At 47.0% G+C, this 141,635-nt stretch overlaps 1 protein-coding gene across 1 annotated transcript; it reads right to left on the minus strand.

Moving 5' to 3' along the window:
• Positions 1–11,901: 11,901 nt before the first annotated feature.
• Positions 11,902–80,909, minus strand: SIGLEC1 (sialic acid binding Ig like lectin 1). The gene is made up of 21 exons (XM_063135989.1): positions 80,838–80,909; positions 77,687–78,046; positions 75,635–75,931; positions 72,627–72,890; positions 70,834–71,088; positions 64,600–64,899; positions 62,498–62,752; positions 60,741–61,043; positions 58,706–58,960; positions 48,310–48,612; positions 46,921–47,181; positions 45,364–45,666; positions 34,402–34,653; positions 32,097–32,402; positions 30,563–30,814; positions 28,835–29,137; positions 27,134–27,388; positions 19,576–19,878; positions 19,224–19,332; positions 17,533–17,620; positions 11,902–12,970 (listed from the first exon to the last, which is right to left on the minus strand). The coding sequence occupies exons 1-21, from the start codon at positions 80,884–80,886 to the stop codon at positions 12,842–12,844; spliced, it is 5,202 nt and encodes a 1,733-aa protein (XP_062992059.1). The 5' UTR covers positions 80,887–80,909; the 3' UTR covers positions 11,902–12,841.
• Positions 80,910–141,635: the final 60,726 nt, after the last annotated feature.

Raw genomic sequence — 141,635 nt, forward strand, 5'->3', positions numbered from 1 at the left:
GCAAAAATTGATATAGGTTAAAATATGGAATTAAAACAGCAAACTTTAAATTTAAGTTAAATTAAGTGTTAAAATATTGAGAAAATAAAAAGGTCTTCAGCTGGAGTACGAAAGGAGTACGCTGTAGGCGCCAAGCGAACCTCTCTGGGGAGCTCATTCCACAGCCGGGGTGCCACAGCGGAGAAAGCCCTCCTCCTAGTAGCCACCTGCCTCACTTCCTTTGGCAGGGGCTCATGGAGAGGGACCCCTCTGGATGATCTAAAAGTCCAGGCAGGCACATATGGGATGAGGCGTTCCTTCAAATAACCTGGCCCCAAGCCGTTTAGGGCTTTGAATGTCAATACCAGCACTTTGAACCGGGCCCGGACCTGGACTGGCAGCCAATGAAGTTGCAGAAGGACTGGTGTGATATGGTCTCGCTGGCCAGCCCCTGTTATTAGGCAGGCTGCCCTGTTTTGTACCAGCTGAAGTTTCCAGACCATTTTCATAGAATCATAGAATAGTAGAGTTGGAAGGGGCCTAAAAGGCCATTGAGTCCAACCCCCTGCTCAATGCAGGAATCCACCCTACAGCATCCCTGACAGATGGTTGTCCAGCTGCCTCTTGAAGGCCTCTAGTGTGGGAGAGCCCACAACCTCCCTAGGTAACTGATTCCATTGTCGTACTGCTCTAACAGTCAGGAAGTTTTTCCTGATGTCCAGCCGGAATCTGGCTTCCTTTAACTTGGGCCCGTTATTCCGTGTCTTGCACTCTGGGAGGATCGAGAAGAGATCCTGGCCCTCCTCTGTGTGACAACCTTTTAAGTATTTGTATTTTAAGTATTTAAGAATCAGGAGATGGTTTGTACTGCTGAGAAGGGTGGGCAACTGAGCCAACTGCTAAATAAGATTAGGAGGGAGAGAAGATGCCCAAGAATGTCCTGCACCTGCAAGATTCACAGCTGCGATATTATGGCACTAATGAATTAATCTGTTGAGCACAATATAAATGAGTTGATCTGGGGAATGCCCTCCCCAAAGAGATATGACTGGCATCAACATCACAATCTTTCCAGCACCAGGAGATAGATAGATAGATAGATAGATAGATATCACCATCAGTTAAAACCTTTCTGTTTGCTTTGGCATTTTAAAGGATTATATGACCTCCAGCTGCTTGTAATTTTATAATGTATGGTATTTTGCTGTCCTTTTGTCTATAATAGATATGAAGGCTGTTGACTCATTGCATTTTTCGTAAATAATTTTTATGTCTATTGAACACTGCTCTGGAAACCATATTTTAAACATATAACAATGTGTGTGTAGCCAAACGCCTATATATATTATATTTATACTACATCCTGCTTTTCATCCGAGATTGCTTCTCAAAATAGCTTACAATTTTTTTAAAAAACACTAGAAGATACAACATAAAATAAATTTGTGGCCAGAGTTTGTGAAGGGGAGGGGAGAAAAAGGAGTAATAGAAGGGCAGCATTTGTTTTCATCTCACCATTGGCAACAAGAGAGAGGGCCTTCTCTGTGGTGGCCCCCCAACTGTGGAACAATCTCCCTGACGAGGCCCGCCTGGTGCCGACATTGTCATCTTTTCAGCGCCAGCTCAAGATTTTTCTTTTCTCCTAGGCATTTAGCAATATCTAATGAGTCTGGGTCTGGTTTTTTTCGCTCATCATTTCTAAAGTTGATATAGTGGTTTTAAACGTATGTGAATTGTGCATGTTTTTGTGGTTTTTAAATTTTTGTATGTTGTTTTTAAGTGTTTTATCTTGTGTGAACTGCCCAGACAGCTTTGGCTATGGGGTGGTATATAAATAGGGTGACCATATGAAAAGGAGGACAGGGCTCCTGTATCTTTAACAGTTGCATAGAAAAGGGAATTTCAGCAGGTGTCATTTGTATATATGGAGAACCTGGTGAAATTCCCTCTTCATCACAACAGTTAAAGCTGCAGGTACCCTGCCTTCTTTTAAATCTGGTCGCTCTAGTATAGCTCCTGCAGCTTTACCTGTTGTGATGAAGAGGGAATTTCACTGGGTTCTCCATATATAGGGTGACCATATGAAAAGGAGGACAGGGCTCCTGTATCTTTAACAGTTGCATAGAAAAGGGAATTTCAGCAGGTGTCATTTGTATATTTGGAGAACCTGGTGAAATTCCCTCTTCATCACAACAGTTAAAGCTGCAGGTACCCTGCCTTCTTTTAAATCTGGTCGCTCTAGTATAGCTCCTGCACCTTTAACTGTTGTGATGAAGATGGAATTTTACCAGATTCTCCATGTATACAAAAGTCACCTGCGGAAATTTGCTTTTTTATGCAACTGTTAAAGATACAGGAGCCCTGTCCTCCTTTTCATAGGGTCACCCTAATATAAATGCAATAAATAAATGAATAAATAAATTCCAGCTTCGTGTTCTTCTTTCTTGGATTTTGAGTTGCTCTACTTGGCTAGCTTGTTCCTTCTGTGCTTTTTTTTTTTTTTTTTTTTTTAACTAAGACCAATTGCTGGATCTTCAAAAGAAGCAGACGCTTCCACCCAGCTCTGGCTCCAGGTTTCAGAAGGCCCTGGGGCAAGACATCTCCATGGGCCCACTCCTTCAGTGAGTCTACCTTCTCACCACTATCATGGTCACCCGCTGGTCTTGCTCCTTCCTTTTGTCATCATGTCCACTACTTGATTGCTTGACAGCCAGTGAGCAAGGCGGCCGCGGCATCTGCTGCTGCTGCTGCTCCTTCTCACCACTATCATTCCCTGGGCCAGAGCGAGAGGCAGGTGAACAAGCAAGCAGCAACAGTGAAGAGGAGGAGAAAATCTGGTGGGCTTCCCTCAGTGGGGCCCTGCTGGAGTGTGGGTTTCCTGGCAGGTGTCCTTGATCCTGGCCCTGCCTCCACCCATATTCTGATGATTGCCAGGAGATTGCTGGGCTGAAAACAACAGAATGAAATTTAATAGGGATAAATGCCAAGTTCTACATCTCGGAAATAGAAACCAAAGGCACAGTTACAAGATGGGGGATACTTGGCTCAGCAATGCTACAAATGAGAAGGATCTTGGAATTGTTGTAGATCACAAGCTGAATATGAGCCAACAGTGTGATGTGGCTGCAAAAAAAGCAAATGCTATTTTGGTCTGCATTAATAGAAGTATAGCTTCCAAATCACGTGAGGTCCTGGTTCCTCTCTATTTGGCCCTTGTTAGGCCTCATCTAGAGTATTGCATCCAGTTCTGGGCTCCACAATTCAAGAAGGATGCAGATAAGCTGGAGCGTGTTCAGAGGAGGGCAACCAGGATGATCAGGGGTCTGGAAACAAAGCCCTATGAAGGGAGACTGAAAGAACTGGGCATGTTTAGCCTGGAGAAGAGAAGATTGAGGGGAGATCTGATAGCACTCTTCAAATACTTGAAAGGTTGTCACACAGAGGAGGGCCAGGATCTCTTTTTGATCCTCCCAGAGTGCAGGACACGGAATAACGGGCTCAAATTAAAGGAAGCCTGATTCCAGCTGGACATCAGGAAAAACTTCCTGACTGTTAGAGCAGTATGACAATGGAACCAGTTACCTAGGGAGGTGGTGGGCTCTCTCACACTAGAGGCTTTCAAGAGGCAGCTAGACAGCCATCTGTCAGGGATGCTTTAAGCAGGGGGTTGGACTCAATGGCCTTAGAGGCCCAACTCTACTATTCTATGATTCTATGAGATGTACAGCTTTGCCATTTTTATTCAATGATGGAAACTTTACCAAATACTGCAGCATCTATCTATTAGGGTTCCAGTGGAAGTCTGAGAAGCCACTGTCCATTGCTGGAAATGATGTCAACAACAAATGAGTATGAAATAAAACAATATATTCTGCACTGAATATATTCTACACTATTTCTTTTCACTGAAATGAAAATTTGCAAACAGTCAGCAAAAGTTTGGCTGTGAAATGTTCCTGGTAAGAAGGTGAAGGTTTTAGACTTGTTGGCATCAGTTAGCCGCCTTGATTTTGCCACATGTCTGTTACATCATCTCATGACCTTGGAACCATCCAGTATTGTCAAATACAAATTACTTTGCCTCTCAGCTTTCAAATACTGTCAAATGAAAATCTCAAATATGGCATGTCAGCTATCAAACAATGCCAGATATCACTGCACAAAATATCCAATATTGAAATCAAATAATATTGGTTGTAAAATAGTGATATCCAAAATTTGGTGAATATTCAGAGAATGTTTGGCTCTACTATACACACTCCCTATGGAAGAGCAGCATAAAAGGACTACACTGAAAAAGTACAACAGTGTGACAGTATCCAAGCATCCGAAGGTCCAACAATCAGTTTCACTGTGGACAGACCATCTAGATCTTCTTAGCAAAATGCCTAAATCTTTGCTACAACGCTGCCACCTACATGTCGCTGTTAGGCACACCAGGATACACACATAGATATACCAAACTTCTGTTTGCTGCCTGACTGTGGGTATGTTTGTGTAGGTTTGAAGGGATTATCTTGAAACTGACAGACGTTCTGGTCAGTTTCATCAGCCACCTGGTCTTCCGCAGAGGCCAGGTGAGCAGATGCTAAAAGAAGAGGCTTCTCTGTCTTCTATGTAGCACAGATATGATCATTAGAACACTTCCAGACAGCTGCCCACCCCTCACGCCTGTGCCTCATGCATGCTTTTAGAAAATGACAGCAGAAAGAAAAATTATGCACAATTTCCAAACCGAACGTCTTGTTCAGACAAGTTAGAATTTGTAATGTGAATTGCTACAGGCGAGTTTCACAGTTGGGCATCAGGATGAAATGGTTTGTCCCACAGACTTTGCTCTAGTTTGAGCCAGAATTCCAGAACACCTAGCAAACTGAGGCCTTAGCTAGACCTAAGGTTTATCCCGGGATCGTCCCAGGGTCATCCCTGTTCATATAAATGACACACAGGACATCCCGGGAGCAGGCAAGGATGACCCCGGGATGACCCTGGGATAAACCTTAGGTCTAGCTAAGGCCTAAGTCAGAAATCAATGATACATTTCAATCCTTCAAGGCTCAAATACTCCCTTCAGCAAGAGTTTCCTCTGCAAAATAAAGGAAGAGGAAAAGACTGGAAAGTGATTGGCGAGGGTCAGTGTATTTGTATCCTGCCAATGTGGTTTACTGCAATTAACAAATACAGCAAATAATAAAACTTGGAAAGCAAAACCAATAAATGGACAATTAAAACAGCAACAATGAAAATTGAGGGTTAAGGGCATTTCTGCAAGGTTTGCTGGTAGGAGGAAAAGACTAGCCATCCCTTCTCCAACGCTCCAAAACAAAACAAATGACTACCAGTAGCACATCCATTTTATACATTTCTAGATTTAAAATGTTTAATTTAAAAAAAAATCTTTTTAAATTTAATACCAAAGAAAAGGGAGGTAACCACTAAAAAGGCCCTGTCCATGGTACCTGCTAATCTGATAGTCCTTAATGGTGGGTCAACAAGCATAGTCAACCGGCAACTGGCACAGAATGGTGTCATGTGGCCCTAACGCTTGGGCCCCAACAACATCCTGATGGTTGGGTTCAGTGCCAGCCCATACAGGCCCCCCCAAGGCATCTCACAAAGAAAACCTAAAACAATTCGAAAACTTCAAAACATAGCTTATCAATGTTTTGATAATCATAGCTTGATAATCATATCAAGCTATTGATAATCATAGCTTATCAATAGCTTATAAACATAAGCTTATCAAAGGCTACGAGTCATGACCAGGGCTGGTGTTATCATAGAGGCCACTCAGGCGGCCGCCTAGGCGTCAAGGTAAGAGGGGCGCCGGGCGCCGCATAGCACTCATGCGCATTGTTGGCAGTGAGCCGGCCTGGCCCGGCCCGAGGATTCAGCTGGGCCTGGGCGGGCGAGATGGTGCCCCACGCCCGCCCAGCCAAAACGAAGCCAGGGATGCTGGGGTGGGGTGGGGCAGTTCCACATTTGGATTTCTACCTGGAAGCCGCCCTCCAAGAGTTGGGAGGCCACCGCCAGAAGAAGAAAAAGCACGTGGCAAGCTCGACCCTGGCCCAAGCCAGCCTCTGCCTTACTCCCAAGGAAAGGGCACCAGGTCGCCTCACCTCTCTCCTCAAACAGGCCGCGATGTCCAGGCAGGCGGGCAAGCGGGACTCCCTCTCCCTTCCCCCAGGACAGCTAGGGGCTTGTGGACTCCTCGCAAGGCAAACTCTCCTGCTTCCCAATCCTGTGCACGTGGATCAACGGGACTTGCATCCGAGAAAGCCTTGCACCGGGAGGAACCAGTGTGGCCTGATCCACCTATGCCTCCTCACTCAGAAGCCTTATTCCCCCGAGTAAACGTGCGGAGGGGATGGGGACGCCAGGCTGCATAGTGGGTTGCATTCGCACAGAAGTAAGTCCCGGTGAATTCCAGACGGCTCGGTCCCAAATCGAAGTGAGCCAGTCCCAGCTCTCCACTCGGCGCACACGTTCGGACTTCCGCACAATTTGGGGTGTGTGTGTAAGTAGCTCACCTTGCCTAGGGCGCAAAATAGTCTGGCACCGGCCCTGGTCATGACGACTATATATTATTTCCAGTATCACAGGCAGTATGCCTCTGTATCCCAGTTGCAGGGGAAAACAAGTGGGAGAGTGCTTTTGCACCCATGTCCTTCTTGAGGGTTTCCCATGAGGGCATCTGGCTGAACCCGTAGTGAACAGAATGCTGGGCTAGAAGGACCCTTGGTCTGAGCCAGCATGAGTCTTTGAAAATAGTTACTGCCTTTACTAGGGCTACAATTTTCAGCTGCAGACCACGCCTATAGCTTTACAAATTCGGAGGCATTGAAAAAGGAAAGGATGCAGACACTGTACCTCCAACCTCATTCCTCCACCTGTCTCTTCACTCACCTGTGATGGAGCAAAGCAGGAGTCCTGTTCCCTATAACCGTAGACAGTGGATGGATGGATGGGTGGGGTGAGGGGGGGCTGGGACCGAACTCCCGCAGCCCAACCCTTCGGTTATGTTACTCTTATGGACTCTAGGCAGCTTTGAGGGCCAGGTATGTCATAGGAAAGACGCATATCAGCACAGGCAGGTAGACTGCTCATCAGCTGCTTCTTGGCTTGCTTTAAGACACCAAGACAGCCACTGTTAAGGAACCTAGGAGCTGCCTTATACTAAGTCAGCAGTCCGCCAGTCCATTCAGCCCAGTATTTTCTACACCTACACTGACATGCAGGACTCCACAGTCCTACGTTGAGATGCTGGGGGTAGAACCCAGGACCTTTTGCATGCATAGCATAGGCCCTATCACTGGCCCTGGACCTTCCTGACTGTTAGAGCAGTACGACACCGGAACCAATGACCTAGGGAGGTTGTGGGCTCTCCCACACTAGAGGCCTTCAAGAGGCAGCTGGACAACCATCTGTAAGGGATGCTTTAGGGTGGATTCCTGCATTGAGCAGGGGGTTGGACTCGATGGCTTTGTAGGCCCCTTCCAACTCTGCGATTCTATGATTCTATGATTCTTCTGAAGTCTGAAGCACACTAAGTTCATATCCCAAATGGAGAGGCAGAACACTAACATGCCTTTTTCAAGCAATCAGAGTGTCTTGGCTACCAAATTTAATTTTTCCTGTCTAACATGGAAGTAACTTGTTAATTCTGATAAGAATTCTGACCAATTTGCTAAGACTCAGGTGCACAGGTGGTGGTATTAGCAAGAAAGGATTATAGGTTGATATGGGTTGATCTGAGGTACTGGTTCCTCTCTATTCAGCCCTGGTTAGGCCTCATCTAGAGTATTGCGTCCAGTTCTGGGCTCCACAATTCAAGAAGGATGCAGACAAGCTGGAGCGTGTTCAGAGGAGGGCAACCAGGATGATCAGGGATCTGGAAACAAAGCCCTATGAAGAGAGACTGAAAGAACTGGGCAGGTTTAGCCTGGAGAAGAGAAGACTGAGGGGAGACATGATAGCACTCTTCAAATACTTGAAAGGTTGTCACCCAGAGGAGGGCCGGGATCTCTTCTCGATCCTTCCAGACAGCAGGACACGGAATAACTGGCTCAAGTTAAAGGAAGCCAGATTCCAGCTGGACATCAGGAAAAACTTCCTGACTGTTAGAGCAGTACGACAATGGAATCAGTTGCCTGGTGAGGTTGTGGGCTCTCCCACACTAGAGGCCTTCAAGAGGCAGCTGGACAACCATCTGTCAGGGATGCTTTAGGGTGGATTCCTGCATTGAGCAGGGGGTTGGACTCGGTGGCCTTGTAGGCCCCTTCCAACTCTGCTGTTCTATGATTCTATAATTCTATGATCTTTAGGATCGCAATGGAAAACAGGAGGAGGCAGGTGACTTTGGGCATTAGCAGTGTCTGGAAAATTAACAATGGAACAGTGATGCTACCACATACCTTGTGGCCCTCAACATACAGGCCATCATATGTTAAACTTCCAGGAACATGCTGAATAACATTAGAGTGATTTGCAAGCAGATGGATCCAGTGTGCATCCAGGCTGCAAAATACGAATAGGTCATGAAAGTTCATTGAAGGAGACCATGATGCATCTTCAACCTGGACATACACAGAGCATGTACGTGTTCCAAACTCTGTGGACAGAGCTCAACTCATAACCACAAGCAGCATAGCCCTGTGTGAAGTACTTTGGATAGATCCTTTAGAGTTCTGACAGGTTCTGATTGAAACCCGGAGTGGACATCGAAGCCACCATCTTCTACTAGTGAGCTGGCTCTCTCTCCAAAAGCAGGAACCACAATCAGAAGACTTGAGCTGGAAAGCGTCATCATGCCAACTCCATTTTGGATCCTTGGCCCCGCCCCCTGCCAATAATATTAATCTCTGAAAAGAGCTGTTTTGGAAGGAAGCCAATCTGTAAGTTGTGCTTCTACCCTTTCACCACCAGGTGTCACCTGCATCAGCTTCGGAGGCGGGGCTGCCCGAATCAGACGAAAGAGGAGAAGCTCCGAATGTTGTAGAACCATGTCTATTAATTGAAGTGGACATCCCGAGTGATAGCTTTGCACATGTGATTTCAGCCTTTGCACTTCACTTTCCCTGGAGGTTTGGCAGAGGAACAACCACCTTGTCCCAGTATAGTCTTGCGCGGTGGAATCCTGCCCTTCTCTTTGGCTGCAGAGGATTTATCTACCGTTTTAAAAGGCTCCATCCTGCTGTTGAGGGCAGGAGAGAAAAGAATAGATGGAGAGAAAGATGCAGAGGCGGGCTCCTCTTGAGAAAAGACAGGCTGTGCAAGACGCTGGAGCTCTCCTTTGCCCAGGTCTTCACAATCACTAATAGAAAGCCTTAATTAGCCTGCACGACTCTGAGGACTACTGACTTGCTATATGTTAAAAAAAGGTGCATCGTACAGTATGCAAGATTCTAGGTCCCCCACTTGTGTGACAAAGATATACAGATTATGACTAAGGCTGAGCATCACCTTGGGCTGATGCCCCAAATCTGAGCCGAGGCTGGCTGATTCGTCCCACCTCGCCTCGGTTCCAAGGTGGTTCTGGCTCAGCCCGAGGCACCCCAAAGCCGAAGCCGATCGGCATGCCTCGGGCCGCTTCAGAGCAGCACTGGGCGGGCCTTACCTGCTACCATCGCCGCTGCATGTGAGAAGAACCAGGCTGCGGGCAATTTTAAAGTATCGCAGGGGCTCTGAGTGATTAGTAGAGTCATAGAATCGTAGAATAGCAGAGCTGGAAGGGGCCTACAAGGCCATCGAGTCCAACCCCCTGCTCAATGCAGGAATCCACCCTAAAGCATCCCTGACAGATGCTTGCCCAGATGCCTCTTGAAGGCCTCTAGTGTGGGAGAGCCCACAACCTCCCTAGGCAACTGATTCCATTGTCCTACTGCTCTAACAGTCAGGAAGTTTTTCCTGATGTCCAGCCGGAACCTGGCTTCCTTTAACTTGAGCCCGTTATTCCGTGTCCTGCACTCTGGGAGGACCGAGAAGAGATCCTGGCCCTCCTCTGTGTGACAACCTTTCAAGTATTTGAAGAGTGCTATCATGTCTCCCCTCTATCGTCTCTTCTCCAGGCTAAACATGCCCAGTTCTTTCAGCCTCTCTTCATAGGGCTTTGTTTCCAGACCCCTGATCATCCTGGTTGCCCTCCTCTGAACACGCTCCAGCTTGTCTGCGTCCTTCTTGAATTGTGGAGCCCAGAACTGGACGCAATACTCTAGATGAGGCCAAACCAGGGCCAAATAGAGAGGAACCAGTACCTCACATGATTTGGAAGCTATACTTCTATTAATAAAGCCCAAAATAGCATTTGCCTTTCTTGCAGCCATATCGCACTGTTGGCTCCTATTCAGCTTGCGATCTACAACCATCCCAAGATCCTTCTCATTTGTAGTATTGCTGAGCCAAGTGTCCCCCATCTTGTAACTGTGCCTTTGGTTTCTATTCCCTAAATGTAGAACTTGGCATTTATCCCTATTAAATTTCATTCTGTTGTTTTCAGCCCAGCACTCCAGCCTATCAAGATCACTTTGAAGTTTGTTTCTGTCTTCCAGGGTATTAGCTATCCCACCCAATTTGGTGTCATCTGCAAATCTGATCAGCGTTCCCTGCACCTCCTTGTCCAAATCATTAATAAAAATGTTGAAGAGCACTGGGCCCAGGACTGAGCCCTGCGGCACCCCACTCGTTGCCTCTCCCCAGTTTGAGAAGGATCCATTGATAAGTACTCTTTGAGTTCGATTCTGTAGCCAACTGTGAATCCACCTAATAGTGGATTCTTCTCACATGCGTCGTCAGTGGTGGAAGCTGGCAGGAGCGAGGAGGCAGTGGAAGTGGTGGCGGCGATGGCAGCGGCAGTAGGTAAGCGCGGAGATTGGGGAAAGGGAGGCTTTTCTGGGTACCGGCTGCATAACCAGCACCTCAAAAAAGCCGAGTCTCCTCGGAGGGCCTGTATTTTGCTTCAGTACCAAGGTGAGGCGGGCAACCCCCAAAGCATCCTGAGGCAAATCGGGGCTGCTTCGGGGGTTCCGAACTGGCCTCCGAGGTGAATCGGGGTGGTGGTCCCTGCACAGTCGTAATTATAACCCCTTGTCGTGGAACAGACAAAGTAGCTCTATCTCAGTTCTCTGTTTATTCCGGAAAATGTACCATGTTTGGCAGAGAATCAGAGAACTATTGCAGACGAAGTCATCTCAACAAATGTGTGTACCTGCAGAAGACAAAACTGCAGCACTGGGTTGTTAAAGATGGCAAAGGGAAATAAATAAGCTGAACTCAGCAAATTGTTGGAGAGGTTGTCAAAAAAAAAATGAACGTATTTACATGTGTGGTGGGAATGCGAATTTGTACAAAAATTATGGAAAATGGTGTTTAATGAGATAAAATAAATTTTAGGAATGGAGATTGGAGAGACACCTATAGTGGCATTGCTATCATTATATGGAGAATTAAATTGTAATAAAGAGACAAGAATTGATAACGAATTTGCTAACAGTAGCAAGTTTAATGATATCTAGGAACTGGAAGGTTCAAGGGGATTATCATATAGAAGATTGGTATAAAGAGATATGGGATATTGCTATTAATGATAAATTAACATGTAATATAAAAGTGAGACGAGGAATAACAAAAACGAATGATTTTGAGGGAAGATGGAAACAGTTCCTAGAATTTGTTTTATCTAAGGGGAATGGGAAACTACCTCCAGAAGAAAGAATGAGATTTTGGAAACAGGAATAAGATCCCGTGGTGGGGGTGCACTCTTATGTTAAGTATGATTATGTTAACAGATAAGCTAGAATATATGTTATTAAGGTTATTCAACATTTATGTATTATGTATTCTTTTATGTATTATGTTTTTTTCCTTCATTGTATTGATGTATGTTTAAGTATTAAATAATTTAAAAAAAAAGAAAGATGGCAAAGGGATGCAGTAAAGACATGTCTGAAGTCAGGCTTGTGGTGATGGCACAGCAGAGGTGGTGCTGATGGCAGCAGAACTGAAAGAATGCTATTCGAGACGCTGCTGATGGATTTAGCAGCGATGACAGTGACAGGGTAAGTGGCAGTGATGGCAGAGGCAGCAATGATGTTGACTTGACATAGATAAGGACAGAGGTTAAGGGAACCTACCCCAACCTGGTTCCCTCCAGATGTGGTGGGAATACAACTCCCATAATCCTCAACCACCTGTCAGGAGATTATGGGAGTTGTAGTCCAATACGTCTGGAGGAGATGGTGGCACTGTTGCAGATGGAGTTGCCTGTGTACAGATAACGGTGCTGCTGGAGGTGTGAAGTTATGTACAATTTAGAAGCATATAGTGTTGATGGAGCATGGGGTGGCCATGGCATTGTTTTTGACCCCCCCCCCCCGCCGCAAGATATATTGACACTGGCAAGCTGATACTTAAACAAGTGCCTACGCTTTAGGCCCTAAAATGAGGGCTGTGGAGGCCCAGTCCATCATGGGTGCACCCCCCCTCCAGGTCTGCATTCACAGCGCTGTATGCATGGGAGGGGAACTCCATGCTCAGTACAGCATGTGCAGAGGGGAAGGGTTGGGAAAAGAAGCTGGAGGATTGGGTCATCACCTTCATATTTTTTTTATCAGTCAATGCCAAATTTCACAAAATGAAATCTAAATGTTCAAAATCCAAATTGGAACTTGAGATTTCGAATCAGTGGAACTTTTCATGCGGAAAATGGGATGCATGGAAGGGAAAAGGCTGTGGGTCCTTTGGAGACAGGGTCAACCTCATATCCGGAGTGTCAACCTTCAGAGGACTGTCTCTGTCCCCCTCATTCTTCATGACTGGCTGTGTCCCTGGGCTGTTCCAGCTCCCACCGGGGTTGTCTTCCCATTGTTCACAAGTCACTTGTAGTGGTCTGTCCAGGTGGGTCTTCTCTGGGGGGAGTTTTGGTCTTCACCTGCAGCCGCCTGTAGGAGAGGCAGAATCGTCCAGATGGAGGCGTTTCAGGGTTTTGCTCATTCAGCTGCGGAAAGATACAAGTCACCTTGTCAGATGTAGAACTCTGGGGCTCCAGTGAGGCTGGTATTGGTTCCTGGTTCTCAGTTCCTTCTCTTGCGCAGCTGCATGGATAAGGAACTGAGGTTTGCATGAACCAGGAACCAACTTCAGCATTGTGGAGCTTCATGAGGATCAGAGGAACAAAGCAAGCAAGACCCTTCCATGGAAAAATCCCTCACATTCTCAATCTGCCCATGATCAGGTTATTCTCATTAGTGTGATGCAAGTGATTGATAATCCCATTATTAAAGGCTCCTATGAGGCAAAAGCACCCACCTAGAGAGGGGTCTGGCTCTTGCATCTTTGTATGAAGCCCTGTTCTGGTCTTACTGGAATTGGAGAATTCTGCCCTCCCTCTTTATTGGGTGACACTCTGAGACAGATATGCAGTAGGATGAGAATGGCCAGGAGGCCTCTTGCTTGGATGATCATGAATCACTGCACCGGGCTCATCTCCATTTAGAACAGTGACTCACACAGAAGCAGAGGCAGAATTAAACCTGCAATGATGTGTAATGACGAAGTCAGCTTTGGCTATGGAGCAGTATAGAAATGTAATAAATCCACGAGACCACATTACGCCAGTCCTTTTCCAGCTTCATTGGCTGCCAGTCCAGGTCCGGGCCTGATTCAAAGTGCTGGTATTGACATTCAAAGCCCTAAACAGCTTGGAGCCAGGTTATCTGAAGCTGCCTCCTCCCATATGTACCTGCCCGGACCCTAAGGTCATCCTCAGGGGTCCTTCTCCGCGAGCCCCTGCCGAAGGAAGTGAGGCAGGTGGCTACCAGGAGCAGGGCCTTCTCTGCTGTGGCACCCCAGCTGTGGAATGAGGTCCCTAAGGAGGTCCGCTTGGCACCTACATTATATGCCCTTAGACGCCAGGTGAAGACCTTTTTATTCTCCCAGCATTTTAACAGTCTATAAATAAATTTTATCTTGGTGTTTTAAATTTGTAATTTTGCATTGCTGCTGTTTTTATCTGGTTGAGCTTTGATATTGTATTTTATATTATGGTTTTATACTGTTGTTTTATATTTTGAAGGTTTTTAATTTTTGTGAACCGCCCAGAGAGCTCCGGCTATTGGGCGGTATAGAAATGTAATAAATAAATAAATAAATGCCTCTAACTTTAATTCAGTGTGGATGGGTTACTGGGACTGAGAAATGCTGGGCCCAGTTGTTCAATCAATACCTCTTTGGCAATTACATAATTGTATTTCCACCCCCCTCCACTAGGCAGCTTCTCTGCAGGCAGTTGGCAAGAGAAGACCACCCCAGTGAGAGCTCCACTTTTGGGAGAGGAGATGGCTGCTCCCCCCTGCGTATGGAGGGGCAGGAGTGAGGCTCTCCTGTCATGCTGGGACTTGACCCAATACCCCTTCTGCAGAAAAATAGGGGCTGCCTTATACTCAGATCCATATTGTCTCCTCTAACTCCATGGTCTCAAGCAGGTGGGGTCTTCCCCAGCCCTGTTGCTCTCTGAGGTTCTCCTAACTGAAGATGTGGAGACCTGGGATCAAAACTAAGACCTTCTGCATGGAAGTCACGCGTGCTCCCGCTGCACTGGGGTCTCTTGCCCTTCACAGCGAGGGCACTTCCTGTCCTTCACTTTCTCCAGCAATTGTAGATCTTTGGTGGATGTTCTTTTGCAGCACCAGGGAACCACCACGTTCAGAGGTAGAGAAGAACCACCACATTCTGTATTCAGCATAACTGGGATGACCTTAACTGACCCTGGGATGACCCGCTCTTCAGCTTCTGCTAGCCGATGCTGACATTCTTACGCCAGACAGCCCTGCATGCCAGTTTTCAGTTGTGCCAGCTGACCTCCACACTGATCACAGCTAACAAATGTACTAGCAAGTGGCATAGGGGAGGTGCAGTGACCATCGCATGGCAGAGGTTTCAGCTGCACCGATCCTTTGCTCCCTTGCACAATAGCTACTCCCTCATTCAGTTCTGGCTTTGGTGCTACCATTGCTAGAGAGGACAAGCCTGCTTTCACAAGAGCTCTTTGCATTGTCTTTCAAATGTCCCACAATGGCATGATGTCACAAAAGGAAATGCAACTGCAGCAGGGTTGTGGTCCTCCAAATGTTTTAGCCTACAACTGTGATCATCTCTCATCATAGAATCATAGAATAGCAGAGTTGGAAGGGGCCTACAAGGCCATCGAGTCCAACCCCCTGCTCAATGCAGGAATCCACCCTAAAGCATCCCTGACAGATGGCTGTCCAGCTGCCTCTTGAAGGCCTCTGGTGTGGGAGAGCCCACAACCTCCCTAGGTAACTGATTCCATTGTCATACTGCTCTAACAGTCAGGAAGTTTTTCCTGCCCTGCTGGAATCTGGCTTCCTTTAACTTGAGCCCGTTATTCTGTGTCCTGCACTCTGGGAGGATCGAGAAGAGATCCTGGCCCTCCTCTGTGTGACAACCTTTTAAGTATTTGAAGAGTGCTATCAGGTCTCCCCTCAATCTTCTCTTCTCCAGGCTAAACCATTAGCTATACTGGTTAGGAATTGTAGGCCAGAACATCTGGAGGGTCACAAGCTACCCTACTCTTCGTTGCAGCATGGAGAGATTAAACCAGTCCTAAGGCAGAAGCAATCGCCTACTCATAACTCATAGGTATGCCCAACCCCAACGCCAGGGCCTCAGGTGGAGACAGGCAATAGTTGGAACTGTGAAGGACAGAAGTGCAAACTCATGCCTCTAAACCTGTTGTTGATATGTGGTTGTAAAATCTGCCCCTATGTATGATCTATGGCCTATTGTTTCAAATTGGCTGTGCCAGGCTTGGGCGGGGAAGGCAAAAGTTGGTGGCTGCCAGCCAAGGTCATCCCTGCCTCGAACCAGGCTCACTCCCACCAGCTGGAGATTATCAGGGCAGTGGACAAGCTAACGGGATTCAGCAGTGGGAAAAAGAGGTGGCCTGGCCCCTCTGGGAGGAGGTGGGCAAAAGTCCGGGAAGGGCACGGGTTGGTTTGTTAGGGTCATGGGACCGAGGGTCACAAAAAGAGATTAAAAAGTTCTATGAAGAAAGCCCTCCTTCTTCCTTGGAGGTGTGCGCGTATGTCAAATGGGAAGATCAGGTCCGAGGTAACCAGGAAGGGGTTACTCAGAGTTAGAAAGGTTCTTTATGTTTTAACGTGTGTGGGTATTGTGGAGAAGGCCAGCCGTCGTTTCGCCTGGGTGTGGGGATGTATGATTGTTTCTTGGGGTAATGGCTAGAGACTAGAGCTTTCCCTCACCGTCTTTCCCCACTCCTCCTTTTCCTCATCTCTCCTTTTCCCTTTCTTCCCTTTCCCTTTTTAAGAGGCTGTTTTACTGACCAAGGCTTTACATGTGTGTTTTAATGATTGCAATAAAATTGCTTTGGCCCCTAAATGTGAGTTTGTGTGTTATTCAAAAACTTCTACAACTTCTACAACTTCATTGGCTGCCAGTCCAGGTCCGGGCCTGATTCAAAGTGCTGGTATTAACATTCAAAGCCCTAAACAGTTTGGGGCCAGGCTATCTGAAGGAACGCCTCCTCCCATACGTGCCTGCCCGGACCTTAAGATCATCCACAGGGGTCCTTCTCCGTGAGCCCCTGCCAAAGGAAGTGAGGCAGGTGGCTACCAGGAGCAGGGCCTTCTCCGCTGTGGCACCCCAGTTGTAGAACGAGCTCCCCAGAGAGGTTCGCTTGGCACCTACATTATTTTCCTTTCGTCGCCAGCTGAAGACCTTTTTATTTTCTCAGTATTTTAACACCTAATTTAACTTAAATTTAAACTCTGCTGTTTTAATTTCATATTTTAACCCATATCAATTTTTGCTGTGTGGTTTTATCCTGGTCGTGCTTTTTATATTGTATTTTGTATTTGTCTTTTTAAATTGTTCGTTGTTTTATTATGCTCTTCATGGTTTTAATTTTTGTGAACCGCCCAGAGAGCTTCAGCTATTGGGCGGTATAGAAATGAAATAAATAAATAAATAAATAAATTCCCTGAATCTCTGGATCATCCTGGTTGTGGACAAGGTTCGGGAGGTGGGTTGGTGGGAGTTCAGGACGTTTGGTCCAGGAGCCTACCTTGTAGGGTTGTCAGGTGGACCCTGACTTCCGTTACAGGAACAAAATGTGCTTTGCTTGTAGAAGGACTCAGGTTCTATCCCCAATATTTCCAAAGACTCCTGCCTGAAACCTTGGGGACCTGCTGTCAGTCCTAGACAACACTGAGCTGAGATGGATGGGCCAAAACTCAAGAACAGCAACTCCGCTTTCAAACCACCTTTGGTTTGAAAAATATCAATTGTCTCCTTTCAGCCTTGATGGTTTTCCACCAGGAAAGCTTTCACTCTGTCACATGGTTTTTTTATGAGCAAAACATACTAGAGTAACAAGTAACAGCTGGACAACCATCTGTCAGGGATGCTTTAGGGTGGATTCCTGCATTGAGCAGGGGGTTGGACTAGATGGCCTTATAGGCCCCTTCCAACTTTACTATTCTATGATTCTATGAATTGCACAACAGCAAGGAATTTGACCTGGACTGTGTCTTCTTTATTGTCCACCTCTGCTGATTCTTCCTTCTTGCTTTTCATCTGTTTCCATTTTTTCCACTCTTCGTTCATCCTGGAAAATATAAAGGAGGTTGGTGGCGCTGAAACTTTGGCTACGACCACACCACAAACCTATATTAGTTGTATGCCTGCTAGAATGTAAGAAGAACCCTGAAGCAGGATCAGACCAAAGTGTAGGGTGACCAACAGTCAGGATTTCCCTGGATTTCCCCAGTTTTTTGCTCTATCCTGGGTATCAGGGGGGATTTTATTTTATTTTTTTGTAATTTTCTATAACGTCTGGGAATGACACAATTTTCCCTTTAAGGCTGCCATTAGTGTGGTTGGTCGGTGGGGGATGATACAGTTCCAGAAGCCCAGAAAGCACACCTTCCCACTGTCCCCAATGGGTGTCATCTTTTTTGGTTTCCCAAATATGGTCAACCTACCAAACATCTATCCAGGCCAGCAACCTGTCTCCTGCAACGGCCAACCAGTTGCTCCAATGGGAAGGCCAAAAGCAGGACAGGAGGACAATAGGAGTCATGTCTAGCTCTGCTTCCCCTGTTTTGGAAGAAGGTGTTTCAGGTGATCAATCAGAATCAGACTCTGAAGTAGAGAAGTTGGCGCCAGACACAGGCCAGCCTGTACCAGTGGGGGAGGAAGCTCTCACGGGCTCTTCGCCAGCTGAGAGTGAACCCTCTCCAGAGCTTCTCGTCAAGGGCAAATAATACTCAGTCAGTGGGAAGCCAACATTCTTCTGAAGGAGAGAGCACCGACAGGCTAGCTGAGTATGCTGCAGGCTAAAATGGGCAGAGCGAAAAGAAAGTGAGAGAAAGTCGGCCCAGCTTGAATTGTGTCAGAAGCTGCCTCAGAAGTAGCCTCTATGAAGTTACAAACGAGAAGGATCATGGAATTGTTGTAGATCGCAAGCCGAATATGAGCCAACAGTGCGATATGGCTGCAAGAAAGGCAAATGCTATTTTGGGCTGCATTAATAGAAGTATAGCTTCCAAATCACGTGAGGTACTGGTTCCTCTCTATTTGGCCCTGGTTAGGCCTCATGTAGAGTATTGCGTCCAGTTCTGGGCTCCATAATTCTAGAAGGACGCAGACAAGCTGGAGGGGGTTCAGAGGAGGGCAACCAGGATGATCAGGGGTCTGGAAACAAAGCCCTATGAAGAGAGACTGAAAGAACTGGGCATGTTTAGCCTGGAGAAGAGAAGGTTGAGGGGAGACATGATAGCACTCTTCAACTACTTGAAAGGTTGTCACACAGAGGAGGGCCGGGATCTCTTCTCGATCCTCCCAGAGTGCAGGACACAGAATAACGGGCTCAAGTTAAAGGAAGCCAGATTCCGGCTGGACATCAGGAAAAACTTCTGACTGTTAGAGCAGTACGACAATGGAATCAGTTACCTAGGGAGGTTGTGGGCTCTCCCACACTAGAGGCCTTCAAGAGGCAGCTGGACAACCACCTGTCAGGGATGCTTTAGGGTGGATTCCTGCATTGAGCAGGGGGTTGGACTCGATGGCCTTGTAGGCCCCTTCCAACTCTGCTATTCTATGATTCTATGAAAAAAGGCAGGATAGAAATGAAATGAAATGAAATAAATAAATAAGAGAGATTCACAGATTCTTTCCCAACGTGCTGCATGAATTGCCAATGGAATTACCAGGCCCAGTTTCTTGCCACACCGAGGACCAAGCCACAGAGAACAGCTGCACAAGTCAAGGCAATGAATATTCCCGCCAGGATCTTGAACATGTGAAGGTCGGAGAGTGCTGCAGGCAAACATAGCGGGAACAATCACTTTTAGGGCCTTGAAAGGAAACACTGGGAATAAAACCACCAAGGGTATGATCCTATGCATGTTTAGACAGAAAAAATATCCTATAACTCCTAGCACGGCCTGGCTGGTGAATGCTGGGAGTTATAGGCTCCCCCCCTCCCCCGGTCTAAACATGCGTAGGGTTGCATCCGAAACTTTTCTCCGCTGTGTTGTTACCCCCAGGGGTTCTACTCACTCCCTGCGCTGAAGTCGATGACACTGGTTGTGTTGCCAAACCGGTTGCTAGCCTGGCATGCGTACTGCCCGGAATCCTCTGCCCGGATGTCTCGGATCTCCAGCCTCAGGCTGTTGTAGGAGGGAAGCACGAGGAAGCGCTGACCAGCCGCTGAGTGGGAACTCTTGCTGTCCGCCATGAGTTGTCCTCCTTTGTACAAGGTCAGTCTAGAGCGTGGGTGGCTGTCCACTCTGCAGGAAAGGATGCCCACTTTTCCCTTTTGATTGTCCAGGTAGGCACTTAAGGAGAGACTCGTGGGTGCGTCTGTATGGAAAGAACATCAGGACACCCATGCTGCATCAGACGAAGGTGGACAAGCTAGTTTTACTGGAGACTGGTCAATAGAGGCAGAGGCACAGGCACTGGAAGGCCATGGAAACCCTGCCAAGAAGAGGCATTTTGACCCCCTGACTTTTGGGAGCCCGATCAGGCCTTCTTCTGGTTCCCAAACCTTTGATAGAAACTGCCCAAAGGCTTTTGGTCCCTCTCTGCAATCATGAGGACTCTGAACTTGTTCTTTGGAAAACAGGTAAAAAGTACAGATTTGTTTCATCACTCAGAAGGAGGAAATAGATTTGCAGACACTTAGCACACTTTGGCCATTAAGAAAATTCTCAGTTAAATAGTTCATAAAGAGCAGAAATGTACTAATTAAAAAACCCCAAATAAGCAGGAACTCCGCCAAAGCAAAGAGAATCTTAGAATCTTAGAATCATAGAACAGCAGAGTTGGAAGGGGCCTACAAGGCCATCGAGTCCAACCCCCTGCTCAATGCAGGAATCCACCCTAAAGCATCCCTGACAGAGGGTTGTCCAGCTGCCTCTTGAAGGCCTCTAGGGTGGGAGAGCCCACCACCTCCCTAGGTAACTGGTTCCATTGTCGTACTGCTCTAACAGTCAGGAAGTGTTGGTCACACTATTGGTAAAAACTAAGGGGCTAACTACATGTTATGCATGTGTGTGTATGATGAAGCCCCCATAACTTTAGTTTGACCCCCAACTATGGAACAATCTCCCCGATGAGGCTCGCCTGGCACCAACATTGTCATCTTTTCAGCACCAGATCAGGACTTTTCTCTTCTCCCAGGTACTTAACAACATATGCTGAGTTTTTTCTTAACTGACTCCAGGATAGTTGTTTTAAATGGATATTGTCTGTTTTTATGCTTTTTTATGGTTTTAAATCTTGTATATTTGTTTTTAATGTTCACTGTTTTTAATCTTTGTAAACTGCCCAGAGAGCTTCAGCTATGGGGAGGTATATAAATGTAAATAATAATAATAATAATAATAATAAGGATTATGTACGCCGCCTTGGGTTCCTTGGAGGAAAAAAAGGTGGGATAGAAATGAAATTAAATGAAATAAATAAATAAATAAATAAATAAATAAGAGAGATTCACAGATTCATAGAATCATAGAATCATAGAATAGCAGAGTTGGAAGGGGCCTACAAGGCCATCGAGTCCAACCCCCTGCTCAATGCAGGAATCCACCCTAAAGCATCCCTGACAGATGGTTGTCCAGCTGCCTCTTGAATGCCTCTAGTGTGGGAGAGCCCACAACCTCCCTAGGTAGCTGATTCCACTGTCGCACTGCTCTAACAGTCAGGAAGTTTTTCCTGATGTCCAGCCGGAATCTGGATTCCTTTAACTTGAGCCCGTTATTCCGTGTCCTGCACTCTGGGAGAATCGAGAAGAGATCCTGGCCCTCCTCTGTGTGACAACCTTTTAAGTATTTGAAGAGTGCTATCATGTCTCCCCTCAATCTTCTCTTCTCCAGGCTAAACATGCCCAGTTCTTTCAGTCTCTCTTCATAGGGCTTTGTTTCTAGACCCCTGATCATCCTCGTTGCCCTCTTCTGAACACGCTCCAGCTTGTCTGCGTCCTTCTTGAATTGTGGAGCCCAGAACTGGACGCAATACTCTAGATGAGGCCTAACCAGGGCCGAATAGAGAGGAACCAGTACCTCACGTGATTTGGAAGCTATACTTCTATTAATGCAGCCCAAAATAGCATTTGCCTTTCTTGCAGCCATATCGCACTGTTGGCTCATATTCAGCTTGTGATCTACAACAATTCCAAGATCTTTCTCATTTGTAGTATTGCTGAGCCAAGTGTCCCCCATCTTGTAACTGTGCATTTGGTTTCTATTCCCTAAATGTAGAACTTGGCATTTATCCCTATTAAATTTCATTCTGTTGTTTTCAGCCCAGCACTCCAGCCTATCAAGATCACTTTGAAGTTTGTTTCTGTCTTCCAGGGTATTAGCTATCCCACCCAATTTGGTGTCATCTGCAAATTTGATCAGCGTTCCCTGCACCTCCTCGTCCAAATCATTAATAAAAATGTTGAAGAGCACTGGGCCCAGGACTGAGCCCTGCGGCACCCCACTCGTTGCCTCTCCCCAGTTTGAGAAGGTTCCATTGATAAGTACTCTTTGAGTCCGATTCTGTAGCCAACTGTGGATCCACCTAATAGTTGTTCCATCTAGCCCACTTTTAGCTAGTTTGTTAATCAGAATGTCATGTGGTACTTTGTCAAAAGCTTTGCTGAAGTCAAGATATATGACATCCACAGCATTCCCACAGTCCACAAGGGAGGTTATCCTATCAAAAAATGAGATCAAATTAGTCTGACAGGATTTGTTCCTGACAAATCCATGTTGGCTTCTAGTAATCACTGCATTGATTTCAAGGTGTTTACAGATTGACTTCTTTATAATCTGCTCCAGAATTTTCCCAGGGATGGATGTCAGGCTGACTGGTCTGTAGTTCCCAGGTTCCTCCTTTTTGCCCTTTTTGAAGATAGGGACAACGTTAGCCCTCCTCCAGTCGTCCGGCACCTCACCCGTCTTCCATGATTTTGCAAAGATAATAGACAAAGGTTCTGAGAGTTCTTCCGCTAGCTCCTTCATTACTCTTGGATGCAGTTCATCGGGCCCTGGGGATTTGAACTCATTCAAGGAAATTAGGTGTTCTTTGACCATTTGTTTATCAATCTCAAACTGCAATCCTGCCCCCTCAACTTCTGCTTCACTTTTTCCAGGGGGGTCATAGATCCGCTTTTGGGAGAAGACCGAGGCAAAGTAGGAATTGAGCACTTCAGCCTTTTGTTTGTCGTCTGTTATCAATTTGCCATCCTCATTAAGCAGTTGAACCACCATTTCTTTCCTCTGTCTTTTACTACTCACGTATCTGAAGAAAGCCTTTTTATTGCTTTTAGCATCCCTCGCTAATCTCAGCTCATTCACAGCTTTAGCCTTCCTGACGCCATTTCGGCACTTCTGCGCCACTTGTCTGTACTCTTCTTTTGTAGCCTGGCCTTCCTTCCACTTCCTATATGTATCCCTTTTTGTTTTCAGTTCATCAATAAGCTTTTTGTGGAGCCACATTGGTTTCCTCTGTTGTCTTCTATCTTTTCTCCTTGTTGGAATTGTTTGTAACTGTGCCTTTAAAATTTCATTTTTTAGATACTCCCACCCATCCTGCATTCCTTTTCTTTTTAGGCTCCCTTGCCACGGGACCTTACTTATTATAGTTCTGAGTGCCGCATGAATTGCCAATGGAATTACCAGGCCCAGTTCCTTGCCACACCGAAGACCAAGCCACAGAGAACAGCTGCACAAGTCTGTTTATTATTTATTATTATTATAAACAACAACAACAACAACAACAGAACTTCGGGAAGGGGTTTTTTGAGCAGAGAACTGACAGTTTTTAGTTTCTTAATTTTTTTCTCCACTTGCCATTTTTCTGCCCCAAATGCACCCCTTGTCTCCCACCGGTTTTCCCCTTGGGGGGTCTTGCTCTCAGACAAGGGCTTTGTTGCACGACCACACTGCCCCGTTCATGGAACAGTACAGGGGCAGGGGGTGTCTTATTCAATTCACACCTCTCCCATGTTTTCCACTTGCTTCTTCCATCTTTTTTCTTACCAGAAAAAAATCCATTAAGGAAGGACATCGGAATATCTGCACAGTGCCTTTGGACTGTTAGCGGTACTACGAGCCCTCCGTCTGGAAGCATCCCTTGGAGAGCAGAACAATGTGTGCTTATTGCATTTTGACTCCTGTGGGGAGGACAATTTGGAGCAGAGAAGCCCCGGATCACACACCCTTCTGTCCTGCTCCTCCACTTAATGCAGGTGAAGGTTTAGCTTGGAAAAAAGGAGGCTAAGGGGAGGCATGATAGAGGTGTACAGAATTGTGCATGGTGTGGAGAATGTGGACGGGAGACATTTTTCTCCCTCTCTCGAAGTACTAGAACCCAGTGGGGTCATCCCATGAAGCTAATGGGTGGGAGATTCAGGACACATAAAAGGAAGGACTTCATCACACAGTGCATAGTTAAATTATGGAACTCACTATCACAAGACGCAGTGATGGCCACCAATCTGGATGGTGTCAAAAGGGGGTTGGATAAATTCCTGGAGGCAAAGGCTATCCATGGCTACTAGGGATGTGCTCCGCTCCGATTAGAATCGGAGAATCAGAAGCGAATTGGCCTGCTCCGCCTTGCCCAGAGGCGGAGTAGAAGCGAACCGCAGACCTTTAGAAGCAAGGCGAAGAGAAACGCCCATAGGCGGAGTGCTTCTCTTTCCGCGGAGCGCTCTGATCGCCATTTTGAAAAATTTTGCCCATAGGATTGCATTGCGGAAAAGAAAAGGGGATAACTGTGTTGTTTTTTAAGCTATCTTTCTGAAGCTTCTTGTGCTTAGAGAGTCATGACTGGGGGTCATTTTGAGCCTACTCTCAGCTCTCTGCGTGGTGCGGTTCGCTTGCTAGATTTTTTTTAAAAAAACGGGTAAAAAACAGCGGGAGATTTACCTTTTTGAAGTGCTGAGGGGTAGAGTCAACTCCCGGTCATGATCACATGATCCCAAAGTCGGAGGAGGGGATAGGCAAAATGGGATACTTGGGATACTGGGAACTTCTCTTTCTTAGTCTGAACGAACTTTTCCCAGTGTTTTTTAAAACAGTAGCCCCACCAGATGCACACAACCTGAAATCATATACTAAGCAAATAAATAACAGATAGGAAACACAGCACTGCTGCCCACCCTAACCTTGGTGAACAACTGAATAGATGTGGTGCAAGGGGATGAGGTCCCCTAGGGCATGTGGACGTGCCCTGTGCTGAAGCTAATGCCTGTCATGAGTTGAAGTAACAGGTAGCTTCTTAATCCCCCTCCCCTTGGGCACGTCCACTTCCCTCTTACTGGTAAAAGACAGACAGAGCCTTTTAAAAAAAATCTTCTGCTGCTTTTAATTCCACCCTCCTTTATTTATTTATTTATTCCATTTTACACCCCATAACCCAAGCTCTCCTGGCTTTTCCTCTATAGTGAAGTCAGGCAGGCTTTCATTGTGGTTTAACTCCTTATTTTTGTTGTTGTTGTTGTTATTATTGCTATTAATATTAATTAGTACTGCTATTATTGTTGTTGTTGTTTAATAATGGCTGTGATCACAGTGCAGTCAATCAACTCTGAAGCAAGGATCACAAAGCTTTACTCTTATCCTCCTAGCCTCCTAGTAGTTATGGGATGCAAAAGAAAAGGCATCTCTCTGTGCTGCTCCCGCCTCACAGGGATGGTTTGCATTACTGGCTTTGAAACTATCCTTGGCTCACTTCCTTGTGTCCCCAGAAATGTCTGCTGCAATGCCTGCCTTCCCTCTCTCCTCCCCTGCCCGCCTTGCAGGGATGTTGTGTGTGTCTGGCTTTGACTCAGGGGATAAGTCCTTCCTGCGCTCACTTAGACTTTTGGAAGTTCCAAATCAATTTTTCAAGTGTGGAAGAAGATTCATATAGGTTTATCTACTCCCCAATTTATGGCATGTTGGGATTTCTTTTGAAATGGCCCCTGTCTGCAGCTTTAAAATCCCTGAGATACTGGGGTGTCCAATTTTCATAAATTCCCCAAAAATCAGGGGATGATGGGATTGGCTTGAAACTTGGCGTCCATGTGGACACATGGATAAGCTGTCATGGGACCGAACATGAGGTTTCTGATGTGCAAATTGACGTAGTTGTAGCATGGGACTTGATTTGGGGTGTGTTAAAAGGTTTAAGCCCTGCCAAAAATCAGGGGATGATGGGATTTGCTTGGAACTTGGCATGATTGTGAATCTAGATGGCATCTGTGAGGGTGCCTGCTTCAATTTTTTTTATCTGTCAAAATGTCGGAGGACAGTCCATGTCTGAAAATGGGGTGTCCGATTTTCATAAATTCCCCAAAAATCAGGGGATGATGGGACTGGCTTGAGTCTCGGCGTGCATGTGTATCCATGGATAATCTATCACGGTGAAAATTGACAAGAGATATCAAAAGGGGTGTGAATTGGGGTTATGGGTGGTGCGTTAGAGGCTAAGGCCCCGCCAAAAATCAGGGGATGATGGGATTTGCTTGAAACTTGGCATGATTGTGGATCTAGATGGCATCTGTGAGGGTGCCCACTTCAATTTTTTTTATCTGTCAAAATGTCGGAGAACAGTCCATGTCTGAAAATGGGGTGTCCGATTTTCATAAATTCCCCAAAAATCAGGGGAGGCTTGGATTGGCTTGAGCCTTGGCATGCGTGTGTATACGTCCGTGAGGTGTCAGGGTGCCAAACTTGAGGTTTCTAACTTTAACAGAAAAAAAGTTGTAGACTTTTTTGGTTTTCAATGCAAGCCTTTGGGGGGGGGGAAGCGGAGCTCCGATCCGGATCCAGAGCTCTGCAGCGGACTATAGGCGGAGCAGGGCGGAGCAAAACGGCCCGATCTGCAAATTGCGGATCTGGAAGTGAAGCGGATCGGGGGGCCCGTGCACACCCCTAATGGCTACTAGCCCTGATGGTTGTGTGCTATCTCCAGTATCCGAGGCAGTAAACCTGTGTGCACCAGTTGCTGGGGAACATGGGCGGGAGGGTGCTGTTGCACCATGTACTGCTTGTTCATCCCTGGCCGACGGCTGGTTGGCCACTGTGTGAACAGAGTGCTGGACTAGATGGACCCTTGGTCTGATCCAGCATCAGGGCCCTTCTGATGTTCTTATGAATAAGAGTGAAGAGGAAGGACTTTGTTTCCATTCATTTGCACGGAAAGAGGGACGAGGCTGCAACTGGGGAGAAATAGGTGTGTGTGTGTGTCTGTGTCTGAGTGTGTAGGAAATGTCCTGCACCACAGGGCTTGTTGGGCCAAGGATCTGGGGAAAGAAGGACTGCCCACAATTCAACATGACCGTCATGCCTGATCAGTGGTGCCTGGTGGCTTCAATGTCCGTGGGCAGTGAATCTGCTCTGAGTTTCAGTCAGAACTCTGAAGGAAACACCTTGGATGGGTCTTTTAGAGTTCTGACTGAAACCAGGAGCAGATTCATCACTCCACTGGTATCAGAGCCACCAGCCACCAATTAGTCCAGAGCTCTGGGATCCTGTCATCCCAGGCAGCTGCTTGCTTTGCCCATAGGGCTGAGCTGCTCCCATGACAGCACAGCAGGGCCTTTCCAAACATCCCCTAAGATCCCAACAACACTCACAAAGCACGTTGACGTTGACCAAGGCAGACGTCGCGCTTCCCGTCCTCCCCGCTGCCTGGCAGTGGTACGAGCCAGTATCCACCTTGCTCACGCCAGCCAGCATGAGTGACTGGTCAGAGCTCTCCTGGAGCCATCTGCTGTTCTTGTACCAGGTGTAGTTCCTTTCCACCATCGCCTGGCTGGCAACCACACAGGTCAAGTTGGCCGTGGCTCCTTCCTGGATATCTGGAGCGGGGTCGATTGTGACCCTTGCACCTGATGCAGGCAAGAACGAGGAAGAAGAAATCCACATTTAGCTTTATCACACCAGTGTTATACTGTGCAATCACTGCGAATTGCATGCGAAGGACTCTGAAGATTTCCAGTTCATAATCTGCTTTGAATGTGAAGTACTCCCAGGCATCCTGCTTTAACTGTGCTCCTTAGCCAAAAGAACCGACGTATTTTACTACCCCTTTAGGAGCGAATCTTTTGTTGTTCTCTGAGCGGCCACTGGGGGCACAGGAGGAGGATTTGATATGTTTAAAGTACAAATTAAACAAATGCTTACATCTGCATAAGTTTTGAAGATAAAGACATCAAAATGGGCACAGTAATAGATATTAAGGAGGGCTTTAAGCATACCAAATTTGATTCAGATTGGGTCATCTGTTGATTTTTTAATGATTTTTTTTACATTTCTCCCCCTTAAACTCTTTTCCTGGTATGCAAAGGATCTTAGGAGCACTGCTGCCCGGAGTGCGATTTAGCTAGCGACAACAGCAACAACTTTATGCTATGGGGATAATTCGAGGGAAACGGGTATGTGGGATGAAGCTCATTATAATAAATAAATAAATAAATAAATATCTCCCTTCCTTTGTGTTCTTGTTGTAGGCTTCCTGTGGACATCTGGTTGGCCACCTTGGGAGCAGATGCTGGACTAGATAGGCTAGGGGTGTTGAACCTTGTCCAGCTGGATGGCTGCCTTCCGGGGGTGGGGGTGGAGCAGGGTCAAAAGGGGCAGGGTCAAAAATACAAGCATATCTTAGCCCAAAGCTCTTACAGCCAGTAACTACGCTTCGAGAGTGGCATTTCAACCTTTTAGAATGGAAAAAAAACTACACAAAAACTGCAAAACCACCAAATGTTTGGCAGTTGTGAGGGCAGGAAGAGGCGGTGCAGTCATCTGGGGAACCCTGGAAAGCCAGATTCGGACCCCGGGCCCAAGGCCCCCATCCCTGACTTAAGTAGAGAAATGGTGGAAATGTATCCCGACACCTACGCTGCGTGTCTTGAGTCCCTTTCCCCATGCTTGGAGAGGCACAGAACTCCATGCCTTTCTCAGCATCGAGGCAGGTGATCTGGGCAGGTGAGGGCAATGTCATCAGTGGCTGTGGCTATGGCCACGCCCACTGACACCATCTGGCCCACCGAGGGCCTAGTGGAGGACAATTTGGACCCTCCCCCACCTGCAATTGGTTGAGCACAGTGGAACGTTATCAGGTGTTTATTGATTTGTTACGTTTCCATACTGCCCACAGTTGTTGCCAGCTTCTCCCAACCTGATGCCCTCCAGAAATGCTGGACTACAATAAGTTCGGCCGGGGAATGCTGAGAGTTGTAGTCCAACGCATCGGGAGGGCACCAGGTTGGGGAAGGTTTGCCTATGTGCCTGTTTATGAATTCAGAAAGAGAGGAGGATGGAAGAGGACCACTCACTCTCCACGCCGAAGTGCAAGGAGGCCGCTGAGTTCCCGTATGTGTTGTTGGCTAAGCAGTGGTACTGCCCTTCATCCTCCAGAAGGACCTCCTGGATTTCCAGTTTCAGGGAGTTATGGGCCGAGTGGACGTTGAGCCGCCAGGTGGGCAAAATCCTGGAATTCCTGCTGGAAGCCACAATCACGCTCCCCCTGTATAGGGCTAAATCCGAGGGTGGGTGGCTCTCAACGGTGCATTGTATGATGGCCCGGTTGCTGGACTGCATCTCCAGGAAGGAGGTCAGGGAGGGCTTCTTCGGAGCATCTGTGAGGAAGGTATATGGTGTCAGCTACAAAAGGAGTTTTTTCCTGCACAGGAGTTGGCAGCAGGGGGCAGCCATGGAGGAGGAAAAATGAGGGATACTACACACAAGGGATGTAGTATCTGGCACCTACTGCAAATCTTAGACTGTTTTGTGTGTGTGTTCAGGGGGAGGGATTTTAGTCCTCAAGTTAGTCTTCTCAGGCTGCATGCAATCATTCCTAAAAAATTCTCCATGGGGACTGGCCAGTTGCCTCCCCCTGTCACCTTGCAATCTTCAAGGTAACAAATCAGCTGTTAGAATGCTGGTGGTTGTCAGTTTTGCCTCTGGGCTCATCTACACCAAGCAGATATTCCACTATGAAAGTGGTATAAAAGCGGCATATAAAAGGCAGGAGCCACACGACTGATTTACAGCAGTATTGAAGTGCACTGATAACTGTTGGGGCCCATTGACACCTACTGTATACCGCTTTCATACCACTTTCATAGTGTTATATCTTGCTTGGTGTAGATGTGTCATGGGCCCCAGCAGTTGTCAGTGCACTTCAGTACCACTATAAAGTAGTAGTGAAGATCCTGCAGTGCACTTCACTACTGCTATAAAGCAGTAGTGTGGCTCCTGCCTTTTATATACTGCTTTCATGCTACTTTTATAGTGGAATATCCTGCTTGGTGTACATAGATGAGCCCTCTTTCTCCATATCTAAGGCAGGCTGTTGTTCTTTTAAAAATTATCTATCATTGATCAAAAAGTTTTCAAGACTTTTACAATAGAAGAATCCCCCCTTCTTCCTTCGAAATTATAGAGTTGGTGAGCACTGCATGTGCGTATATCTACGGAGCTCATTCCTCATGTAGTTGTGAATAAAAACAAAAATGCTCTACTTTTTATAAGTTGAAAAGCTACTCTGGAGGTGGAAGAGGGAGGCAGACTCAGGACAGCACAGCGACAACCTTGTGCAAAACAACACATCAGGTTCTCTCTGATCTGAACCCTGGAAAAAAATAGTTTGTTTAAACCAGGGATGGGCCACTTCTAGGGGTCAGGGGCTGCATCCCTCCCCTCACAGAACCCACCAGGGTCTGCACACCTGCCCTTCACCCCACTGCTACCAAATTTGCTGCCCAAATTGCTACCATGGCAGTGGCCAAGAAATGGACAAGTTGGCTTGAAGCGGAGGTGTTCAATGGGCGCCTGCCTTGTTTGGAAGCAGAATTGTGTTCTCTGGAGCAGGAGGCGGAAGGGGGTGTGGGGGCCTGAAAAAGACTACAAAGGGCATGTGGCCCATGGGCTGAGTGTTGCCCAGCCCCTGTTTAAACAGATTCGAAAGTGTAGAAGCCCCTCCACTCAAGCGACACTCCATCTGTGCCACCCACCCACCCAGCCAAAGAGGAAGTTCTTTCTATAAACACGAAGGCACTCACAGAGCACGTGCAGGTTGACAGGCGGAGCTTTCCTGATCCCCCGCTCATGATGAGCTTGGCAGGCGTAGGAGCCCCCGTCACTGGTGACCACAGCCTGGAACAGGAGGGAGTTGGCCGAGCCCTCGGACAGCCATTGGGAGTTCTTGTACCAAGTGTAAGCAGCGGTAGACGAGGAGCTTGTGTCTTCGCAGGTGAGGGAGACACGATCCCCTTCGCGCACCTCCGGGCCCGGCTTGATCACAACCCTTGTAGCTACAAGAAGGGCAAGAAGGATGGAGCTCAAGTGGAATGGAGCCAACGGCTCCAGAAAACAATCAGGTTGAGATGAGAACCACCGCTACCCTCATGCCAATTCAGTAGACCAGATGTGTTCTTCATCTTGGGCCCTCCAGATGTATTGGGGCTGCAACTCCCCTGACTCCAGCTACAAGGATCTCAGGTGCCTGGATTCTGCCCGCAACCATGGAGGGCCACTGATGTTGTTGAACAAGGATCTGACTCAGCACACAATAGGCTCCTGGACAAGCTCAGTCAACGCCATGGCTCCATGGCTTCTGCGTCCACTCCTTGTGGTGTAGCAAGCCTTGGGAGGACAGGAATAAAACCCACTCCCTGAGCCCCACCACCTTTTGGCACAGGGGCAAGGAGGAAGTCCAGAGGGATTCTGGGTGAGGAGGAAAGAGTGAGGCCTCAGCCATTTAGGAGGCCCTGTGCTGTCTCTTTGGCTTGAGGAGGTAGAATCCTGAAAAAGGGAACCTTCCCCAAACCAAGTGAGGTGGGTGGGGAGGGAGGGACATCTACTCTAGGCCTTTCCCCAAGATCTTCATACAACTCACAAACATGTTTTCCTGGCACCTGGCACCTGCCTTCCTCCGCTTAGGTATCAAGCGGAGGAAGACAATGGTGCTACTTCTTCATTGCCACAAGCCATAGGCTCTGTGGTTGTGCCAACTTGGAGGGCTGCCGCACCCGTTCCTGGAAGCCCAGGAACACATACAGCAGTCCCAGCCCCCACATTTTGCCCAGACATAACTGGGAAAACGGGGATTTCCCTCCCGGATCAGGTTTGCCCCCCCCATTCCAGACATGTCCAGGCAAAACTGGACGTATGGTCACCCTAGCCCAACTGAGAGTTTCTAGGACCCTCTCACTTATCATGGCTTGCTAGGGATCTAAAGCCCACTGAGAAAGGGGGGATATACTTGCCCCTTCTCATATTGCACATTTTATCTGACAAGTTAAAATGTTATTTCCCCACCCCAGTGTACACCTACAAATGTCATGTGTGAATGAGGTGAACACATGTTTGGTACTATGTATTGCACAGGGAGACCAGCCTTCCTCTACCTGGTGCCCTCCGGATGTATTGGACTATAACTCACATCAGGGTTGTAGTCCAACACATCCAGAGGGCACCATGTTGGAGAAAACTGAAGTAGATGGATCAGAGAGCACAGCAGGACTGGATGCAGCTACTTGTTCAAGTGCATATATTTAGGAGCAAGAATGCCGAGCGCACTGCACCAACACTCACTCTCCACACGGAAGTCTAAGGAGGTGCTCGCCTCGCCAACACCGTTGCTTGCCACGCACTCGTACACCCCTTCATCTTCCAGGCCGACCCCTGTGATCTCAAGTCGCAAGGAGTTCAGGGACGAAGCCGTGCTCAGCCTTGGGTCAGGCCCCCCTCTGATTCGGAAGGCGCTGGCTGCGAGGACGTCCCCGGCTCGGCGGAGCAGCAGTGCAGACGGGGGGTTACTGTCGACGGTGCACACGATACTGGCCAGCTGAGCTCTTCGTGTCTCCAAAAATGACTTCACCTGGGCATTCCTGGGTGGATCTTCCAGGGGTGGTGGGGAGAAGAGGAGAGAAATTAGGACAAGCCTCATGCTGGAGCTATGCGTCATAACATGTACAAAACTCTTCAGCAACTTCTCCAATTGAGAAGCCACCCTTCACTTTTGGCTTTCATGTCTTCTGCCTTCGTGGGCTTCCCAGACGCATCTAACTATGCACTATTGGAAGCTGGCTAGGTGGGCGTATGTGTGGCGTGGCTCTTCTTATGTTCTGACACTCTTATAATTTCACACCTGCATGTTTAGCACTCCATACCAGTGTCAAGCTCACCTCCCACCACCCATGACCCTTTCCAATGGAGGGGTCCCACATTAGTCACTTCAACACACAGTTGTGGGGCACAGTGTTTCTGCTAGTAGTCCAGAAAGGTCTCTCATCAGAGGGGACTAATGATCAGGAGATAGTTTCTGCACAGATGTGGGGCGGGGGCAGATTTGTGTGTTTAATAAGTCGGAACAGAAACTAAATGTGGTAGTGCAGAGTGCTCCAGCCAGCCAGCCATGCCCCTTTCCAGGACACTCAATTTCATACCACCCCCTGATTTTCCACCCCCTTGACCCCAAACAGTTCTGTGACCACTGAAAATGCTCACTTTTCATTGAGATGCTTTATATTTTTTGAGGGAGGGACTGACCACTTTGTTTTTCTCTCCCTAAAGATTTTATGACTTCTGCAAACTTTGGCATGTCCCTGAAATGCCAAAATACCTCTCCTTGTGTTGCTGAATGGTCCTGTTTTGGCTGGAAAGCTGTCAAAACTCAGCACCCTATTTTGCTATTGGTATATATCAGGAATGGGCAACTCCAAGTGGTCGGGGTATGTGGAATTTACACCCCCCAGACTGCCCACCCTCCTTAGATTAGAAACTAATTTTGGCCACTGTAGAGTTCTGTAGTGGCTTGCCACTATTTTTCAGCAGCAAATTAGCCATTTTCTGCTTATTGATTTTGATCATTTTTTTTATCACTGATTTTGCTTAGCCGTTTTTTGCTTCCATGGATTTTTCGCCTAGATGTTTTTTGCTTCCATGGATGTTATTAAATTATTAATAATTGGTTTTGTTGATTTCCAGCAGCAAATTAGCCATTTTTTGCCTCCACTGTAAATTTCAGTGCTGGGAGTGGAGGGTTAGGGTGTCTCCCCCCCCCCGAATATTTGATACTCATTAACTTCTGCCTTTGATTGCCTGTTTGCTTCTACTGATGTTCTGTCTGTACATTGCAGATATTATGAGAGAATAATACTGCACATGTTACGAAAGAATCTCTCAAGCAGGGCCCTGTCTTGATGAGGGGGTTGCCCTGGAGTGGATTCGGAGTGGCGACAGGTCATTTGTATGATGCAGCTGCCTTCCAGAGACCATAGGGCAGACCCCCTAAACTCCACTTAAAAAAAGTTGGCCACTTAACCCAACTGCTTTTAAGCAAAGGTGTGCCACAGTTGATGGCGACCCCTGATTGGCTGGAGGAGGGCCAGTTTGGGTGTTGCACGTCACTGTCTTCCTCCCCCTCCAGCTGCCCCATTGCTTCCCCCACCCCATTTTTTAATTTTTTAAATCTGTAGATGCATCTACAGATTTAAAAAAATGGGAGGGGGGAAGCAATGGGGAAGCTGGAGGGGGGAGGAAGAAAGGGTTCGCATCTACAGATTAAAAGATATTTTTTAAAAACGGGGTGGGGGGAGAGGAACGAGGCAGCCAGAGGGAGGAGAGTTGGCTGTCCCATTCCTCCCCCAACCCTGGTGCTCAGCCCGGTAGCGACAACTCTGCATTAGCGATCCTTCCCATGCAGATGTCAGGAAGGAGTGCCAATGTAGAAGCCTGAGGCCTCATGGCGCCAATGCACCACCATCAAGACGGGGCCCAGGTCTCTCATCCAAAGGAAATGAAACCAGGGTAGTCGTCTGCCCCAAAACGTCCCATTGCTTGTGGAAATGGGGAGCGTGTAACAACAGATTCCAAATTCAGCCACAGCAAGACCTACAGAAGACATTTAGAGTGCCCAAGGAAGAATTCCGGATCTTTTCCCGAGTCTTCACTGTGCAATAGTAGGATCCGGTGTCAGCAATATCGGCGTGGGGAAATGCCAGGGTCTCGGATGAGCCTTCCGCGTACCACGTGCCGTCCTTATACCAGGTATAGTGTGACTCGCCAGCAGCATCACTGTCCACCGCACAGGTCAGGTTCACCGAGTTCCCTTCAAGGACGTCCGGAGGAGAAATCCAGATCCTTGCAGCTAGGTAGATGGCACACAAACAGAGGTCTTTTATGGGCATATCTAGAAGGGAAGGCTTTTCTGGAGTGCTTCTGGATTAGGCCCAGCCAACGCTGTATTCAGCTTAACCATGTTTAAGGGCATGATCCAGTGGGAATGTCTCTTGGGGAAAGCCCATTCAAATGAGTAGGGCTACTGCAAATCCCATTTCTATCAACAAGTGTCATTCTGGTTGGACTCATTCCTGGATTATGGTTTAATTCAGCTTTCCACAGCCTTATGCCCTCCAGGTGTATTGCACAAAACCCTCTTTATTTATTCAAAGTTTACAAGGAACTTTCAAAGGATGAGAAACAGAGATGCAATAGAAAAGGCATAATTGCCTTCAAACTAAGTCACATACACTTCCTGACTGTTAGAGCAGTACGACAATGGAACCAGTTACCTAGGGAGGTTGTGGGCTCTCCCACCCTAGAGGCCTTCAAGAGGCAGCTGGACAACCATCTGTCAGGGATGCTTTTAGGGTGGATTCCTTCATTGAGCAGGGGGTTGGACTCGATGGCCTTGTAGGCCCCCTCCAACTCAACTATTCTATGATTCTATGAAAGTGCCTCTGTTTCACCACATGGGGGAGCACTGTAAGAACAAGCAATAAGCACTTGAAGGACTAAGGCTGCAATCCTATGCAGGTTTAGACAGAAAAAGAAAAATCCTACAACTTCCAGCATGCCCCAGCTGTTTAGGATAGCACCCTAAACAGATTTCTTGCCTCATAGTGACATTTCCCTGTAAAAAATAATAATCATTCACCTTTCCCTGAATATTTAAAATCAGATGGGATCTGGAGTACCATGCAGCGAGAGGCAAGAGTCCATCCCACCCCTGAAATTCAGAACCCAATATGATCATTTCCTCAGTAGCATCTAGCGTCTATATTTTTAGCCGTTTGATGGCTGTGGGAACTATTGTAATAAGCACATAAATGCCCCGACGTGTCAGCAGAACATGACATGTGTGTATGGAATCACACACGGCATGTTATTGTTGTAATGTACTCTTGAAAACATCCCAGAGAACTCTTTTGAGCCTCATCACGAATCATAGAATCATAGAATAGCAGAGTTGGAAGGGGCCTACAAGGCCATCGAGTTTAAATTTAAGTTAAATTAAGTGTTAAAATATTGAGAAAATAAAAAGGTCTTCAGCTGGAGTACAAAAGGAGTACGCTGTAGGAGCCAAGCGAACCTCTCTGGGGAGCTCATTCCACAGCTGGGGTGCCACAGCGGAGAAAACCCTCCTCCTAGTAGCCACCTGCCTCACTTCCTTTGGCAGGGGCTCACGGAGAAGGGCCCCTGTAGATGATCTTAAGGTCCGGGTAGGTACATATGGGAAGAGGCGTTCCTTCAGATAACCTGGCCCCAAGCCGTTTAGGGCTTTGAATGTCAATACCAGCACTTTGAACCGGGCCCGAACCTGGACTGGCAGCCAATGAAGTTGTAGAAGGACTGGTGTGATATGGTCTCGCTGGCCAGCCCCTGTTAGTAGGCAGGCTGGCCTGTTTTGTACCAGCTGAAGTTTCCAGACCATTTTCATAGAATCATAGAATAGTAGAGTTGGAGGGGGCCTAAAAGGCCATCGAGTCCAACCCCCTGCTCAATGCAGGAATCCACCCTACAGCATCCCTGACAGATGGTTGTCCAGCTGCCTCTTGAAGGCCTCTAGGGTGGGAGAGCCCACAACCTCCCCAGGTAACTGATTCCACTGTCGTACTGCTCTAACAGTCAGGAAGTTTTTCCTGATGTCCAGCTGGAATCTGGCTTCCTTTAACTTGAGCCCGTTATTCCGTGTCCTGCACTCTGGGAGGATCGAGAAGAGATCCTGGCCCTTCTCTGTGTGACAACCTTTCAAGTCCTTGAAGACTGCTATCATATCTCCCCTCAATCTTCTCTTCTCCAGGCTAAACATGCCCAGTTCTTTCAGTCTCTCTTCATAGGGCTTTGTTTCCAAACCCCTGATCATCCTGGTTGCCCTCCTCTGAACACGCTCCAGCTTGTCTGCATCCTTCTTGAATTGTGGAGCTCAGAACTGGACGCAATACTTTAGATGAGGCCTTACCAGGGCTGAATAGAGAGGAACCAGGACCTCACGTGATTTGGAAGCTATACTTCTATTAATGTTCATACTTGAATTCAATTCATACTTGAATTCTTGATTATGAAGGAGACAAAAGTCGAGCGTAGCCATACACGTACTCTGGATTTTAGGAAAGCTGATTTTAATAAACTCAGAACTATAATAAGTAAGGTCCCGTGGCAAGGGAGCCTAAAGAGAAAAGGAGTGCAGGATGGGTGGGAGTATCTAAAAAATGAAATTTTAAAGGCACAGTTACAAACAATTCCAACAAGGAGAAAAGATAGAAGACAACAGAGGAAACCAATGTGGCTCCACAAAAAGCTTATTGATGAACTGAAAACAAAAAGGGATACATATAGGAAGTGGAAGGAAGGCCAGGCTACAAAAGAAGAGTACAGACAAGTGGCGCAGAAGTGCCGAAATGGCGTCAGGAAGGCTAAAGCTGTGAATGAGCTGAGATTAGCGAGGGATGCTAAAAGCAATAAAAAGGCTTTCTTCAGATACGTGAGTAGTAAAAGGCAGAGGAAAGAAATGGTGGTTCAACTGCTTAATGAGGATGGCAAATTGATAACAGACGACAAAGAAAAGGCTGAAATGCTCAATTCCTACTTTGCCTCGGTCTTCTCCCAAAAGCGGATCTATGACCCCCCTGGAAAAAGTGAAGCAGAAGTTGAGGGGGCAGGATTGCAGTTTGAGATTGATAAACAAATGGTCAAAGAACACCTAATTTCCTTGAATGAGTTCAAATCTCCAGGGCCCGATGAAATGCATCCAAGAGTAATGAAGGAGCTAGCGGAAGAACTCTCAGAACCTTTGTCTATTATCTTTGCAAAATCATGGAAGACGGGTGAGGTGCCGGACGACTGGAGGAGGGCTAACGTTGTCCCTATCTTCAAAAAGGGCAAAAAGGAGGAACCTGGGAACTACAGACCAGTCAGTCTGACATCCATCCCTGGGAATATTCTGGAGCAGATTATAAAGAAGTCAATCTGTAAACACCTTGAAATCAATGCAGTGATTACTAGACGCCAACATGGATTTGTCAGGAACAAATCCTGTCAGACTAATTTGATCTCATTTTTTGATAGGATAACTTCCCTTGTGGACTGTGGGAATGCTGTGGATGTCATATATCTTGACTTCAGCAAAGCTTTTGACAAAGTACCACATGACATTCTGATTAACAAACTAGCTAAAAGTGGGCTAGATGGAACAACTATTAGGTGGATCCACAGTTGGCTACAGAATCGGACTCAAAGAGTACTTATCAATGGAACCTTCTCAAACTGGGGAGAGGCAACGAGTGGGGTGCCGCAGGGCTCAGTCCCGGGCCCAGTGCTCTTCAACATTTTTATTAATGATTTGGACGAGGAGGTGCAGGGAACGCTTATCAAATTTGCAGATGACACAAAATTGGGTGGGATAGCTAATACCCTGGAAGACAGAAACAAACTTCAAAGTGATCTTGATAGGCTGGAGTGCTGGGCTGAAAACAACAGAATGAAATTTAATAGGGATAAATGCCAAGTTCTACATTTAGGGAATAGAAACCAAATGCACAGTTACAAGATGGGGGACACTTGGCTCAGCAATACTACAAACGAGAAAGATTTTGGAATTGTTGTAGATCACAAGCTGAATAGGAGCCAACAGTGCGATATGGCTGCAAGAAAGGCCAATGCTATTTTGGGCTGCATTAATAGAAGTATAGCTTCCAAATCACGTGAGGTACTGGTTCCTCTCTATTCGGCCCTGGTTAGGCCTCATCTAGAGTATTGCGTCCAGTTCTGGGCTCCACAATTCAAGAAGGACGCAGACAAGCTGGAGCGTGTTTAGAAGAGGGCAACCAGGATGATCAGAGGTCTAGAAACAAAGCCCTATGAAGAGAGACTGAAAGAACTGGGCATGTTTAGCCTGGAGAAGAGAAGATTGAGGGGAGACATGATAGCAGTCTTCAAATACTTAAAAGGTTGTCACACAGAGGAGGGCCAGGATCTCTTCTCGATCCTCCCAGAGTGCAGGACACGGAATAACGGGCTCAAGTTAAAGGAAGCCAGATTCCGGCTGGACATCAGGAAAGACTTCCTGACTGTTAGAGCAGTGCGACGGTGGAATCAGCTACCTAGGGAGGTTGTGGGCTCTCCCACACTAGAGGCATTCAAGAGGCAGCTGGTCAACCATCTGTCAGGGATGCTTTAGGGTGGATTCCTGCATTGAGCAGGGGGTTGGACTCGATGGCCTTGTAGGCTCCTTCCAACTCTGCTATTCTATGATTCTATGTTGAATGTTGCCGAATCCCCGCAAAACCCCCAAAGGGATGCCCAGAGCAGGAAATTTCATAATCTGTGTGTTCCTGCGGGCAGAGCGGGGAGCTAGAAATGGAACTACAAAAAACTTGGAAGCAGGATACCTAGCAAACTGCCTTCCCTTATATACACCCAGGGGATGTATTCACGGCACCAGGTTGGTGCCGCCTCCCTCCTCAACCCTGCGCTTTCCATTTCCTGGGGTGGCATTGGGTAATCTGGGTTTCTGGGCAGCCATCCATGTCCCAGAGCCACTCCCACCCTCTTCCGGGACCAATTGCTAGTTGCCTTCCACCAGGCTCCATCCCCGGGTTGTCCCCGGATTGGCCCTGAATCATAGAATCATAGAATCATAGAATAGCAGAGTTGGAAGGGGCCTACAAGGCCATCGAGTCCAACCCCCTGCTCAATGCAGGAATCCACCCTAAAGCATCCCTGACAGATGGTTGTCCAGCTGCCTCTTGAATGCCTCTAGTGTGGGAGAGCACACAACCTCCCTAGGTAGCTGATTCCACTGTCGCACTGCTCTAACAGTCAGGAAGTTTTTCCTGATGTCCAGCCGGAATCTGGCTTCCTTTAACTTGAGCCCGTTATTCCGTGTCCTGCACTCTGGGAGAATCGAGAAGAGATCCTGGCCCTCCTCTGTGTGACAACCTTTTAAGTATTTGAAGAGTGCTATCATGTCTCCCCTCAATCTTCTCTTCTCCAGGCTAAACATGCCCAGTTCTTTCAGTCTCTCTTCATAGGGCTTTGTTTCTAGACCTCTGATCATCCTCGTTGCCCTCCTCTGAACACGCTCCAGCCTGTCTGCGTCCTTCTTGAATTGTGGAGCCCAGAACTGGACGCAATACTCTAGATGAGGCCTAACCAGGGCCGAATAGAGAGGAACCAGTACCTCACGTGATTTGGAAGCTATACTTCTATTAATGCAGCCCAAAATAGCATTTGCCTTTCTTGCAGCCATATCGCACTGTTGGCTCATATTCAGCTTGTGATCTACAACAATTCCAAGATCTTTCTCATTTGTAGTATTGCTGAGCCAAGTGTCCCCCATCTTGTAACTGTGCATTTGGTTTCTATTCCCTAAATGTAGAACTTGGCATTTATCCCTATTAAATTTCATTCTGTTGTTTTCAGCCCAGCACTCCAGCCTATCAAGATCACTTTGAAGTTTGTTTCTGTCTTCCAGGGTATTAGCTATCCCACCCAATTTGGTGTCATCTGCAAATTTGATCAGCGTTCCCTGCACCTCCTCGTCCAAATCATTAATAAAAATGTTGAAGAGCACTGGGCCCCGGACTGAGCCCTGCGGCACCCCACTCGTTGCCTCTCCCCAGTTTGAGAAGGTTCCATTGATAAGTACTCTTTGAGTCCGATTCTGTAGCCAACTGTGGATCCACCTAATAGTTGTTCCATCTAGCCCACTTTTAGCTAGTTTGTTAATCAGAATGTCATGTGGTACTTTGTCAAAAGCTTTGCTGAAGTCAAGATATATGACATCCACAGCATTCCCACAGTCCACAAGGGAAGTTATCCTATCAAAAAATGAGATCAAATTAGTCTGATAGGATTTGTTCCTGACAAATCCATGTTGGCGTCTAGTAATCACTGCATTGATTTCAAGGTGTTTACAGATTGACTTCTTTATAATCTGCTCCAGAATTTTCCCAGGGATGGATGTCAGGCTGACTGGTCTGTAGTTCCCAGGTTCCTCCTTTTTGCCCTTTTTGAAGATAGGAACAACATTAGCCCTCCTCCAGTCGTCCGGCACCTCACCCGTCTTCCATGATTTTGCAAAGATAATAGACAAAGGTTCTGAGAGTTCTTCCGCTAGCTCCTTCATTACTCTTGGATGCAGTTCATCGGGCCCTGGGGATTTGAACTCATTCAAGGAAATTAGGTGTTCTTTGACCATTTGTTTATCAATCTCAAACTGCAATCCTGCCCCCTCAACTTCTGCTTCACTTTCTCCAGGGGGGTCATAGATCCGCTTTTGGGAGAAGACCGAGGCAAAGTAGGAATTGAGCATTTCAGCCTTTTCTTTGTCGTCTGTTATCAATTTGCCATCCTCATTAAGCAGGTGAACCACCATTTCTTTCCTCTGTCTTTTACTACTCACGTATCTGAAGAAAGCCTTTTTATTGCTTTTAGCATCCCTCGCTAATCTCAGCTCATTCACAGCTTTAGCCTTCCTGACGCCATTTCGGCACTTCTGCGCCACTTGTCTGTACTCTTCTTTTGTAGCCTGGCCTTCCTTCCACTTCCTATATGTATCCCTTTTTGTTTTCAGTTCATCAATAAGCTTTTTGTGGAGCCACATTGGTTTCCTCTGTTGTCTTCTATCTTTTCTCCTTGTTGGAATTGTTTGTAACTGTGCCTTTAAAATTTCATTTTTTAGATACTCCCACCCATCCTGCACTCCTTTTCTTTTTAGGCTCCCTTGCCACGGGACCTTACTTATTATAGTTCTGAGTTTATTAAAATCAGCTTTCCTAAAATCCAGAGTACGTGTATGGCTACGCTCGACTTTTGTCTCCTTCATAATCAAGAATTCAAGTATGACGTGGTCACTTTCCCCCAGAGTTCCCGTAACTGCCACTTTATCCACTAAGTCATCCCTATTGGTCAATAACAAGTCAAGGATTGCTGACCCTCTAGTTCCTTCCACCACTTTCTGTAGGAGAAAGTTATCACCCATACATGTCAGGAATTTCTTGGAAGGGCCGCTTTTGGCAGTAATGGTCTCCCAACAGATATCAGGGTAATTGAAGTCCCCCATCACTACTACATCACACTTTCTTGAAACACTGGCAATTTGTTTCTCAAAAGTTTCGTCCTCGTCTTCTCCTTGATTGGGTGGTCGGTAGTAGACTCCGATTATCATATTCTTTTTATTCCTAGCCCCATTTATTTTAATCCAGACGCTCTCGACGGGGCTCCCAATCTCATCCGCCTGTATTTCTGTGCAGGGATAGGTATTTTTAACATATAGTGCAACTCCACCTCCCTTTCTATTTCTTCTGTTCTTTTTGAACAAGTTATATCCTACAATTGCTATATTCCAGTCATGGGAGTCATCCCACCAAGTTTCAGTTATACCTATCAAGTCGTATTTGCCTTCATGTAATAAGAGTTCAAGTTCATTCTGTTTGTTTCCCATGCTCTGGGCATTAGTATAGAGACATCAAAGACCATGTGTTTTATAGTCTGGCTTTGTTCCTACCTTGTTGCAGACACTATTTTGGGACTCTGTTGGAGCTGTTCTCTGTACTGTGGTGCATTGGCCTTCATCCATTGTTGCCTCAAAATTTACGTCTCCCACCCCCGCAAGATTCAGTTTAAAGCCCTCCTGATGAAGTTCTTCATGCTGTGGCTGAACTCATTCTTTCCAGCCCTTGTGAGGTGCAACCCATCCCTTGCCAGCAGTCCATGTTCCAAGTAGCATAGCCCGTGGTCCCAGAATCCAAAACTCTCACGACGGCACCACTTTCGAAGCCAGTCGTTCATCCGGAGTATTTTTCTTTCCCTTTCTAATCCTCTTCCAAGAACCGGGAGGATGGATGAGAAAACTACCTGGGCCCCAAAGTTCTTCAGTTTCCTTCCCAGAACTTCAAAGTCTGAAATGATTTCTTTGTAGCTCTGCTTGGCGACATCATTTGTTCCCACATGGATGAGAAGAAAGGGGTATGTGTCCGTGGGCTTTATGAGCTTCGGTAACCCTTCAGTCACATCTCTAATCTGTGCTCCAGGGAGACAGCACACCTGGCGAGTCCATGGGTCTTCACGACATACTTGGGTTTCAATCCCACGCAGCAGGGAGTCTCCCACAACGACTACTCTTCGCTTCTTCTTGGTTGACCTACCTTCTGTCTCTTGGTCACTGTTGCATGGTGCCTCCTGTACTTCTTCCTCTGCAAACTGTCCTTCAGTCTCATTCTCCAGAAGCTGAAAGTGGTTGCTTAACTGCAATGGCTCCACCGGTGCAGAACGCCCTCTAATTCCTCGTCTAACTGTCACTCTTTTCCAGGGAGTTTCCTCTTCATTGGCTTTCCTCCCCTCAGCATACTCCACTTCTGCTTCAGCTGGCTGTTGTTCTTCAATCTCATGTGCTTCTTGTTGCTGTTGCAGTTCCACCGTTCGGTCTAAGAACTCCTCGACTTCTCTTATTCCTTGGAGGGTGGACACTCGCTGCTCAAGTCCTCTCACTTTTTCTTCCAAAAGTGCCACCAGCTTGCACTTGTTGCAGGTGTACGCCATGTTGAGCTCAGGCAGAAACACGAACATTGCACACCCTTTGCAGGTCACTACCTCTAGGGGCTCCTTTCCATCCATAATGTCGATTTCTGCTTTTGTTTTTTTCCTTTTTGATTATAGTAGAATTGCCTTAGCTTTGTTGTGTCCTCTCTGAAGGTACACAACTATATGAGGATGTCTTAAGGGAAAGTAATCTTTCGGGGTTTTTTTTGCTTTTGTTTGGTGGTGGTTTTGTGGGGGTTTTTTTTTCTCTTTATGCTTTTCTTTTTCCCCCCACCTCTTTTTTATTTTTATTTTATTTATTTTTATTATTATTATTATTATTATTATTATTATTATTATTTAGAGGCCTCCCCCTTGGCCTCCCCTGCCGAACTCCTGTTTGCTCTTCCTGTTCGCTCGCTCCCTGGGAATCTGGCTTACTTTTCTAGCTCCTCCTTGAGCTGGGCCAGCTGCTTTTCCCTGCTTCTGCTCAGCTCCAAGTCAGCAACCAGAATGAGGTCACTGAAAGGCCAACAACAATCAACAGCAATTAGGCACTGATTGCTGAGACCAACTGACAATCAGGCCACTCCCCCTTCAGCTCCTGCAGCAATTATAAACACCAACCTCTCACTCAGCACTCAGGAGCACATGGCAAGCACACGGCCTCTTTGAATTGGCAGCCTCCTGGGTTTCCTTGAGGCTTCTCTTGTTCCCCTTTCCTTGGTCTCCTCTTCCCCTACACTCCCCCTGCCAAACTCCTGTTTGCTCTTCCTGTTCGCTCGCTCCCTGTTCGCTCGCTCCCTGGGAATCTGGCTTACTTTTCTAGCTCCTCCTTGAGCTGGGCCAGCTGCTTTTCCCTGCTTCTGCTCAGCTCCAAGTCAGCAACCAGAATCTGGAGCAATGTTACACAGCAGAAGCGCCGTGTTGATGTCACTCCATTTGAAAAAGTCATGGTAAATCCCCAACTTTTTGAATATGTAAAATCGCAGTGAAGCCCCGCAGTGGCTGTGAAGCTGTGTTTGCATTGCGTAATTGATGCAGCACAGATCCACAGCCCCTGTGGGGCTTTCCCTGCATGGAGACAACACCCCCAGATGACATTTAAGATGTTCAAAGGAGGTTTTGCTGGTCAGTCCGAAATGAACCGAATGTCACAATGAAGAACTTCAACAGCAGGCCTTCTCTCTAGTGGTACCTACTCTATGGAAAACCCTCCCTGGTGTGGGAAATGTAACGTCCTTTAAACACATCCTGAAAACACATCTTTTTACACAGGCTTTCCCTGGGTTGTAACCGCTGCTGAATTTATTTTGGTTTTACATGGTATTTTAAAACTTTAAAAACTTTATATAATGTTCGGACTTGCTGTATTTTATGTTTTTTTTTAATTGTGAACTGCCCAGAGAGCTTCGACTATTGGGAAATATAAAAATATAATAAAATAAATAAACAAATAAATAAATATGGAGGGTGCCAGGTTGATGAGTCTGGTCTAAAGACACTTTTTACTAGCCTTCATTGCCTACACCTCATTGTCCCCAATCTTTTTGGCACCAGGGACAGGTTTCATGAAAGACAATTTTTCCATGGACCGGGGAGTGTTGAGGGGATGGTTTTGGGAAGCCACGCCTGCCCTCCCGCCTCTCTCAGCCGAAGCGAAGCCAGGACACTGGGGCGAGCGGGTGGCTTCGGAACAGTGTGCCCGGAACTCGCTCTCCCAGAGCGGCTTCTGGCCAGGCACGCCATTCCAAAGCCGCCCCCACCCACCCCAGCGTGCTGGCTTCGCTTCAGCTGGGCAGGGGAGATGGCGCCCCACGCCCAGGTACACTGGGGTGAGTGTGGGTGTGGGTGGGTGAAAGCAGCTCACCTGCGCGGCCCGGTTCCTAACAGGCCATGGACCGTGACCGGTCCATGACCCTGGGTTTGGGGACCCCTGGCCTACACCATCAATACAGTGCTGGAAATTCTAGCAATGGAGACTTTTCCCAATACCCAGCATGTCAACCTTCCTTGCGTAGAAGCTCTAGAAAACTGGACCAACGCTCATACTCACTCTCTGCGGTGAACGTCATGGTGGAACTTGCATTTCCATACTTGTTCGTGGCAGAGCAGACATACTCCCCTTCATCCTCCATGACCACGCCCCAGATCTCCACGCTCAAGCTGTTGTACGTGGTAGAGACCTTCACCCGCTGATTGTGCGCATTGCCGGAGGTGATGCTGGAAGCCAGGAGCTCTCTCCCCTTGTATATGGTCAGTTGGGACTCTGGTTCACTCTCAACAGTGCAACGGATGGTGGCCACTTGCTTGGCCTGTGTCTGAAGGAAGGAGGTCATCTGAGGTTTCCGAGGCGGGTCTGTGTGGAGAAGAGAGAGACACCATGGGGGTAAATAATAGGAACGCCCCTTTCGGGTGATCAGAATTCTGATCACAGAATTCTGGGGATCACAAAGTCCAATTGTTAAGAGTCCACAGGGTGACAACAGAAGTGATCTCCCTCTCTGGATAAGAGAATACTGTTTTGTGGGACATCCCTGGGACCAAAAGGACTCCCATGCAAGAGAACATGATCTTGGCTCCTCTGTTGTCCTGTTTAGACTGTCCTGCATTGGGTGCCACCCAAAAAAACTTCCACTCTGAATTACCCTCCCATCCTCTCAATATCCAGCTTGCATTCTTTAATCTTCTGGTTCTTATGAGCATCCATCAGGATTCACAATGCAGCAATAGACAGGCAATTTTACAGGTCCTTTACTCTGCCAATGATTGGGGGTGGGGTGGGAGAAGTCCCTTAAGGTTGACTTTTCTTTTGTTGTTGTTTATTCGTTCAGTCGCTTCTGACTCTTTGTGACTTCATGGACCAGCCCACGCCAGAGCTTTCTTTCGGCCGTTGCCACCCCTGGCTCCCCCAAGGTCGAGTCTGTCACCTCCAGAATATCATCCATCCATCTTGCCCTTGGTCGGCCCCTCTTCCTTTTGCCTTCCACTTTCCCTAGCATCAGCATCTTCTCCAGGGTGTCCTGTCTTCTCATTATGTGGCGAAAGTACTTCAGTTTTTCCTTTAGTATCATTCCCTCAAGTGAGCAGTCTGGCTTTATTTCCTGGAGTATGGACTGATTTGATCTTCTTGCAGTCCAAGGCACTCTCAAGATTTTCCTCCACCGATCTTCCTTTGCTCAGCCTTCCTTATGGTCCAGCTCTCGCAGCCATAGGCTACTACGGGGAATACCATTGCTTTAACTATGTGGACCTTTGTTGTCAGTGTGGTGTCTCTGCTCTTAACTATTTTATCAAGCTTTGTCATTGTCTTCTGATTTCTTTTCTTTGCTGTGCCCTTAATCAGTGCATCCCTTTGCAGAGCCGATCAATAAAGCCCTGTCACCACCTGCTGACAGTGAGAGGAACAGCCATAGCATGTATTTCAATGAACTTTAATGCTTCCTCATCAACCCAAATTCATTCTGCAGCAAGCTTGCATTGCAATGCGTAATGGCTTTCCTGGGGGTGGGGGCTGCCCTCAGATTGGCACTGAGCCATGGCCCATTGCAACTAGATAACAAGGCGCCTACCTCTGTATACAGGAACTGCTATGAAAAAAAATAACACTTACAGTAGACAGTGAGGCTGACAGATGAGGAGACGCTTGTGCTGGTCTCATCTGGAGCGTGCGCCTTGCAGTGATAGGACCCAGTATCTCCGCTGGCGATGCGTGGGAAGGCGAGGGTGCTGCCATTGCTCTCTGGGATGCGTCTGCTGTTTTTATACCAGGAGAACGTGGAGTCATCCAGAGCACTCCCCATCACGTCACAGGTGAGGCTGGCTGTATCCCCTTCCAGCAGTGCTGGGGATGGGGTGACCAGAACACGGGCCGCTAGAATCCAAAGGAAAGTGACCAGGTTAAAAAAGTAAGAACATGTTTCAGTGTAGCAACACTGAATTTATTTATTTATTTATTACATGTTCAGTATCTCTTCTCGATCCTCCCAGAGTGCAGGACACGGAATATTGGGCTCAAGTGACAGGAAGCCAGATTCCGCCTGGACATCAGGAAAAACATCCTGACTGTTAGAGCAGTACGACAATGGAACCAGTGACCTAGGGAGGTTGTGGGCTCCCCCACACTAGAGGCCTTCAAGAGGCAGCTGGACAACTGTCTGTCAGGGATGTTTTAAGGTGGATTCCTGCACTGAACAGGGGGTTGGACTCAATGGCTTTATGACTCTATGATTCTGAGTGGAGTGGACTGAGGGATGGCATGTTTGCACTTTACAAGTACTTTCCCATTCTTATTTATTTATTTATTTATTTATTACATTTATATACTGCCCCACAGCCGAAGCTCTCTGGGCGGTTTACAACAGTTAAAAACTGTAAACATTAAAAAGTATACAAAATTTAAAAACCATCAAAAACATAAAAACAACAGTATAAAAACAACAGTATCCATTTAAAAACAACAATTCTGGAGTCATTAAAAACAAACTTAACGTTGTTAAATGCTGTTAAAATGCCTGGGAGAAGAGAAAAGTTGACAGAGAAGAATAGGAAAGTACTTGTATTTATTTTATTTATATTTATTTGTTACATTTATATACCGCCCCATAGCCGAAGCTCTCTGGGCGGTTTACAAAAGTTAAAAACAGTAAACATTAAAAAGTATACAAAATTTAAAAACATAAAAACAACAATATAAAAAAACCAGTATCCATTTAAAAACAACATTTCGGGGTGGGTGGGTTTCTGTTAAAAAACAAACTTAGCATTGTTAAATGATGCTGTAAATAATATGTTAATTAGTCATTTACTAATGATTAATATAGTAATCAGGGCTGCGTATATGCAAAACAGCTACAGAATATAAGTATTTTCTACCTACATTCAGCTCCCTAAGTATCTCAGCTTTCATTTTCCAAACTGACTCCATAAAAAGAATGTCATTACGGACATGTGAACGCACACATGTTTTAGCAGTGGTTGCACACACACACATTGCACTCACTTTGCACGTGGAAGTACAGCACTCTGGAGGAGGAGCCGTAGGCATTGGTGGCCGTGAGGTTGTAGCTGCCTTCATCCTCCGGCACAATCTCTCTCATCTCCACCCGCATGGCATTACGCGCGGCCGTGACGCTGATCCTCCGTGAGGCCACGCTGGGTTCCAAAGCGCTGGAGGCCGTGACCTCCTCCCCTTTATAGAGAACCAGTTTGGCTGGGGGATTGCTGTCCACTGAGCAACGGAAGATGGCCACCCTTCCTCGCTTGGTCTCCATGAAGACGGCCACCTGAGGGGTCCCAGGGGGGTCTGAAACCAGAACACACAGACACCTGTTGCTATCGTGTTACATCCGGTCGGTGTGTGCAAAAGGGGGACGGCTGCATTTGGTGCACATTTCAGTGTACATGGAAGCGATAGCCGTCATTATCATGTGCTTAGTGGCCTTGAGAGCTTTTCCGTGCATTATGCAGCTGTGGCGAGCATGGCCTGGCCATGGAAAATACCCTCACGAGGGGGCCACAGCCGAACCTGGCTCCGTGGGAAGTGTGTGTCGGTGATCCATGCACTCGCAAAGATGCTTTGGTCTCCACGCGTGGAGAAGAAACTCTGTTAAGCTCAGAAGTCTAGGAGGATGGGGGCAGGGATGAAAGCAAAAGATGTGTGTGGGTCAGGTGTGGGGAGAAGGGCTGGGACCAAATCACCAAAAACACCTATTGTAGTTTAAAGCCCTTCCTGCCAGGAGCGAAAGCCTATGGAGTGGTATTCCAGCCCTTTTTGGATGGGAGGAAAAACACACGAAAGCCAGGAAACAGCCCAATGATAGGTGGGGGGAGAAAGCAGTTGGGGCCATATGGGGAACCCCAGAGGGCTGGAATGGGAACCACACACACATACTCTGGTGGCTGGATTAGGTTCAACCTCCCTGCTCATAGGGGAAGGACCAGAGCTCCATGGCGGAGCATGCCTGGAGTGCTGACAGAGGCCAGGCCCAATCCCTGGCCTCTCCGCTTAAGATCGCAAGCTGAATAGGAGCCAACAGTGCAATGTGGCTGCAAGAAAGGCAAATGCTATTTGGGGCTGCATTAATAGAAGTTAATAGAAGCATTAATAGAAGCATTAATAGAAGCGAGGAGGAGCTGAGGAGCCTTATGACGAGGGTGAAAGAAGAAAGTGCAAAAGCTGGGTTGCAGTTAAACCTAAAAACAAACAAACAAACAAAAAAAACCCCCAAGATTATGGCAACTGGAGGCAGTGACAGACTTTGTATTTCTGGGCGCAAAGATTACTGCAGACACTGACTGCAGCCAGGAAATCAGAAGACGTTTACTTCCTGGGAGGAGAGCAATGACAAATCTTGATAAAACAGTTAAGAGCAGAGACATCGGGGGGGCGGAGCTTGGCAGCCTGAGCGATGGCGGGTCTCTTCTGAGGCTCTGAGCGGCGTTTGCCGGAAAAAGCAATTATCTCTCTTCTAATGGACATAAATCTTTGAGTAAACGACAGAAAATGATTATAAAAGCTACAGGAGCTGGAAAAGTGGAGAGATTTGAAGGAAGGAGGTGAGATGAACGATGTTTAATGCAATGTCTGTGTAAACGGCAGCAGTACCAAAAGCGAAAGTAAAGTAAAATGCTGACTCTGACGCAGTTTAAAAAGAAGGAATTTACGCTTGCCGGACAGTGATTTGTGTTATAACCTTTCATCCTTATCTCACATGGGAAAGATTGAAATGCTGGCTTTGTAAGGTGGAAGTGGTTGGTTGGATTTATTGGCGTGGCGAGAAGGGGGGTGAAGAGGTGAAGAAACTGTATTCGGCATTCGTTGAGGGAGATGTGGGAAGCTGAGTGACTATGAATGATTAAATCTGATCCCCTCTAGTGAATGCTGTTGTGAACTGGATATTCCCCCCCTCCTCGTGAAGAAGGAAGTCTGTTTGCTACATAATAGAGAAGCCAGCATGAGTTGCTAAGGAAGTGAGCTACTCTAAGATTTATGCCCTACTCAGAAGGGTCCCATGCCAAACGTTAAAAGGAAGATCAAAAGTTGGGAAAAGCTTAATATACAAAAAAAGAAACCTTCAAATCATAATTTGGCTCACCTCTCCTTCCTGGAAAGTACAGCCCCTGGAGTTGAGCAGGAAGAGGAAGATATAGACCCAGTCTCTTTGGACACAATACCAAATAAAGAAAAAAACATGGCTGAAGGGGGAAAAGAAAGTGGTAGTAACCCTCCCTCTTTAATGGAAATCAAGGCCATTATAGCAGAAAATAACATTATTATTTTTTAAAAAATGGATCAGCATATGAGTGAATTCAGACAACAAATGCGTGTTATCGCGGATAAAACGGCGGAAAATTCGGATAAGATCAAAGAGATAGAGGCTAAAGCGGATCTGGACCAGAAGAAACAAGAGGCTTTTGAAAAATCAACTAATATACAATTTAAAGAATGGGAATTGCGTTTGATTGCCTTGGAAGATCAATCTCGTAGATCTTCGCTTCGAATAAAGCAGCTGAAGGAGACGCAAGGAGAAGATCTTAGAGAAATTATCGTGAACTGGTTCAAGGAGCTGATGCCTGACATACCAATAGATGGATCGGATCTGAACCGAGTCCACCGTGTGGGGGGGCAAAACTACAAAGGGACTAGAGACATATTGGTGAAATTTGGTAACTATTACAAAAAAGAGCAAATTATGAAAGAATTGAGATCTAAGGTTCAGATACAGTATAAAGGCAAAGCAGTGCAAATTTACAATGATCTCTCTCAACACACATTAAATTGGAGACGTAGTCTTAAACCAATAACGGAAACATTAATGAAGAATAAAATTCCTTATGCATGGGGTTACCCGGTTTTTTTAAGATTTACATATGGGAGGAGGGAACACAGAGTAACCTCATTGGATCAAGGTAAAGAATTGCTGAAGAGGCTGGGTCTGGATGGGGAAGCAAATGGGGCTGGAGTGGGTGGGGGAGGGAATGAGGCTGGGACATCTGGAGAGTAAGAGAATTGTTAATTATGTTTGGAGATAATTGCAAATAGAAATGCTAATATAGAAACCTGCCGGCCAGGCGCAGCACTGCCTCCCCCCCCTTTAAAGTAGATGGCTGGAGTACTAGACTCACGGGGATATGGGGGGGGACTAGAGTGGGGGGGTGGGGAGGGGGGAAGGTAGGGGAGGAGGGATTGGGGTAGGAGGGTGGGGGTTTTATGTATGGAGTTTTTGTTTTTATGTAAGCAAGTTTGAATTGCTGAGCACAAGGGATCGGAAGAGACTTCAAAAGGGTGATTATGGATAAAAAGATAAAGGTATCAACACTCAATGTTAAAGGTTTGGGGGCAGTCGTGAAAAGGAAGAGAATAGAACAAATGTTTAATAAAGAGGGATCAGATATTATAATGGTCCAAGAGACACACCAAGGCTCCGAGAATTCGAATATGATAAAATTAAAGTGGTTAGCCTATTATGAAAAGTCATTAGGGACATCAAAAAAAAATGGAGTGGCCACTTTGATTTCAAAAAAAAGTGGGTTTATATTAGAAGAAGTAAAAAAGGATGATAAGGGTAGATATCTTATGTTAAAAGGTAAAATTGAGGGAAAGGTCTATACTTTGATTAATGTTTATGCCCCAAATGAGAGGCATAGAGAGTTTTTTATAAAGTTGTTTAAAGAAATAGAAGAATTTAAGGAGGGGTATGCTATATTAGCTGGGGATTTTAATATGGTTATGGATAATAAATGGGACAGGTCAAATCCCACTAATGCTGAAAAGAGGAACAATATGACTATATTGAATAAATTAGTAAAAGAAAATGATTATTTAGATTCGTGGCGTTTACTTAACGGGAATAGGCCTGGATTTTCATACTTTTCCCCAGTTCATCATACATACTCCAGGATAGATTATATATTTGTTTCAAAAGATTTTGCAACGAGGATTTGTAAAATGAAAATGGGGGTAATAAAAGTAACTGATCATGCCTTGTTAAGTTTAGAATTTACAGTTAAGAAAGATTATAAAGAGGCATATAGATGGAAGCTGAACACAAAGATATTGAAATACAATAAAATAGTAGATAAAATTCGGAAGGAACTGTCGGAGTCATGGGAAATTAATGAAAAAGGAGGAACAGCTGGGTCAGTCATTTGGGACACCATGAAGGCTGTAGCAAGAGGAATCTGTATTAGAGAAACATGTAGTTTAAAAAGACAACAACGTGCAGAACAGGAAAAGTTAGAGATAGAAATTAAAAACTTGGAGGAAAGATATTGGCGAGTTAAAGATAAATATAAATTGGTGGAAATACAAGCTAAGAAGAAACAATTAGAAAACTTAAATATAGAAGAGATTCAAAAGAATTTAATGTATATGAAAAGGGAATATTTTGAAAACAGTGATAAGAACTCGAGGTTGCTTGCCAAGCTCACACAAAAAGAAAAAGGGAGGAATGGGATAGAAACGTTGAAAGATAGCCGAGGGAATTATTGTCATGCAATGAAAGCTAAAATAAAAAATTTTCAGGAATTTTATCAGGAATTGTACAAGGGTAAAGAAATTCAACAAGAAAAGGTGGAGGAGTATATTGGAAGGTTTATAAAGAAGGAAATAAAATTAGAATATAAGGAGTTAATGGAGTCAGTAATAACTCAAAGAGAAGTTGAAGAGGTTATTGATAAGTTAAAAGTTGGTAAATCACCAGGAGCAGATGGTTTGGGTCCAGAATATTATAAGGTCTTCAAAGATTGTTTAGTTCCAAAATTAATGGAACTTTATAATAGGATATTATCAGGAGAGAAGATACCTGAATCATGGGAACATTCAGTGATAATTCTGATCCCAAAACCAGATAAAGATTTGACTAATCCCGATTCTTATAGACCTATTTCTTTAATAAATCAGGATGCTAAAATTTTTACATCTATTATGGCCAAACGACTAAATAAATTTTTGGCAGAATACATAGGAGCAGATCAATGTGGGTTTGTGGTAGGAAGGCATATGCATAATTTAGTGGGTAGAGTTTTAAATGTAATAAATGTAATAAAAAAAGCAAATATTAAGGCAGGTATTATGGCATTGGATATTTTTAAAGCTTTTGATTGTGTGAGCTGGCAGGCACTAAAGAGTATTATAGATAAATTGGGATTTGGAAATAAATTTAAAAATGTAATAGAACAGCTATATTCCCAAAATACGGCGGTAGTGGTGGTAAATGACGGACTTACTGAAAAGATACGACTAGCCAGAGGAACAAGACAAGGATGTCCGCTCTCGCCGGTCCTGTTTGTAATGGTTATGGAAGTTTTGGCGAAGGCACTAAGGGAGGATGAAGAGTTAGAAGGAATTGGAGAGGTAAGGGAAATAAAGTTAAACATGTTTGCGGATGATACTTTATTGACCATTAAGAATCCATTAAGAAAATTAGAAAGAATTAAATATCAGTTGAGGGAATTTGAGGAAATTACAGGGTTAAAAATAAATTGGTCTAAATCAGAGATGATGTTGTTTAACTATACCAAGAAGGAAGAAAAGGATTGGGAATTTAAGGGAATGGAATTGAAAGTTAAGAACGAGATTAAATATTTGGGAATTAAAATTACAAAAAATCTAGAGAATTTAGAAAGGGAAAATTTAACGAGGTTAAAGAAGGAGGTACTAGAGAAATTGGAGAAATATAAAAGATTAAATTTATCTTGGTTTGGGAGAATAGCTTTGATAAAAATGAAGATATTAGCTAAAATTAATTTTGTATTTAGGATGTTACCTATAAAAATATCAGAAACCGAGATAAAAAGTTGGCAAAATATTATTAATAAATATTGTAATGGAGAAAAGAGAGCAAGAGTGAATAAAAATAATTGGTACCTAAGCCAAAAAAAGGGGGGAATGGGTCTCCCAAACATAAAATTATACTACGTAGCAAATAGATTAAGACATGTTGTAGAAGCAATTATGGGAGTAGGAGATTTATATTGGATGGAAGAAAAAACCATAAGTAAGGTAGAGATGAATTTGGAGAATGTTTTTTTTAAAGACGGAGGAAGAAAGTGGGTTGGAAGTATAGATAATCCACTCCTGAGGACTCAATGGGAAATTTGGAGTAAATTTAAAGGGAAGCTGCTTCCGAGCAACTCTCCCTTAGCACCGATAATAATGTTAAAGAATTTCCCAGAGGATCTAAAGGGTAGATTATGTAAAATATTAAAAGAGAAAAATAAAATAAAATTAAAGGATTGGGTAAGAGATATTAAAACAAGAGAGGATATGGAAAATTTGTTAAAGGAGAAGAAGCTATCTTGGCTAGAATATGGTCAATTAGAACAATGGAATAAAAAGTGGATTAAAGATAATAGAATGTGCAGAAAGATGACGAGGTTTGAAGAATTAGTAGTAAGTAAGGAGAAAGGAAAAGGAGGTAGTATAGTTTCAAAAGGATTAATGAGTGAAATATATAAAATATTGTTAGAGAAGGAGTTTAGAGAGAATACAGAGAAAACGGTTTGGGAATCAGATTTGAAGATACAAATAGGGCGACAGAGCTGGGAGGGACTATGGAAACAAAGAGTGTTGAGAAGTTTATCAGTAAGAATAAAGGAGAATTATTTTAAAATTTTATGGAGGTGGTACCTAACCCCGGTTAGATTGAATAAGATAAGTGATCAACATTCAGCAAATTGTTGGAGAGGTTGTGGGGAAAAAGGAACGTATTTACATATGTGGTGGCAATGCAAATATGTACAAAGATTATGGAAGATGGTGTTTTCAGAAATTGAAGAAATAGTGGGAATGAAAATAGAACAAACACCAAAAATAGCATTGCTGTCACTATTTGAAGATATAAAGTGTGGAAAAGGAACTATAGAGCTGATATCGAGTTTGTTGGTTGCAGCACGACTGATGGTAGCTAGGAACTGGAAGATTCAAGGGGAATATTCTATTGAGGAATGGTACAAAGAAGTATGGGACATAGCCATTAATGATAAACTGACATGTAATATTAAGTGGAGAAAAGGCGTAACTAAAATAAATGAGTTCGAAGGAATCTGGAAACAGTTCCTAGTGTTTGTGTTTACTAAGGGAAGTGGGAAACCACCAGCAGAAGAAACGATTAGATTTTGGACTCAAGAATGATCCCGAGGTGGGGGGTGCACTTTTATGTTAAGAACGAAGATGTTGTAGTATGATAAGGTATATGTAATAGTTTTTGATATTTGTACTCAACAATTATTCAATATGTATGCAGCAGATATTTGATGTGTGTTTTTTCTTATATTGTTTGTTTCAGTTATATTTTGGTAATGTTTATCTATGTTTATATAGTGTTGAAAATGAATAAAAATTATTAAAAAAAAAAAAAAGAGCAGAGACATCACACTGACAACAAAGGTCCGCATAGTTAAAGCAATGGTATTCCCCGTAGTAACCTATGGCTGCGAGAGCTGGACCATAAGGAAGGCTGAGCGAAGGAAGATAGATGCTTTTGAACTGTGGTGTTGGAGGAAAATTCTGAGAGCGCCTTGGACTGCAAGAAGATCAAACCAGTCCCTACTCCAGGAAATAAAGCCAGACTGCTCACTTGAGGGAATGGTATTCGAGGCAAAACTGAAGTACTTTGGCCACATAATGAGAAGACAGGATACCCTGGAGAAGAGGCTGATGCTAGGGAAAGTGGAAGGCAAAAGGAAGAGGGGCCGACCAAGGGCAAGATGGATGGATGATATTCTGGAGGTGATGGACTCGACCTTGGGGGAGCTAGGGGTGGCAACGGCCAACAGAAAGCTCTGGCGTGGGCTGGGCCATGAAGTCACGAAGAGTCGGAAGCGACTGAACAAATAAACAACAACAACAATAGAAGTATAGCTTCCAAATCGTGTGAGGTCCTGGTTCTTCTCTATTCGGCCCTGGTTAGGCCTCATCTAGAGTATTGCGTCCAGTTCTGGGCTCCACAATTCAAGAAGGACGCAGATAAGCTGGAGCGGGTTCTAATAATAATAATAAACCAGGACGATCAGGGGTCTGGAAACGAAGCCCTATGAAGAGAGGCTGAAAGAACTGGGCATGTTTAGCCTGGAGAAGAGAAGATTGAGGGGAGACGTGATAGCACTCTTCAAATACTTGAAAGGTTGTCACACAGAGGAGGGCCAGGATCTTTTCTCGATCCTCCCAGAGTGCAGGACACGGAATAATGGGCTCAAGTTACAGGAAGTCAGATTCTGGCTGGACATCAGGAAAAACTTCCTGACAGAGTGGTACGACAATGGAATCAGTTGCCTGGTGAGGTGGTGGGCTCTCCCACACTAGAGGCCTTCAAGAGGCAGCTGGACAACCATCTGTCAGGGATGCTTTAGGGTGGATTCCTGCATTGAGCAGGGGATTGGACTCGATGGCCTTGTAGGCCCCTTCCAACTCTGCTATTCTATGATTCTATGAAAAGGTTCAGGGAGCAGGTGAGGATCTCCTAGTTCGTGCCTGAAATCCGAGGGAGCCCACAGCCCACTGATTATCAGGCAGTTCTCTCTACAGCCCAAGAGCAAAAGGTTTTGGGAAAGAGACCCCCCGACCCCTCCTCTACACAAACCACTGGGCTCCTCCTCCTCCTGGTTGCCAGTGCCCCCTTTCTAGCCAGCTACCAAGCCTGGTGCCCCACCTCCCCACCCCAGTGATGAAGCAGCATCCCAAGGATGAACTGAGGCCACAAGGAAGCCTGGGCAGGAAGGCCTTTTGCACTGCGAGTGTCACATGCTGGCCACTCTGGGGACGGGCAAGCTTACCCAGGTATGTGTCAGCGGTTGGTTTCAGAGGCTCTGGTTGTCCTCCTGCAGATGCCCAATCATGCCAAACCCTGGCACCTGGGCTGGGGAGAAGGGCGCTTGCGTCAACAGAGCATAGGGAGGTGAGGCACAGCAGCGGAGAGTACAGAGAAAGAGATCTAATGCCCCTCATTTCCACGTCACTTTGGGACAAAGGTGGGAGCCCTCCCCCACCTCCACTTCCTAACTGGGCACCTGTCAGGTTTAGTTGAGCTCGGTGCTGGGCCTTTGCTCTGCAGCATTCTAGGACTGAATTCTTGACGTATATCTAGGGCACACCCCATTGAAATGAGTGGGATTGCTCAGAAGAACTTCCCTGCCAATTGTGCCCTGAGTTATTTTAGGGATGGTTATGCTATAGCACAGCCTTGTGTGGCGCAGAGTGGTAAGTGGCAGTTACTGTGGCCGAAACTCTCCCCATGGCCTGAGTTCGATCCCAGCGGAAGCTGGTTCTCAGGCAGACGGCTCAGGTCGACTCAGTCTTCCATCCTCCCAAGGTCGGTAAAATGAGTACCCAGCTAGCTGGGGGAAAGGTAACTGCGACTGGGGAAGGCCATGGCAAACCACCCCGCTACAAAGTCTGCCAAGAAAACATCAGCGAAAGCAGGCGTCCCTCTAGGAGTCCGCAATGACTCAAGTGCTTGCACGAGAGGTTCCTTTCCTTTTCCTATGCTATAGCAGCTTTCCCCAGCCCTCCAGATGTGTTGGATTGCAACTCCCATCAGTCCTAATGGCCGTGCCAGCTGGGGACAATGGGAGTTGCAGCCCAACACCTCAGGAGACCAACACATCAGGGTGGGGGAGGCTGTCCTGCAGCGTGACTGGAACCTCCTGGTTACAGAGGAGCGCTGAATTTTGCCCTGTGACGACCACCTGCACGGCGGACTATCATTTCTGCTTGCTATGTTTCGAGCAAGTCCATGTAATTTCATTTTACCTTTTGCTCTGTGAACCACCCAGCGAGCTTCAGCTATTGGGCCGTATAGAAATATAATAAATAAATAAAATAAATGACTATCCATTTATAGAAGCAATTCAAAACAAAACAAAAGAACAGTCTAGTTTGAAAGCATCATAGAATCATAGAATCATCAGAGATGGAAGGGGCCTACAAGGCCATCGAGTCCAACCCCCTGCTCAAGGCAGGAATCCACCCTAAAGCATCCCTGACAGATGGCTGTCCAGCTGCCTCTTGAAGGCCTCTAGTGTGGGAGAGCCCACAACCTCCCTAGGTCACTGGTTTCATTGTCGTACTGCTCAAACAGTCAGGCAGTTCTTCCTGATGTCCAGCTGGAATCTGGCTTCCTTTAACTTGAGATTCCAGCTGGACATCAGGAAAAACGTCCTAACTGTTAGAGCAGTACGACAATGGAGCCAGTTACCTAGGGAGGTGGTGGGCTCTCCCACCCTAGAGGCCTTCCAGAGGCAGCTGGACAGCCATCTGTCAGGGATGCTTTGAGGTGGATCCCTGCATTGAGCAGGGGGTTGGACTGGATGGCCTTGTAGGCCCCTTCCAACTCTGCTATTCTATGATTCTAGGATGCTTTCAAATGAATGAGATGGAAATGTCCTGGGGCTCTTACACAGCACAGACAGGGCGACAGAGCTGGAGCTTTTGCTGGCCCTCTGGGTCTCCACTCGGCAGGAATACAGCCCGGCGTCTCCACGTTCCGCTCGCCGGAGCTCCAGGGAGTCCCCAAAGGCCTCGGGGAGAAGCAAGCCATCCTTGTACCAGGTGTAGTTGGCCAGGGTTGAGGAATTGCTGCTCATCGCACAGGACAGATGGAGCGCCTCGCCTTCACGCACCTCTGGAGACGGCTTAACGGTTATTTTTGCAGCTGAAGGAAGGACGTGGGGAGGGGGAGGGGAAAGAAACACGGAAAGGCTGGTCAAAGGAGAAGGGAAAAGATGGCAGGACGAAGAAGGTCTAACCCAGGTCTGGGGGCCTGATTCGGTTTTGGAGACGCTTTGGGGGCCTGCATTCCAGGGGTAGAAGCAGCTGAAGGCAAAAGGGGTAGGGTAAAAATACCCCAAACACCAGTCTGTTTTGGTCTGAAAGCTCTTACCACCAGTAGTAAAGCCTTAGGAGAGGCATTCCTAGGGTGACCCTATGGAAAGGAGGACTGGACACCTGTATCTTTTGCAGTTGTAGAGAAAAGGTGATTTCAACAGGTGTCATTTTTATGGATGCAGCACCTGGTGAAATTCCCCCTTCATCACAACCGTTAAATCTGCAGGAGCCCTGCCTTCTTTTGTATCTGGTTACTCTAGTATAGCTCCTGCAGCTTTAACGGTTGTGATGAAGAGAGGATTTCACCAGGTGCTGCATGCATAAAAATGACACCTGATGAAATCAATAATAATAATAATAATAATAAATTTATTTCTTACCTGCCTCTCCATTTTGATCGAGGCGGGGAACAACAATAAACGATAAAATACATAAAACTGAATTAAAATATAATATACATTGTTAAAAACATCCTAAAAAACATCCTAAAAACATTCTAAAAACATCTTAAAATTCCACTGGATAGGCCTGCTGGAAGAAATCAGACTTTATAGCTTTTTTATAATCTGGAAGACTGTTAAGTTGACGAATCTCTCCTGGCAGGTCATTCCATAATCTGGGAGCAGCAGAAGAAACGGTCCTCTGGGTAATAGTTGTCAGCCTTGTTTTTGTTGACTGAAGTAGATTCTTCCCAGAGGACCTGAGTGTGCGGGGCAGATTGTATGGGGGAAGGCGATCCTGCAGGAAGCCTGGACCCAAACCATGTAGGGCTTTAAAGGTGATAACCAACACTTTATACTTCGCCCGGAAACTAATTGGCAGCCAGCGAAGAGATTTTAAAACTGGTGTAAAATGGTCACTCTTAGGTGTACCAGTGACCAGCCTGGCTGCCATATTTTGGACTAGTTGATGTTTCTGGACTAGGCACAAAGGTAGTCCTATGTAGAGCGCATTGCAGAAGTCGAGCCTCGAAGTTACCAGCGTGTGCACGGCCGTCTTTAGGTCTTCTAACTCTAGGAAGGGGCGCAGCTGGCGTATCAGCCGAAGCTGATAGTAGGCACTCCATTCCCTTTTCTATACAACTGTTAAAGATACAGAAGCCCTGTCCTCCTTTCCATGTGGTCACCCTAGGCATTCCAAACTTTTAGGGTGGGGCAAAACTGTGCAAAAGCCAGGAATCAGCAATGGTTGTGGGAAAGGGGTGGGACCAGGGGAAGGATGTGTGACGATCTGGCGAATGCCGGAGGGCTAGATTGAGACCCCCAATTCGGCCTGCAGGCCTGAGGTTCAATACCTCTGTGTTGTACTCACCTAAAGCTCCTCCACTGAGATATATCAGCCCTTCACATGCCTGCTAAACATGCACATGGGGGTGGTGAGGGTGGCAGGGGGACGGGGGCTAGCCTGCATAGCCCTCCTCCTCAGCTGTTTTTTCAACACATGGGGGGGAGAATTCAGCCCCCACTGTGGTCACATCCTGATGGGTGTGCTTCTATTGGATATTATCTTATTTATTGATCCACCCATTCATATCCCCGTTGGGACCAATTTTCAGTTCAGAATTCTCAACAACAACACACGTGTAACTGCTCCTCTGGGAGACTTACTTTCAGCAGTGAAATCCATGGAGGCTGTTGAGTGTCCATAGCGGTTTTGAGCAGAACACATGTAAGGCCCTTCATCCTCCATCATCACGTCTCTGATGGTCACCTTCAGCACATTGTACGATGGGGTCACGGTCACCCTCGGGTCAGCCGCCGAGCAGGCACTGCTGGTGGAGCCGATGAGTGTGTCGCCCTTGTGTAAAGCCATCTCAGATGGTGGGTCACTGTCAACGGTACACTGGATGATGCCCAGATGGCCTCCTTGCGTCTGTAGCAAAGAGGTCATGACAGGCAGCCGCGGAGAATCTATGGGGTGAAAAATGAGAGATAGTGGTGCATCAGACACAGGAAAAGTGTTTCTAGACAGCTACCACCCAGGGCTCCAACCCCACCCTCACTGACCACAGAAATAGAGCCCAGCTGATGAAATGTTAAATCGGTAAATCGCTAGGCAACAAAGTCTAGTGAGGGAGGGAAGGAGCCCACGTCCATCCCAATGTTACAACCAATAAATTGGAGGAGGAAGGAGAAGGGGCGGGGCAGGGTGTGGTGAAGTGGAAGAGCAAACAAGTGAAAGGGAGGATTCATCGGTATAGTGCGGTACCACAAACCCACATGAAAGGGGCCATTAGCTTGACGCGCTAATGAAATGGAGCTAGAAATCACGGAGGCAAACCAGGGGGAAAAAGTAGGTGTGATGGAGCACTTTTCTGACTTTTTCTCCTTAATGGATTTTCTGTGGTCAGAAAGGCAGAAGAAGCAGTGGGAAAATACAGGAGGGTTCCAAGTGGAAGAAGGTGTCTCTTGACCCCAGGCCCACCAGTAAAATTCCCTGAACGAGGCAGGGCGATTGCAGAATAAAAGCCGCCTCGACTCAAAGTTGGACACTGACTTTCCTGATCATACAGAAGTCACAGAAAATGTGAAAACAAAACACAGGGAAGGGATGTCAATCAAGGCCTTCATGGGGATCAGCAAACGGCTTCTGTTACGGGAGAGAACTGACATGGCAGACCTGTTCTTTATTTTGTTCAGTTTCCCCGTATACCCGGCGATGTTTTAAAAAGAAAGACCACGGACCATTTGTGATTCGGTTTGCACAAAATGGCCAACTAGAGATGTGAAGGCCCAGAAAAGAAAAAAAAAAAAAAACAGAAAAATTAGGGGGTGGGGAACCATACACTCCCCCTCCACCATTTTTTGGGTTTTTTTTTTTCCTTCTCGCTCCCCCGCCCCCCTCTTTTTCCTGGTGCTCTGCAGAGGAGAGCACCCGCCTGCAGCCACCTGCCATCTTTATATCCTGAGAAGATCTCTGAGCCCCAGAAGCATTCTTGGGAAATGAGGGTGGCAGCAGTGGTTACTTTTGTTTTAGAAGAAGAAGTGGGAGGGAGTCGGGCAGTTTGGTGAGTGGTACCAGGGTCTGTGGACATCACAGTGCCCACCCCACCCTGTCATCTACAATTCCTAGGGAGGTTGTGGGCTCTCCCACGCTAGAGGCCTTCAAGAGGCAGCTGGGTAACCATCTGTCAGGGATGCTTTAGGGTGGATTCCTGCATTGAGCAGGGGGTTGGACTCGATGGCCTTGTAGGCCCCTTCCAACTCTGCTATTCTATGCTTCTATGAAATGCATTTTTATTTGCTGAGTCTATAGTGGAGGAGGGATCCCCACCCATCACTCCCATGTGCAAGACCTACACACTGCACCCTCTCCCCCCACTCCAGACCACACTGGCTCCTGGATGGAAGCAAAGTCCACTCACACAAGACACGCAGAGTCACGGCAGGCGCTGTGTTACTGCCTTTCTTGCTCCGGGCCACGCAGTGGAACGTTCCGGCATCGCTGCTGGCCACCGCTGGGAAAACCAGGGAGTTCTCCTTTCCCTCTTGTAGCCACTTGGCATTCTTGTACCATGTGTAAGTGATCTCTTCTTCTGGCCCCAAGGTGGCCAGGCAAGCCAGAGTGACTTCCTCACCTTCAGCTAATTCGTTGGAAGGGCGGACCACCACTCTAGCAGCTGGGAGAAGGATGGAAAAGTACGAGAAAGCAGAGAACGTGGATTAATTGCCTGAGCAAGGAATGGGATTAGCCCAGAGGTGGGCAACTTGTGCCTCTCCAGATGTTTTGACCTACAATTCCCAGCATCCCTCATCAGTGTGTGTGTACACACATGTGTGTGCTACCTGTTTACATGTTTATGGGTCAACGGTTTTACTTTATGTTCACTATTGCATTTTTAAGGTTTTTAGGGCCATGAACCTGTGCATGTTTAGACATTAAAGTCCCACAACAGCCAGCCTCCCCCAGCCACATGCGTAGGATTGGGCCCTTCATCTCTGCAAGCCACCTAGTGATCTTTGGCTATTGGGCCGTACAGAAAAGTAATAAATGAAAAGAAAATGAACGGATTAGCCAAATAAGGCCAGAATCACGAGTGAACTTTTGGTTGCCTAACGTGGCGTTACGTCACTGGTCCGTCCAGCCCAGCGCCAGCTATTCAGGCTGCCTGCAGCTCTACAGGCCAAGTTCTTTCTCGGCCCTGTTGCTGAGATGCTTTGAGCTGCAGATGCTGGCAGGGACAGAACCTGGGTCCTTGGGATGCAAAGCGGCTTCTCAACCGCTGTAGCCAGTTGAGGGTCCTCTCCTGCGTTACCTGGAGTGGAGCCTGGCAACCTTTTAAGCCCTTTCCCTTGTGCCCAGGTCACAAATGGCTTGAGTGCCAGAGACAAATCGTTGTCAAAGGCTTAGAATCATAGAAGCATAGAATAGTAGAGTTGGAAGGGGCCTACAAGGCCATCGAGTCCAACCCCCTGCTCAATGCAGGAATCCACCCTAAAGCATCCCTGACAGATGGTCGTCCAGCAGCCTCTCGAATGACTCTAGGGTGGCAGAGCCCACAACCTCCCTAGGTCACTGGTTCCATTGTCGTACTGCTCTAACAGTCAGGAAGTTTTTCCTGATGTCCAGCCGGAATTTGGCTTCCTTTAACTTGAGCCCGTTATTCCATGTCCTGCACTCTACTTGTCAGCCTTACACTGCTTGGGACCACAATACCTGACGGAACTCCTCTTCCTACGTGAACCTTACCTGTACACTGCACTCAACATCTAAGGCCCTCCTCCAAGTGCCTACTCCAAGGGAGTCTTGGATGATGGAAAAAATGAAGAGGGCCTTTTCTGTGGTGGCCCCCCAATTATGGAACGATCTCCCCGATGAGAACAGCCTGGCATCAACATTGTTATCTTTTCGGAGCCAGGTTAAGACTTTCCTTTTCTCAGGCATTCAACAGCATATGCTGCGTTTTAACTGAGTCCAATAGCTTTGGTCTGGCTGAGTGTTTAACAGTTGTTTTAAATGTTAACTTTTTTTTTTATCTTTTTAAATTTTGTATACTGAGTTTTAATGTTCATTCTTTTTAATCCAAACTTTTTAATCTTTGTAAACCTCCCAGAGAGCTTTCGCTATGGGGCGGTATATAAATTATTATTATTATTATTATTATTATTATTATTATTATTATTATTATTTCTTAACTGTCTCTCCATCCTGATCGAGGCAGTGAACAACAATAAGTGTAAAATACATAAAATATTGATTAAAAACATAGTATACATTGTTAAAACTTCCTAAAAAACATCCTAAAAGCATCCTAAAATTCCACTGCATAGGCCTGCCAGAAGAAATCAGTCTTTATAGCTTTCTTAAATAACTGTAATAAATAAATAAATAAATAAATAATTTCTATAAAGCTCCTTGCTCAGTAGCATCACCTTCCCCCCTCTAACCTTGCACCTGGTTTTAAGGCACCCCCAAAACCTTGCTAGTCCAAAGGAGTACTGTGCATTTACAAAACATCCAACTTACTTTGGGCGCCAAACAAGTGTGTGGTGGTGGCATCCCCGTACGTGTTAGTTGCCGTGCATTCGTATTCACCCTCATCTTCCGGGATTACCTTCTTGATCTCCAGCTTCAAAGAGTTACGGGTGGTGGTGATACTGATCCGTTGGTTGGGAACTGAGTGTGAACTGGTGGTCGCAATGAGCTGCTTGCCCCGGTAAAGGCTCAGGGTGGACTGGGGGTTGCTGTCAACCGTGCAGTAAACGATGGCCAACCGTCCTTCCTGCGTCTCCTGGAACAAGGTGAGTGAGGGTGCCCTTGGAGGATCTGCGCAAGACAAAGAGGGTCATGGCGTGCATATCTTAGGACAGCCTTCCCCTCCTGATGTGTTGGACTACAACTCCCATCATCTCTGGCCCGTGAGGCTGGCCATTGGCCATGCTGGCTGAGAATGATGGAAGCTGTAGTCCAACATGTCAGGTATTTGATTTGAAAGTGTTCATATCCAAGTGGAGGTTTTTCTGGAACTGAAGAACAAAGTGAATAATTTCTGAGATAGCCATCTCGAGGTCTTTGAGAGCGGCCAGGATGTGCAGCTGGAGGGCTCTCTGACCAAGGCCGTTTGCCCATGTTTTTTTCTTGAGGCATAGCAACACAATCCCAGTGATGCAATCCGGTGTTCATATTGCATGTGGACACTATGATTGGCTCACAAGGCTTTCCTGGGCAAGGTGCTTGAGCGGGTGGTTGCAGGACAACTCCAGGCACTCTTGAATGAAACGGATTATCTAGATCCATTTCAGTCGGGTTTCAGGTCTGGCTTTGGAATGGAAACTGCCTTGGTCGCCCTGTGGGATGACCTCTGTCGGGAGGGAGACAGGGGGAGTGCGACCCTGTTGGTTCTCCTGGACCTCTCAGCGGCCTTCGATACCATCGACCATGGTATCCTTCTGGATAGGTTGTCTGAGCTGGGAGTTGGAGGTACTGCATTGCAGTGGTTCCGCTCCTACTTGGATGGCCGATTCCAGAAGGTGGTGCTGGGGGATTATTGCTCTGTGCCGTGGCTCCTAAGCCATGGGGTTCCACAGGGGTTCCACAGGGCTCTATTTTATCCCCTATGCTGTTTAACATATACATGAAGCCGCTGGGGGAGGTTATCCGGAGATGTGGACTGAGGTGTCATCAATATGCGGATGATACCCAGCTCTACCTTTCCTTTTCATCAAACCCAGGTGAGGCAGTGGCTGTTCTGAACCAGTGCCTGGGCACGGTAATGGACTGGATGAGGGCTAACAAACTGAGACTCAATCCAGACAAGACGGAGGTACTGTTAGCGGGTGGTTCTTCTGTCCGGCGAGGTGATGTTTGCCCTGTCCTGGATGGGGTTGCACTCCCCCTGAAGGATCGGGTCCGTAGTTTGGGGGTGCTCTTGGATCCAGAACTGTCACTTGAGGCACAGGTGAACTCAGTGGCAAAGAGCACCTTTTATCAGCTTAGGCTGATATACCAACTGCACCCTTATCTGGACAGTGATAGCCTAGCTACAGTGATCCATGCTCTGATAACCTCTCGTTTGGATTACTGCAATGCGTTATACGTGGGGCTGCCTTTGAAAACGGTCCGGAAGCTTCAGCTGGTACAAAACAGGGCAGCCCGTTTACTAACAGGGACTGGCTGGCGAGATCACATTACGCCAGTCCTTTTACAACTTCATTGGCTGCCAGTCCAGGTCCGGGCCCGATTCAAAGTGCTGGTATTGACATTTAAAGCCCTAAACGGTTTGGGGCCAGGTTATTTGAAGGAACGCCTCCTCCCATATGTACCTACCCGGACCTTAAGATCATCTACAGGGGCCCCTGCCAAAGGAAGTGAGGCAGGTGGCTACTAGAAGGAGGGCTTTCTCCGCTGTGGCACCCCGGTTGTGGAATGAGCTCCCCAGAGAGGTCCGCCTGGCGCCTACACTGTACTCCTTTCGTCGCCAGCTGAAGACCTTTTTATTCACTCAGTATTTTAACACTTAATTTTAACTTAAATTTAAATTATACTGTTTTAACTCTGTATTTTAACCTTATATCAATTTTGCTGCATGGTTTTATCCTGGTTGTGCTTTTTATATTGTATTTTGTATTTGTATTTTTAACTTGTTGGTTGTTTTATGATGGTTTTAATTTTTGTGAACCGCCCAGAGAGCTTCGGCTATTGGGCGGTATAAAACTGTAATAAATAAATAAATAAATAAATGTGATTGAAGAGCGTGGAGAGTTTGTGTGAAGAGTTATTGTGTAAAGTTCCTCAACTATGTTATGCTCTATGTAAATACTTGTAAAGTAAACTTCAAGCTGGAGCGTGTGCAGAGGAGGGCAACTAGGATGATCAGGGGTCTGGAAACAAAGCCCAATGAAGAGAGACTGAAAGAACTGGGCATGTTTAGCCTGGAGAAGAGAAGATAGGTAACTATCTTCCTGAAGGTAACTGATTCCATTGTTGTACTGCTCTAACAGTCAGGAAGTTTTTCCTGATGTCCAGCTGGAATCTGGCTTCCTTTAACTTGAGCCCGTTATTCCGTGTCCTGCACTCTGGGAGGATCGAGAAGAAATCCTGGCCCTCTTCTGTGTGACAGCCTTTTACGTATTTGAAAAGTGCTATCATGTCTTCCCTCAATCTCCTCTTCTCCAGGCTAAACCTGCCCAGTTCTTTCAGTTTCTCTTCATAGGGCTTTGTTTCCAGACTCCTGATCATCCTGGTTGCCCTCCTCTGAACACGCTCCAGCTTGTCTGCGTCCTTCTTGAATTGTGGAGCCCAGAACTGGACGCAATACTCTAGATGAGGCCTAACCAGGGCCGAATAGAGAGGAACCAAAACCTCACGCAATTTGGAAGCTATACTTCTATTAATGCAGCCTAGGGTGACCATATTTGGGAAACCAAAAAAGAGGACACCTAGTGTGTGTGTGGGGAAGCAGCTTTCTGAGTCCTGCAGAAAGTACGTTATTCCCCCGCCACCTTAAAGAACCCGATTGGAGTGGAGGAGAGGAAAGGATTTCATTCTGCACCACCACCATCCACTCCAATTGGGGCCTTTTCTATAATGTCCACGAATGACCCACTTTCCCCTTTAAGACCTCAATTGGAGCTCGGGGTGGGGGAATGATGATCCCGGGGTTCACCCCAGGATAAAGCCCTGTCTAGCTATGGCCGGAGTGTGTCCTGGGCCGCAACAGTTGTCACTACTGTTATAAGCCATTTTAAAGCAGTAGTGTACCTCCTGCCCAGGAGAAGAGGTACCATTTTGTTGTACAAAATAGAAAGTTCAAGGAACCCAGGGATTAAAGGTTCTGCCCCTGCCCCACCTGGGAACAGAAAATAGCATTGGGGCAAATAAGAGACGACGTACAAGGGCAAATTAAGAAGTTTCACCAATGCCCCAGGCATGATCAAGAGAAAGCAGTTCCATCTGGGGCTATTAATGCAAGTGTCTATCCATAAACCAGCCTTCCCCAACCTGTTGCTCTCCAGCTGTGTTAGGGATGACGACTAGGCATGATGGAAGCTGTAGTCCAAAATTGATATAATCTTATTTCAATTTTGCTGCGTGGTTTTATCCCGGTTGTGCTTTTTATACTGTATTTTGTATTTGTGCTTTTTACCTGTTGGTTGTTTTATTATGGTTTTAATTTTTGTGAACCGCCCAGAGAGCTTCGGCTATTGGGCAGTATAAAAATGTAATAAATAATAAAAATAAATAATAATAAATAAATAGTCCAACACGCCTGCATGGCACCCAGTTGGAGACATCTGCTAGAAACACAGATAAAACCATATAAACAAGTAAGCAAGGGCAACTACCAGGGCATTGTAAGGACCAAGGGAAAGTGGTAACATGAACTTTGCACCGAAGTATAAAACGATGCCTGGAGAAGAGAAGATTGAGGGGAGACATGAGAACACTCTTCAAATATTTGAAAGGTTGTCACACAGAGGAGGGCCAGGAGCTCTTCTCGATCCTCCCAGAGTGCAGGACACGGAATAACGGGCTCAAGTTAAAGGAAGCCAGATTCCGGCTGGTCATCAGGAAAAACTTCCTGACTGTTAGAGCAGTATGACAATGGAATCCGTTACCTAGGGAGGTTGTGGGCTCTCCCACACTAGAGGCCTTCAAGAGGCAGCTGGACAACCCTCTGTCAGGGATGCTTTAGGGTGGATTCCTGCATGGAGCAGGGGGTTGGACTCGATGGCCTTGCAGGCCCCTTCCAACTCTGCTATTCTGTGATTCTATATGTATGTTTATAGAGTCAGTATTGCTGGTGTCGTTTTTTTGTTTTTTGTTTAACTTCAATACAAAGTCCATAAATCCCTTGTCTCATTCTCCCTTGAAATCCTCTGGTTAATATAATTTAAAACAGACACCCCATTCATCAACCATATTACTCTGGCGCCAACTGTGTTTTATTTGTGCTGTGTATATCATGGGCTGCACCATTTTCATGGGTTCTCAAAGTCTTGACAGACACATTTTCTTGGGTTGAACTGGTGATGGGTCATTGGCTCAGAGAAAGAACTTCCACCCCGCCCTCCCCCGAAAAAAATATATATTGGGAAATAGCTCAATTTATTCTGAGCCTCCAGATCCTCACCCACCCCACCGCACCCGGAACCTCTAAACCCTCTCCCCATTTTATGTACTTAAGTAGGCCTGGGAAAACTGCATTTCCCAGAGGTCTTGGTGTCTGGGTTACTGCCACAGTACAACTTCGTCTGTCTATGACATAATGATCAATTCATTAATTAACTAAGATTTCCATTTGGAAATACTTTCTCTTTCTCTTTTGGAGCTGCGGCGACAATCTTTGAGGTATTCCACAAAAATATGCTTGATTGGGCGATAGGTTTCACATTTTAAGGATGGCTGTGGCATTTAATTGGTTAGCAGATTTTTAGCAGATTGTTACGAGAGGAGCCATCTCAAAAGAGACATCCGTGTTTTTTCTCACAGGGGAGTAAATGGCCCCGCTAAGATAATGCCCCTTTCCACACCAACAGGGGCGGCGGAGACAATCCCGGGATTTTGAACTCCGAGGATCATTGCTCTGCATTCAGACGGCCGCGCGACATCCCGGAAGTGAAGAGGGACCAAAGTCCCATTGTGGTTACCATTTTTGTTTTAAATGAATAGGAACCGGAGCACACTTGCACTCCAGCAAAATGTAAGTTAAAAAGAAGCAGCCCTGACCCTGCTCCCCACCCCACCCCCGATGTCTTTGGACTGCCCCGGCCCGGCTCCTTCCTTCGGCTGAACCCTGCTACTTGTGTGGAGAAGGGAAGAAGCCAGGACAGGCAACCACACCTCCCGCGCTTTCGGGATGATCCCGAGACTGTGGGAAGAATCGGGTTTTCCCAGGTTTCTTTATTCCTGGGAAAGCCCAAACTCATTCCCGTCCCCCCTGCCCCTGGGAGTCCCTGTGCATCATTTGGAAGCACAGGGACTCAGCCGTGACCAGCCCGGACTATTAGGCTGGTGTAGAAATGGCTAATGTCTGTTGTGAGACATGCATCCAGCTAGCGTGACCATATGAAAAGGAAGACAGGGCTCCTGTATCTTTAACAGTTCTATGGAAAAGGAATTTTCAGCAGGTGCATTTGTTTACATGCAGCACCTGCTGAAATTCCCTCTTCATCACAATAGTTAAAGCTGCTACAGCCTTGCCCTCTTCTGTATCCGGTAAAGAGGGCAGGGCTCCTGCAGCTTTAACTGTTGTGATGAAGAGGGAATTTCACCAGGTGCTGCCTGCATACAAATGACACCTGCTGAAATTCCCCTTTCAGTACAACTGTTAAAGATACAGGCTCCCTGTCCTCCTTTTCATATGGTCACCCTACATCCAGCTCATTGTGAACTACCCTGAGAATATTTATATTGAAGGGTGGCCTATCAATGTATTAAAATTAATTAATTAATTAAATAATAATAAGAAAGTACACCTTGCTTCAGAACTATTATTTTACCCTATGCAAATTTAATTGATTGACTGATGAATCAACTAATCAATCAATCAATCAATCAGCTAAGTCTTATACAATTAGCTAATTAAGTTTTCATTATTGAGGGTGACAGCTCTACTTGTAATTGGATTGTAGTTCTAGTCCAGAAGAAGGCAGGGATTTCATTATCGGCTTCAGCACGACGTTCTCCTACCCCGTTGGAACGATTCACGCAACATTTGCACTGAACATAAAGCATGAAAAGGCACACTTGAAAACTCACAGAAGACGCTCAGTCCGATGGCTTGGGACATCTCACTCCCTTTGTCATTCTGCACTTTGCATGAGTAATAGCCAGTGTCTCCGACTGCAACCTCGAGGAAAACCAGGCTCCGGGCTGAGCCTTCCTTGATCCAGATGTTGTTCTTGTACCAGCTGTAGTGGATCTCTTGCATGTCTTCCCCAGGAACATCACAGGTCAACGTGACCTTCTCACCTTCCCTTACACTAGAAGAAGGGCTCACCTGCAGCACCGCAGCTGGGATGAGAGGGGAGAAAGAAAAACCACGGGGTGGGGGTGGGGAGGCACGTTTAACAACGTCATATGGGAACTAACGCTGAACTGAATGGCTTTGGGGACTCTTCCGCCTTCTCTCTGGAGGTGTTTATAGGATGACACTTTGTAGCTGGGTTCCCACAAAACCCCGCAACTTCGCTGCTGCGAGGCAGGAATGCTAAATGATAAATTCCAATGGCAGTCGAGAGCACCGGCTAGAAACTGCGGCTAAAAACTAGGGCTGTGCTCCGCTTTGGTTCTTAGAACCGATAGTGGAGCAACCTGATCCGCCTCCGACAAAGGCAGAGACGGATCGGGTCGGGGGAGCTGCAGATCAAGACGAAGCGGATCGGGACCAAGTGGATTCTTCACCTCGATCTGGAGCTCCAAAAAAAAGGTAAGTGTGGTAGGAGGGGGGCTTACCTGGCGCCACTGAAGTCCGTGCGACGGCGGTGGCAGAGCCAGGTAAGGGGGCAGGGGGGCTTACTTGCCTCCATTGCAGTCCAGCGGTGGCTTCAACTGAGGCCTCGGGCTCAGTTGAAGCTGCCGGCGGACCGTGATGGAAGCAGGTAAGTGGGATGGGGGGAGGGGGGCCTTTTCAATGTAAGTCTGGGGGGGAACCATGGAGCTCCGATCCGGATCCAGAGCCCCGCAGCGGATCAGAGCAGACCACAGGCGAATCAACACGAGGTGGAGCGGACCCAATCCAGAAGCTGCGGATGGGGATCCAGAGCGGATCGGGAAGTTCGTGCACAGCCCTACGAAAAACCTTTCTGATTGTCAAACCAGCCCCCTAACCCATCTTCCCCTGCTTACATGGACTTGTCCTGATCCCCAGCAATGACCACTGCCTGAACCCAAACTGAGGCCACCACTGACAGACTGGAAAACAATATGGTGACCTTGGAGCAACTAAAAAACTGAGGTAAAAGGACACTGTGAAAAAGCGCAGTTTTGGGGGTAGGAGCCCGATGTGACTGCGAGATGGCAGCTGAGTCATATAAACAATGCAGCGCCACTACGCAGCTGCGACGGGGCAAATAGGCTATGTACACCCCTCCTCTTTCTGACAGCCTTCCCCAACCGGGTACCCTCCAGATACGTTGAACTACAGTTCCCATAATCTCCAGCCACCAGTTATATGCAATTTTCCATTTACACAGGTGCCATACAAAATTCCTGAGATAATTTCAGAGGTAAGCTAGTGCTAGGGTGACCCTATGGAAAGGAGGACTGGGCTCCTGTATCTTTAACAGCTGTATTGAAAAGGGAATTTCAGCAGGTGTCATTAGTATGCATGCAGCACCTGGTGAAATCCCTTCTTCATCTCACAACAGTTAAAGCTGCAGGAGCCCTGCCCTCCTTTTCATATGGTCGCCCTTGCTAGTGCTCAAGGAGAGAGCACAAACCAGACCTCTAAAACTGAACGAGGAACCCATAGTGGAGGCCACTTAAAGTTCCTCAGGCACATCATCTGCTGAAGGTCCATCTTTCAGAGGTGACCCTATCCTTGTACTCACAGAAGACATAGAGTGTTACTGCTTCAGCTATCCCAGCGCCAACAGAATTTCCAGCCTCGCAGTGGTACAGGCCATAATCGTTACGAGCAATACTCCGGAAGGATTTAACCTTCTCATTTCCACTGGGGACACCGTCTTTGAACCACCGGTAAGAAGTGACTTCTGGGTAGCTGCTGCTAACGTTGCATGTCAGAGATGCTGCATCGCCCACTCGGATGTTCTTAGTTGGTGGTTTTAGGCTTACTGTCACCCCTTTGGGGGCATCTGGGAGCAAATGAAAGGGAGGCAGAAAGGGAGGCTGAGAATGACCGCTGTTTGGAAATAGCATCCACCACTTCTCCAAGCATTGCAAAGACCAAGGCCGTTGCTAGACCTACCTGGTGATCCATGTGGGAGGAGGGACAAGCCCCAGTCTACACATCAGACACGACAGGCTACAGGAAAGCTCTGTCGCGTCCGCCATTTTTTTGTCTTAAAGGGCCGGGTGCGCAGGAGCGCACCAGCAACAAAGGTAAGTGGGTTTTGTTTTTTGTTTTTTTGTTTTTTTAAAAAAAGGGTTCCTTGCTCCCCCCTGCCCCGATTCCCCCCTGCAGTGATTCTCCTGATCTCTGCTTCCCCCACGCCATCTCCGCTTTCCCCACATGATCTCACCCTGCGATCTCCGCTTCCCCCCCACGATCTCCCCACCCCGATCTCTCCCCCTGCCCCGATGGGCCCAGCACTCCTACAGAGCGCTACGCCCCGTCTACCGCTTTTCTTGGCTACTCGTGAGTAATTGTGGTAGCCGGGAAAAGCAGCGGACCGGTCTACACGCCCGCAGTCTCAGGCTCAGCCTGAGACCGCGGGAAATACTGGGCCACAAGCGGTGCCGGTTACCCTGGGCCAAGGGAAGGTTGACCCCTGCCTGAGCCTGGGATCCCCTGTGCATCATCTGGATGCACAGGGGCGAGCCTGGGGCTCACACTGGGCTAAATCCTGATCTAGCAACAGTCCATGTTGCATCCATCATGGAGATAGGGCAGGAGGAAGATGGTTGCCTTCTTTGGGGGGCAGAGCTGACCCCCTTGGCCAAAGGGAAAAATACAGATATATGACATGGGGCATTTTCACTGCAGCGAAATAATACTGAGTAATATATGGTGACTGATTGATTATTATACCAGCCCAAGCTCTCCGGGTGGTTCAGAAAGCTGTATCCTGTAGTACTCTGTAGTGTACTTCCCCAACCTGGTGTCCTGCAGATGTCTTGGAATATAGATCCGATCACAGCCACCCAGCATGACCAATGACTGGGGGATGATGGGAGTTGTAGTCCAATAACTCTATAGGGCATCAGGTTGGAGAAGGCTGCTGTAGTTCAATTCAAATAATTCCAATAATAATTCAAATAATAGTTCAAATAATTCAAGATAATCCAATGTCAGGAAGGTGCTTCCCGATGAGGCTTTTATCAGGCCATCCCTCTGCCTAACTCACAGGATTCTAAAGGGTGTCTAGTCGTCCTCCACTCCTAACTCTCCCATATTTTCCCACCGCTTCTTTCGTCTATTTGTCCCCTTAAAAAAATCAGGGAAGAAAAAACGGAATTGCTGCAGAATTGAGATGGCCCTCTGCCTCTTAGGTCTCCTTCAGACAAGGGGGGAATCACATTTCCTTCCCAGGGCCCTGCTTCCTGCTTCTCTTTGGCATTTGCAACGAATTGAAATTACATGGGGAAGAGAGCAGTGACCACACAGCTGGTACAGTTCAATGCAGCTCAATGGGACAGCTCCCTCTAGTGGGCATTTTATAGCACAACTTTGCCTGCACATGGCAGGAAATGCTCACAAATACGGATATCTCAGAAGAGTCGGGTTTTCTGAGGTTTATTTTTTTATCGCTAAAACCGGGAAATGGAGTGGGAGACGTGCACAAGGCTGACATCATCATCAAAATAGCCCACGAACATCCGTGAGTGTCCAGCCACGAGCCTGCTATAAAACACTCATTTAAAGATGCTCAGCGTTCCAGCCCTCCATCTGGAAGCTCCCAGATGATTTTACTCCTGCAACCTTTTAAGAGCCTTTTTTAAAATCCAAATTTAACTGTTGCTGCTATTGCTTTAGTCTGCTGATGAGTCTGGTATAGTATGACCTGTGTCAAAGTTTGGTATAATTTATTTTGCTTTGCTTTTGGTTAACAAAGCCCTATGAAGAGAGACTGAAAGAACTGGGCATGTTTAATCATAGAATCATAGAATAGCAGAGTTGGAAGGGGCCTACAAGGCCATCGAGTCCAACCCCCTGCTCAATGCAGGAATCCACCCTAAAGCATCCCTGACAGAGGGTTGTCCAGCTGCCTCTTGAAGGCCTCTAGTGTGGGAGAGCCCACAACCTCCCTAGGTAACTTATTCCACCGTCGCACTGCTCTAACAGTTAGGAAGTTTTTCCTGATGTCTAGCCAGAATCTGGCTTCCTTTAACTTGAGCCCGTTCTTCCGTGTTTAGCCTGGAGAAGAGAAGATTGAGGGGAGACATGAGAGCACTCTTCAAATACTTGAAAGGTTGTCACACAGAGGAGGGCCAGGATCTCTTCTTGATCCTCTCAGAGTGCAGGAATAATGGGCTCAAGTTAAAGGAAGCCAGATTCCGGCTGGACATCAGGAAAACCTTCCTGACTGTTAGAGCAGTACGACAATGGAACCAGTTACCTAGGGAGGTTGTGGGCTCTCCCACCCTAGAGGCCTTCAAGAGGCAGCTGGACAACCATCTGTCAGGGATGCTTTAGGGTGGATTCCTGCATTGAGCAGGGGGTTGGACTCGATGGCCTTGTAGGCCCCTTCCAACTCTGCTATTCTATGATTCTATGATCATAATTTTGTTATGCTGTTGTATCACATTGCATGCTCCTAAGTAGAAAGAGGGATAATAACATTATATCATCGTCATCATCACCATCACCACCACCACCACCACCATCATCTCAGCTAACGTTCCTCCTGCTCTGTCATGCCAGTCTGGAGCCACTCACGTTTCACGCGGAGTGTGATTCCCCCTGCCACCCTCTGCATCCCCACAAAGAGCTCGCAGATCATCTTCTGGTTGTGATCCTTCCAGGAAAGTGAGGTGCGGAGGCTTTCTTTCTTGAGCGCCGCCGTAGTGTCCAGCTGGACCATCTCAGTCACAAGCGAGGTCTCTGCGTTGTAGCCCATCCATTGCAGGGAGCTGTTTCCGTATGGACAGACGTATGGACTGGAGCAGTCAAAAGTCGCGGTCACCCCTTCGTTCAGATCTCCTGGAGCTGCAATGGTGGGCGGGTCAGGCTTGTCTAAGGAAGCAAGGCAAAGGGGCAGGCCAATGAGTATCCTCCCAGCCCCATCTCTCTGTGACATCAGGGCAGCTTAAACAATCACTGCCAGAACCCCCATGACAACACCATCCCTCCGGGCATTACAATAAAGTCTCTGTCAGCTGCCACAAAATTATCTTGCTTTCAAAGCATTCTGCAACTTCCTGTCTCTGCAGGTCCTGGACACAGGGACCCCTCCTCTCCTGACACTTCCCTTCCCTCAGCTAGCGTCCTTCCTCCTCTCCTCTGACTTCCCACCCAGGCAGGCTGGGCACTGGCTGTCCTGCACAGGAAGGACTATAAGAGCTTCCTCTTCAGGCTGGGCCAAAATAGACACATCCTGGCTCCTGGCTTGCTCTGGTTCCAACTCTAGGCCTGTTCCTTGGTGTGACTTCCTAGTTCTGACCATGGTTCCTGGTTCCCAGTAGACACCGTTGGTGCAGCTCTGACATTCCATGGATCTCAGCCAGTGACTCTTTGGTCAAAGCCAGAGCTTCCTACCAGCCCCGTGTCTCTGTGACTCAAGGGCAGCTTTGCTAATCAAGGCCTGGAGCAGGTTTCACCCCATCACCAACTCCCCACCAGATTGTGGCGATTGATGGCTTGGTTAAGCAGGAGGAGCGATTTTTCAGTGTGACGCAGTGATGTGCAGCCTTTTAGATTTTAGTAGGATTCCTTAGATGGTGTTTTAAAAGCTCTGAAAATGGGAAGCTTTAGACCAGTGGTTCCCAAAGTGGGCGGTACTGCCCCTTTGGGGGCGGTGGGATTGCATAGGGGGGCGTTAAGAGGCAAGGGGGCGGCAGGGGGGCGCGTGAAGTGGTCTTTTCCATACCAGGAGTTTTGGTTACAGAAGGAAATTCTGATCGCTCTCCTGCCCTATGGAGAGTGGTTCAGAAGCTCCTGGTTGCATTTCCAACATCCATAGTTGGTGGAATGTGGTTTTAGTGTGGTCTGCCTACTTCTCTCCAAGCAAAGAAATCGACTCCAGATTACTAAATGTGGTGGTTTAAGGCTCACGTTAAGTGACTTTAAACCAGACATTGGGAAACTGGTATCACTTCATCAAGCCCATCCATCACATTAAGAATTTACAGAACAGTGAGGTCCTCTACCCTAGCAACTGAATGTGGTATCTAATATTCTTGCTAAATGACTATCAGACTTTGAAAAGAGGATATCACTGGATCAAGTTTAATTGAATAAACTAAAAAAATCTACTTGGATTTTGAATAAATATTCAATTAATTGTTACTGTTTTGAATTTTATTGTTATTATCTTCCTTAGTGGGTCATTGAAAACCACTATTCTGAATAATGGTTTTTATAGTGTAGGGTAGGGGGCACTGGGCATGAGTTTGTGGAACCAAGGGGGTGGTTACCTGAAAAAGTTTGGGAACCACTGGTTTAGAAGGAAAGATTATTTTTTTATTATTTATTGTATTTATATCCCATGTTTTTCTTCCAAAGAACCCAAGGCGGTGTACATAATCCTCCTCCTCTCCATTTTATTCTCAAAACAACAGCCCTGAGAGGTCGGGCTGAGAGTCTGTGATTGGCCCAAAGTCACCCAGTGAGCTTCCATGGTTGAGTGGGGACTAGAACCCAGATCTCCTGTGTCCCAGTCCAACACTCTAGCCACTACAACACACTGGGTCTCTCTCTAACCACTACACCCCACTGAAAGGTTGAGAGCCCTGGGTCTGTTATACAGCATGCTCTCGTGGAACTGCTTACTGGCGACGGTCAGCTGAACCCCGTTCTGTTGGGACCAGCGATTCCCGTCGCTGATTTCAAACCGGAAGTAGTAGTTGCCGCTGTCTTCGCTTGTCACGGTTCTCAGGAGGAGGGTGCAGTTGCGTTTGAGAGGATCGCCCAGCAGTTCTGTGCGGCCTCGGAATCGGGCATCAGCACTAGCAGGAGTTGCCGAATGGTAAATCGTGATCCGCTCGCCCGAATGGTCTTTGAACCAGATGGCCGTGATGCCAGCGGTGACGGCTACATTGCTGGGAAAACTGAAGGTGCACGGGATCACGGCACAATAACCATGGATGCTCTGCAAGCTTTGCGGGTATGTGACTACCCATGACGCAAAGGCTGAAAAACAACAATGAAAAGAAGACGGCCACATCAACCCGTCACGGTCGTTTTTGCTCTCTCTTGAGGTCTATCTATCTGTACACACTCCATTGTTATTAGGGCTGTGCAGGGACCCCCTGATCTGCCTCAAAGGCCAATCCAGAGACCCCGAAGCAGCCTCGATCCGCCTCGGGGCTGCCTCGGGGGTTCCTGATCTGCCTCGGCACTGAAGCCGAGGCGAAATTCAGACCCTCAGAGGCGACTCGGAGTTTTCTGGGTGCCAGGCGTGGCCTGCTTCAGCCTTTAGTGTCCTCGCGTAGAAGCTGCCGGACACAAGACAGTGGCAGCGGTGGACGCAGGGAAGGGGGAAGGGGGAGGGGGCTTACCTGGGTCCGCCGCTGCCATCTTTCTTCTGGTGGCTTCTGGTGCTGCCGGAAATGAAAGGGAGTAGGCCGAGCGACAACTTAAAATTGTGCGGCCTACTCCCTTTCATTTCTGGTGGCAGCACCGGAAGCCGCCAGAAGAAAGATGACGGCGGTAATGGAGGCAGCAGGTGAGGAGATGGGGGGGGGGCGGCGTGAACTCCGAAGCGCTGAGGTGGCCCGAAGCTTCAGATCCAATTGGCTTCGGCTTTGTACCACCCCAGCCTTCGCCTGAACCGCCTCAGAACCAGTTCTGAAGGGTCCGAAACACCCCGATCCACTTCGGATTCGGGGTTTGGATCTGAGGCGGTGCACAGCCCTAATTGTTATTATTGCTACGGTCCCACTTGTGTTAAACAATCAAAGTGTCTTCCAATTAAAAAAAATGCAAAATTGGATTTAAAAAAATGAAATAAACATGAAAACCAATTAAAAACCAACAACGCACCAGCAGAAGTGGCAGTAGCTAAAGGCCTCAAACAAGATAGCAAGACAGAAATGTGCAACTTCCGGCCCATAAAAATGAAATTATGACAAAACAGCAGATCATACACATTAAAAAGCCAGCTGAATTTTAAAGGAAGTATTTACCGCTACCTCTAAAGACGGAAGGAGAAATTTGCATCAATGCCTATTCAAGAAAAGGGCTGCATGTGAGAGTTTGTGATCAGCTCTGTCTGTGCAAATTTATTGTCTCCTATGACAGGGATAAATCATGTATGCCAATCAGGCATCAAAATCTTGAGACCGGTAACAAATGCAATTACCCTATTTCTTCGATTCTAAGACACACTTTTTTCCCCATATAAACATCTCTAAAAATGGGCTGCGTCTTAGAATCGTGGGTGTGTCTTTGTTTTTGTTTTTTTCTGTTGGTGGTACTGAAATTAGTGTGCGTCTTACAATCGATGGTGTCTCACAATCGGAGAAATACGGTAGTAAAACGAAAATAAAGTATTCAGAAGATGAACAAATGACAGGGACTGCAGAAGACCTTCCTTACCTGGGAAGCCATTCGGTCTAAGCCCAGCTCAGTCAACAGTGGCTAGTTCAGACCGAAAGCCTCTGTGCACTCACAGCAAACAGGGCCGGCCCTGCCATGAGGGCAGGTCAGTGAGGCAGCGGCCTCAGGTAGCAGATGCTGGAGGGTGTCAAGCAATGTCAAGATTTTGGAAGATAGAGGTGACAGTGTGCGTGTGCCATGGGGCTTGCCTTGAGCCCCCTAGCAACATAGGAAGCTGCCTTATGCGGAATCAATCCATTGGTCCATCTAGCTCAGTACTGTCAACACTGACTGGCAGCAGCTCTCCAAGGTTTCATGCTAGGGGGATCTACATGTTGTCGCGAAGGCGCTTCATTTAGGTACATCTTTTAAAAAGGCGCACGGAAGCGCCTCTTTCTTCACTATGTGTACTGGAAAACGAGCGTTGGAGCCGTTGGTGGGGGCCGTTCCCCACCCCACCCCCGTCCCCTCCAACACGCTCCGTCGCCAAAATCGGATTCTCCCTCCACCCACCCCGCACTCATCTCTCTCCACCTAAAAAGTGGAGCTGGGGGTGGCGGTGTGTGTGTGGGGTGTGTGTGTGTGTGTGCTAAGCATGGCATTTGTTTAAGTTACTCTGACACAGGAAGGAATAGATGTGGGCAGGGAGATGTGTTTACTCGGAAGTAAGTTCCCCCTGCGCACGGAGGGTACATCTCCACTCACTCCCACCCCCACTTCTACAAGGCAGACGCTTTTAGTTCTGCAAAGATACATTACCGTGCTCCTTAAGAGCCGAGCGGCGGCTCCTTCACAGACTACGACGAGCGTTGGAGCCGTTGGTGGGGGCTGGGGAGTTGAGGCGGAGCGTTTTCCAGTACACACAGTGAAGAAAGAGGCGCTTCCGTGCGCCTTTTTAAAAGACGTACCTAAATGAAGTGCCTTCGCGACAACGTGTAGATCCCCTCCCATTGTATTTCCAGCCCTACCTGAGATGCTTAGAAGCTTCTGCAGGCAAAGCAGGGCATCTATCAAACTGTGCTCTACCATCCTCCCCCTCTCATCTAGCCTGCTGCCCTCAGGTGTGGTGGTAGCCATTGCCATGTCCCTGGTTTTGAAGAAGGGTTCAACTGCCAGTCTGGTCACCTTCTCTGCATGGAATGGTGGGGGGAACGGACCGCCTTGTCCTTTGCTTCAGGCAGCAAAATGTCTTGAGCTGGCTGTGCAAGCAGAGAATGGTAGCAGCCATGCTTGCCCCTCTGGCTGACCCCCAGCTGGTGCTCAGAAGTAGTGGCAATCCTGTTCCTCGGTTCGGGGCACCTCACATGGGGCTGCAGAGACCTCCCACCAAGGCACCTATCAGACCTACACCTGTTCGACGGGAGGCTGTATTTCGCAAATATACCTTGGTCGACAGAATGAGCAAATCCCAGAAGGAAGAGGAGCGTCCACATAGCAATTCCCACTGACTAATCCGATGGCAAATTCCTAGAAGGGAAAATAAAACAAAACACGTGGTTAGCAGAGTGGTAAAGCAGCAGTTTCTGCAGCTGAAACTCTCCCCACGGCCTGAGTTGGATCCCAGCGGAAGCTGGTTTCAGGCAGCCGGCTTGGGTCAACTCAGCCTTCCATCCTCCCGAGGTTGGTAAAATGAGTACCCAGTTAGCTGGGGGAAAGATAATCACGGCCGGGGAAGGCAACGGTGAACCACCCCGCTATAAGGCCTGCCAAGAAAACGTCAGCGAAAGCTGGCGCCCCTCCAAGAGTCAGTAATGACTCAGTGCTTGCACAAGAGGTTCCTTTCCTTTTTCCCAGATGCAAGACCAACACGAGGACAGACACATGGTTGATTTTATTGGCTAGGAACATAGGAAGCTGCGTTAGGGTTGGCTAAGCCAATTGGTGCCTTTAAACCCAGCATTGTCTATTCTGATTGGCAGATCTTTCTTACCGTCTGCTAATGGAGATCCTTTTAACTAGAGATGTCAGGAATTGACCTTGGAAACTTCTGTGCTCCACCTGGGGCTATGAAGATGGATCTCTTCCAGTCAGGCCTACCCAGTCGAATTTTAAAATGTCTTAAAAGATTTTAGGATTTAATAATGTAGTGGTTCTATGTTTTTAATCAGTTTTATGCGTTTTTTTATTTTTGTATTCAGTGTTGTTCCCCGTCTCAATCCAGAGGGAGAGGCCGGTAAGAAATTATTCATCATCATCATCATCATCATCATCAAGGTTTGGCATAATTCGGCACTCACCGAGGGTTCATAGCCCACCAGGGAGTCTACTGAAAAGAGCCCTTGCCAGGGTTGTCCGTTGTGGGGAAATCTAGCCCTTTGGGGGCCCGATGGATCCCCAAGTCACCCCCCCCCCCAGATTGCATTTGCGAGACAAGCTGCAGGTTAGGGTATATGTGTGTGTGTGTGTGTGTGTGTGTGTGTGTGTGTATTGGTGGTGTGTAACATATGCATTAATAATGCTCACAATAAAGTACATTAATATACACACACACATACTTTTGAAATAGAATAATTGTCCATAAGTATTTTGTTTAAATTGGAGATAGGACATGCAATTGTATATTGATGTGATAGGTTGTGATTTACAAACAATATGTTTACATAGTTTGAGGCAGTGTAACATAACTTGCCAATGAGAACAATATATATATATATATATATATATACACACACACACACACACACACACACACACACACACACATCTAATTAACAGTTTTTGTGATTATTTTGTGATTATTTGGTTTTTTCTGCTTGTGGTTGGAGGGTGTTCACCCCAGCTTTTGTCGCGCTATCAGACATTTCTGCCAACCAAGCTGTAAGAAATCTTTTCCTGGGACTGGCATACAGTTCACATTAAAAAACAACAACACGTAATGAATTATGTACTATTCATAACTCTACACGGCTTGGGACCACAATACCTGACGGAACACCTCTCCTGACATGAACCTACCTTCTCACTGCGCTCTTCATCTAAGGTCCTCCTCTGAGTGCCTACTCCGAGGGAAGCTCGGAGGATGGCAACAAGGGAGAGGGCCTTTTCGGTGGTGGCCCCCCGACTGTGGAATGATCTCCCCGACGAGGCTCGCCTGGCGCCAACATTGTTATCTTTTCAGCGCCAGGTCAAAACTTTTCTCTTCTCCCAGGCATTTAACAGCATTTAACAACATATACTAAGTTGTTGTTTTTTTAATGGCCCCCAGAACTGTTGTTTAAATGGATACTGTTGTTTTATAGCGTTGTTTTTATATTTTTGATGGTTTAAAATTTTCTATACATTTTTAATGTTCACTGTTTGTAACTTTCGTAAACCACCCAGAGAGCTTCGGCTATGGGGTGGTATATAAATTTAATAAATAAATAAATAACTCTATCCTTTTTATTTATGAATGGTATATCTGATGGAAAAAATGATGACGTTGCTATGTATGTTTCTTTTCCCCATGATTTATTTTTTGTTCTGTTTGCTAAATTTACAATAAAGGGGAAAAAGGGGAAATTTTAAAAAATTGAAGAACCTCACATATACAAAGATGCTGAAATATGGGAACATTTAAATGCATTGTATTAGGAAAAATGCTTGCAAAAATGTCTGTGTTAGGCAATAATGCATACAAAAATATATGTTTTAGAACTATGCACAAAAATGCTGGATTTTTACGCAAACATAAAACCCAAAAAACCTCAACGTTTCACACAAACCAAGCTTAAGACTGCAGAAACTCTCAAAGTTTGAGAGGAACCAAATTTAAGATTGGAAAAATGAGAAATGGAGAGAAACTGAAACTGATAGATTTGTTCATCTCTGTCTGTCTCTGGAGGTGCATTTTGTGCCACAGCCACAAGCAGAGGACACTAAATCGAAACTTTGGCTTTGGAGACAGATATAGATGAGGAGAAATGAAACTTAGTTGGACTGTGGAGTTGGGCTCCAGGAAACAGCTGAATGTTTTTTATCAAGTGACTGAGACCGATGCCCTCTTGCTTCTCTCCTTGATGCGTGTCACCAGGGCCTTGTCACTAGTTTTGGCCTCAGTCTCAGACATGACACATTGCAGCATTTTGGCAAAAGGACGGAACCTCCTTGCTTTGCTAAGACATTGCCCTTTTCCAAGGAACGCTTCTGCCAGGCCTTCTTATCACTCAAAGTTTAGCACAGCCTTTCCCAAGCTGGTGCTGCCCAGATGTGTTGCCCTTGAAGACGACTCGGAAGTTGCAGCTAGTGAAAAATGCAGCAGCTAGACTGCTGGTGGGTACATCTTACAGAGACCACATAACACCGGCTGCCTATACGCTTCCGGTCAGAATTCAAGGTGATGGTAATGAAGTTTAAAGCCCTAAAAGGCTTGGGACCTCGATACTTGAGGGAGCGCCTCTCCTTATATATGCCTGCCCGAGACTTGAGGTCTGTTGGAGGGGCCCTTCTCCGCATCCCACCAGCACAACACATTCTCTATGATGGGACAAGGGAGAGGGCTTTCTCTGTGGTGGCTCCCCGACTGCGGAATGCCCTCCCCTTGGAGGCCCGACTGGAGCCAACGCTGGTTTTATTCTGGAGCCAAGTGAAAACATGGCTCTTAAACAAAGCTTTTAATGGATGAATTCACTAGGCACATTGTTTTAACTGTTTTAATAGTTTTACTGCTTTTAAATTATATATCGTTTTAGCTTGGTTTATAGTTTAATTTGTTTTTAGCTGTGTATATTTACTGCTTCCATACTGTATTCTTTTATCTGTATGCCACCCTGAGATCTTATTGATATAGGGCGGAATATAAATGTTTTAAATAAAGAAATAAAGAAATATAACTCCCATAAGCTACCAGCCAGCTGAAGAGCATCAGAGTGGGAAAGGGATTGATATTTCTGCATATTTTTTTAATTTGTGGAAGTCACTGTTTGTACAAAGTCACAGCCATAGTGCAATTTGCGCAAAACTGCAAGCGTAAATTTACAGCCGTGATTTTGCACAATTGGTGATTTGCATAAATCTGTTGGTTCTGTTTGTTCTGTTTTTTTTCTGTTGGTGGTTGGAGGATGTTCACCCCAGCTTTTGTCGCAGCATTTCCAACCACCGCCTCCCTTTATTTAGGAATGTCTGATAGACCTTTGGCTGAGCAGATGTGTAAGCTACAAGTCTTTACATAACTCATCAAGTAGCCTCATTCGCAGGGGATGCTAAAAAGATTACAGCAAAGGCCTTAAACTGTTGCTGCAGACTGTGTACATGATGAATTGATTTCAGTGGCTTGTTTGTCCTTCTTCTTTCTGTGACAGCCTTTCTCTTTCTTTTGGCAAAACAGTAAGAACCGGTGGTTAATTACAATAAAATCAACTGACTGGTTTTGTTGTAGATCACAAGCTGAATATGAGCCAACAGTGTGATGTAGCTGCAAAAAAAGCAAATGTTATTTTGGGCTGCATTAATAGAAGTATGGCTTCCAAATCGTGTGAGGTCCTGGTTCCCCTCTATTCGGCCCTTGAGTATTGCATCCAGTTCTGGGCACCACATGTCAAGAAGGACGCAGACAAGCTGGAGCGTGTTCAGAGGAGGGCAACCAGGATGATCAGGGGTCTGGAAACAAAACCCTATGAAGAGAGACTGAAAGAACTGGGCCTGTTTAGCCTGGAGAAGAGAAGATTGAGGGGAGACATGATAGTAGGGTGACCATATTTTGGAAACCAAAAAGGAGGACAACATAGAATCATAGAATCATAGAATAGCAGAGTTGGAAGGGGCCTACAAGGCCATCGAGTCCAACCCCCTGCTCAATGCAGGAATCCACCCTAAAGCATCCCTGACAGATGGTTGTCCAGCTGCCTCTTGAATGCCTCTAGTGTGGGAGAGCCCACAACCTCCCTAGGTAGCTGATTCCACTGTCGCACTGCTCTAACAGTCAGGAAGTTTTTCCTGATGTCCAGCCGGAATCTGGCTTCCTTTAACTTGAGCCCGTTATTCCGTGTCCTGCACTCTGGGAGAATCGAGAAGAGATCCTGGCCCTCCTCTGTGTGACAACCTTTTAAGTATTTGAAGAGTGCTATCATGTCTCCCCTCAATCTTCTCTTCTCCAGGCTAAACATGCCCAGTTCTTTCAGTCTCTCTTCATAGGGCTTTGTTTCTAGACCTCTGATCATCCTCGTTGCCCTCTTCTGAACACGCTCCAGCTTGTCTGCGTCCTTCTTGAATTGTGGAGCCCAGAACTGGACGCAATACTCTAGATGAGGCCTAACCAGGGCCGAATAGAGAGGAACCAGTACCTCACGTGATTTGGAAGCTATACTTCTATTAATGCAGCCCAAAATAGCATTTGCCTTTCTTGCAGCCATATCGCACTGTTGGCTCATATTCAGCTTGTGATCTACAACAATTCCAAGATCTTTCTCATTTGTAGTATTGCTGAGCCAAGTGTCCCCCATCTTGTAACTGTGCATTTGGTTTCTATTCCCTAAATGTAGAACTTGGCATTTATCCCTATTAAATTTCATTCTGTTGTTTTCAGCCCAGCACTCCAGCCTATCAAGATCACTTTGAAGTTTGTTTCTGTCTTCCAGGGTATTAGCTATCCCACCCAATTTGGTGTCATCTGCAAATTTGATCAGCGTTCCCTGCACCTCCTCGTCCAAATCATTAATAAAAATGTTGAAGAGCACTGGGCCCAGGACTGAGCCCTGCGGCACCCCACTCGTTGCCTCTCCCCAGTTTGAGAAGGTTCCATTGATAAGTACTCTTTGAGTCCGATTCTGTAGCCAACTGTGGATCCACCTAATAGTTGTTCCATCTAGCCCACTTTTAGCTAGTTTGTTAATCAGAATGTCATGTGGTACTTTGTCAAAAGCTTTGCTGAAGTCAAGATATATGACATCCACAGCATTCCCACAGTCCACAAGGGAGGTTATCCTATCAAAAAATGAGATCAAATTAGTCTGACAGGATTTGTTCCTGACAAATCCATGTTGGCTTCTAGTAATCACTGCATTGGTTTCAAGTTGTTTACAGATTGACTTCTTTATAATCTGCTCCAGAATTTTCCCAGGGATGGATGTCAGGCTGACTGGTCTGTAGTTCCCAGGTTCCTCCTTTTTGCCCTTTTTGAAGATAGGGACAACGTTAGCCCTCCTCCAGTCGTCCGGCACCTCACCCGTCTTCCATGATTTTGCAAAGATAATAGACAAAGGTTCTGAGAGTTCTTCCGCTAGCTCCTTCATTACTCTTGGATGCAGTTCATCGGGCCCTGGGGATTTGAACTCATTCAAGGAAATTAGGTGTTCTTTGACCATTTGTTTATCAATCTCAAACTGCAATCCTGCCCCCTCAACTTCTGCTTCACTTTTTCCAGGGGGGTCATAGATCCGCTTTTGGGAGAAGACCGAGGCAAAGTAGGAATTGAGCACTTCAGCCTTTTGTTTGTCGTCTGTTATCAATTTGCCATCCTCATTAAGCAGTTGAACCACCATTTCTTTCCTCTGTCTTTTACTACTCACGTATCTGAAGAAAGCCTTTTTATTGCTTTTAGCATCCCTCGCTAATCTCAGCTCATTCACAGCTTTAGCCTTCCTGACGCCATTTCGGCACTTCTGCGCCACTTGTCTGTACTCTTCTTTTGTAGCCTGGCCTTCCTTCCACTTCCTATATGTATCCCTTTTTGTTTTCAGTTCATCAATAAGCTTTTTGTGGAGCCACATTGGTTTCCTCTGTTGTCTTCTATCTTTTCTCCTTGTTGGAATTGTTTGTAACTGTGCCTTTAAAATTTCATTTTTTAGATACTCCCACCCATCCTGCACTCCTTTTCTTTTTAGGCTCCCTTGCCACGGGACCTTACTTATTATAGTTCTGAGTTTATTAAAATCAGCTTTCCTAAAATCCAGAGTACGTGTATGGCTACGCTCGACTTTTGTCTCCTTCATAATCAAGAATTCAAGTATGACGTGGTCACTTTCCCCCAGAGTTCCCGTAACTGCCACTTTATCCACTAAGTCATCCCTATTGGTCAATAACAAGTCAAGGATTGCCGATCCTCTAGTTCCTTCCACCACTTTCTGTAGGAGAAAGTTATCACCCATACATGTCAGGAATTTCTTGGAAGGGCCGCTTTTGGCAGTAATGGTCTCCCAACAGATATCAGGGTAATTGAAGTCCCCCATCACTACTACATCACACTTCCTTGAAACACTGGCAATTTGTTTCTCAAAAGTTTCGTCCTCGTCTTCTCCTTGATTGGGTGGTCGGTAGTAGACTCCGATTATCATATTCTTTTTATTCCTAGCCCCATTTATTTTAATCCAGACGCTCTCGACGGGGCTCCCAATCTCATCCGCCTGTATTTCTGTGCAGGGATAGGTATTTTTAACATATAGTGCAACTCCACTCCCTTTCTATTTCTTCTGTTCTTTTTGAACAAGTTATATCCTTCAATTGCTATATTCCAGTCATGGGAGTCATCCCACCAAGTTTCAGTTATACCTATCAAGTCGTATTTGCCTTCATGTAATAAGAGTTCAAGTTCATTCTGTTTGTTTCCCATGCTCTGGGCATTAGTATATAGACATCGAAGACCATGTGTTTTATAGTCTGGCTTTGTTCCTACCTTGTTGCAGACACTATTTTGGGACTCTGTTGGAGCTGTTCTCTGTACTGTGGTGCATTGGCCTTCATCCATTGTTGCCTCAAAATTTACGTCTCCCACCCCCACAAGATTCAGTTTAAAGCCCTCCTGATGAAGTTCTTCATGCTGTGGCCAAACTCATTCTTTCCAGCCCTTGTGAGGTGCAACCCATCCCTTGCCAGCAGTCCATGTTCCAAGTAGCGTAGCCCGTGGTCCCAGAATCCAAAACTCTCACGATGGCACCACTTTCGAAGCCAGTCGTTCATCCGGAGTATTTTTCTTTCCCTTTCTAATCCTCTTCCAAGAACCGGGAGGATGGATGAGAAAACTACCTGGGCCCCAAAGTTCTTCAGTTTCCTTCCCAGAACTTCAAAGTCTGAAATGATTTCTTTGTAGCTCTGCTTGGCGACATCATTTGTTCCCACATGGATGAGAAGAAAGGGGTATGTGTCCGTGGGCTTTATGAGCTTCGGTAACCCTTCAGTCACATCTCTAATCTGTGCTCCAGGGAGACAGCACACCTGGCGAGTCCATGGGTCTTCACGACATACTTGGGTTTCAATCCCACGCAGCAGGGAGTCTCCTACAATGACTACTCTTCGCTTCTTCTTGGTTGACCTACCTTCTGTCTCTTGGTCACTGTTGCATGGTGCCTCCTGTACTTCTTCCTCTGCAAACTGTCCTTCAGTCTCATTCTCCAGAAGCTGAAAGCGGTTGCTTAACTGCAATGGCTCCACCGGTGCAGAACGCCCTCTAATTCCTCTTCTAACTGTCACTCTTTTCCAGGGAGTTTCCTCTTCATTGGCTTTCCTCCCCTCAGCATACTCCACTTCTGCTTCAGCTGGCTGTTGTTCTTCAATCTCATGTGCTTCTTGTTGCTGTTGCCCCCAAGGGGGCGTGTCCAGCACCAAGGGGGCGTGTCCACCCGAACATAGCCTTGGTCACGTCTGATTTTACAGCACACATTTAAGACAAATCTGTTCTACATAACAACTTAATGTTAAAATCACTGAAATAAAGAACAAGTGAGAGATTCAATGTATCTGAAATTAACTTCACTCACTCCTACTTTTGTAGGTTTTGCTGTACTTTGAAGCTTTTGCTATACTCTGTGTGTTACATTCTCCCCTTCCCTCAAATATCTTTTCTGACTGTATCTTCACTCATTGCAAGCTGCTGTTGTTGTTAACAGGGTTTGCTACTGGCCCCAGATCTGTTTCAAATTTGCTATGGCTAAAGCTCTACCAAAAAGCTATCATGGTGCCAACTTTTAGCTCTTTATCTTTAAAAATGACAGTTTAAATTTTTTTTTTAAAAACCTCATTTTTAAAAAAAATTCCTAAAAAAATCAATGGATGAACAGATCCATTTCAAATTTGGTGTGGCTAAAGCTCTACCTAAATCCTATCATTGTACAAAGTTTCATCTCTTTATCTTTAAAAATGACGATTTAAAAAATAATAATTTTAAAACCTCAATTTAAAAAAAAATCCTAAAAAATCAATGGATGAACGGATCTGTTTCAAATTTAGTATGACTAAAGCCCTTCCTAAGAGCTACCATTGTGCCAAGTTTCATGTCTTTATCTTAAAAAATGCAGAGTTATAAGCATTTTTGTTAATTCCCATTAGAGCTGCTCTTTGGAAAAAAAATCCGGATTTCCCCTCCCCCTCCTGGATTTGCCATCAAAACCCCGGACAAATCCGGGCAGATCTGGTCATATGGTCACCCTACATGATAGCACTCTTCAAATACTTGAAAGGTTGTCACACAGAGGAGGGCCAGGATCTCTTCTAGATCTTCCCAGAGTGCAGGAACCGGAATAACGGGCTCAAGTTAAAGGAAGCCAGATTCTGGCTGGACATCACAAAAAAATTCCTGACTGTAAGAGCAGTACGACAATGGAATCAGTTACCTAGGCAGGTGGTGGGCTCTCCCACACTAGAGACATTCAAGAGGCAGCTGGACAGCCCTCTGTCAGGTATGCTTTAGGGTACTGAGCGGGGGGTTGGACTCGATGGCCTTATAGGCCCCTTCCAACTCAATTAGTCTATGATTCTATGATTTGAATGCACTATTTCCATAAGCGTGCACAAGGGGTGTGCTGAGTGTGCCCAGGAACACCCTAATGACTCAATAAGTGCTGACCTGAGGGAGATATTGAGCAGCGATCCAGATGCAGCAGGAATCATAGAATCATAGAACATTGAGTCCAACCCCCTGATCAATGCAGGAATCCACCCTACAGCATCCCTGACAGATGGTTGTCCAGCTGCCTCTTGAATGGCTCTAGTGTGGGAGAGCCCTCCCGTTGCTCTGCTGTCATGCTGAAGAACCGCTGTCTCTAAGAGAGCTTCAGCTATGGGATGGTATATAAATGTAATCAATCATCATCATCGCTCCCGGCTGCAGGAATAAAAAGGCTAGTGTCACAACAGAGCCCCACCAATGTTGGGGCTTGAGGCGTGTCTCTTCATTCTCCCCACTAACCTACTATGGCCCTCTGCAGTCAGGCAAGCCAAACGCAGAATAGGGCATCAGCGTCTACAGTGTTTAATAAATAAATGAATAAAAATAATGTCCTTTATGACTGAGCGTTCAATAAATGTTCCCTTTTTAAAAAATAAAAATCCCTGAGTGAACACCCTAATGAAATGTGCTGCACACACCTGTGACTATTTCCCCCAAATATAAGCAACTCTCTATGCCTTTTCAACTGGAGAACTCCACTGCAAAATTCGGAGAAGTGCAAATTTCAAAGGACGGCTGAGTTTCGATTCGCATTGCGGTGCAAAATTGGGCATGTTCGTATTAAAATACAAACTGAATAAATTTCTCTCCCATCCATAGTGATGAATGGGCATCAGAGCTTTTTGTCAGGTTTTGAAGATCTGGGCTAATATGACTTCAGCCTGCCTCGGTGGCAAACCCTTTGAACTCTTTCAGCTTTCCCCTCACCAAAGCCTGTTTGAAATCCTAAAAGGACTTGGCCCTGGGAGGCAATTTTTATATGAACATATATGACGCTACCTATACACAAGCTTAGACCTTTGGTCCATCTAGTTTGGTATTGTCTACACCAGCCATCTCAACCGGATGCCCTCCAGATGTTTTGGACTACAACTCCAAGCTTTCCAAACCATTGGACATGTTGGCTGGGGATGATGGGAATTGTAGTCCAAAACTTCTGGAGAGAGCATCAGGTTGAGCAAGACAGATCTATCCTGCCAGGCAGTTGCTCCCATGGTTTTCGCCCTTTCTGGGATACATCTCTCCCGTCTTCATTTTTTATCCCATCTTCACCATGCCCTCCTTACAGAACTTTTCTGGAGGTTGAGACGACGGTGTTTTCCACTTGCAACCCCATTGTGTTTTCCCGTGGCTTCTTCCACCTTTTTTCTTACCATGGAAAATCAATTAAGGAAGAAAAGAAGAGCTGCACACAATGCTTTTGGACTGTTAGTACTAGCGGCCCCTCTGTCTGTAAGCAGTCTGGAGATATAAGGGTTTCAACCTGGAACCTACTAAATGCAAAGCACATGCAATGGCCCTTGGATGCACCAACTTGCTTCCAGGAGGGTTTTTAATATATTAAAAAGAGTAGGAACTGACCCAGTTTATATTTTGGGGATAGGGTTCAGCACTTTGGATTCCTCCTTTATTTATTTATTTATTTATTTATTTATTACATTTTTATACCGCCCAATAGCCGAAGCTCTCTGGGCGGTTCACAAAAATTAAAACCACAGTAAAACACCCAACAGTTTAAAACACAATTACGAAATACAGTATAAAAAGCGCAACCAGGATAAAACCACACAGCAAAGTTGATATAGGATTAAAATATAGAGTTAAAACAGTAAAATTTAAATTTAAGTTAAAATTAAGTGTTAAAATACTGAGTGAATAAAAAGGTCTTCAGCTGGCGACGAAAGGAGAGAGGAGCTCTCTGGGGAGCTCGTTCCACAACCGGGGTGCCACAGCGGAGAAAGCCCTCCTCCTAGTAGCCACCTGCCTCACTTCCTTTAGAATTCTGGCAGGTTCTGACTGAAACCCAGACTGGAATCACTGCCCCACAGAGCCACCAGGCTCTCTTTCTTTGCTCAGCCTCCATGTTCTTCTATGACTCCCAAGGAAGGCTGATCTCTGGTGTAGAATCATAGTCTGGTAGAGTTGGAAGGGGCCTATAAGGCCATTGAGTCCAACACCCTGAACAATGCAGGAAACCACCTTAAAGCATCCCTGACAGATGGTTGTCCAGCTGCCTCTTGAAGGCCTCTAGTATGGGAGAGCCCACCACCTCCCTAGGTAACTGATTCCATTGTCGTACTGCTCTAACAGTCAAAAAGTTTTTCCTGATGTCCAGACGGAATCTGGCTTCCTGTAACTTGAGCCTGTTATTCCGTATCCTGCACTCTGGGAAGATCGAGAAGAGATCCTGGCCCTCCTCTGTGTGACAACTATTATTATTATTATTATTATTTATTTATATAGCACCATCGATGTACATGGTGCTGTACATGCCCAGTTCCTTCAGTCTCTCCTCATAGGGCTTTGTTTCCAGACCCCTGATCATCCTTGTTTTCCTCTGAACCCCCTCCAGCTTGTAGATATATTATGAGCTTGTACAGCAGTTGAACAGCATGTGTAAGGGATTATATGAACTCCTTCTTTCTTTTGAGGTATTTAACAAAAACGTGGACTGGTACCCAGGGACGTTTTATAGGATCACAGAGTTGGATGGGGTCTTGGACATCATCCAGTCCACCCCCTGCTCTATTCCGGCTTGTCTCCAGGCTGAATATATCCATTACCCAGGTGTTTTGACTGTTCCTCTTCTTCTTGGGGCAAGGGACTAGTCTAGATAATGTCTCTTCCAGTGTCCCTAAACCAGGCTGCTAAAAATTGCTTTACATTTAGATACTGTTCTGGATTTCTTCTCGAGCATGCAAAAGAATGTAACGGAGTAGTAGCAAACTGTTTAGGCCCTGGACCAGCAAGTCTAAGGTGGCCCAATCAGCCTCCCTTAGCTTACCCTCCCTTCCAGTGCTGAAGTGAAACTAAAATGTTGGTCCATAAAAGTGTGGCAGAAAGATGGGAAAGACCGACAACATATCACATCTGGCTTGTCTATCCATGCCCTTCCGTCAAGCTTAAAAATGCTCTTCTGGTTCTCTCTGAAGGAGCCCATCAACATTTGAATGAACAGTATAAATGGACAAAGTGGAGACAGCAAGTCTAGGCCCACCAAAAATGCATGAGATTTGTGTGTTTTGCTGCCTTGGTGCCTGGAGCTGGCTGAGAAGAATACTTCCTTCGCTCATTTCCAGTTTTTCTCTTTACCCTCCCCCCACCCTCACCAACATTAAAGACCATCCAAATAAATGTGGAATCTGCACCAGTGTTTGCCCTTGGAGCCAGTTCCTGGATCTGAGCCAAGGAAGTTCCACCATAACTCCTCTGCTATTGCTGAGCATGTCCAGCCTGGAGCAGTGGGTAGCTGCGGCAATGCCTATCCCTGGAGCAAGCCTGCAAATTGGATGCATATCTGCAGGAACATCTGGCTGTGGCTGCTATCTGCACTGGATTCAATGGAATGCACACTCAAATGTAAGTCCGGATGTACATTCTCATTAGCATCAGCACGACTGTTTGAATGTGCAGGATACACAAACAGAAATATGCATTCAAAGTCCTGGTTAGGACCCATAAAGGCCAATATTACTTGAGACAAGGCTGTTTGAAAGACTGCATTCATCCACATGGACCTGCCTGGGTTTAAAGATCCTTGGGAGAAGTTCCTCTCTCTCTCTCCTGCCATCACATCAAAGGTGTGTTTAGTGGGGATGGAAAAGAGGGACTTCTTGGTGGTTGCTCCCAGGCTCAGGAACTCTCTGTCAGATGAGGTCAGACTACCTCTATTTTTCATGACCTTCCACCATTTATTCCGTCATCTATTCAGACAGGCTTTGGGACTTTAAGCTGACCTGTCATTGTTGAAATCAGTTTTCCTGGATGGGTTTCTTAATTTTATTGATGTGTCTTTCCATTTTGATGATGCTTTGATAATTTTGGTATTGTCTGCCTTGAGTACCTCTGTTGGTGAACAGGTGGCATATAAATTGAATAACGAACTCATCAGTATCAACATCACCACACAGCAACATAGGAAGCTACCTTATACAGAGGCCTTAACTAGACCTAAGGTTTATCCCAGGATCGTCCCGGGGTCCTCCCTGCCTGCTCCCGGGATATCCTGTGTGTCATTTACATGAACAGGGATGACTCCAGGCCTTAGGCCTAGCTAAGGCCTGAGTCAGAACATTGGTCCATCTATTTATTATTATTTATTTAAAACAGTTATATCCCGCCCTATATCACTAAGATCTCAGGGCGGCGTACAGATAAAAACACACAGTATAAAACAATAAATATACATAGTTAAAAACAAATTAAACCATGATCCAAGTTAAAACAATATATAATTTAAAAGCAATAGATGCAGTTAAAACAGTTAAAACAATGTGCCAGTGAGTTTAACCGTCAAAGGCTTTGTGAAAAAGCCATGTTTTTACTTGGAGTAGAAATGGAATCAATGTTGGTGCCGATCGGGCCTCCAAGGGCTTTCTCCGCTGTAGCACCCCGGTTGTGGAACAAGCTCCCCAGAGAAGTCCGCCTGGCGCCTACACTGTACTCCTTTCGTCGCCAGCTGAAGACCTTTTTATTCTCTCAGTATTTTAACACTTAATTTTAACTTAAATTTAAATTTTATTGTTCTAACTCTGTATTTTAATCTTATATCAATTTCTGCTGCGCGGTTTTATCCTGGTTGTGCTTTTTATGCTATATTTTGTATTTGTGCTTTTAACCTGTTGGTTGTTTTATTATGGTTTTAATTTTTGTGAACCACCCAGAGAGCTTCAGCTATTGGGCCATATAAAAATTTAATAAATAAATAAATAAATAAATAAATAAATAAGGGGAGGGCATTCCACAGTCGGGGTGCCACCACAGAGAAGGCCCTCTCCCTTGTCCCATCATAGCGTATATGTTGCATTGGTGGGATGCGGAGAAGGGCTCCTCCAACAGATCTAAGGTCTCGGGCAGGCATATATAAGGAGAGGCGCTCTCTCAAGTATAGAGGTCCAAAGCCGTTTAGGTCCCTAACCCAATATTGTTGACACTGACTGGTAGCAATGCCTCTTCCAACCCATCCTGGATATGCTGTGTGGATTGAACCTGGGTCCTTCTGCATGCAAAGCAGGTACTCTACCACCGAGCTATGGCATCTCACCACCACCACCAGATGCCCATTCCATTGAAGTTACAGAGTCCAGATAAATAGCATTCACACTTTGAAGTGCCTCTAAGCCCATAAGGTGAGGAAGCCTAGTGGAATGCTATTTGTAAAACTATTGATAGAGATACCAGAACATTTGTGTAAAACTAGGAGAAGAAACGTACATGTACAGAGATAAATGCATGAGCTGGTACCCACACAGGTATGCTCTTCACTTGATCACAGCAAATCCAGCCATAGCTTGTGTGTAGTGAATGGTTCATGGTTCATCGGGGACTGAACACCATAAAGAGAAGTCTCAAAGGTAACACTTTTCAAAGGAGCTGGTTCACACAGCCACCAGAAATGCGCATGTGAATAACTTGGCTCCACTGCAAAGCGCCATGTTTGGGTTCACGGAAAGAGGTAAGAAAATTCTATCTGCCATTAATTGCTCACACATGCAAGATATCACTTGCTATTGCAGTCACATGAACATCCTTCTCTGCGATGGGAGACAAACATCCCAGACTAGCAAAGCCCATCAATACTAGAATAAACCCATTATGATAAGCTGGACTAAGGTTTCCCTTCAGAATCATAGAATCATAGAATAGCAGAGTTGGAAGGGGCCTACAAGGCCATCGAGTCAAACTTCCTGGCCTCTTGAAGGCCTCTAGTGTGGGAGAGCCCACAAACTCCCTAGGTAACTGGTTCCATTGTCGTACTGCTCTAACAGTCAGGAAGTTTTTCCTGATGTCCAGCCGGAATCTAGCTTCCTTTCACTTGAGCCCGTTATTCTGTGTCCTGCACTCTGGGAGGATCGAGAAGAGATCCTGGCCCTCCTCTGTGTGACAACCTTTCAAGTCTTTGAAGAGTGCTGTCATGTCTCCCCTCAATCTTCTCTTCTCCAGGCTAAACATGCCCAGTTCTTTCAGTCTCTCTTCATAGGGCTTTGTTTCCAGACCCCTGATCATCCTGGTTGCCCTCCTCTGAACACGCTCCAGAAAAGTCCCCTAGACTGACTTGTAAGCGACTCCCTTCTCTAGACCATCTCTTTCACGGTTTATCATTTCCACTGCTAAACCACTTTGAGCCAAATCACATCCCACATGCATGTATCAGCTTTGAAGAACTCCCAGCTGCTGAGGATCTGAACCCACATTGTCACCCTACATCGAAGACCACAACAAAGACCTACATCGAAGACCACTAGACCACATTGTCTTCCATTAGCAAGTTCAGTTCAATTCAGTTTTAGCTTGTTTTCAGACCAGGTTTCCCTGGGCAAAGCACTTAGGACATCTCTTGGCCACTCTTACAACATTTTGAAGAAAGAAAACTGAGAATGGAAGAGAGCAACTGATTCGTGCCCATTAGCAAGATTTGAACACGGGACTGGATAATGGAAGAAAATACTTTCTTTGTTTGTCTTTGTTATTTTACTAGCATTTGTAACCAGCCTTTCTATCATGCTACTCAAGGTGGGTAACAATAATACACAACAAAAGCGATGGTCCAAAGTCCAACCCCCTGCTCAGTGCAGGAATCCACCTTAAAGCACACCTGACAGATGGCTTTCCAGAGGCATTCAAGAGGCAGCTGGACAACCATCTATTATAGAATCATAGAATAGCAGAGTTGGAAGGGGCCTACAAAGCCATCGAGTCCAACTCCCTGCTCAATGCAGGAATCCGCCCTAAAGCATCCCTGATAGATGGTTGTTCAGCTGCCTCTTGAAGGCCTCTAGGGTGGGAGAGCCCACCACCTCCCTAGGTATGCTTTGAGGTAGATTCCTGCACTGAGCAGGGGGTTGGACTTGCTGGCCTTATAGGCCTCTTCCAACTCTACTATTCTATGATTCCGTGATTCTAAGTAACATCATTAAATGAGTCTACCTTACCTTCTCATGGAAAATTTCTTTTTGAGGTCCTTTTGAACTCTCTGTCCCCGACTGGAGCTACTTTGCAGACTGCAAATGGGATCCTGGATCTTAAAGCAGAGTGGTCCAGAGAACTAAAATACTTCCTCTTTGGGGCAGCTTTATTGCCTTCAGTTTTGGGAAGTACCAGTTGTGTTGTCAGCTGTTCTCAGTCTAAGTCCAATGGCTTCAAATATTCATCAGCGCTGGTGAGGTTCCTTGGGAAGTGGCGGAGGAGGAGGAGGCCTGGGTTCAATTCTGGCCACTGCAGTTCAAGATATTGGTGTTGGCAACAGATTGGAAGACAGCAGCAAAGATGATAAACAGATTCTCCTACGAGGAACAGCAGAAAGCCCAGGGGGGAAAAAGAAACCAGGGCTCTCTGTATTACACAATACCATACAAACATAGAAAAGCACACACACTCACACAGCCCTGAATTCGTTACTGGGTGCTGTCACACAGAGTTGGGAATAGATTTTGTTTTGAGTTAAATATAATCCACTTTATGCTTGTATCTACATGGGTTGGACTGATAAGATAAGGTAAGATGAGATGAGCCTGCTGGATCACACCAAAGGTCCATCTGGGCCTGTATCCTGTTTCCCATAGTATCTGGGACTCCCACACAAGCAGGATATGGGGGCAATAGCCCTCTCCGACTGTTGATCCCAGCAACTGACAGCCAGAGGCAAACTGCCCTTGATACTGGAAGCAGTAGCATATTTATTCATTCATTTATTTATTACACTTCTATACCGCCCAATAGCCGGAGCTCTCTGGGCGGTTCACAAAAATTAAAAACATCTAAAGTATAAAACAACAGCATAAAACAACATATAGCTTAGCCATAATGGATCACAGCCATTCATAGCCTCATCCTCTATAGATTTGTCTAATCCCCTTTAAAAACCATCTGAATTAGCGGCCATCATGACATCTTGTGGAAGGGAATTTTTTAACGCTGATTACTTCTTGTGCATTTTCTCTTGTCTGCCGTGAATCTGCTTCCAATCAGTTTCATTGCCAATCAAGTTCTAGTATTACGAGAGAAAGAGAAGAAATGATCCCTGACTGTTTTTTCCACACGATCCACGGCTTTAGGCCAGCCTTCCTCAACCTGGGGCGCTCCAGATGTGTTGGACTGCACCTCCCAGAATGCCCAAGCTGGCTGGGGCATTCTGGGAGTTGTAGTCCAACACATCTGGAGCGCCCCAGGTTGAGGAAGGCTGCTTTAGGCACTTCCACCATCATTCTCTTATGTCAGAGATGGAACTCTTTTCTGCACCTTTCCCATTTCCGTGCTGTCCTTTCCAAATGAGGAGAGCACACAGCTGTACATATTTCAAATGTTGATCTAAAGGCATTGCAGTACAGATAGATAGATGGATAGAAAGAATACTAGAATCATAGAATAGTAGAGTTGGAAGGTGCCTCTAAGGCCATCAAGTCCAACCCCCTGCTCAATGCAGGAATCCACCTTAAAGCATCCCTGACAGATGGTTGTCCAGCCGCCTCTTGAAGGCCTCTAGGGTGGGAGAGCCCACGACCTCCCTAGGTCATGGCTCCATTGCTGTACTGCTCTAACAATCAGGAAGTTTTTCCTGATGTCTGTCTCCATATGTCCCCACCCATACATTAAGATGTGCAGCAGGTAGTCTTCTATGACTGCCCCCCTCCATGTGGTGGATGGCTAACAGAGAGAAGGCCTTTTCAGTGATGGCACCTCAATTGTAGAATGCTTTTTTCTCTCTCCAAGCATTTTTTTTCACCTTCATTTTGATTCTGTTGATCACATCCATGCAGTTTTCAGAACAGCTGCTGTTTTTACCATTTCATTGGCTTGCTTACAGTTTTACCGTATCTCTTCTAGGTAAACCACCTTAGGAATTTGACTGAAAGGTAGTAGAAAAATGCCTATAAGAAGCAAGCAGATAGAACTGCTATGTTCTTTAGCAGAGGTGCAGAACCATTTCCACTCTGAGGGCCAAACTGCGAAAGAGGAAAGGTCTCGGGGCCCACGTTCCATCTGTGGGTGGAGCCAAATGTAACTATTACCATTTTACGACTAATCAGAAGCAAGCAGGGCTGAATCCCTCAGCAGGACTTTCAAAAGGCATCCCAAACACCAAGCTTTGTGTGTCTACTCACAAGTAAGCAGGTCTCCTGCCTGCAAAGTGCACACCTCAGATCTGTGCAGCAGGACTCCGTCCTGAAAATGCAGAGTTCAAGGTCTTTACAGCAGGGAAGTTAAAGGCGAACTGGCAGCAACTGGAGATTACAGTGAAAAAAGCTAGCAGTGGTATGAAGAAACACCCACCCGGGGGGGGGGGGGGGCTGCATCTGTCCCACCCTGCCAGAGCTTTATAACATGTGCCCTGCGCTAGAATGGCCCAGGGGATTTCAACAGGTGTTATTTGCATGCGTTCAGCACCTGATGAAATTCCCTCTTCATCACAACAGTTAAAGCTGCAGAAGCTATACTAGGGTGACCAGATTCAAAAGGGGGCAGGGCTCCTTCAGCTTTAACTGTTGTGATGAAGAGGGAATTCAGAAGAAACAAAAGGAAGTACTTCTTCACACAGCACATAGTTTTAAAATCTCTTCACTGGCTGCCAATTAGTTTCCGGGCGAAGTATAAAGTGTTGGTTATCACCTTTAAAGCCCTACATGGTTTGGGACCAGGCTCCCTGCGGGATCGCCTTCTCCCGTACTATCCGCCCCACACACTCAGGTCCTCTGGGAAGAAGCTGCTTCAGCTAGCAAAAACTATTTATTTATTTATTTATTTATTTATTACATTTCTATACCGCCCAATAGCCGGAGCTCTCTGGGCGGTTCACAAAAATTAAAAACATTCAAAATATAAAACAACAGTATAAAACCATAATATAAAATACAATATAAAAGCTCAACCAGATAAAAACAAAACAGCAGCAATGCAAAATTACAAATTTAAAACCATGTTATTTAAAATTTATAGATTGTTAAAATATTGGGAGAATAAAAAGGTCTTCACCTGGCGTCTAAAAGCATATAATGTAGGTGCCAAGCGAACCTCCTTAGGGAGCTCGTTCCACAGCCGGGGTGCCACAGCAGAGAAGGCCCTCCTAGATTAACAACTTCTTGGACCTTCTCTTCTGCTGCTCCCAGACTGTGGAATGGCCTGCCGGAGGAGACACGTCAACTTAACAGTCCACTAGCATTTGGGTGACCATATGAAAAGGAAGACAGGGCTCCTGTATCTTTAACAGTTGTATTGAAAGGGGAATTTCAGCAGGTGTCATTTGTATATATGGAGAACCTGGGGAAATTTCCTCTTCATCACAACAATTAAAGTTGCAGGTATCCTGCCCTCCTTTAAATCTGGTCACAGTATAGCTGCAGTATAGCTCCTGCAGCTTTAATTGTTGTGATGAAGGGGAAATTTCACCAGGTGAGACATGCATACAAATGACACCTGCTGAAATTCCCTTTTCTATGCAACTGTTAAAGATACAGGAGCCCTGTCCTCCTTTTCATATGGTCACCCTTTTGACTAGCATTCAAAGGGAGGAAGCAGCAGCCAGGCACCTCTCCACCGTGCCTGGGTCCAGCTCCAGCTCAGAGCCCCCTTCCTCCTGCTACCAACTGTCTCTGGAGAGGCCACCAGTGAGGGAGGAAGCAGCAGCCAGGCACCTCTCCACTGTGCCTGGGTCCAGCTCCAGCTGAGAGCCCCCTCCCTCCTGCTGTCAACTGTAACTGCTGAACTTTGCAACTAAGATTGTAGTGCCTGAATTTCCTTTCCTTTCCCCCCTCCTCCTCCTCCTCCCTCCCAATCCCCTTTCCTTTTGTGTCATGTCTTTTAGATTGTAAGCCTGTGGGCAGGGGCTGTCAAGAAATACTTTTGTAAGCCGCCGTGAGAGCCTTTTTTGGCTGAATGGCGGCATAAAAATCCTTAAATAAATAAAATAAATAAAAAGAAAGCTATAAAGACTGATCTCTTCCGGCAGGCCTATCCAGTGGAATTTTAAGATGTTTTTAAAATGTTTATAGGATGTTTTTTAGGAAGTTTTTTAAGAATCATAGAATCATAGAATAGCAGAGTTGGAAGGGGGTCACAAGGCCATCGAGTCCAACCCCCTGCTCAATGCAGGAATCCGCCCTAAAGCATCCCTGACAGAGGGTTGTCCAGCTGCATCTTAAAGGCCTCTAGTGTGGGAGAGCCCACCACCTCCCTAAGTAACTGGTTCCATTGTCGTACTGCTCTAACAGTCAGGAAGTTTTTCCTGATGTCCAGCCGGAATCTGGCTTCCTTTAACTTGAGCCCGTTATTCCGTGTCCTGCACTCTGGGAGGATCGAGAAGAGATCCTGGCCCTCCTCTGTGTGGCAACCTTTTAAGTATTTGAAGAGTGCTATCATGTCTCCCCTCCATCTTCTCTTCTCCAGGCTAAACCTGCCCAATTCTTCCAGTGTCTCTTCATAGGGCTTTGTTTCCAGACCCCTGATCACCCTGGTTGCCCTCCTCTGAACATAATGTATATTATGTTTTAATTATTATGTATTTTATCGTTTATTGTTGTTCCCCACCTCAATCAAAATGGAGAGGCAGGTAAGAAATATATTATTATTATTATTATTATTATTATTATTATTATTATTATTATTTAAATTATGGAATTCACTACCACCAGATGTAGTGATGATGGCCACCAATTTGGATGGTTTTCAAAGGGGGTTGGATACATTCCTGGAGGAGAAGACGATCCATGGCTACTAGCCCTGATGGTTGTGTGCTATCTCCAGTATTCGAGGCAGTCAGCCTGTGTGCACCAGTTGCTAGGGAACATGGGTGGGAGGGTGCTGTTGCATCGTATCCTGTTTGTTGGTCCCTGTTCGACGGCTGGTTAGCTACTGTGTGAAGAGAGTGCTGGAGTAGTTGGACCATTGGTCTGATCCAGCATGACACTTCTTACGTTCTTATGAATTTTGTCAGGTGCTGCATGCCTACAAATGACACCTGCTGAAATTCCCTTTCCATACAACTGTTAAAGATACAGGAGCCCGGTCCTCCTTTCCATAGGGTCACCCTACCCTGCGCTAACTTGAAAAACCTGCACTTGGTTGTTCCAATACTCTTAGGCTTGGGTAGACAATTGGGTAGGCAATTTAGTGCCCTCCAGATGTTTTGGACTACAGTTCTCATAATCCCTGAGCACTAGTGATGCTGACTGTGGCTGATGGGAGTTGTAGTCCAAAGCATCTGGAGGGCACCTGGTTGCTGAGCCATGGTCTATGGGAGTGCCCTTCATTCCCTGGGTCTGGACAAAGTAGAGAGAGAAAGAAAGAGAGAACACGAGGTGAGATTTTGCAAAAATGAGAGCCCAGCAGAAGGAAGTGAAACAGGAGAAGGGGGTCAGCTGAGCAGTGCCAGACACCAAAGCAACAACGTAGAAGGAGGCATGGAGATGGGAGCAAGCCAGGGGCTGGCAGAAGGGTGCCTCAGCCACTTGGGCCTCCAGAAAGGCCTGAATAGTCCTCCAGGCCCAGCAGATCTCCGCATCAAGGGGAAATGGGCTGTATGCTTCTCAGGGCCGGTGTTACCATAGAGGCCACTCAGGCAGCCGCCTAGAGCGCCAAGCTAAGAGGGGCGTCGCGCAGCTCTCACGCGCGTTGTTGGCTGTGAGCCGGGCTGGGCCGACTGGGCGGGTGAGATGGCGCCCCGCACCCGCCCAGCCGAAGTGAAGCCAGGACGCTGGGGTGGGGTGGGGCGGCTCCACGTTTGGACTTCCGCCCGGAAGCCACCCTCCTAGAGCCGGGATTCCACCGCCAGAAGAAGAAGAAAAAGTACGTGGCAAGCTCAACCCTGGCTCAAGCCAGCCTCTGCCTTACTCCTGAGGAAAGGGCACCGGGTTGCCTCGCCTCTCTCCTCAAACAGGCTGCGATGTCCAGGCAAGCAGGACTCCCTCTCCCTTCCCCCCGGAAAGCTAGGGACTTGTGGACAAGTTTGCAAGGCAAACTCTCCTGCTTCCCGATCCTGTGCGCGTGGATCAACGGGACTTGCATCTGAGAAAGCGGCCCGATCCGCCTATGCCTCCTTACTCGGAAGCCTTATTCCCCCGAGTAAATGTGCGGAGGGGATCGGGACGCCAGGATGCATAGCGGGTTGCGTTCGCATGGAAGCAAGTCCCGGTGAATTCCAGACGGCTCGGTCCCAAATCGAAGTGAGCCAGTCCCAGCTCTCCACTCGGCGCAAACGTTTGGACTTCTGCGCAATTTGGGGTGTGAGTGCAAGTAGCTCGCCTTGCCTGGGGCGCAAAATAGCCTGGCACCGGCCCTGATGTTTCTGGAGAAACTCCCTCCCGCCCCCCCCTTCCCGTGTGGCTTCCTGCTCTGGCACTTTCACGTCACGTGCAGCAGGGGGCTGACTGGGCCGCTTTCACATGCTGACGGGGCAGAATGAAATCTGCACTGGGCCAAAAGACGTCTCCAGCCTGCTGCAGAAATGGGAGGATCCGATCCCCTCCCTCGCTCCTTCTCACAGTGAACTTCCCCCTGAGCAGAGGAATGTGAAGGCAGCCGCTTAGTCCAATAAACAGGGAGCCAAGCAGCAAACGGCAGAGCGGAGAACTCCTTGAGATCCGTCTCGGTGCTTTGACTCACCTTCACTTATGTGTGTTTTATTGTATTGTTGGTGTTTTTAATGGAAATTTTCTTGTATTTTTTTTAAATGTTTTCATAATTTTGTTGCAAGCTGCCCGGGTCTTTTTTAAGAGAAAGGAGACTAAGAAAGATGATGACGATGATAGTGATGATTTTACGTGCAAGGTTTTATACGCATAATTACACCAGATCCTCTCCTTTAGGGTTTACTTTACGTGTCTTGTGCAGACCAGAGATATATCATGTAGACCAGGAATGAGCAGGTTGTGGCCATCCAGATGTCGGGGAGGGGGGGATGACAACATTAGAGGTGTACAAAATTATGTGTTGGTGTAGAGAAAGTGGATGGGGAGACATTTCTCTGCCTACTACTACTACTACTACTACTACTACTACTACTACTACTACTATATTTATTTGTTACCCGCCTCTCCCTCTGGATCGAGGCAGGGTACAACACAAATAAAAACACTATAACATACATACAACTAATTCAAACATTTAAAACCAGTGCATCATTAAAAGCAGCACACCATTAAAAAAGGCATCTTAAAATTCCATTGGATAGGCCTGCCGGAAGAGATCAGTCTTTATAGCTTTCTTGAATGCTAGGAGACTGTTAAGTTGACACGTCTCCTCTGGCAGGCCATTCCACAGTCTGGGATGAGCAGAAGAGAAGGTCCTCTGGGTTGTGGTTGTTAGCCTAGTTTTGACTGAAGTAGATTCTTCCCAGAGGACCTGAGTGTACAGGGCGGATTGTACAGGAGAAGGCGATCCCGCAGGTAGCCTGGACCCAAATAATGTACGGCTTTAAAGGTGATAACCAACACTTTATACTTTGCCCGGAAACTAATTGGCAGCCAGTGAAGAGATTTTAAGACTGGTGTAATGTGGCCACCCCTAGGTGTACCAGTGACCAGCCTGGCTGCCATATTTTGAACTACCGTATTTCTTCAATTCTAAGACGCCATCGATTGTAAGATGCACACTAATTTCAGTACCACCAACAGAAAAAAAAGGTTTGATTCTAAGAAATAATAAACACACCCGCGATTCTAAGACGCACCCCGTTTTTAGAGATGTTTATGTGGGGGGGAAAGTGCGTCTTAGAATCGAAGAAATACAGTAGTTGAAATTTCTGGACTAAGCACAAAGGTAGCCCCATGTAGAGCGCATTGCAGAAGTCAAGCCTTGAGGTCACCAGCACGTGCACCACCATCTTTAGGTCTTCCGACTCTAGGAAGGGGCGTAGCTGGCGTATCAGCCGAAGCTGTTAATAGAACCCACCGGGGTCTATACATCATATAGTTGTATGTATTTTATGGTGTTTTAATTGGTGTTGTATCCCACCTCGATCCAGAGGGAGCGGCGGGTAACAAATAAATAAAATTATTATTATTATTATTATTATTATTATTATTATTATTATTATTATTATCTCATGCATCTGATGGGTGGGAGATTCAGATGAGATCAAAGGAAGGATGTCTTCACACAGCAGCACATAGCTGAACTCTGGAATTCACTTCCACAAGCTGTAGTGATGGCCACCAATTTGGATGGCATTAAAAGGGGGTTAGATAAATTCCTGGAGGAGAAGGCTATCAATGGCTACTAGCCCTGATGGCTAAGGACAACCTCCAGGATCAGAGGCAGTTGCTGGGGAACATGGGTAGGAGGGTGTTGTTGCTTGCACTCAAGTCATGCTTGTGAGTTTCCCATGGGCAGCTGGTTGGCCACCGTGCGAACAGAATGCTTGGTCTGATCCAGCATGGCTCTCCTTATGGTCTTATGTTTTGGTCTACAACCCGCTTCATCCCCACCATTGGCTATGGTGGTCAGGCTGGATGGGAGTTCTAGGCCAAAACATCTGGAGTGCACCAGGCTGGGGAAGGCTGTCATACAGAGATCCTAAATTCTCAAACCCACATACAGGATGGGCACATACCAACCCAGAAACATGGGCCTGATGGTCAGTTTCAGATTCCTGGTGAAGAAGAGAATTGAAACCTTTTCTCCCATTTGAAAACAGTTTGCATTCCTCTCCGATAAGGTGTGAGGCGGTCTGTTCTGCTGGGGCATTTCTGGAATCTGAAAAACTCATCCTTGGAGACAAGCGTTCCAAAGCATCCATCCGGCCAAACTGCAAATGCCCTCCACTTGCATTGCCTGTATGGGTGAAAAGGTCCTCATGTGCTGGGCTGCAGCTCCACTCCATTTGTGGAGGAGGGCCGTTGCACTCTCTGGTATGCCCTTATCAGCTGCCGGGTCCTTAGACCCAACCCAGGCCTCCCAGGCCTCCAATACAGAAAGCTTGCAAGTCACACCAGCCGACTTCAGCTGCCAGGGAAAATATTTACTCACTGTCAGAGAGGTCATAACTCAGCAGCTAGGAATCTGTGAGGCGGAGAGACCCTTCCAGGCCAGAGGCAATCAGCTGAGCTGTATTCCTCCTCCAGCTTCCCAGGGAGGAAGGTCCAAGATGAAAATGACAGGATGGCCATCAGATGTAAAGATGTATATGTTCTGAACGCAGTTTGTGGCTACAAAAACGAGCTGGAAGCCAGGAGGAGCCTCGTTCGGATCCCATTTCCACCACGACCCCAACAGGTGCCCCTTTGCAAGTCATGCAATCCCACCGTCACCAATGTGTGGATGATGATGATGATGATGATTTATTTATTTATTTATTTATTACATTTCTATACCGCCCAATAGCCGAAGCTCTCTGGGCGGTTCACAAAAATTAGAACCGTTATAAAACAACCAACAGGTTAAAAGCACAAATACAAAATACAGTAGAAAAAGCACAACCAGGATAAAACCACGCAGCAAAAATTGAGATAAGATTAAAATACAGAGTTAGAACAGTAACATTTAAATTTAAGTTAAAATTAAGTGTTAAAATACTGAGAGAATAAAAAGGTCTTCAGCTGGCGACGAAAGGAGTACAGTGTAGGCGCCAGGCGGACCTCTCTGGGGAGCTCATTCCACAGCCGGGGTGCCACAGCGGAGAAAGCCCTCCTCCTAGTAGCCACCTACCTCACTTCCTTTGGCAGGGCTCATGGAGAAGGGCCCCTGTAGATGATCTTAAGGTCCAGGCAGGTACATATGGGAGGAGGCGTTCCTTCAGATAACCTGGCCTCAAACAGTTTAGGGCTTTAAATGTCAATACCAGCACTTTGAATCGGGCCCGGACCTGGACTGGCAGCCAATGAAGTTGTAAAAGGACTGGCGTAATGTGATCTCACCGGTCAGTCCCTGTTAGTAAACAGGCTGCCCTGTTTTGTACCAGCTGAAGCTTCCGGACCGTTTTCAAAGGCAGCCCCACGTATAACGCATTGCAGTAATCCAAACGAGAGAGCATGGATAACTGTAGCTAGGCTGTCTCTGTCTAGATAAGGGCGCAGTTGGTATATCAACCTAAGTTGATAAAAGGTGCTCTTTGCCACTGAGTTCACCTGTGCTTCCAGTGACAGTTCTGGATCCAAGAGCACCCCCAAACTACGTACCTGATCCTTTATGGAGAGTGCAACCCCGTCCAGGACAGGGCAAACATCACCTCGCCGGACGGATGAACCACCCGCTAACAGTACCTCCGTCTTGTCTGGATTGAGTCTCAGTTTGTTAGCCTTACAGGAGTGCTACAAGCTTTACTGAGAAAAATGTGTGTAAAGTACTTTAAGCTAGGAGCAGGAGACACTTTTGGGGTGGGGCTGGATGACCTCCAAGTGGCCCTTCAAAGGCTGAATGGTGTTATCAGAGGGCGTGGCCATCACACACACGTGCACACCAGGGGTGTTGCCACATCCATGGCCACAGTGCTGACCAGACCCCCAGCCAGCATTTCGGCCAGGGACCTGCTTCGCTTCTGCTACCTCCTCCCCAGTGAGAGACTGGCTGTGTGGGTGAAGCCAGGGATGCGTTGCTGTTTTTCCTGAGCTGCATCCTTCCCAATGTAGGAAGGTGCTCTGCAGGCAAAGCCACCATGACCCAGGCAGTGTGCAAAGCCGTCCCATCTCTAGCCCCTCCCTAGGCAAGCGCTACTTTGCCCTCTGCGGGAAGACTTTGCATGGTGCATGCCGTCCCCAGGGCGATGATGAACAAGCTGACGGAGGAGCCGCTCTTTCCAGCACTGGCTGCGTCTCGTGCTGCCCACATCCCTGCGGTTATCTCCAATGTGAGATCGGAAATTACAGTGGGGATTAGCGACACACAGGGGAATCCCCACTGCTGTCTCCAGGGGATCCCTCTAGGAGGTGGGTCTTGGAGGCCCCCAGGGGAACACAAAGAGGTTCTGTGGACCAGATGGGAAACCTCCATGGGATGGATGAGACCCATGGTCTGGGGGTTCCCTATGCCTGCTTTAATCAATAAAAACCATCATCATCATCATCATCATCTTCATCATCATCATCGATATGTGCACCAGCTGTTGTTTGTGTGATTTGGGCCTGGGTGTTCCATGAATTGCTGCTTTATCTTCAGCCGCATTCCGTGTCCTCTTTCAATGACCATCTTGCTCCCACGATTGTTTGCACAGGGCTGCCAGTAGCTCATTAAAGAGGCACCGACCTCATTAAAGAGGCATCGACCTCAACATGATCTCCCTCTCGATTGGAGAGACATCGTGGAAGGTCCTCTGCTTGGCTATTGACCTGCTCCTTTTTCTCCAGAGTTGGAGCATTCTTTCCTTTTTGAAAACTTGACGGGCTGTCTAGTGCCACCCAAAAGTTCCCGAAAGGACTCTCGGTGCCTTGCCCCACCCACCCCTGAGCCCCAAGACCCCCCTTTTTTACAGTCAAGGTTGTAAGGCTTGTCCATGTTGACGTGAAGATACCAGGTCTCCCTGACCACCTGCTTGTTCCCCTGCCTCTCTCTGGCCCAGACAGCGGTGGTGGTAAAAAGGAGGAGCAGGAGATACCATGGCCTCCTTGATCCCTGTCTCTCTGCCTGCCAAGCAAGCAAGTGGGAGCAATGATGAGGAAAAGGAGGAGGAGCAGTTGGTGACCATGCTGGTGAGCAGGTAGACTCACGGAGGGAACAAGTCCAAGGAGGATTGCTTACCCCAGGGCCCTCAAAAACCTGGAGCCAGCCAGGCTTTTTGTGATACTTTATCTTTACGCTAGGCTGGAGAGTCCTTCAAAGAGAAGACTGTCTTCTATAGAGGAGGACACAAGACCACACTGTGCTTCCCCCCTCCCTGCAGAATGGTCGGCCTTTCTCTGCAGGAAGAAGCCTCTCCAAGCCCTGCTGTGGGACCCCTTTCGAGGCAGATTGGATACACGAGCATCTGGATGCAAAGCCCGTGCTCTACGACTCAGAATGACGGTGACGAAGAAGAAGACAGACCAACTTGCTGTTCAAACCTCATGGAATGGTGGCGTTCCCAAAGCCATGGTCCTAAGGAAGAATCGCCAGAGTGAAACCCCATCTTTATTCATCCCCAATTCCTTGAAATGTTCCGTTTTGGAATGACACATTTGGACGCCATCCAAGAGGGCGTGGGGGTGGGTGGGGGGCTGTGGAGGAGGTGGGGGAGAGAAGTAGGTTGTTTTGGAAAGTTTACAGTAAGACCATCCAGCTGTTTTGAAGTTTACATTCATTTGATCTTAGTTGGGGGGTGGGTGGAGTCCCCTCCACCAACCAGATGTGGTTTGAACAAGGGAGCAAGCGCATTGCATTATAGAAAGGAAATCCTGTGAAATGCCAGAGGCATTAAGGGGGCTTCAGGGGGTGCAAAACACTTTCCAAATAAATTCCGAAGCAAAACATTCTGCTGTTAGGGAACTGTCAGGGCCAGAAAAATAGCTCCTCTTATGCTGGTCTAAAATCTATTAAATCTGTACAAGCCTCAATCTCTGCCTTTGCTACCAATATCCAACCCCTGATAGTTTTTCCTGCTACTTCTGTTTTATTATTTTACATGTAGGTGCAGGTGTGTCCTTAATGGCCATTCATATTCCCTTTGTGGCATCCTGTGATTGCGGGGTTAATGAACGTCACACAAAAAGTGGTAACCCAGACGGCTGCTCAGATTCCATCCATCGCCACCAAACATCTGAAAGTAGCTTGCATGGTAAAAGTTTTAGAAAAACAGAATGTACAATATTGAGTTTAGGGCGGTAATAATTAGAAGCGTTGCCTTACAATGCTCATGAAAAAGATGTGTTCCTGGAGGGGAAGGCTGCCAATGGCTCCTCAGTGCAGGGCTTGCCGTCGCTGTTAACCCCTTCCTGACCCCATTAGAATCCCAAGGGGGCACTGGGCATGAGTTTGTGGAACCAAGGGGGCGGTTACCTGAAAAAGTTCGGGAACCCCTGGACTAAACCATCTGCTCCATAGGGGCTACACAGGCATTTATTCGAGAGACGACAGTGGGCCGGAAGCAATCACACGATGGACAAGGACGTCGCCTCCAGCATGACACTTTGAGTCCTCTGAAATTATAGAATCATAGAATAGCAGAGTTGGAAGGGGCTTACAAGGCCATCGAGTCCAACCCCCTGCTCAATGCAGGAATCCACCCTAAAGCATCCCTGACAGATGGTTGTCCAGCTGCCTCTTGAAGGCCTCTAGTGTGGGAGAGCCCACAACCTCCCTAGGTCACTGGTTCCATTGACGTACTGCTCTAACAGTCAGGAAGTTTTTCCTGATGTCCAGCTGGAATCTGGCTTCCTTTAACTTGAGCCCGTTATTCCGTGTCCTGCACTCTGGGAGGATCGAGAAGAGATCCTGGCCGTCCTTTGTGTGACAACCTTTGAAGTATTTGAAGAGTGCTATCCTGTCTCCCCTCAATCTTCTCTTCTCCAGGCTAAACATGCTCGGTTCTTTCAGTCTCTCTTCATAGGGCTTTGTTTCCAGACCCCTGATCATCCTGGTTGCCCTCCTCTGAACACGCTCCAGCTTGTCTGCGTCCTTCTTGAATTGTGGAGCTCAGAACTGGACGCAATACTCTAGATGAGGCCTAACCAGGGCCGAATAGAGAGGAACCAGGACCTCACGTGATTTGGAAGCTATCTTTCTATTAATGCAGCACAACCCTATACACGTCTACTCTATCACTATTGTCTGTGTTTCCGGCTTCATGCACGGACAATGCAGAGACAGCACTGGGCGGGTGGTGGGGAGACCTTCCTTGGCTGCCTGGTTCATTCGCATTTCCCCCTTTCCCCCTCCTCTCTTTTCTGCTTTCCAGAAAGAGCCAGGCATATTTTAAAAGCCCCTTTCCCTGTAACAAAGGCCCGATTGCCTGCCTAGCTGGGCTCCTGAAATGTGCCTCTCTCCCCCAGCTCAAACATGTGGAAACATGATCTAACACCCCCCCCCCCCGAGCTAATGTGGCTGCAGCTGAGATTTTCCAGACTGAAAGCTTCCGCGTCTCCTGGCGGATTGAGTCCACCTGCACCTTCTTACTGCGGGGGCAGAGGGGTGGGGGTGGGGGGGGGTTGCTTGCCACTCGCTCCCCCCTCTTCAATATATATAGAAACAGAGCCTTGAGGGAGTGAAATGATGGAGACTCAAGGATGGGGCCTGGGAGAGCGCGGAAATATATGATTCCTGCCTTTTTAAATACAGCCTTTCACAATCTGGCACCCTCCAGATGGGTTGGAATACAAGTCCCACAATCCCCAGCAAGGATGCTGGGGTGGGTACCACTTGTAATCCAACACATCTGGAAGAAACAGGACCAGGGGAAGCAAGCTTAAAACATGTAAGTAATTTTGTAAAAGCAAAAGCAAAAGCACAGAGAGGTACCATGGGGACCTCAAACACTCCTTTTCAGGTCAAGGGTAGGCCAGGCCCCATTTTACATGTGAGCGTTGCAGTCACAAGTGGTTGCCTGCTCCATCTCGTCTACTTTGGGCTTGAGATGGTGGCAGCAAATAGGGCATAGTCCTGCAGCATCTTTAAAAGCCTTCAGTAAAAATGAGCAAATCGCTCATGTTAGGAGCGTTGGTGGACGAGAGGCCATGGAAAAGGGTCATGCTTGAAGCTACAAGAGGTGACATGACGTGGGAGGTTCGCTCTGCAGTGAGGGGGTCTCCGATGGCTTTGTCACACAAGGCATCCATCTTCAAATGGGGAACAGTGATAGATCTAGGAAGCAGCTTCATATAGGCCCCGTTCAGAAGACACCAGGGCTTTTACGATAGTGGTTAAGCCAGAAAGCTGGGCTGTGTTCAGAAGACACCTTAAACCATGGCTTTAACCATAGTGAATAAAGTAAAACGCCTTATTTACTAGGGCTGTGCTCCGCTCCGATTTGGATCGCGAATCCGGAGCGAACTGACCTGATCTGGGTCGGGGGAGCTGCGGATCGAGGCGAAGCGGTTCGCCTCCATCCAGAGCTCTAAACACAGGTAAGGGGGAGGAGGCTCCATGCGGCGACGGTGATGGAGCCCGGTAAGGAGGCAGGGGGGCTTACCTGCCTCCGTCGCGGTCTGGTGCAGGCTTCAACTGAGGCCTCAGTTGAACCCTGCACCAGACTGCAACGGAGGCTGGTAAGTGTGTGTGGGGAGGGGGACTTACCTGCCTCAGCCGCTGCCACAGTCCATGCGGTGACGGCGGCAGAGCCATGTAAGGGGGGAGGGAGGCTTACCTGCCTCCATCGCGGTCTGGCGCCAGCTTCAACTGAGGGCCAGGCCTCAAGCCCAAGAGCAGGCCGTGGCCTGCTCTTCCGGTTTGAGCCCTGGCCCTCAGTTGAAGCCTGCGCTGGACCGCGACGGAGACAGGTAAATGGGGGGGAGGGGGGCTTATCTGGCTCCACCACCGCTGCCGCAGTCCGTGCAGCAACGGTGGCAGAGAAAGGTAAGGGGGCAGGGGGAGGGGAGCTTATTTGGCCCCCATTTTGCCCCGCTTCCCCACTTATCTGCCTCCTGTGGAGGCAAGTAAGTAGGGAAGGGGGGCAAAATCTCAATCCGCCCCTCTGGATCTCAGTCCTGAAGCAGATTGGTCCAATCCAAAAGTTGTGGATCGGGCCTCAAAGCGGTTCAGGGTGTGTGTGTCCATGCACAGCCCTATTATTTACCATGGTTAAAGCCGTGGTTTAAGGTGTCTTCTGAATGGGCCCACTGAGTTAGACTTTTGGTCCATCTGGACCAATGCTGTGCACTAGGGATGTGCTCTGCTTCTAATCGGACCGGCGAATTAGAAGCGGAGCGGGGGGCTTCGCCTGCACTTAAGGCGGAGGTGAAGAGGATTGGGGGGCCGGCGGAGCGTGGCGAAGAGGATCGAGGTGAAGGCGGATCCTTCGCCTCGATCCGGAGCTCCACCGGAAAGGTAAGTGGGGTTTACCGGGCCCTGCCGCTGTCGCTGCCCATGCGGCGACGGCGGCAGAGCCCGGTAAGGGACCAAGGGAGAGGGGGGCCTTACCTGCCTCCGTCCGCGGTCTGTCGGTGTCTTCAATTGAGCAAGTGGCCCAGACTTCCTGGTTGAACCGCGGGCTCAATTGAAGACGCCGACGGACCGCGGACGGAGGCAGGTAAGGCCCCCCTCCCCCTTGGTCCCTTACCGGGCTCTGCCGCCGTCGCCGCACGGGCGGCGATGGCGGCAGGGCCCGGTAAACCTCCCGCCCTCCTCTCCCGGCCTTACCTGGCGCCACTCCCCTCCACTGCGGAGCTCTGATTCGGAGCCGGAGCTCCGCGGCGAAGAGGAGCGGAGTATGGGCGGAGCGGCGCGGAGCGGGCCGATCCGAAATTTTCAGATCGGCCCGCGGGGTGGAGCGGGGGGTCCGTGCACATCCCTACTGTGCACCCATGAGTAGTAGCAGCTCTTTAGGATCTCAGCTGGAGGTTGTTCCAGCACTGGTATAAGGGACCCTTTTTTAATGTGAGATGCCAAGACCTGAATCTTGGATGTTCTGCTTTCAAGGCCTATCTCCTGCCATTGAGCTGAGCCCCCCTTTTTCCCCAGGCAGCATTGTCAAATGCTTGACACGTTCATGGGAGATAAATGTATTTTAGCTGCTAGGACTCTAACAGCAAACTCAGGTGGTGAGTGTCAGCAGAAATGGAGCCAAAGCAGGACTACTGAGAAACAAGAAGACGGTATCAGCATCCTGAGGGCAGGGGAATCCCAAGGTTTGGAGACATCCAATTAAAACTACTACTACTACTACTACTACTACTAGGAGGGCAAAGAGCCCTTCAAAATCTCCCAGCTGAGAAAGAAACCCGAAATGTTGGGTGTCAACTGGGGAGGTAAAACCAAGGGGGAGAGGACTGGTCTGCTTGGAAGGAATGTCTGGCTGGGATCCTGAACAGAAGCACTGCTGTTAGAAGATGAGGATCCCATGCCACATTTTGGTGCATGCCCAACTGCCTGGTTATGACAGCTAAATAACCCTCCATGTTCAAATGGAGTGCATGGCCTAATCTTCACCCAGCAGGATATTCCACTATGAAAGCGGTATATAAAAAGCAGCACCCACACTGCTGCTTTATAGCGGCATTGAAGTGCACTGACAATTGCTGGGGCCCATGGACACAGACCACATGCTGCTTTCATTCCGCTTTCATAGTGTTATATCCTGCTTGGTGTAGATGATTAGGCCTATGTCTGATTTCCAGGCGCTGGGGTACAATTAGGGTGACCATATTTGGGAAACCAAAAAAGAGGACACCTAGTGTGTGGGGGGGGAAGCAGCTTTCTGAGTCCTGCAGAAAGTACGTTATTCCCCCGCCACCTTAAAGAACCCGATTGGAGTGGAGGAGGGGAAAGGATTTCATTCTGCACCACCACCATCCACTCCAATTGGGGCCTTTTCTATAATGTCCACGAATGACCCACTTTCCCCTTTAAGACCTCAATTGGAGCTCGGGGTGGGGGAATGATGTTCCTCAAGAAAGCATGTCACTCCCTCCTGCCATGCTAATGGCAGCCTTAAAGGGGAAGGTGTGTCATTCCAGGACATTATTGAAAATTATAGAAAATCCCCCCTGACACCATGGAAAGAACAAAAACCAGGACAAATCCGGGGAAATCCTGACAGTTGGTCACCCTAGTACAATAGCATGGGAAAACCACCATTACCATCTTCTTCTGCTTGCAAAATTCTCACAAGGCCTTGTGGCTGGCCACTAGATGGGCAGACAGAGTCCTGGGCTAGAGTCGGGTTTTATTTTAATCCAGTACGGAAATTCTGGTATTGTTATAGAAGACCGATGGACAGATAAGTGGTACTTCCTCTCCTGGGCGAGTTTAGTGACAGAGAGAACTCCTTTTGCCCTGATCCAGCTCTGTTTCTGTGACTGAACCCAGTTTTGCAGAGGGGGCTGGTGGCTCTGATGTCAGTGGGGTGGTGAATCCACTCCGGGGTTCACTCAGAATCAGTCTGACTGCAAAGCCTTTAGGGTGACCATATGAAAAGGAGGACAGGGCTCCTGCATCTTTAACAGTTGCATAGAAAAGGGAATTTCAGCAGGTGTCACTTGTATATATGGAGAACCTGATGAAATTCCCTCTTCATCACCACAGCTAAAGCTGCAGGAGCTATACTAGAGTGAGCAGATTTAAAAGAGGGCAGGGCACCTGCAGCTTTAACTGTTGTGATGAAGAGGGAATTTCACCAGGTTCTCCATATATAAAAATGACACCTGCTGAAATTCCCTTTTCTATGCAACTGTTAAAGGTGCAGGGGCCCTGTCCTCCTTTTCATAGGGTCACCCTATTTCTACCAGCTAAAAAAGATGCAAACCTAAGAATATGTTTTCAAAATATACCCAGCATTGCCCAGATATCTGAATAACATAGAGCAGAGAAATGGAACTCAGTGGATGTGGGGAACTGTTGCATGGATGTGCTCTGAAGCTATTATTATGAAAAAAAGGAAAGCAGCCAGAACACAGAATACTTTATTTAGGTTGACCATATGAAAAGGAGGACAGGGATCCTGTATCTTTAACAGTTGCATAGAAAAGGGAATTTCAGCAGGTGTCATTTGTATGCATATCACAACTGGTGAAACTTCCTCTTCATCACAGCAGTTAAAGCTGCAGGATCTATACTAGAGTGAGCAGATTTAAAAGAGGGCAGGGCACCTGCAGCTTTAACTGTTATGATGAAGAGGGAATTTCACCAGGTTCTCCATATATACAAATGACACCTGCTGAAATCCCCTTTTCTATGCAACTGTTAGAGATACAGGAGCCTGGTCCTCCTTTTCATAGGGTCACCCTAGCAAAGCCCCTTGTAAAGCTCCTTTAGAGCTCCGTCTGCTTCTGACCGAAGCGTGGCGTGCATTCGCTGCCCCACAGAGAGCCACCAGCCTCTACTCTGGTTCCTGCAGCACACAGCCTCAAAGTTTCCAGCTCAGCCCGCCCCGGTCCCTGCAAGTTTCTTGCCTGTGGCTAATGGCCTGAGTGCGAAAGTGAAGGAGGTGAGTCCTCGTCCCGCCTCCCCGCCGAAGCAGTAAACGGGAAGCGATACGGTAAGGGAGCCTTGAAAGAACAAGACATGCCTTAATCGCTAGACATGGTATCCATTTATCCTGCCAGGAGAATGCGGCTTCTCCCGCTCCCTCAAGCCCCCCGAGCCTAAACCTTTGTGACAAAGACACGAGGAGCAGTCAGCGCTGCGGCCCACTTCCCGGCACTTTGCTGTTTCCATTTCTGCCAGCCGTGGAGCGACACGACGCCGAGCGCGAGAAGGAAGAGGAGGCGATGTTCTCGTCTAATTTGAACACAGTGTTTAAGAGCAAGATCGGAGCGAGGCTGTCAGAAACGATCTCTTGCAATTGCAGATGGAGGCAGCTCAGCCCAGCCACCCTCAAGGGGCAGGTTTGGGGGCCATTAGTGGCAGAAGGCTCGGATCCGGCCTTGGGATACAACGGGGTGCAATCCGGCCGGAAGCCCTCCTGCTACGCCTTCTGCCACTGGCTGCCTTGCCCTTGCGCAGAGGACTTCAGTGAGGTCCATGCAGGGCCACAGAGAGATGGGCTGCTCTCTGCAGGGCCGTCCTGACTGCTAGGCAGAATGAGACAGTGACTTTAGGCGGCAGAGGCTGAGAGGTGGCAGCACGGGGGTTGGAGGAGAGAGCTGTGGGCCACTCGGCCTGTCCTGAGACCCCCTCCCCCTAAGCTAGCCAAGGGGCGGTGGAAGGCGCTGTCCCATTGCCAGTGCTGGAGAAGGACCCATTGCCAGTCCAGTTGGGTGTGTACATAGAATGGGAGCGGGCACCATCTTGCCCTTTCTCTCAGACTCGCCCTGGTTCTCCAGGAGAATTAGCAGCAGGGTTGTTGCCTCCCTGGGATTTCCTATCCCAAGCATTGAATTGTAACCCATCAGGAACAACTTCCTGACTGTTAGAGCAGTATGACAATGGAACCAGTTAACTGGGGAGGTGGTGGGCTCTCCCACACTAGAGGCCTTCAAGAGGCAGCTGGACAACCATCCATCAGGGATGCTTTAGGGTGGATTCCTGCATTGAGCAGGGGGTTGGACTCGATGGCCTTGTAGGCCCCTTCCAACTACGCTATTCTATGATTCTATGAATTCTATGATTCTATGAGGAGCCAGAAGGCTCAATTCAGGAGTCTCATGGGCTAAGGCTGAGGCCTGGCCTAGTAAGCCACCTAGGATCATGCGTACTCAGGCCTCTGAGCCCTCTAACAGATGAGAAGGGAACAAGGGTGTGCAACACGGGCCCTTGGGAATGGCAGGTGTTATGAAGCCTCCACAACGGCCGAGGCGAGCTCAAATGCTACCAGCCTGGCCTTCTGCCTTGGCCGGGTCAGTAGAGTTGCACCTTCTGCTCTGCAAGATTCAGCCTCCGCCTGTTCACACAAGCACCAAAGGACACAAGCAGAGCCCTGCCAGGCCAGACCAAATCAGCTCCATCTAATCCAGCAAACATTAAATCCAGTGGAGGCTGGTGGCTCTGGATCCATTCTGGGTTTTGGTCAGAAACAGCCAGAACTTTACAGGAGCCAACCAAGTTGCTGAAATCTGGTTCTGACTGAGTTCCGGCTGGTTCTCGCTGAAACCCGGAATGGGTTCTCAGCCCCACCAAAATCGGAGCCACCAATTTATTTATTTATTTATTTATTTATTGCATTTCTATACCGCCCACATAGCCAAAACTCTCTTGGCGGTTTACAAATTTAAGACAATTCAAAACAAAACAACAGTACAAAACCATAATATAAAATACAATATAAAAGCACAGCCAAGATACTGGGAGAATAAAAAGGTCTTCACCTGGTGTCTAAAAGAGTATAGTGTAGGTGCCAGGCGAACCTCCTTAGGGAGCTCATTCCACAGCCGGGGTGCCACAGCAGAGAAGGCCCTCCTCCTGGTAGCCACCTGCCTCACCTCCGCTGATTAAATATATGCGACTATTACAAAACACTGTAAGGCCTTAGCTAGACCTAAGGTTCCGCTGTGGCACCCCGGTTGTGGAAGCTAGACCTTCTCCGCTGTGGCACCCCGGTTGTGGAATGAGCTCCCCAGAGAAGTCCGCCTGGTGCCTACACTGTACTCCTTTCGTCGCCAGCTGAAGACCTTTTATTCACTCAGTATTTTAATACTTAATTTTAACTTAAATTTAAATTTTACTGTTTTAACTCTGTATTTTAATCTTATCTCAATTTTGCTGCGTGGTTTTATCCTGGTTGTGCTTTTTATACTGTATTTTGTATTTGTACTTTTAACCTGTTGGTTGTTTTATTATGGTTTTAATTTTTGTGAACCGCCCAGAGAGCTTCGGCTATTGGGCGGTATAAAAATGAAATAAATAAATAAATAAATAAAATATTATCCCGGGATTGTCCCGAGGTCATCCCTGTTCATGTAAATGACACACAGGATATCCCGGGAGCAGGCAGGGACAACCCTGGGACGATCCTGGGATAAACCTTAGGTCTAGCTAAGTCCTCAGTCTCCATTGACCTCATTCAGAGGAAACTGAGCCTGGGAGTTCTCACCACACAGGCAATTGCAGTACAAGTGCAATTTAATAGGGATAAATGCCAAGTTCTACATCTAGGAAATAGAAACCAAAGGCAATACTACAAACGAGAAGGATCTTGGAATTGTTGTAGATCACAAGCTGAATATGAGCCAACAGTGCGATATGGCTGCAAGAAAGGCAAATGCTATTCTGGGCTGCATTAATAGTATAGCTTCCAAATCACATGAGGTACTGGTTCCTCTCTATTCAGAGGAGGGCAACCATGTTGATCAGGGGTCTGGAAACAAAGCCCTATGAAGAGAGACTGAAAGAACTGGGCATGTTTAGCCTGGAGAAGAGAAGACTGAGGGGAGACATGATAGCACTCTTCAAATACTTGAAAGGTTGTCACATAGAGGAGGGCCAGGATCATTTCTCGATCCTCCCAGAGTGCAGGACACGGAATAACGGGCTCAAGTTAAAGGAAGCCAGATTCCAGCTGGACATCAGGAAAAACTTCCTGACTGTTAGAGCAGTACGACAATGGAATCAGTGACCTAGGGAGGTTGTGGGCTCTCCCACACTAGAGGCCTTCAAGAGGCAGCTGGACAACCATCTATCAGGGATGCTTTAGGGTGGATTCCTGCATTGAGCAGGGGGTTGGACTCGATGGCCTTTTAGGCCCCTTCCAACTCTGCTATTCTATGATTCTATGATTCTATGAAAATTATGTGCAACCACGGAGAATTTAGCTCTGAAAGGCTTTGATAAAAAGCCATGTTTTTAACTTGGCGCCAAAGTGAAGCCAGTGTCGGTGCCAGTCGGGCCTCCAAGGGGATGGCATTCCACAGCTGGGGTGCCACAACAGAGAAAGCCCTCTCCCATGTCCCCCCATAGCATATGTCTCACATTGGTGGGGCACGGAGAAGGGCTCCTCCAACAGATCTCAAATCTCAGGCAGGCATATATAGGGAGAGGCTCTCCCTCAAGTATCGAGGTCCCAAGCTGTTTAGGGCTTTGCCAACACCTTGAATTCAGATCGGAAGCAAATAGGCAGCCAATGCAATTCTTTCCAATAGAACTTACTTGCAGGTCACTACTGTGTATAGGAGTGCAGCCCTTCAGCTAAAACCAACTTTAAAAAACAATATGAATAAAAATAAATTGCTAGCAGGAAATTCAGAACTGTAGGTGGGCTTTAATTAATCATGATCAAAACAGAAAGTAAAAAAGAAAAAGACATAAATGACAGTGCAATCCTAGACATGTCTACTCATAAGTAAGCCTTGGCAACTTCAAGGGGATTTACTCCCAATAAGTGTTATAGGGTTACAACGTATGAAAAGATATTCATAGGTTCTGGTGTATTCAGGCTAATGTCTTTCAATTTTCTGATCTGTGTGAAGAGTAAATAAGGAAGACTCTTACCAAGTTACATCCATGGAATCAAAATCTCTGCCAGGAAGAGATCTGCCTTTTAGCATTAAATTATGAATATCTTTGGCAAACAGTGCAAGAGAGAGAGAGAGAGAGAGAGAGAGAGAGAGAGAGATAAACAGGCAAAAGACAAAACAGTTTTGCCACAGTTTAACCACAGCTCACTTGGCAGGACTCCCAAAAGAACAAGTGTCCTCTGCTTGCCACAGAGATGGACCAGCTGTGGTGGTCCATCTCTCCATTGCCTTCTCTAATCTGGTGCCTTCCAGAAGTGTTGGACTACAGCTACCATCATCCCCAACCAATTGGTCATGATGGAACTTGCAGTCCAACACATCTGGAGGGTATTAGCTTGGGGAAGGCTGATCTAGAGTCTTCCAATTTTGTCTTATTTATTTATTTATTTTATTTATTTATTACATTTTTATACCGCCCAATAGCCGAAGCTCTCTGGGCGGTTCACAAAAATTAAAATCATCATAAAACAACCAACAAGTTAAAAATACAAATACAAAATACAATATAAAAAGCACAACCAGGATAAAACCACGCAGCAAAATTGATATAAGGTTAAAATACAGAGTTAAAACAGTATAATTTAAATTTAAGTTAAAATTAAGTGTTAAAATACTGAGTGAATAAAAAGGTCTTCAGCTGGCGACGAAAGGAGTACAGTGTAGGCGCCAGGCGGACCTCTCTGGGGAGCTCATTCCACAACCGGGGTGCCACAGCGGAGAAAGCCCTCCTCCTAGTAGCCACCTGCCTCACTTCCTTTGGCAGTGTCTTCACCTTTTCACTTCCTGTCTTCACCTTTTCCTTGTCATCCTATATTCCTCTATTATTTATTTATTTATTTATTGCATTTCTATACCGCCCAATAGCCGGAGCTGTCTGGGTGGTTCCTCTATTCCTCTATAGCAGCCTTCCTCAACCTGGGGCGAGCGCCCCAGGTTGAGGAAGGCTGCTCTATAGGCTTTCAGAACGCACCAGGAGGTCAAAAATAGGCATGGCTGGAGACGGTTGGTAGGGTCTCCCTGTCACTAAGGACATCAGAAGAGCTCTGAGGCTGGATCAGACCAAGGGTCCATCTAGTCCAGCACTCTGTTCACGCAGCAGCCGACCAGCTGTCGACCAGGGACCAACAAAGCAGGACACGGTGCAACAGCCCCCTCCCATCTCACCATTTCACTTTTTCCCCATCGCTAATTTTTCCAATCCTAAATTCATTTCATCTTGAACTTTGAGAATTTCTCTAGTCATAAGTTCAGTTCATCCTGAACTTTGCTGCATATTTGTATAAGGCATGAATTTCTGCCTAATCTGCACATTTTTTGCAGCCAGTTTTCCTAATATAATGCATTTTTAATGTGATTTCCCTAACATACACGCACACAATTTTGTGTGCGTTTCATTTTCAACTCCAAAACCTGGAGATGGGCAAATGTTGAATGACAGCTAGGTTTCAATTCACATAGGGGTCTGAAAGTGCAAATTTATTAACACAGTTCTCCCCCATCTCTAGTGTGTACACCCACTTTCTCCTCTTGTTTCAAAATTGTATTGCTTGACCAGTGTGTGTGTGTGAGAGAGAGAGAGAGAGAGAGAGAAAGAGAGAGAGAGAGAGAGAGAGAGAGAGAGAGAGAGAGAGAGAGAGAGAGAGAGAGAGAGAGTTTACATCATGGGAAACAAAATCTCTTTCAAACCACTGTCAACTTTTTAAAAAGCTGTTTTCCATCTCCAATCCTGGGCCAATACCAGGGAGAATGCCAAGTGAGTTGCTTTTTCATAGAAATAATGACACCACTATCTGAGCAAGCGAAAGCAACAAAGGCGGTGGATAAATATAGAAGAGGGAAACATGTAATTTTGCAGTTCCCAAACCTCTTGCTGACAGTAACTAATAGGGGTGTGCAAAGTGGGTCTTCTCTGCCTTGAAATTTGAGCCAGAGCGCCATTGAGGCGATTCTCTGCCCCGATTTCAGAGCGGCTCCCCTAACTCCGCCCCATCGGATTATCTGTCGGAGAACTGCCCATTTTCGGATAACCACTCTAGTCAATGGAAATTAATAAAATGCTTACAGCTGCATCATTTTTAAAGATAAAGGGATGAATCTTGGCACAGTGATAGCTCTTAAGGAGGGCTTTAGCCATGCCAAGGTTGAATCAGATCCGTTCAAGCCTTGACTGGCAGTTGGAGGAAAGGGGTGGGGCCAGTGAAAGGGGGTGTGACCTTCCAGGGAAGTCCATAGGGCTGGAATGTGAACTTCGGAGGGCCAGATTCGGTCCTCAGGCCTGAGGTTTGGCACCCCTGCTTTAACCTATGCTGTTGAATATATGCGATTATCTATGATTAACAAGCATTGCGCAATGTAAGCCTGCTGAAAACTCCCGAAGGTCCTTGTCTGTTTTTCCCTGGCATCACTCTGCTGTTCAAGCCAATTGCCAGGATGTTTCTGCAATCTTCCTCCAGAGTGGTACATGGGGTCACACCTCTCCCTGCCAAGGGCAATCTCATCAGGCAGATAGGAGGATAATGTTAACGTCCCTCCCAGCGCGGCTGAAACAGAGAGGCCTGGAATTAAACCACTCAGTCAAAAAATTAAGGAGTTATTAAAGCATAACACCAAGAGGGCAAGCAAACAGGGCCAGGCTAAAAGCTTTTATGCGTCATGTAGATTGCAATAATTCCATGCCTGTTACTGTGCTCAGTAGGGAAATAAGGAGAAGACAAAGACATAACAGCCAGGAGGGAGATTCAGTGAGAGACATGGGGAAGAGGGGGCAGAGACGAAAAATATTTTATTCACAGTTAAAGCAGAAATCAACCCTAAACTTGTGCCAATTAATCTGATTCTTCCTCAGTAGGCTATGAAAGCCTATAGTGGAATTCATTGCAGAAAAAGACGAGATTTTAATAGACGGTTGCCGGAATAGTGTTTGCATTGATTCCTGAGAATTTTATAGCCTTTATGTTTTGGACCAATCTATAAACTACATGGGAGAAAGCAGAGCTAGAAAGTTGATGGCTCGTTTCAGAAGATTTGCAATAGTTTCATTTTTGAATTGGAACTATTGTCCTTGTCAAAAATAATAATACTAATACTGTGTCTGTTCTTGCTCTACAATGTTCAAAATGTCTGTTCTCTATTTTGATAAGGAATGGCAGGGCTAGGAGAGAGGAAAGAGGAAAGGCATGTCTCAACATTTGTTTTATTTATTTGTAACAGTATTTTAGGCCATCTTTTAGGACAGAGTCCTTACAAAGCAGCTCACAACTAGGGCTGTGTTCCGCTCTGTTTCGGATCCCCGAATCTGAAGCGGAGCGGGCCGATCCGGACCTCCTAAACCCGGTTCCGGAGCGGGTCAGGGGAGGTCCGGATCGACCCGAAGTGGTTCGGAACAGTCCGAATCGATTTGGACTGTTCTGAAACTTTGGAGCCAGGTAAGGGGGGAGGGGGGCTTACCTGGCTCCACTGTCCACCACTGCCACCGCCGCCGTGCTACTTCTGGCCTACTTCTGGCCTTAGGCATCATCAGCAGTCAACACTGCCACAAGAACCGCGGCAGCAACACAGCCAGATTAAGGGGGGGGGGCTTACCTGGCTTAGCTGTCCGCTGTGGTCCATGCAGCGACGGCGGCGGAGCCAGGTAAGTGGGGGAGGGTGTCTTATTCGGACGCCATCTTGTAAGTGAGGAAGGGGGGCAAAATGACATCTGAATATCAATCCGGACCTCTGGATCTTGCTCTGGATCCAGTTCTGGAGCAAGTCGGGGGGGGGGGGGGCTGGATCGATCCAAACCGGTTCGGGCCCAATCCAGAAGGTCCAGATTGGGATACGAAGCAGTTCGAGGGGGGGGGCGTGCACAGCCCTACTCACAACCATTGAAAATAATACAGTAAAACTGGACGGCAGCATAACATTCAGTTAAAGCATATGTCCATTACAAAATGGCAGTCATATTCTTAAATAAATAGGAATGTCCAATCCTTTAAGTGGCTGATTCATTTTAAAACTGCTTATGAGAATGCAACCCAGAATACATGGGTTTTACAACCTGTTTCAACCTGGCAGCGTTGAAGCCAAATGTATTGCAGTGGGGACACAGAATCATGGGCTCAAGTTACAGGAAGCCAGATTCCAGCTGGACACCAGGAAAAACATCCTGACTGTTAGAGCAGTACGACAATGGAACCAATATCCCAGGGAGGTCGTGGCCTCTCCCACACTAGAGGCCTTCAGAATACAGCCACACAGCCATCTATCAGGGATGCTTTAGGATGGATTCCTGCATTGAGCAGGGGGTTGGTCTTGATGGTGTCATAGGCCATCGAGACCGAGAGAGCTTCGGCTAATTCATTTTTATACTGCCCAGAGAGCTTCAGCTATTAGGCGGTATAAAAATTCAATAAAAAATAATCAAATAATAGGCCCCTTCCAACTCTACTATTCTATGATCTCTGGGCCACCACCGAAATGGCCCTGTCTCTTGGGAAGGCTGAGTTATAGCTATCTTTAAAAGTCTATGGCTTGTAGGCAATGGTGACTTTGCCTTCTGCATGCAAAGCAAGGGCTCTGTCACTGAGCTCATGGTCCTTCCCTGATGATAGGAAGCCGCCTGCCTCACACCAAGTCCAACTATTGGTCCATTTAACTCAGTGCTGCCTACACTGACTGGTAGCAACTCTTTAGGAGTTTCCACAGCCCTACTTGGAGAGGCTACCATGAACTGAGCTACAGGCCTTCCCTAAACCAAGGGCTCCATCACACCTATTTTCCCCCCGCTGGTTTTTTACCTCCATTTCAGGAGCGCTGCAAGGGCTCCATCACACACGACCACTTTCACGTGGGTTTTCGCTTGTTTGCTCTTCCGCTACACCCCGCCCTTTCTCCTTCCTCCTCCAGTTCATTGGTTGTGGTACTCTGATGGGCGTGGGCTCTCCCCACTCCTTGCTCTGGCTTTCTAATCTAGCAATTACTTTTAAGGTCACATCTGGGCTTCATTTCTGCAGGCACTATTACTTGTTTAACTATATATCCATTTATACATTCACTTTTAGGACTACTGCAGTCCCTTGCCAAATTAAAAAAACAATCCTCCTTGATGAAGCCCCCTTCCATTTATTTATTTATTTATTTATTTATTTATTTATTGCATTTATATCCCTCCTTTTTTCCTCCAAGGAACCCATAACAACCCTGTGAGGTAGGCTGGGTTGAGAGTCTGTGACTGGCCCAAAGTCTCCCAGTGAGTTTCCATGGCCGAGTGGGGACTAGAACCCGGATCTTCTGACTCCCAGTCCGACACTTTAGCCACTATGCCACACTGGCTCTCCTGTTTTATAAAACGTATAGTTCTGTAAGGCTACATATATTAGAGCAAGGGTTGGCAAGAGCCTTCAATTGGCCTTAATGCCACAGTGGGGCCTATTGATAATTGTGTTGTCTGTATTGTTCATAGATGTTTGTATAATTGTGAATGTTCATTTTACCACTGAAGAAGACCAGAGGTCGAAACACATTTGGTATTAGTAAAGTGTTCGTAGGTAAAAAATAGTTTTTAAATGTTACAATATTGTGTTGACATTGGCTCAATATACAGTGTGTATTTGTTTCTAGGGCTGTGCACGGACCCCCCGATCCTCTTCGCGGCCCAATCCGCAACTTCTGGATTGGGACGATCTGTCCCGCCACGATCCGCCTGTGGCCCGGTCCGCTTCGTTACAGAGCTCCGGATCCGAATCAAAGCTCTGTTTCCCCCCCACCCATAGACTTACCTGGGAGTGCCACTGTCGCCACACGAACTGCGGTGGCGGCGGCAAGGCCAGGTAAGCCCCCCCCCCCATGCACACCACTTACCTGGTCCATCACGGCCCATTGCCTGCTTCACTTGAGCCCACAGCTCAACCCGGAACTGTAGGCCCTGCTTGGGGCCTACATTTCTGGGTTGAGCTGTGAGCTCAAGTGAAGCCGGCGACGGGCCGTGATGGACCAGGTAAGACCCCCTCCCCACTGCCTCCTTACCTGGCTCTGCTGCCGTCACCACACAGGCAGCGGCGGCAGTGGTAGGGCCAGGTAACCCCCCCTCGTACACACCACTTACCTGGTTCGTCGCGGCCCATCGCCAGCTTCACTTGAGCCCGCGGCTCAATCCGGAACTGTAGGCCCCAAGCTCAAGTGAAGCCGGCGACAGGCTGCGATGGACCAGGTAAGACCCCCCTCCCCCCTGCCCCCTTACCTGGCTCTGCTGCTGTCGCCGCACGGACAGCGGCAGCGCCAGGTAAGGCCTCCTTACCTTTTTTTTTGGAGCTCTGGATCAAGGCAAAGGATCTGCCTTCATCTCGATCCACTCCGCTGCCCCCGATCCTCTTCGCCTCTGCCTTAAGGGGAGGCGAAGCACCTTGATCCGCTACTGCTTCTCCAACCCGAAGAGAAGCAGAGCACAGCCCAATTTGTTTCCATATATATGTTTTAACTCATCTGAAAAATTAAATATTTTTTAAAAATGTATTACTGTTATCGCTAGCATTATTATTATTATTATTATTATTATTATTATTATTATTATCGTATATATTGTCACCATTGTACCCAACCCAGCTGTCCTGCTTTACTGGTGTATTTGCAAGGGGTTGGGAGAAATTTCCTGTTCTGTTTAAGCTTGTTCCTGGGAGAACCGATCTACAAAAATACCCCTTCTGTCTCTGTCCAACAGCTTCTACTTGAGCTCTGAGAGGAATGTTCTCGTCCGAGAGAACATTAGTGAGCAACGGGAAGTCACGGAGGGCTGAAAAAGGCCTGGCCTTCGACACGGCCGTAGTCTTAACAATGTCCGTGTCCAGCTCATGTTATTTATTCTAGCTCTGGCCAAAAAAACGTTCCAAGTTATAAACATCATCTCTATTGTATAGCAGGAAGCCAGCCGGCCTCTTCCCATGCGGGGCGTGTTCAGTCTGGACTCCGTGAGTCGGGTTTAAAAATAAAATAAAAATAAAAGAACAGGTCAGGGGCACAGCAGATGAAAACAGCACCCCGTCCTGGGCGGGGCGCCGAGATGGCCGATAAGCAGGGTGTTCCGGAGGAGAGTTGGGGAGTGTCCGTGCCTTGGGGACTCGTGCACACCAGCGGCAGGACGGCACAGGAAGGCCAGCATTTGACTCCTCGAGGAACGGGTCAAGAAGGCCCGGAGGGCGTGACGGCTGCTCTCCCGGTTGGGTGGGGTTTCCCGGAAGTAGTGATGAAATGGCCTCTCAATACGGGTCTCCCATTACACGAGGCCCACAGCATTTCCTCTGACAACACATTGGCCTCGGAGTCCGCCACAATAAAGGTTAAACCACCTCATTCCTCTAATGTAGAACTAGGCACAGGCATTTTTAAAGGCAGATCTCTCAAGCTGAGTTACTGTATTTATGTATGGATGCTTTCTTTTGATGTATTTGTCATGGCCTTCAGCTAGTACAATAAACTTTGGATTGATTGATTGATTGATTGATTGATTGATTGAAGTATCTCTCTCTCTCTCTCTCTCCCCCTCTCCCCCTCTCTCCCCACTCTTACTTTCTGTCTTTGGCCCAAAACAGACATTAAAGCCCTCAGTACATGTGAGGTCCTGGTTCCTCTCTATTTGGCCCTGGTAAGGCCTCATCTACAGTATTGCATCCAGTTCTGGGCTCCACAATTCAAGAAAGACACAGACAAGCTGAAGCATGTTCAGAGGAGGGCAACCAGGATGATCAGGGGTCTGGAAGCAAAGCCCTATGAAGAGAGACTGAAAGAACTGGGCATGTTTAGCCTGGAGAAGAGAAGATTGAGGGGAGACATGGTAGCACTCTTCAAATACTTAAAAGCTTGTCACACTTGAAAGGTTGTCACACAGAGGAGGGCCAGGATCTCTTCTCGATCCTCCCAGAGTGCAGGACACGGAATAACGGGCTCAAGTTACAGGAAGCCAGATTCTGGCTGGACATCAGGAAAAACTTCCTGACTGTTAGAGCAGTACGGCAGTGGAATCAGTTACCTAGGGAGGTGGTGGGCTCTCCCACACTAGAGGCATTCAAGAGGCAGCTGGACAACCATCTGTCAGGGATGCTTTAGGGTGGATTCCTGCATTGAGCAGGGGGTTGGACTCGATGGCCTTGTAGGCCCCTTCCAACTCTGCTTTTCTATGATTCTATAAGTCCCAGCAGGATGGCACCTAACACGTCCCCCCTCCTTTCGTACATACCCTGGCAGAGAATGTAGATGGTGGAGAAGAAGAAGTCTCCAACTGCTACCAGATTGTCATCAGAACCAGAACCCATCTCGATCACTCCGTGGAGGCTGGTGGCTCCAATGTCAGTGGGGTGGTGAATCCGCTCTGAGTTGCAGTCAGAACTTTAAAGGAGCTCTCCAAGTTGTGGAAGTCTTCTCTCCAGCCCCGGCAAAGCACCCTTGGATAGCTCCATTAGAGTTCTGACTGGTTCTGAATATCAGAACAGATTCACCACCCTACTGACATCAGAATTACCAGCCTCCACTTCTATCTATCTATCTATCTTTCTATCTACTATTTAAAATGACTTCTAGGTCACCTTTAAGGATGGAACCCCTGAAGCCTGCATTCAACTTAAAAAGCACCCAGAGTTTAAAAATCCATTAAAAAGTGGTTGCCAATACAAAGAAATTAAAATAAAACTTACCAATAAAAAACAACATCAGCCCAGACTTATGGGAAGGCCAGCAAAAACATGTGGGTCTTCAGAGCTGTCCTGAAGACCTGCAAAGAAAGGTCCTGATGGAAGCTCATCTCAGGGTGTGGAGCCATCACTGAAAAGGCCCTCTCCTTTGTACTCACCAGCCTAACTGCCCTTAGCAGTGGGCAGGTGAGAAGGGCATCTGTTGATGACCTCAGAGTGAGGGCAAGCTGGTAGTGGGGAGGATGATCCGCTCTGTTCCCCTTCGTTTCCTCATTCTGTGGGAAAAGGTAGAACCTGAACAATGGGAAGGTCCATTTGGTGGATCCACAGCTAGAGGGAAGCTCAGCCCAATTCCCTGTACTGTCTCCTCTCCAGGTGGTAGCCAAGACAAGACAGGCCATGGGGAAGCAGCATCTTGCATTGTGATTCTTGCACATCTATACCAAACCCTGCCCATGATATGGGTCAGGCTTCAGGCAACTGAAGAACAGCTGGGGAATCGAAAGTGGGAGTCAGCTCACACTTCTGTTGCCCAGGCATCTTTGCAGGGTTTTTATTTTGACCTTGATAGGCTGGAGCGCTGGGCTGAATACAACAGGATGAAATTTAATAGGGATAAATGCCAAGTTCTACACCTAGGAAAAAGAAACCAAATGCACAGTTACAAGATGGGGGACACTTGGCTCAGTAATACTACAAATGAGAAGGATCTTGGAATTGTTGCAGATCGCAAGCTGAATATGAGCCAACAGTGTGGTATGGCTGCAAGAAAGCCAAATGCTATTCTGGGCTGCATTAAGAGAAGTATGGCCTCCAAATCGCGCAAGGTTCTGGTTCCCCTTTATTCAGCCCTGGTTACGCCTCATCTTGAGTATTGTGTCCAGTTCTGGGCACCACACTTCAAGAAGGATGCAGACAAGCTGGAGCATGTTCAGAAGAGGGCAACCAGGTTGATCAGGGGTCTGGAAACAAAGCCCTATGAAGAGAGACTGAAAGAACTGGGCAGGTTTAGCCTGGAGAAGAGAAGATTGAGGGGAGACAGGATAGCACTCTTCAAATACTTAAAAGGTTGTCGCACAGAGGAGGGCCAGGATCTCTTCTCGATCATCCCAGAGTGCAGGACACGGAATAATGGGCTCAGGTTGCATGAAGCCAGATTTCAGCTGGATATCAGGAAAAACTTCCTGACTGTTAGAGCAGTACAACAATGGAACCAGTTACCTAGTAGCTCTCCCACACTCATAGAATCATAGGATAACAGAGTTGGAAGGGGCCTATAAGGCCATTGAATCCAACCCCCTGCTCAATGCAGGAATCCACCCTAAAGCATCCCTGACAGAGGCCTTCAAGAGGCAGCTGGACAACCATCTGTCAGGTATGTTTTAAGGTGGTGGATTCCTGCACTGTGCAGGGGGTTGGACTCGATGGCCTTATAGATAATAATGTGTAATAATAATGAAGCTTAAAGTCAGTAATGCAGCGACATTAACAAACTGCTGGGTATTGATAAAAGGACATTGGGGGGCTGGACAAGGCACAAAGCAAGGTATCATATAATAAATCAAAGCAGATCAAAATAAAACAAGAGATTTTAACCCGACTCCTGGTGGTACTTGGCTTTGCATGAAACAAGCAAATAAAAAGGATGTTTGGATAGCCCATCATAGGACGTACAGCCGTTTTTCTTCCATCCCACACCAACCCTGCAGAAATCCCATTCATACAGAAAACAGGAACTGGGGAGTGAGCTGGGGCAGCACCTCGTAAGCTCCTCAACTTCTCTCTTGTCTTCACCCAATCCCCCCTCCCGGATTGGCACCTTTTAGTATAAATATCACACCTCTAAAGAAAGATTAGGTAAGAGTAGCCAGTCCAAGGTCCATCTCATCCAGCGTTGTCAATAGCCAGCCAGATACATCTGAGAAAATAACAAATGGGGTGTGAAAGGGATGGCCATCTTCCTCCCCAGCACCTGGGATTCAGGGATAGACTTCCTCTGAACATGGAGGTTCTATTAGCTGTCATGTCTAAGAGCTGCTGATAGGCTTGTCCGCCAAGAATTTCCCCAAATCCTTTGTTTTTTAAAGCCCTCCAAGTGCATATTGTGGAAATGAATACTCTAAGAGCACCATCCTATGCAAGTTTAGGTAGAAAAACATCCTACAATTCCATGCTGGCTGGGGCAAGCTGGGAGTTGCAGGACTTATTTCCATCTAAACATGCCAAGGATTTCGCCATAAGTTACCTATGCAGCCATATTATTTTTGTGAACCGCCCAGAGAGCTTCAGCTATCGGGCGGTATAAAAATGTAATAAATAAATAAATAAATAAATAAATAAAATGTTATGATGGAGCAGCCCTCCTCTGCTTTTCCATCATCTGTCTCTTCGACATCTGCAGTGGATGTAATATTATATTTGGAAACATCCAATGCTGGCAAGGGAGACTTGATGACCTTCAGAGGCACCTCTTCAGTCCTAACATGCCATGGCTCAGAAGGTGGTGGGTTCTCCTTCATTGGAGGTATCTCAGCAGAGGATGGATGGCCATCTGTCAGGGATGCTGTGGCTGCATCTTGTCATGGTCCCTCTTGAAGAGTCTTCTCCTGAGGAGGAACTTGGCTTACCTGAGACCGAGGACTCTCTGTTCCCCATGGATGTTCCAAGGCAGCGTTGCAGGAGGATGGCAGGTGTGCTGCTGGGGAGAAGGGTGGTCCCTCTGGAATGCCCAATGTGATGAGACCACCCAGCCCTCGGGAACATCCTCATGGGAAGGAGAGTCTTTGATCTCAGGTAAGTCAAGTTCCTCCTCAGAAGAAGATTCCTCAAGGGAGAGCATGACAGTGTCCGGCATCGCAGAGCTCGCAATGAGCAAGGGGTTGGACTAGATGATTGCTGAGCTCCCTTCCACCTCTATGGTTGTAAAGGACTTAACTGCCTGAGGTGTGTTCTCTGTTCCACCCATCATTCTCCCAGTGCTTCCCATGTCACTTCTGCAGGTCTCTCATTACCTAACAGGAAGATGCTGCATCACATCTTTGACACAACGCCGAGTGCGGAAAACGCACACGCTGCATTGAGGTGGATGTTTCCCCTTTGGCTTGCGAACCCTGGCCTGCAGAATGACATGGGAATGAAACCTCTCCTGCCTTAGGAAGAACAGATGTTTGGAACGAAGGAAAGCGTCCACAGGAGCATGGCGTCAGTCCGGAAGCTTTGCGACGAGGCCTGCTAATAATTAGCAGACAAATCAGCGTGCTTTTAACCAATTAATTGATTCAGATCATATATGTTTGTGTATTTATCTAACCCTTTAGCTGGTTCTGCCTTTTAATAGGTGCTGCTGTGTCCAGAAGGAGTGAGAGGAAAGAACTGAGACTCCATTTCTGTGTTTATTGCATGAATGGGCCTCCAAATCCTCTTGAAAGCCCACCCAATGTGGTTTCAGCACAACCGAGGGCAGAGCTTGAAGATGGGGGATGCCTGGCTCAGCAATACTACAAACGAGAAGGATCTTGGCATTGTTGTAGATCGCAAGCTGAATAGGAGCCAACAGTGCGATATGGCTGCAAGAAAGGCAAATGCTATTTTGGGCTGCATTAATAGAAGTATAGCTTCCAAATCACGGGAGGTCCTGGTTCCTCTCTATTCGGCCCTGGTTAGGCCTCATCTAGAGTATTGCGTCCAGTTCTGGGCTCCACAATTCAAGAAGGACGCAGACAAGCTGGAGCGTGTTCAGAGGAGGGCAACCAGGATGATCAGGGGTCTGGAAACAAAGCCCTATGAAGAGAGACTGAAAGAACTGGGCCTGTTTAGCCTAGAGAAGAGAAGATGGAGGGGAGACATGATAGCACTCTTCAAATACTTGAAAGGTTGTCACACAGAGGAGGGCCAGGATCTCTTCTCGATCCTCCCAGAGTGCAGGACACGGAATAACGGGCTCAAGTTAAAGGAAGCCAGATTCCGTCTGGACATCAGGAAAAACTTCCTGACTGTTAGAGCAGTAGGACAATGGAATCAGTTCCCTAGGGTAGTTGTGGGCTCTCCCACAATAGAGCCTTCAAGAGGCAGCTGGACAACCACCTGTCAGGGATGCTTTAGGGTGGATTCCGGCATTGAGCAGGGGGTTGGACTCAGGGCGTTGCTAGACGTACCGGGTGTTCCGTCGTTGAGGAGCGGTGAAAGCGGCTTTTCCCGTTCAGCCGTGACGCCTCATCATCCACACCTGCCTTCGATTTGTGGCGGAAGTTTGCGCCGGTTGTGCTGCTGCCGCCGCGAGAACGGTTGCGCAGCCACACCGGCCTGATTGCCGCGGCTTTTTTTTTCGCTCGCTGCACGGTTTGCGCACGTCCGAAAGACCGCAAACTTGCGCAGCCGTCAGCGATGCCGCCGCCGGCCCTGGCGGCGGCAGCGGCGGCAGTGCCAGTGCCAGCCGAAGTGCTGCTGGTGCTGTTGAGGGTCAACATTGATGCGCTCACTTCCTGATGGGGGTCGTGGCGGGTGTCATATGACCCGAGGTCAATCGTCTGCATGGCCACTCTGTGCCTACATCTCCCATCATGCCTCTGAGGTGTCGGCGGCGATGACCGCCTCTGTGCCCTGTGCCCCATCCCAAGGAGCCAACCCACATCTGGCCGTAGCCATGGCAGCAGCCCACAAACAGCTCTGCCCTCTGCCAGCCTGGTACCCACACTAACAGGCAGCGTACAGCACCGCCATTATGCGGCCACGGTAGCTGCCCACCGCAAGGAGTCACCAGCCACTTTTGCGGTCCTCCGTTCCTGCGCAAACTGTCACTGGGGAAATAAAAAAAAAAAGCCGCTCCGCCGCGCTGCCCCAGCTGCCGGACTGCGCGCAAATGGCGGAGGCGGCTTGACCGAAGCCGCTGACCACTCCCCCTTAGCACGCCTTTTCCTGCCCAGTCCGGACCGCAGTGACCTCACATCCTCCCACACGTACTCCGAATTACCGCGGGACAGCAGGAAAAGGCGTCCTAAAACTCACTTTTTTAAAGTCGGGAGAAAGAGGCTTCACCGCGGGATAACGGCGGATCCTCGTGAACGTCATCTGGAAGCCTCGACGTGACTGCGGAAGGTAACGCGCGCTAGAGCCTCGTCTAGTAACGCCCTCAATGGCCTTGTAGGCCCCTTCCAACTACGCTGTTCTATGGTTCTATGATTCTAAGTGATACCAGGGAAGTGTCTCCTGCCTTTTTAAAATATTAATGTAGCCAAGGGGGTTCTGAATTTCATCAGAATAATGGCAGGACAGGGGAGGGCACTAAAACTTTTGCCCTGGGCTCTTTATCCATTCAAAATCACCCTGGCTGCTCTTCGTGGACTCACTGTCCAATTCTATGGATGCTTTCTTGGACATATGTCGCACTAGGTTCAATGAGGGTTACCCCCTAGAACAACCTCCTCCAACCTGGAGCTCTCCAGATGTGTTGAACTGCCACTCTGGGCCTTGCTAGACCTACCACATAATCCGGTGGGGAGTAGGGGCGACGGCATTCTACAGCTAGCGCGCGCCGTCGCCCTTTTCCTGACATAACACGCGACGGGGTAAGGGAAAGCCCCGTTGTGTCTGGCCTTTTTTTTTACACTTAGAGGGCCATGTGCGCAGGAGCGCACCGCCGCACCAGGTAGGTTTTTTTAAAAAAATTAAGGGTTCCCCGCTCCCCCTGCCTCTGATTTCCCCCCCACAATGCCTGATGCCCCCCTGCCCACTCACTCACCTGTCCTCCCCCCACTCGCCATGCCCATCCCCATCCCTGTTCATCATGTTCGTTCCCCGTCCCCGATACCCGTCCCTGCTCGCCAGGCCCTGTCCCCGTCCTTCTTCCCCCCCGTCCCCGATGCCCATCCCCGTTCTTCTCCCCCCTCTCTCCTGCTGGGTCCAGTCTTTCCCCCGGCCCCCATCTCCCCCCCCCCGTGATTCCCCCCCCCCCCGGCCCAATGGGCACAGCGCTCCTATGAGCACTGTCCCCAGTCTGTGGCTTCTCCCGGCTACTCGCAAGCAAGCAGCTGGGAAAAGCCACAGACCCTGCTGGACTTTCTGGGATAGCCTCAGCCCGGGGTTGCGGAAAAGCCGGGCCATAATCGCATCCAGTTATCCTGGGTTAAGGGAGGACTTAGCCCGGCCTGACCGTGGGATCCCTTGTGCATCATCTGGATGCACAGGAGGGAGACTGGGCCTCACACCGGGCTAACGCCTGGTCTAGCAACGGCCTCTGAGTTGCAGGTTGGGCCCAGGTTGGGGAAGTCTACCCAAGGGAGTGTGTTTGGGATTGTAGTCCCAGGATCATTGCTCCTATGGATAAGAAATCTGCTTGGATGGGATAGGCTCGAGTATGAGTGAATCAGTCCGTTTCTAGTTTGCATCACTTTCTTTCTCATTTTCCGTCTCTTTTCTGCATTAATCTGTGATTTATTTATTTTTAAAAAAATCCTGCACACACAAAAATCAACTTTGTTGTATGTGCAAAAATGGAAGAACGAAATAACACCAACAACGGATGATGAAGATGCTGGAACCGGCAGAGATGGCAAAACATACATCGATCATGAGAAAAAGGTCAACATCTATGTTGATATCTGAATGGAAACCTCTGATAGAATTTCTGCAAGAAACAGAGAGAAATGATGTATTGTCTGTGGATTCAATCTATGAGATAAGGAGCTCATCTACACCAAGCAGGTATTCCACTATGAATGCGGTATGAAAGCAGTATATAAAAGGCAGGAGCCACATGACTGCTTTATGGTGGCATTGAAGTGCACTGACAACTGTTGGGGCCCGTTGACACATACCGTATACTGCTTTCATTAGGGGTGTGCACAGACCCCCCGCTCCGTCCCGCGGGCCGATCCAAAAATTTCAGGTCGGCCTGCTCCGCTCCGCGCCGCTCCGCCCATACTCCGCTCCTCTTCGCTGCGGAGCTCCGGCTCCGAATCGGAGCTCCGCAGTGGAGGGGAGTGGCACCAGGCCGGGAGAGGAGGGCGGGAGGTTTACCGGGCCCTGCCACCATCGCCGCCCCTAAGGGACCAAGGGGGAGGAGGGGCCTTACCTGCCTCCGTCCGCGGTCCGTCGGCGTCTTCAATTGAGCCCGCGGTTCAACCAGGAAGTCTGGGCTTGCAGCCCAGACTTCCTGGTTGAACCGCGGGCTCAATTGAAGACGCCGACGGACCGCGGACGGAGGCAGGTAAGGGAGAGGAGGGCGGGGGGGGTTACCGGGACCTGCCACCGTTGCTGCCCATGTGGCGACAGCGGCAGAGCCCGGTAAGGGACCAAGGGAGAGGGGGGCCTTACCTGCCTCCGTCTGCGGTCCGTCAGCGTCTTCAATTGAGCCCGCGGTTCAAGCGGCAGAGCCCGGTAAGGGACCAAGGGGGAGGGGGGCCTTACCTGCCTCCATCCGCGGTCCGTCGGCGTCTTCAATTGAGCCCGCGGTTCAACCAGGAAGTCTGGGCCGCAAGCCCAGACTTCCTGGTTGAACCGTGGGCTCAATTGAAGACGCCGACGGACCGCGGACGGAGGCAGGTAAGGGAGAGGAGGGCGGGGGGGTTACCGGGTCCTGCCGCCGTCGCTGCCCATGTGGCGACAGCGGCAGAGCCCGGTAAGGGACCAAGGGAGAGGGGGGCCTTACCTGCCTCCATCCGCGGTCTGTCGGCGTCTTCAATTGAGCCCGTGGTTCAAGCGGCAGGGCCCGGTAAACCCCACTTAACTTTCCGGCGGAGCTCCGGATCGAGGCGAAGGATCCGCCTTCACCTCGAACCTCTTCGCCACGCTCCGCCGGCCCCCCCAATCCTCTTCGCTTCCGCCTTAAGGGCAGGTGAAGCCCCCCGCTCCGCTTCTAATTCGCCGGTCCGATTAGAAGAGGAGCACATCCCTAGCTTTCATACCACTTTCATAGTGGAATATCCTGCTTGGTGTAGATGTTTCATAGGCCCCAACAGTTGTCAGTGCACTTCAATACCGCTATAAAGCAGTACTGTGGCTCCTGCCTTTTATATACCACTTCCATAGTGGAATATCCTGCTTGGTGTAGATAAGCCCATAGTTAAGATAGAAGAAAGAAATGAATTTGATTACTGCGTTAAATGTAATTACGGAATAAGAGAAGATAGTTCACATTTCTGATCTGAAGAAAGCCGAAAGTAAACCTTAACCTTAGATGGGTTTTTTTATTGTATTTTCATGTGTATTTTATGTTTGTATTTCTGTTTGTATTTTATGTAATGATTTTGTGGTATGTATGTCTATGATGTTTAAAACAATAAAATCATTAAATCTAAAAAAAAAAAACCTATTTTAAATATGTATTTAAAGATGTTATTCCAAATGTACTTTCTCTGAATAGATGTGTTTTAAAATGTCTTTTAATGTGGTTTTGGAACATTTGGGGTATGCACAGCCTGTGGAGAACTAAGTTCTGGCCTCTTCATTAATTCGGGGTGTTGTTGTTTTTTGCAAATTAGGTTGATTCGTATTGGAATTTGCAAATATCAACTTCCTCAAGTATCTTTAATTTTGATTGGGAAAAGGGAACTGGAGACACGGGCTAAGACCGTTTCTACACCTCTCTTTTTTCCAGGGATTGTCCTGGGATCATCCTTGTGCATCCAAATGCCACACAGGGGATCCCGGGAGCAGGCAAGGACGACCCCTCCATTTTCCTGGGATAATCCTTAGGTGTAGAAAGGGCCGAAAGGCCATCGGCTACATGTGGAACTTGCCCGTTTCCTTGGGTCAGACTCAGAGCCTCTTCTCCGTATGCATCTGTAATTAGGGGCTTGTTGCCAGGGCAGGGGGGGGCGGCTAGGTGTGGAATACCCTCGTTTAGCACCTGCTCTGATGAGTTTTAGGTTACAAGAGTTTTATTTGCCAAAGCCTTTTAACAATTAATAAAGCTCATATTTCATTGCTGCTGGTGTTCTTCTGCTGATTAGTTGCCTGCTATTTTATCTGCTGCATTTTTCGTTTGTTTGTGTTTGTAATGGATGCTTTTGTGATCTCTGGTTCTTTTTGTTGTTTTTAATTCTGTTAGGTGCTTCGTCAATTATTATGGGACAGGGACGCTTTAAACAAATAAACAGCTTGTTAATTAAGCACCCCACCCATGCTGTTGTTCCAGTTATATTTGGACTCCCCCGTATCTACACCAGGGTTAAAACAGCAACACAGCATCAAGAGACCCCTTCGTGAGTCCCTCACCTACATCGCAATGTGACCAAAATAGAAGTCTTATTAGGCTCAATGGAAATGACATATCATGAAAAAAAAGGGGATGTGATTTCCAATTTTATTATCTCAACCAAGTCAGGATTGGAAAACATGTTTTTGCTGAGTTAACTGTTAATTCTGGCTTTAGCTAGACCTAAGGTTTATCCCAGAATTGTCCTGGGGTCAAACCTGTTCATCTAAGTGCCACACAGGGCATCCAGCGCTCAGGCAGGGATGAACCCGGGATGATCTTGATAGGTTGGGGTGATCTTGATAGGCTGGAGTGCTGGGCTGAAAACAACAGAATGAAATTTAATAGGGATAAATGGCAAGTACTACATTTAGGAAATAGAAACCAAAGGCACAGTTACAAGATGGGGGATACTTGGCTCAGCAATACTACAAACGAGAAGGATCTTGGAATTGTTGTAGATTTCAAGCTGAATATGAGCCAACAGTGCGATATGGCTGCAAGAAAGGCCAATGCTATTTTGGGCTGCATTAATAGAAGTATAGCTTCCAAATCACGTCAGGTCCTGGTTCTTCTCTATTCGGCCCTGGTTAGGCCTCATCTGGAGTATTGCGTCCAGTTCTGGGCTCCACAATTCAAGAAGGATGCAGACAAGCTGGAGCGTGTTCAGAGGAGGGCAACCAGGATGATCAGGGGTCTGGAAACAAAGCCCTATGAGGAGAGACTGAAAGAACTGGGCATGTTTAGCCTGGAGAAGAGAAGATTGAGGGGAGACATGAGAGCACTCTTCAAAGACTTAAAAGGTTGTCACACAGAGGAGGGCCAGGATCTCTTCTCGATCCTCCCAGAGTGCAGGACACGGAATAACGGGCTCAAGTTAAAGGAAGCCAGATTCCAGCTGGACATCAGGAAAAACTTCCTGACTGTTAGAGCAGTATGACAATGGAATCAGTTGCCTGGGGAGGTTGTGGGCTCTCCCACCCTAGAGGCATTCAAGAGGCAACTGGACAACCATCTGTCAGGGATGCTTTAGGGTGGATTCCTGCATTGAGCAGGGGGTTGGATTCGATGGCCTTGTAGCCCCCTTCCAACTCTGCTATTCTATGATTCTATGATTCTATCATCCTGGGATAAACCTTAGGTGTAGCTATGGCCTCTGTCCTCAGTCGGAGCTAATTTCTCCTGGTTTGTTGCCCTTATTTCCAGATTGGAAGTGGGTTTGAGTAGGGATGGGTGAATTATGGTACAATCCTATGGAATTTTGAATGGGGAGCGGTATATAAATATTGTAAATAAATAAATGTTTAGACAGGGCGGGAGGGGGGGAAAGTCCTACCTCTCTCAGCATGCTCCAGCCAGCAGGAATTATGCTGGGGGTTGTCGGACATTTCCCCCCTGTCCAGACGTTCATAGGATTGCAGTCCATTTCCTCTCTCCTGGCACTTTTGTTTGAGTTCATTCATAAGCCTCGTTCTTTCCTTTTTACACATTAATCCGCTTTTTTAAAAAAAAATCTGCATGGAAATTTGCATTGGAACACATATTTTAAATGCATTTCTTGCACAACACGTTTAGAGATGTATTTTCACTCAAGATGCACGTTTTAGGATTATTTTGATACTTTTTGTTTTTGAGACGAGAACACCACTGGATCATTTGGGAAGTGAGAAAACCAGTGGATAAATCAGTTCTGAACCATGTGCTTGCCTGGGAGGTCAAATTTTGCAAAATGTACTAGTCCGAATTTCCAAAAGCTTAAGTCCACCAGCACAGCAATCAAGGAGAACTCCATGGCACACATATTCATGGGGAAAGACTTCTCTTCCTTGTTTCCAGAATTGTGACGTTGGCATGGATCACTTCCTTCTTGTTTCATGAGGATTGGATTCGCTGGCCTTGTAGCCCCCTTCCAACTCTACTGTTCTATGATTCTATGATTCAGTCCCTCGTGAACCTGACTAGCACGATGGTTGTGCAAAACAGACAGAGGTGGTTACAGTGGTGGCCAAAATTGTGGACACTTTTTCAAATTTTCAAAGTTTTGCAACTTTGCATGCTAAGAGAAAATGTTCTGTTTCACGAAATTCGAATGTTTGTATTTCAATTGAAAGACCTGATTCACGTAATACAACAATCTTGCTTCTTTTCCTGGGTGTTCAATCAACTCTTTTCTTTGGTGTCATGGCTCCATTTATGATGTACATATGTACACTTTTAATAATATTTATTTATTTATTTATTTATTTATTACATTTCTATACCGCCCAATAGCCGGAGCTCTCACTCCGGAGCGCAATTGGAGATTGTGTGAATATTTGAAGTATTTCTCAAACTCACAAATAAATAAATATATTAATAATAATAATAATAATAATAATAATAATAATAATCTATATTATTATTAATATTGATATTATTATTATTAATAATAATATATTTATTTATTTGTGAATTTGAGAAATACTTCTAATATTCACACCATCTCCAATTGCGCTTCAGTTACAGAACAAACAGCAAAACTGACTTTCTCCCAACTTCAAACATGATGTCTTGCAGCTACTGCCATGTGATTGGTCCCCAGAACAAGGACTGTGATTGGCCAGTAGGGTTTGCAATTCCAATCCGCTTCTTCACTCAATCACACCTGTGTTTGTTTTTAGACTAAAGTAAGCATAACATTTTTTGTATTGCAGATATTTGCATTCTGTTTTTTGTATTGAATTCAGCATTGAATTCTCTTTCAACTGATATAAAAACATTTGAATTACATGAAACAGAACATTTTCTATAAGCATGCAGAGTTGCAAAACATGAAAATTTCAAAAAGTGTGCATAATTTTGGCCACCACTGTATGTTCTGTAGAGGTGACTATTTTTCCGCATCTTTGGCCAGATTGTTCCCAGGTAAGCTCAAGGTTTTCCACAGTGAAGCATTTTCTGTTTAAGGCAGATGACGCATCCCCCACCCCAAAATGAAGGTGGTTTTAAAAAATGGGATGGTTTGCACTGTGCATCCAGCAGGCATCCCACTTCCACCTCCGGTAAATAGGTTTTGCAGGTTTGAGTATTGTTTCACAAACCAGTCAAATCTCTTCGACCGGAGGTGAGAATGGGACGAAAGAAATGCCTGTCTACGCCCCGGGGAAAGGGGAAGCAATGCTTTTTCAGAACTGCTTTGGTTCCACCCTCCTAAACGCTATTGTTTCTCTCCAGCCACATGTGCTTGTTGCTATAAGTGCAGTGGAAATGCTGGAAGGAGCCTTACGTGGGCAACCTCCCAGCATGTCTTAGGAGGACCAGATGGGCCGAGGGTGTCGCGGGGTGACAAGAAACAGTCTGGGTGAAGCAGAGGATGCTCATAGTGACCGTGATGTGAGGGTGTTTTATTCAAAACACCCCCCGCCCCTCCCAGCCTGCCAAAGTAAAAGAAAACAGATCTCAAAAGTATGCTATAAGATACATTTAACCTCTCCCCTTTCCTCTCTCTGTTCTTTGCTTGGGCTCCTGCTAATTTCCACCCAGGCCTCCCTTTAAGAGC

The sequence above is a fragment of the Elgaria multicarinata genome, chromosome 10 (genome assembly GCF_023053635.1).
Source record: "Elgaria multicarinata webbii isolate HBS135686 ecotype San Diego chromosome 10, rElgMul1.1.pri, whole genome shotgun sequence".
NCBI classification, from domain to species: Eukaryota; Metazoa; Chordata; class Lepidosauria; order Squamata; family Anguidae; genus Elgaria; species Elgaria multicarinata.

Bases quoted from the DNA above. Each gene is read 5' to 3' on its own strand.
- SIGLEC1 (XM_063135989.1), bottom strand. From the start codon at position 80,886: ATGTGGACGCTCCTCTTCCTTCTGGGATTTGCTCATTCTGTCGACCAA. The intron at 45,667-46,920 runs GTAAGTGTTATT...TTCTCCACACAG, and splicing joins TGTCAGCCTCACTGTCTACT to ACCCGCCTCGGAAACCTCAG. The intron at 19,879-27,133 runs GTGAGTGTTGTT...CTTTCCATACAG, and splicing joins GGTCAACGTCAACGTGCTTT to ACGCACCCACGAGTCTCTCC.